Consider the following 144,179-nt stretch of genomic DNA (forward strand, 5'->3'; position numbering starts at 1 on the left):
TTAAAAGCGACAATCACCAGGCAAACCCCAATATCGACTTTATAGTTGCCAGATAACAAATAAAAAATAAATAAATAATAGATTTCTTCCACTGGCGAATGCTTATGCTTAATTAAAGTGTGCATTGGTTAAACCTTCACTGTAAACTGCAGCAACAACATACCAGATGCAAATGACATCTTTATTGGTGTTGGGAAATTTGCTGTAATAAAAAAGCTGTAGGCAGACGAGCAGACGAGCAGAAGACGCGGCTGCACCAACAGCTTCCGGCTTAAATTACTTGAAAGAGGTGCGTTTTCCTTCATAAAATAATAACATAAAGAAGTAAAAAAAAACTGTTAGTTAAAAAAAATTCAAAGATACGTTAAAGAAAATTCGTAAATATTAGTACTTAGCTAAAGAATAAACCTGAGATTTATTGGTTACCTTGGCTGAACTTTCATTTCTCGCAAGTCTAGTGTCGCTCAGTGGATATTCTCGTATAGTTATATACATATATAGGCAGTAAAATATTCCTTTCGTTAAACATAAAAATGGGTTCTGCATGCATCTCCTAAATCTTCGAAGTTTCATCGATAAGCTATGCCGTGATGACATTTCGAAGGATCCACAAGATGATAGATGCATTGTTTTTTGAAATAAACGGGAGTACACAGTAGATCTCAGCATAAAACGAATGCCAATAGTTCGTGTTTATGCAAAATAGTCACGTGTTAAATGTTTTGAGTTGGAATTGGAAAAAGTAATTAATAGTCCGGTTAATTTTACCAACAATAGGGTTTACTCTTTTTAAACTTCATTATAAGTCATGTTAAAAAGGAGTTTGATCTTTTTTTGTAAACTCCTTTTATTGAGAGTATTGTTTAACTTTGAGAACAACATAGAGAGAAGTGATAAGTTAGGTTGTAACTAGACTAAACCGGAGAGACGAAAGTGAACCAGAAGTACCTCGAAAGTCAATAGTAACAGCTACCACAACAGGGCACTGGCCATTTAGAGAACATGCGTCCAAAATGGGTATGCCCTACAACGGCATCTGTCGAGGCTGCGGATGAGCAGGGAACAAGGAAATAATTTTTCACTTTCTCTGTGAATGCCCAGCTCTAGCACAGATACGACACAAAATACTTGGAATCCATCAAGCACCAAACCTTGAATGGATTTCCACTAAAAGCGTATCAGACATAAGTAGTTTCATCGAAACCTCAAAATGGTTTGAGAGAGAAGGTGAAACGTAATAGCAGATACAGGTTCTACGAATAGTGTATCAAAATGGCGCATCAAGTGCTAATTGAGCCCAATAGACAACAGGGCTGCACTCCTACCTAGGTAGGTAGCTAGTGCAGCAAGGTCGATAATAATTTTATGGTATTTAGTGGGCTCGGCAAGGTCTAAACATTTACCTTTAGCATTCAACTAAATTTCGAAAATCAGTATATTAGGTACAGGTGTGCAAGGGGAAGCATTGATCCGATTACATCAATTTTCGATACATGGGTGCATAATAAAGAAAAAAAGACATTAGCTCAACTTCATTAATATTTTTGGTATCTGGGGGCTTGAAAAGTTATGGTCCAATTAGAAGAATTTTGAGATGACATAACTTGAAGACATTATTTGCAAAAAGTTATATTTATATGTGCCTGATTTGCATACTGTAAAGTAAAATAATCATATGGATTTTAAAATTGCGTTATATGGTATGTAGGCGTGATTATCATCAGATTCCATCCATTTGGCAACTGTACGAGTATAAGAACAGGATATCAAACCTCGTTCCAATCAAGTTTGGCTTATTTTAAACTATTAGAGGGTAGTGGCATGCTTTTATTGTTCGTAAATTCTTTCACAAAATATAAATATGTATATATAGCTACATATACATATGTAAGTGTATTCCATTACTGTACAAGCTATATAAACTGCAGTAGTTTCAACACTTTAATTTGTATTTTCCAACATAAAGGGCTTTTTACTATTTTTAATGTTTTCACAATCGAGCCTCGATGTGTCGCATACCAGCACCTCATTAAAGAATCACAACGTTGCGCATGCGCATTGAATCAACTGCGGACGAAAATCTAAATTAACCAATTACAGTGAAGCCACAATTCAAAGACTTTGTATGGTAATTGTATTTTTAAAATTAACAGACACATGAAGAAAGAAATACAGTCAAAGCTCGTCAAATAAACAAGTTTTCCAAACAAGGACTTAATTTTGAGCGATCAGTTTCTATGGCAGCTGTAGCCTAAAGTAGCCCGATATTGGTGGTTTCGCCAACTTTCGCCCTTCTTGGGGAAAAAGAACGTGTGCAGAATTTCAGATCGGTATCGCAAAAACAAAATCGACTCCGCTCGTCATGCTGATCATTTATATATATAGTATACTTTATTGGAAATATAATGAATAGGAAGAAACTTTGAAGCTTGGTAAAGGATTACCAAAGGAACAGTGGGATACTTAAGATATACGAAATCATAATTTTGGATTCATTTTTAATTTATTACAACTAAACGAGTTGAATTAGTTCAATACTAATTAAAATTAAGGGGGTTTTACTGTATCTAAAAAGCTCTACTACCAATACGTACCAGCTGAGACTGCCTGTACACCAGCACATATGTATAAGTATGTCTGCGTACCTTTGTGTCTGCACAATTGAGGGCACTATGGCACTCAGCTAAGCCTTTACTATCTTTATTGCCATTTTACTGCCTCAAAGCTGCCTCTGGCCGATTTGTTTGGCGGTTCGCTTGAAATTGGAGCGTCGCGTATGATTTGTTTTACGTTATCTACCACACACACACGTGCGCAGTGCGAGCGTATACACACATATATATTCGCAGGCATGCGAACACACTTGAAATTAGTGGTAAAGAAACAAAATTATGTAATATTGTAAATCGGCGCTTAAATGCGGTTTTACCGCTACGCAAATTACAGCGTGTATTGTAATATTATTTGCTGCCGTTTTACTTTATTTTGCAGCGATTGTTAAGCCTTTGTTGTTATCGATTTTTCCTTAATATGCACAAAGTGCGTTAACGGAAACGAAACAGAGACTTAATCGCCGGCGCTGGCTAATAGTTTCTGGCGAAGCGATTTTTGAGAAACACAGACGCATTTCGTCAGTTTTAATGTTCATGATTAGTTTGGTGCGCATATGGCTTGAGGGTAGGGCTATTGCAGAAATGTGAAATAGAGTGCATTTTTTAAGTTTGTGATTACTATATGCCAATATTTATTTCTTAATTTTAAGGTTAACTTATTATTAGAAAGGCAGCAATTTTTTCTTATAAAACTAAAAACCAAAGAGGTTAGTAAAAAATTGGTAATGAAAACTGGAGTTTGTTATCATCAACCAATATGAAGAACTCACTCGCATCATTGCACTTAGTCGCGAGTAATTCAAGATGTCTACAAGTTATACAAAAATGAGAAGAGACGTTAACTACGGATGCACCAAGCTATAATATTCTTTACATATAAAAACATCCGTAGAAATACTTGATTTTATCGGTCAGATTATATGACAGCAATTGCTTTGGAAAATAATCTATATTGATTTTCGGGAAAATATCTTGTTAAATAAAAAAGTTTTCCGCACAAGGAATTCTAACCGATCAATCAGTTTATATGAGAGTTATACATTATAATGTGGTCGTCGGATATCAGCGATTCTGAGAAATAAAAAGTGTCTTCTACGTACAGACAGATATACAGCCGGGCATGTCTAAATCGACTCAGCTCATAACGCTGATCATTTATATATATTTATATACCATATTGTATATGGTTTGGGTGTTAAAGTCTTCGTGGTAGACTCAATATTCGATATTCGCACTATAGAAATCTCAGCTACTAATAAAAAATCAATTATTCAAATAATTACAATTTCCAATCCAAGTACCTTTCCATTATATAAGCTCTTAAGAATTGAGGAAACAATATTTCCAAAATTAACTTGTTATTTAACCGATTTTAAAGCCTTCTCCGCAGAACAAAAATGTTGTAAAGCCATAAAAACCCACGATTGCCCTGCAGCCATATGTGGAGATCCTGAAATAAACTCACAATTCTACTTATTGTTAATTTATTTATGCGATTTATTGCGACATTGCTACAACACCTTTAACAACCAAGCTTCGCATAAATAAGTATGCTTGCATGAGCATAACTGCTAGTCATTCAGTTGCCGCATAGCTGCGCATGCGCTTTAACCACATTTTAATAGAAGAATGCGAAAAATGCAACTGCTCCGACACACTCAACTACTGCATAATTGCACACATCTTACAGATTCTATACGAGCAATGACGCAAGAGTAATTGAAACACACAAACATACATAACTATTATAGATAATAAAAAATGAAATGCAACGTGAAATATTCGGATTTTTGTAACAAACAGTGATCTAATACAAAGTAGCGCAGGGCCCTGCATGACTGAGAGCATGAATGACAGCTTTTGCTTTGCTAACTACAAATCCAGACTGACTACTCTTGTTAAGGCACGTTTGGCGATAACTACGGGACTTTACATATGTACATACATGTTTAATATATGCTGGTACTACTTTCGTGGAGCTTAAAGTGAAGTTTAGAGCCGAAGGAGTATTTCTGAAGATTTACTTAAAGAGAGTGTTGTCGCATTAGCAAAGTGTCAGGTAGAGTCAAAGGAGCGTTAACATTTAATTTCGCTTAAAGGCTTCAGATGTGTTTTATTGGACATATGCAAAGATCTCAACTTAGTATTTGTTAACTTTGTTGACTTCATTTTCCAATTAACTTCTACCAAAATATATATTAAATATCTGATTACTTTGGCAAACTTTGATTCAAAGCAGATTTTTGTGTGATGTCAGAGCACCAGTATGCCGTTACATATTCGTATAAGTTACTACTTTCGAAATCTCCTATACACAATTAGACGCGACGTTATTTTGGGTTTGTAATCATTCCCTAATTAAAGTATGCTGTTGAAGTTGTAGGAAAATGCTCAAACCCTTTTTATGCGATATTTTACGATCATTTTTGTGTACCTTGGACAACATGAAAAACCTCAAGCGCATTAAGGTGACTTATCAACATCAGGAATATGATTTAAGGCCCGACTAGTTGTTGCCCTTAGAAGTAGAGGCTGAGTGGCATTAAGAACGTGTAAAAAAATTGTGCGTTATAGTAAGAGAGGTTAGCGAAGTCTATATATATTTGAAAATATTTTCGAAAATTTGAGGTTGATCCGTTAATTAGTTTTCGAGATATGATATGACATCAACTCCCAAAACTTTAAAACCGTTTTCTCGAAACGATGTTTTCAAAATAGGTGAAGAAAATTTCTCCGAAGAGGCTGGACTGATAAACCTGAAATTTGCACGCGACCTTCTTAGATATAAGTATTTATCATGTAGCGATTAAAGGATTTCGACTTTTGAAGCAAAGATCTGTCTTTTTTCATAAAAGTGTCTTTTTTTGATTTTGTCAAAAATCAAAATTTTGACTAGTCCTTCGCGGATGTTCTTAGGCTACCCAGAGGATACTTGGTCAAAGACCGGAAGTAGTGAGCTGCTTGAGCCATGTGTAAAAGAATCGTTTCTGGCCACTCCCAAGTGAATGGCGATCAGAGAACTTTCCTCCCTTGCGTGAACTTCTACACATGACTCCATCCTCCAATTTGTCTTTCATTTAGTAATAAAAGCCTGTTTCTAATTTTAAAATTAACAATTTGCAGTTTAAAAAAAAAATAAAATCCATATTACCACACATATGTATGTATAAGTGTAGTTTAACACTTCTTCCTTAACAAGAAAGCTTTGCTCCGAATACTTAACATTTTAGAATTACATATTGCTATTTTAATTAAGTATTAGAATTCAGGCCACCTCAGGCGAATGTGCTATGCATTGAAATAACCAAATTAAGGCAAACTCACCCGATTTAGTGCACACATAAACTTCTATATATTACATATATATTCAGATGTGCTGTTTTTCGTGCGAAATGACACAAAAATAGGCGAATTTCAGCGAGAAGCAGGCCAAATCAAACGCCAGAGCCACACGCCCGGATATGCCACTTGACACTCGCGTTGTGCCGAATCAGTGCGCTCCAACACGTTCTATTCGCCAAGCAAATAATCTCAAAAACAAAGGAGACAAAAAACAAAACAAAAATAAAAAAATTAAAAGAAATAAAATTAAGTTTGAATTCATTCCAGTTCTGCGACAATTTCACCGCTTTTGAGTGACATATTTGCATGTCTTACGTAAGCTGCTCGTTTAGCACAGCAGACGGCGTGTGTGATTTAACAGTTACGATTGGGGCATACATATGCGCCAGTGTGTGTAAAGCGCGCATATGTAACGCTAAGCTGTTATGACTGACTTAATTATTTCAAAAACTAATAGAAATTAGCAAATCATTGAAATATGCGGTTGATATTGTGGCACCCTACACACAGCCAGACATACATACAAACAAATGCGTCAATCCAACTGCAATATTGAACGATATTCGCTTTTTTTTCTAAAAAGAACACGTTCCACTTGCATACATTATGCGCCAGCGATCGCAATAGATTCACTTGGAAATTTACTTGAAAAACTCGTTTGGCTCTTCAAAACTTTATTTAGTGCATACTTGGAGTTTAAACTCGTACATATTCAAATATCAGACAGATATTTGCAGTGAAAAGTATGCATATAATATCTAGATATATACATATATATATAAATGCATGTGCATTCATGCAAATCCGCTAGTCACTTTAGTGAGAGGAATGCAGCAAACAAAGAGGAGTGTTGATAAATAGACAACATCAACTATTATACACGGACTATGCATGGAACATCTTCTTGTGCAATTGTAAATCGGTACTTTGTAATACCAGAAACCCATAATGATCGATTAAAATCCTCAGTTTCAAGTCTTGCTACTAATATCGCCGACTATTTGTATGTTTAATATCCAAGGTGTTTAAGTTTTAATACTGCAAAAGCTGTAAACTGAGGTGATTTTATCTTGCTTTCTTCCAGACTACTAGTTCCTCAATTCAAAGCCAGAAAAATTTAAACTAATCGAACAAGTTTAACCTTGTTGAGAGCAAGTAGTTCTTTTGACCTACACCAAAATTATCTTGCCAACGCGAAAGCAATTGTGCTTTGCGCGAAGCTCTATCTTCCAAACCTATTCTTTAAAGACATCTCCGATCTAAAGGATCTTTTATTAATTGTGGCAAAAGATTCCTAAGTCTACGGTACAAGCTGCTTTTTACTGTTTACGAAATTATTGGTAATAAGACTTCGCTATATGACCTACTAAGTAAGGGACTTTTATTGATCTCCAATAATATAAACTTTGTATAATCAGACAGATGCAAGGGCGGAATGTCCTTTACGGAAAAATAGACACTCTTGTTCTAAACCACTTCCGAACTCACCTGAAGTTTACGGAGAGCTGTTGAGATAATTCTTTTTTTTCGAAAAATTGTACAGGTGGTTGACAGCACTTGTAAGATCCTATTCCAAAGAATATAATCTATATACAGTTAAAGGAACAGAATTGTAAAATATAGACATAACCGTGGAGATTAACTTGGTGTCCTAGATGATTATAGAGAACTGTTGGAGAAAAAATCTGGAAAACATTCCTTACAGAGCACTGGGCCGACCCTGAGCATTCGAGGGCCAGATAAATTGTTCTCTATTTTCCATCTCAATGACTGTGGCTATTATTTAAGTAGATGAAATTATGAGCAAAAAAATCGAACTTAGATAGTGGTTCATGTAAAACTAGACTATACATATGGTGATAGTAGAGAAAGTGGAAGCCTTCCTTTCTTTAGAAATTTGTGTGAAGGAGGACTTTTGTCTTTTTGATGATGGATTGATGATTGGCACTAGTTAGTCAAAATTCGAGGGCATGTGTGGAGCTCTTAGAAAGAAGAGGAAAATTACGGACGTCGAAACTTTCCTTGCCAATCTTAGAATTTAAATTGTTGTTGGAGAGTGCAAAGCTCAAAAACCCACTGACTAACCATAGACAAGTCTACTAAAACACAAGTTGAAGTTTATTCCATTATTAATTAGTCGCTATTCTTTTTTACTCCAATCAAGATCCATCTATGAATATGTTTGCTAACTAAGAGCATTCTTATGACAAGACTATTCTTATGCTAGAAAAGCCAAGACAACCAAGACCTCTATTGTGTTATATAAATGAGCAAGAGAGATGTTTAGTAAGTCATTAAGTCTTTTCCCAATTTATAGGCATTTCTTTGGCTTTTTGCTATTTCGGGACCACTTTTAAGGCTGGCTTGTCGTTTGAAATGTTTACGTAATATTATACAGTTATGCGATTTTTATGCTTCTAAGGCAATTACGACATTACAAAAGCAGAGCAAATCGATTATAGAGACCAAGCGCAGCATCCCACCAAATATACCTCAGAGCGAATTCCACCTGTCGTGGCAACAACAAGTAGAGCGCAATAAGAAGCCACAGAAAGACAAAGAAATGATAACTATTAATTGCTTGTCACCGATATATCCAATACATATTTATGATCTATTGACTAGCTCGCTTGTTGTTGTTGCAATATTTTAGTCGCTTGACAAGTCAATTTCGCACGGAAAATGCACTGACAGCATGGAAAACATAAAAAGAAGCGATAAAAAGAAAATAAAGGAAAAGTATAGATAAACAGAGTATATTGGCAATACATATGTATATATAATATAATACTATGTTTATCTATTTTTGTTCGGTTATGAGGCGCAAAAGCCTAATGCAAAGCAATTGAATGGCAAATAGCTGGCGGCATGAGACACCTTTACACATACATACATATGTACGTAGCAAACGGTGGCTGTTGAGAAATGCAAAATATGGACAATGGATGATAGACAGGAAGGTGTTTTACATTGTTGCTGCAGTTACTATTGCGCGACGCATTGCCGGCGTTGATAATTGGCGGAACTGTTGATTGGCCTGTGGCTGCGCTCGGCGTGCCAATTCATTCGGTGGCCATTGAAGAAGTCAATAAGTATGGAAAAGAGGCAAAGTAGTAATGAATAATAAACATTAATACCGCATAGACATATGCACATATGAGTGCATATACAATGTACATATGTGCATAAAAATAAATTCACGCTATCGAAATTTTATTCGTGGAAATAGTTCCATAACAATATTACATTTGGTATTACAAGAAATGTTTAATTTGCATCAACGGATGTCCAGAGGTGTGCAATAATTCTAGCACTAATAACATAAAAATTTAACAGTAATTTTCTTTATGCCATTTTTAAAACATTTTCAAAAAGAAGGACTACGAAATATAGGATTTATGTAATCATAGGCTTAATCATATTTTCCAAGCACTTGTTATAACCCCCGAATGAAGCTTACGTACCCTAATAATCATAACCACCACAACTAATCAACTAATTTGTAGGAACATACACACACACATTTGTTGCCATTAGAAATTATAAAATCAGCTTGAAAAGGAAAAAATAAGCAAGCATCACTTCCTCTACGTCGCAACTGATTACCCGGGCTGGCACGTTTTTCTTTGCCACTTATGCTTTCGCACCAGCTGCCACATTCACAATGTGTGCGTGTGTGCAGGCGACATTGGTGGCAATAAATTGCAAGACAACCGGCTGGAACCAGTTGACAACGGGCGAGCGGGCGCTAAGCAGCAGTCAAGCGTCTCCATCAAGCAGTTGCCATCAATGAATCGGCCTAGGCGCCAACAACAAATCAACAAATCGCCTGCTATTTCGGATTTGTTTTTCTAAAGCGCTCGTGGTCATTTTGCAACATTTGTGGTGAACTTGAAAAAGCCGACGCATTCGAAACAACAAGAAAACAAGGAAAAAGAAAATGTGAAAAAACAAACAAACATCACAAACACGCACGCACATCTGAACACAATAAAAATTCAATTGCATAAAATGCGATGCATCGAAAAAAGAGAGCGAAAAATAGAAAATCCAGTAAAAGCATTATAAAACCAAACGAAACAGCAAGAAAAGCAAAAACAAAAAACCGAATGTTGTTTGCGATGCGCTGCATCAAACCGGTTGTACACACGCTTAGTCTATGTTGACCATCTCTATTAATATGTCTTCAATATAATAATATTTTCTGTTTACTTCTGCGTCAGAAAAACATGTTTTCCGTTACTTATCATATAATATAATAAATTCCTGCTTGATTCAATGGTGTAACGGTATTTATTTCACTAATTAATAAATTGTATTTCATTGTGCAACCTTACTATTCAGAAATATTTGTTGTTGTTATAACTTAAACTTGAACTAAAAAGTTAGGTTAGGTCAGGCTAAGATCACTGAAAAAAACGAAGATAAATTAATAACCAAGTTAAGTTAGGTCAGATTTGTGGTTCGCAAATTTAGTTAATATTGTTGATTTGCTAAAGAGCAATAAAGTATTGACTATTTTGAGTTCCAGTCAAGAAATATCCTTTCCGGATCGTAAGGAAGTCAATCATGTTTCTGCGAAATATATAAATTTTTCAAAGGGCTTAAATGTATCCAATCTTGAATATATATATACATATTTCTATCTGTACGGACTTTAATAGCTTAGATTCTTGGATGGAAGTTTACTTATAATAAAGTTTGATCAAATATAAGAATGTCAGTACTGAATTAAATTTTCCTTAATGAATTTTTGGATTTTTTGGTTTCACCTTATGTTTAGATAAATAAATCGAACGATATACTTTCCTTGTTGTAAAGAAACATCTACCAAACTACACTATACCTGAGACCGATAACTAAACATCACACGAGCTTAAAAATTGTAACAATCCGCGTCATTTTCGATCATACATTAAGCTTATGTTGCGCGGGCGGTATGAAGGTAGTATAAAGATGAAATATTGAAATTAATTAAAAATCTGTTTTGCTTTTCAATGTAATACAATAATTAAAACAATACCCACGGAACAAATGAAAATAAATTGTTTTAGAGTTTGCATTACAATTAAGTCAAACCTCACACACCAATCATTAGTGAGTAGTGATATCAAAACCAGCTTTCAGCTACATACATATATGATGAAATATGTTACAAGGGCAGAAAATACATAATCAAGTGAGAAATTATAACTTAAGCGCATCAGCATCGGCTTCGAAGTGGAGCTCGACTGGACCGTAAATGCCCGGCGGCGGCAAGTACAAATGCACTCAAGCAAATCCAATTGAAGTCGCGCTAAGTTGCGTTAAGTTGCGTCGAGTTACGAAGAATTTGACTTCGAACGCTTGCCGATGGCAGCGGCTGATTGCCGTCTCGGGGTGTTGGCCAGTCGACAAGTAGCCAACAAGCGGTCAAACAAGCTACACAGATCACGAGCGGTCGCTTAAGATATAATGAAGTACAATGGCTTGTTGCATAGCTGCAAGCGGTCGCATTGTTCGATCACACTTCAATACGAGTATTTACAAGTAATGCGTGTAATTCAATGTAATTTAAGGAATCAGCAGTTCGTGGCTGTGGTATGTGTATATGTAGGCATTGCAGTAGAAGGGCAATTGGTGGACCTTAACTTGAATGGAATTAAATGTGTTCAAAAGTGACAAGTTTTAAATGTTTAAGTCAAGGGCTTGACCACAAAACGAATATTGAACCAATCAGTAATGACCTTTTTTCGTATGTATATGTATTGGTGATATTGGAGTTCTTGTCCCATCTATGTATATTCTTTATATAGATTTTTGATGAGCTTAGGATTTACTGCCAGCAACGATCGGTAAGAGACATTTTTGCGGAGATCCTGAAATTAACAGAATTGTGTGCCTTTGTGTATTAGATTCAATTGGTGAATTGTTAGAAATATTAAAAATTGATATTTCAAATAGGCTGTTCATAAGAAATTCCTGGAAGTTTAAAAGCTAAACTTCAACTAACTTTGGACTCCTGGATTAATCAGACACTTGACTTAAATTTTGTATTTTAACCGGTTCTAAAATGATTATTACAGAGCATATATGTACATATGTATGATGATGGTGTGCGCTATCAAAAAAGTTGAACATTTGATAAATTAAACTTCTTCTTTTCGGGGATCCAAACTTTGCCGAGGCGTAGTGGATAGAAATGCACCCTTTCTCTGCGTAGAAGTTCTTATCATATATACATTCTCTACTTTTCAAGGGCTTCGACATCTTTTCCAAAAAAAATATTGATTTAGACTTCACATTTCAACTACATAAAATCACACATTTTTTGGCAACATCTTTTCCAAAAAAAATATTGATTTAGACTTCACATTTCAACTACATAAAATCACACATTTTTTGGCATTCGAAATTTAATCTAATTTTATTATTTATTATTTTTGAAGAAATGCCAGTCCGGCTATGAGGTGCGTGCGAATCACTGTAATCACCTCCTAAGCTACACTCTATAACGGGTTGTTATTTTGACTTCTTTGCATTATTCACTTTGTTAATGAAATTTATTAGACATCTTGTGAAACCGCTATAAAAACCGCTGACTGTGTGACGTTCACTTATTTATAGCTAGAAAAATGTGTTGCGAAGGAAGCGCGTAGCACAAAAGGTTACACCCTGCCTCATAAATATGCCTATTTCGCTGGGTATGGGTGCACGTTTTTGACATTATTGCTAAAATATGCGTAAACAAGTTTACGAAATTTGCAAAATTTATATAAAAAAAAGAATTTGTTTCTTCAGCCAATCAAGTGCTTTATAATGCTTATTTATATATGCACTTTTGTGTATGTATTGATATATAGCTATGTATATAATGAATGTTGTTATATGTATACATTTTCTAAAATAAGGCTGAATGATAAATTGAAATATTTTAAGCAAAAAAATTAATGTGCGAAACGGAAGGTGTCTATTTTACTTTTCAGTTTCACACCTAACTTTTTGTTTTTAGTTTTAAATATTTATTTTTTTATATTGCACCGCAATAACAGTCCAACTTGAGCAAAATAAGCGGAATGAAAATAGGTTGGAGGTGTGAAATCACCTGTCAGCGACCTTGCCTCGGTCAGTTAATGGACGCTGTTGATGATATTCGCAAGAAAAATTTTAAATAACCAAAATGTATTCAACAAGCCTTTCAATCAATAGCAAATCGAAGCTGTCTTTTCAAATTCAAACATTTACATATATTTTATAAATACATATCTACACGCATTAAGTTAATATATCTTTGATTTTTCTCCGCATATGAATCGAAGGCTCACAAAGCGCACCATTGTCTGCCGGTTTTCGCATGACCTTGTAACGCATTTTAGCATTTTAGCATCTTAATTGCTTATATTTCTGACGCATCGAAACGCCTTCGGTGTGGCCAGTGGTAATACAGTTTCCGTTTGGTTACGCATACACATACTTACGAGTGACCACGAAGCTAAGTGCTTAAGTTGGGCTTGCTTTTAGTATTTATGTAAATGCACTTTTATAATCTTGTATAGAGAACATAAATATTAGCATATTGATCGAGTATTCAACTGACTTAACTAAGCTGTGAAGCCATAAACTGTCAACGCATCTGACAGCTGTCAAAATCAAGCAGACTTTTATTATCTTTTGCGCGAATCCAATTAACTTTTTTAAACTTTTGAATAAGATGAAGTAAAAGTTAATCTATAGAGGTATTTGCAAGCCTCAGTTGTCGTGAGATTTCTAGAAAGTAAAGGCTTGTTTCCAATAACTGCTCATTTGGTGTTCTAAAAGTTACGTTTAATATTAAATAATAAAATCATAGTATTAAATATCAGACGTTTGATAATAATTTTTAGTTAAAAGATAGGTGGATGCACTGAAACTATCGCAATAAAATCCAAAGATATTTATATCATATAGAATTTATTGTTCTTGTAACAGGTACCTAATCCCCGTTAGGACGGTAAGGATTAGATAAGTTGTCACCAACTCTTCCGCTGCTTATACCTAGTCAAATATGCCGTCGGGTATCTACCAGGAAGCTATGTGCACTATATATGATATGAGAACTTTTTTGTATATATTTGAGTATCACAAGTTAACGCTTATTCTTTAGATGAACCGTTCTTCAATAGAAAAAAGGAACCTTTCACACATTCCCACACCAAAACCTCGAATAGATATTTCGTCGTACAATTTCGAAAATACACGTAATGTCATCGTAATCAGTTGGTTCCATCACAAAACACGATGAAGGTTCGGTAATTATATACTTGTAATATTATCTTTTAATACTTCGAAGGCGATGGGATTGAGCAAGGTTAGGTTAGCTTCTATGTGCAGTTAAGTTAAGTAATAAAAACAAAACTTCGCTATCCGATCTTATAGGTTAGCAAAGCGCCTTTTGGTCAATAAAATTTGATCAGGCTTTTAATATCTTTTCCCATCTGCTCGGTGGAAATCAGAAAGTGTGAGTACCCAAGTGTTTTGTCCTTGATATTGCAAACTTCGAACAATAAAGAAGGAAGTTTTAGGATGTTTCCGTCTTGTTCTACTCTAAACAGCTTCTGCAACCGACGTCTGGCTAGATTCTCAACCTTATAGCATGGGCCCCGATAAAGTAATGGCCTGTTGGAACCCCACAACTTGTAAGAGGTTAGCCTTACTGAGAGAAGTGAGCTCTCTCGAAGTGACAGCGCGTGATCCGCTAGCCCAACGCTATTCAAGCTTCCACAAAGCCCAGCTTTCCAGTAGTAGAATACATGAGGATTGAACAAAGGTTCATAAAAAGAGTATCAAGGATTTATAATAATCTATTGAACTAGCGTTTCTAAAACTAAATAGATATTATAATAACTCGGAAAAAATTATCAAAGAGAGTTAAATAAAGTTCAAGAGATTTATAGGGTTTATTTTACCCTATAGTAATAATTTAGGAAACAAAGGTTGAATTTATTATGACATTTTCAGTCTAAAGGTAAATTTTAAATTTTATCTTTAATTTTTATATCAGCATTAATGAGATCAATAATTTTGGGCTTTCTTCTTTCGAAGTCCAAAAGTCGTGAGAACAACTTTTATCTCTATTTCTTCTTAAACGCACTAAGCTTTTGAAGCCTCTTGAAAGATTTAAAATTTATCATTTAAATATATATGCATATGTCGTAAGCAATATGTTAAGCTTATTAAAATTTGAGGTTCTTCGGAACAGGTTGTTCATATTCCAACTATATTTATCAAAGTGCTTTGAAATGAAAATTTTTTCCCCAACAAGGTTCAGGTCACACAGTAAATAAAAATGTAGCAAAAGTGAAAAGCGGTGCATTTCAATGGCAACTTCAGTTCAAATCAGACGTCGCATTTATTTAAAACATATATATAAACAAATAAGATATCCACAACAATGCAGTCAGCAAAGAATGCACACCAATTAAAGTGATGAGAAGCGAAATTTTAAATAAATAAGAAGTCATAAATTTTCCGTGAAATGTCAAGAGGTCAACAATATTGACATATTAGCTAAATACCTTAAGCCCACAAATACCGCTACCAACAAATAAATGATTACCATGGCAAACCAATCACTAACAGCAATGCAAGCGCAGACGCAGACGATTGCAGACAAATAATTTCCGAACACGTCGAACAGGTTGCGAACCGGTGTCGCCGAATTGCAGATGTCACCGCTGATGCTTGTGGGAATTCATTAAAACTGCGCTTGCGCCTGTGCTTCCACGCACACATTTGCACGTATTTAATTGTTTTCGTTGTCATTGGTGAATAAATGCGACTCATCGCCGACATAATTGACACAGCATAAATCGTTGCCGGCCGACACATAGAAGAGGCAGCCAGAAACAAATCACTGCACATTTTTCAAAGCAGTGACAAATCGCTAAGAATTTGTGAAAACAAAATAGAAAATTTAACATCGTTAACTAAACACCTTAATTTGCTTTGTTCGATTAATTATCGGCGATTTTTCAGTAAACGTGCTTCCCACACGTTCACTTGGTTTTGTTGGTTTACATGTTTGTTATTTTAATTTGTTGGTTTTAGTTGCGGAAATAATATGCTTAAAATTAGCGAAATCTCTAGACAATTCATTATGGTGTTCACTTGCTTATTTGGTTAATTATTATGCAATTTTTTGCATTGCTAAATATTTGGTATGTCATTTTTGGACTTTTTTGCGGCCGGTTTTAATAATTGAAATAGGTGCTAATTAATCAACTTGTCGCCTTTAAATATAGAAATACTTAATTGTGAAACCGCGGTGATCTGGGCTGTTTTTAATTCGAATAGTCAGGTTACTCAGACGGCCTGTGTTCTACAAGCCACTTACGCAGATGTTTAGGTTCCTTTCAAGGTATGCTATTTTCTCAAAAATATATCAGTACTAAAGTTCAGATCCATATAGAAAACTGAAACAAAAATGTTTCCTAAGCTCTTTGAGTTTTCTTCTTCCGCATATAATTCTGTATAAATACGTCATCTCATCGGGTGTCATCATAATTCAATTGCAAAATTTAATTTTTTTTTAAGATTTTGCAGCAAGATAACTAAGAAAATGCTTTTGCACTTAAAAGTTAATAAAGCTCAAAATGTCTACCATACACTCAAGCAGAAACAGTTAAATTATTAACGCTGCTTCGGGCCTACACTTGTTAACTTGTTTATGAGCTGAGTCACCGCTCAGTCCCACTGCATATTCTCAAATAAACTAAAGTTATTTCGGCTAAGTGCTGCCACTGTGTTTTAATATGAAGCATTTTTACAACAAAGCACATTTTCTCACTCTCGGCCTTGCAACCAGAATTAAAGCTCAATAATTGTTAGGAGAGAAACATGGCATGAAATAAGATCGGAAATAATTTATGAATTTTCTTCATGGCTCTCTTTAAGAAGTGCTAAGCTCATTTCTTTATTTATATTTGTATTAACTTATTGAACTGATTAATGAAATATAAACTATTTTTAAACACGAAAAAATACTCGTTTGGTTATAAAACAACAATAAAGAATTGCAACACCTTCCTGCTCGCTTTGCGACTAAACAACCTTTCATTCCATTTTTATAATTTCCATGCAAATTATATAATTGGTGTATTTAAAAAACCATCACTGAAGTGTCACATAAGCAATAATATTTAATCTAAGCACTACCCACTAGCACTTCTGAAGCTGACAAGCAATTATGTGCCTATGGCATTTAGTGCGGAAATTTGTACAACGGCTTAAGCGCCCACCAGCCAATGGATTTGTAAATTTTATGTGGATTGTAAACCATATATGTACATATGTATGACTGCAGAGGTGTTAGTTGTGAGATATGTGGCGTGGAGATTTTTGAGTTGTGATTGAGAATAAACGGAAAGTAATCGCAATAAACAATCATTTATTCGAGTAATTTGATGCAGATTTAAAAAAAACAGATTAATTCTTTTGAAAGGCTTATACAATTTTTACCGTATCAGATTGCCGTAATGCTATCGTGGTAATATCATTGATATTTAAATTATGTTAAAGTAAACTAGGAAAACTTAAATTCGGTTGCACCGAAGCTGTAGTATCTTTCATAATTTAAAAAGATTCCTTACAAAAGCTTTGATCGTTCAGTTTGTGTGGTAGTTATATGGTATATTTTTTATTATTTTATGTATTTTTTCGGAAATCCCTGCGTAGCCTTAGGCATATTTCTTGAACAGATGTCATCAAATATCGGCCGTTCCGACAAATGAACAGCTCTCTGGTGAGAAAAGGAAGGGTATAAAATTTAAGATTGATATCTCAAAAATTAATAGGACTATTTCCTGTATATGTATACTAAGGAGAGACATACTTTATAGTATCATTGACGTTTCCTTTTGAGTGTTACAAACATCGTGAAAAACTTAACAAGCCCTGTTCAGAATATTACAACATGGTGTGATATTTCTTTCAGCAGTATGTATGCAGAGAGGAACTCTGAAAAAAAAAATTAGTTCTTGGCATTATGTTTAGACTATTTTCAAATCAATCAAAATTTTACTTCTCCATTTTCGAGTATCTTGGGCAGTATACACTTTTTCAACTAACTTTTCACAGGTATGTACGGAGAACATCCATAAGTAGCAGATCTGAGTGGGCAGTTTATGCACACTGTCTTAGATTTCGGACATCCAGATGCAATAATTGTTACGTGCTGGCTCGTTTTATAGATTTCCAATATTCTGACGGTTTTAAAGCGAAGAACAAAAACGGTTCTTTCATTTCGTTTTATAAAGTTTAAGTTATATTAAGTTTCGTAAGCTTATAAAGTATATATAGTACATCGTTGAGTCAATGTACATAGCCATGTTTGTCTCTTTTCCGACTGTCTGTATATAGACGAATTAATCCCTCAGTTTTAGATATATCGATTTGAAAATTTGCACACGTCCTTTTCCCCTCAAGAAGATGGCGAATTGTCGCAATTGTCGATCACACTCAAGGCCGTGTATGGCATGTACTATAATCTCTCAAGATTTTCTTCAGATTGAACCACTATGTCATATACATAGCTGCTGTACAAAATCACCATGCAAAACCAAGTTCTTGTAAAGCAATCTTGAACCTGTGAAGGATGCCAAGCTTATATACTTATCACCTAAAGTCGTTATCAGTCCACTCGTAGGCAGATATTTAATATAATTAATATTTTCTATAAAACTTAATTAAATGTTCCCAAAGTTTTGAAAATTTGCAAAACTATCTTCAAATAATAGATTTTATAATCAACTGATAAATTTAGTAGCTTATTATTTTTAAGTCTAGATTCTTGCTTAGCATAACCTAGCGAAATGAGACACGGGTTGCGAGCACTAATGTGTGTAAATCTTCTCTGAAAGTACGAAATGTTGGAATGGAAATGTAAGATTGAAGACACCAAATTATAACAATTTTTAAGCAAACTAATTTGAAGAAAACTTGATTCTTCATTTATTTATAAAAACATTGAAACATGCACGAAAAATATTGGAGAAATCTGCAAAAGCAAGTACTGAAATCTACGTTCAAGCCACTTCACTTCCATACAAATTTCATAGCTTAGCAAATAGAAAATTGCAAAACCAAGAAATAGTTATAATTACATTTATGATATTATCATAATTCAATTTCCAGCCTTTATTACTTGTACGTGTGCCATACTAATAACATTTTTCACCTTCTTTTTGCAGTGAAGTTCTTAATTACTAACTTGTCGCCTTTTAAAAGCCAACTACCAACTGACCGAAGACCCCGCCACGAGCCAAAGCAATGTCAACGACATCGGTTAATATTTAGGCCAAAGAACCGAACAACGACACCGCATGTGAGAGTGGCTCGTGCTTGCCAAACTGAAGACACCTGTCAGCACCAAATTGCTTTGCATTACTTTCTGCTTCTCCGAATTATGCTAGGCCTTGCTTAAAGTAACCTAATCACCGTGGGCTTGGCGTAAATAAACGCATTAAATACATACGGATAAAACACATACACACACAGTTAAGCCTATAAAACCACTTTCCTTTGGCCTCCGTTGCCCCGCAGTTGACGCACAACATTCGAGCTGTCCAACATCGGTGTGGACTGAGTGGTGAGCGCCGCTTTTGGAGCGTATGGGTAAAGCTCAAGTACAGATTTTCGCGCATTCGGGGAATATTTCTATGGACGAAAATGGATTGCAATAAACGTTTTCTATGGCTTTCCGGCATTTTATTAGGTGAGCAAACAAAGTATATGTATGTATATATAAATATTTGTATATGTGTGATTAAATGTCATTGAATGCGATTAATAATTTTTTTTTAATATAGCGATGAGTAACGGTTAATTTGTTGATACATTAATTACTCCACGGCATTTTGATTGTTGATTGGTAAATGGCTAATGACTACCTTTTGCTTCACACTCTCGGCCTCGACGCTTTGTTTTTATTAAAAACACACACAAACAAAACTTTATTTTATTAATTAGGTTGTATATAAAACTTGTTATTGAAAATTAATATTTTCTGCATGAACTTGAATTGCTTATTTTGTTTTATTTGTTAATTGGCGAATGTCATTTCGAATATTTATTTGAAGGCAATGTGAAAGCAAGTGGAAAGTACATACGTACATATCCGTACAAGTGCGTCCAAGTTTTAGGCGAGTTTGGGTTTTGAAGTAGGTCAAGTCCAAATTGATTCCCTAATGCCTCATTTGTATTTTTTTATATTTACAGTGCCTGTAAGTGTCGAAGGCTTCCTTATAAATTAAATGAAATCGAAATTGCAACTTTGTTGCTTCTTCGTCGTATTTCACTATAGTTAAAATCAACCTAAATCGTGTTACTTTGCATCAGCTCAAACCTTTGTTCAAAATGAGTAAGAGAGACACTTTACTGGACATTATTGCCATATTTGACCTCCAAAAATTTACATTTGAAGAAAATTATCAAGTCGAAATTATTGATCGTCAAGAAATATTCAGTGTTATTGAAGGCTTACAGTTAGGTAAAAATAGTTTTAACCTAATGGTGCTGAAAGCTGTATTCAAAGTTATTATTCTTCTCCAAAAGACCTTTCCAATTTCAATCTTTCGTGGCTACTCTGAACAAAATATCGGAAACGACATTGTGTTTGTATAACCAACATTTAATGGTTACAATTGGAAGAAGTTGGTCTTGACAGCATTTGGTTTCATTGGGGCTTCGTCCCACACAGCACGTGCAGCAATTATTGCTTGAAAAATTTGGAGATTTGACTATTTTAAGAAATTGTGACATTGAATAGCCTTCAAGAAGTTGTGATTTAACACCACTTCTTGAGGTGTTATTTGAAGTTGTTGGTCTTTAGAAATAAAGCAGACTCTCTTCAAGTCTTAGAAGTCAATGTTGAATGTGCTATTCATGACATACGACTTGATTTAGAGGAAAAACTGCTTGAAAATTAGGTTCATCGAATTCGTTCATTCAAAAGAAGTCGTGGAAGCCTTTTGAATGAAGCTATGTTCAGAGCTAAATTATGGGGATGGGACGATGCCTTAGCAATAGCTTGTGGATTATCAAAAATCAAAAAACGACAATTTTATTTTTCCTGAAAATCGGCATCGGTGCATCTCGTTTGGGTCATTGTTCCGAACGTTGTTCCGGTGTGAGCCTGTTCTTTACATACTGCCTAACCGAACTATATTTAAATCAAATAAAAACTATAAGAAAGACTAATTGCGAAAAAAGTATTAACTCCTTAGAAAACCACACGTCTAAAAGCACTAGTAGAACAGTAAATGCTAAATATAGGTGGTGGCAACACTTTTTGTAACTCATACAGTTGTTCTGCATTATAACTATCTCTTTCCTACATTCTGAATTCCGCTATAAACATTTTTTTATAAGGCTTTTTAGGAGATATTTAATTTGTATATTTATATATAACATATATTTTTTGTTATTTTTGAATGAATTTATATAATTAGCATTTTCAAAATTTTCAACTAATTAATCCAAGTCTTGGGTATGATTACGTTGAGCATTAAATTTCGCTTCGATTATATGCATTATATGTAAAAAATAACTTTAAAAATAATAAAAGTAAATAAAATATGGCACCTCTCTCTAACTTTTTTTCATTCAAGTACTGAGAACTCATAGTTGCATATGTTGGATTTTTCAAATATCTAAGGGTGGCAATCCTACTCAAAAACATTTTGTACTTAAAAGTCATTAACTGCAAATTACTTTTCGAAATGAAAACTCAACCGTTTAATATTTTTTAATTTTCATTTCTAATTACAAAGTTATGGCAATTCGGTTTAATAATTTTAAATTTATACAATTACTTTTTTAATACTAAAATTGCGATCATTGTAATATTTGCATGGCCTATTACTTTAAACTTGTTTTTTCTCAAAACAAAAAATTATTTTTACTAAATTTACTTTATCAATGACACACTTTTCTGATCGTAATAGTTCAATTCCTAAAACTTACCATATACTATCCAGTTGCACTAACATAAATCAGCTGAATTTTGTAATATCCGACATTTCGCTTTTTGCTCGCAAATACCAATCAACCAGAAATAGTTGTAAGCGAAGTAGCATAAACAACAAAACCAAAAACAGGCATGTTGTACAAAGTTGTAAATATTGTTGACTGATTATTAACCAAATTATTCGTATCGTATCTGTGACACAAAAACAAAAACACAATTGCTGCATGTGCACAGGTCCAATTCTACTTGCAGCCTTGACGTTACAAGATGCCGCCAGTCCAGTATTTCAAAATCACAAAACGAAAGAGTGGACGAATTTAGATAATATCACATTCTCTTTTGATTGTACGCATCGACCGGTTGGCTTCTACGCCGACATGGAGTACAATTGTCAGGTGAGCCAAAAGTAAAACAACAAAAGGTTAAGCAGAAGTAGAAATGAGTTTTTTGAGTAAAGTTTACAGTTAGCTACAAAGCGTTAACTGTGTTTTAAAGCTTCTTTAACTAAAGCTGAGACATCAGACGTAGCTTTTACACGATCGCAACACGCCTGAAAGTATGCTTTATTTATTACGGTTTTTTTTTTAATTTTAATTTCCGCAGATCTTCCACATGTGCGATGAGGAGGGCAATCGCATACCACACTTGTGCGCCAACGAGACTTCCTTCAATCAGGAATATCGCATCTGTGATTGGGACTACAACTTCAACTGTACTGAATCGCCGGTAAATCATAATATACCACGCAGTTTTCAACAGTTTTCTAAAATATCCGTATTCCACAAAAATATTCATTATTTATTCTTTTCTAGAAATGGTTTTATTTGAACGAACTGACGTACGCCACAGAGCCGCCTGACGAGGATGAAGACTATTGAAACACCACCCGCTCCCATCGCCCACCAACCAACTACAACACTAACAACCCCAACTCTCCCAAAAACACCCCAATCTTCTCCGCTTCGGGCACCACTTCGTGTGTGACCTTCCTGACAAGTAATTAGCTAAGTGAAGTAATTGTATTTATACTATTTGTAATTATTTGTAATTTGTTATGACTAAACTGTCCTAATATATAGTGTGTGTATAAAAAGTTAATGAGATTTACGAACAACCAATTTGAGTGTCGCATATTTACGCGCATACTAAAATCATTTAATGAATCATTAGCGTTAGTGATTTTCCTTATTTATAATGTTATGTATATGTTATTGTAAAATTTTAAACAAAATGTGTGTGTGTACATATATTTATATATGTATGTAGTTGTATATATGTATGTACCTAGAAGCGTAGGAATAAATCTAATTTATACAGTTGATTTCGTAGCGATATTGTTATCATAATGTTTGTATGTAGTATCCTGCTATTATATTCCAAATTTTAAAAACACATTAGTAATTGAAATAAGTATTTTGTTTTTGGCTTTTTTCTAATGCCAATGCGACCTAAGATAAATATAGCAAAACATCTTGTTAAAACAACCGCATCGATATATGAATGTATAATAAAATTTTGTAAACACCACAACAACAGACGCCAAATGAGCCTAATTATTGCAGTAATTACACGACATAATTAAGACCCGGAATTTGTAAACAATTCAAAAGTAATTACAAATTTAATATAAGGGGTATACTTATTAGGATAACATCAACCAAATGATGGAAAATCCCAATTACACTCTGGACTAATGAAAATCATTATATGTGATAAATGGCGATATTCGTGGATCTAAGCCAATAAGCCACGCGTAGACCTGTTTGGACCTTTGCGATCCCAGATTGAGTTCAGTTGCTGGATCCAAGAGGAGGAGTCATCTTTTAGAATGCCTGCACTTGACGCGAATTTTAACATTCTCTACGGGCTCTCTATCGATACCGCTACCAGTGTATCATGCTGTGGGGCCCCAGATGCTTACAGCGTCGTCTTACCAATGCGGGACAAGTGCACAAGAAATGCGTCGTTGTTTCTTTGGCGCCCTGTCTACACATTCCTGCAGTCTTCTCGTTCTGCCAGCCAATAGGAAATTTGTGTACTTACAATCTACCGTTTTGCTCATGACTTTTGCAGTTTTGCACCCTGCATGGGTTTCCCAATGTTGATCAATATCATCCACTATTTCATTGTTCTCATTGCTTTGTGGTCTGCCACCCAATGGAAGTGAAATTGCTTGCTTGGTACACTTTCCACTGCCGCCTTGCTTTCTAGACACTCCTGGCCGATATTCGGGGGTTACCGCCCTGATTGCTGCCTGGCTGTCTAAGTAGATGTTCTATTAATTTTATTAAGATATTTTACATATTGATCGATATACGAGTATGTATATATCTTACATACAGGTGTTGACCCGCTTTTACTCATTTTTTTTATTTCGACATATTAATACCAGAACGAAATGCTCTCTAAATTTATTAAAAATCCTCACATATTGACCATATAATATATCGTCAAGGGGTTGTTTAAAAATCTGAATATTAGATATTACATATATAGGTGTAATAAGTATTGCCTGATTTCATCAATTTTTGTACTGATATTAAAAGAATTTTCTATCTGCATTTGATTAAGATTCTATAAATGTTGGCTGATAAATGCCGTAGTTCAACTGGAAGTTCGAAGTGTTTGTATTAGATATATTGGGGCAAAGGTTAATATTGATGCCCGGTGCCTTCGCAAAAATATTTTCCAAGGATTTTCATACTAGATCTCACTCTATGTTCGGTAATAAACCAGGAAATTGCACTGGGCTTCACACCGCACACATCCACATTTTTGAGCTTAATATACAATACTAGTACATTGATGTTTGATTTTCCTGCAAAATGAAATAATAGCTGATGGGAAGTAGTCGTGGTTGTAGTCGGATTTCACTTTAGAACATGTGTTTAAGGTGGTATAAACAAGAAAACTAAATTTTTTTATAAAAGTCTATTTTATTGTTCAATGATAATGCAAAAGAAAGCGATATGTAGTCCGATTTGACATTTGTTTCCCAACAGACGTCAGTCTCGGCGATAAACTCTGGTTTACCGAAGAATTTAGATGTACATTTTAATAACTCTTTGTTATAATAGCTGTTAATGATTTTTCTCTTTTCAAGATAGTTGGTGGAAATCGGTTGTACTCGTATGCCTACAGTAAATACAGGGAAATATTAATGAATGATATGTTCCATTCACTCTTTTGAAACCTTTAGAATGTTAGTTATCTCGATGAACTTATTTTTCAGTCATCTAAAATCATTTTATATATACAAATGTTTATTGTTATTAATCGAAACAACTTCTTACAGTCGTCCACTGATTAAATCGCCTTCGGTGTTGGTAAACATCAAAATAAAGTTTGCTTCGAATAATGAAGACCTGTACAATCCATATCAATCCACTTTTTGTAAATAAATTTTTTTATTAAAAAGCAGAGTGTTTCACTAACCAAAGGTTTTTTTTTATTAATTATTTTTTAAATACCAAAACATTATCTTAATAATGGAGAAATCATTTCATTTGTTAATATGAAGCCGGTCCGACAACTACTATGTCTGCTGAAAAAAGTTGCTGAGTTTTTTTATCAACATAGTCTCTTTGTAGTTCGATTTACTATAGTTAGCAATACGCCAACTTCTTTAATATATATGAAAATATGTTCACTGGAGGTCTGAAACCGGCGATAACCTCCCAATTCAACTAATATTTTTGAACGGCGCGTGATTTTTTCGGGTTCGAAGGCATAAAAAAATCGCACATGGTATAAATTAAAGAAAACGACGGCTGATTTGATAAATTGGATAGTGGCGACGATGGAGGTGGGATCGTTTCTAAGCAATGCGACGTCGAATGAGCCCAATAATTTGGCACAGTACAATCACATTCCACTTAACCAGGCCAATGTAGCTCACATCACATCACTTTTTGGTTGACAGTACAGTCCTCACTTTCTTCGGAGTAGATTTTGTCACTTTCTTAGCCTCTGGTGTATGCCAGAGAAAACGTGCTCAATTATGACATTTCTTAAGCTCAATATATTTACTCGTCTTGCCATAAATTCAGTTATTTCGCAGAAAAAATTGTCGTTATTTTTATAAAAAGTCAGTCCAGTCTAAATAAAACTACGAATTCGATTCGTCTGGAATTTGATGAGATGATCTGCTCATACGAGAATGTACTGCAGCGTTTATTATTTCTCTGGCGATAAAGGTGCTTCTCAACTGGTTAAAGTAATCGTTACGTTTCAGTGTTTTTTGTTAATAAATAATATCCAATATCCTGTTCTATTGTCGCAAATTAATGGTTAAATTGTATCGATAAATAAACAAATTATAGTAGTAATTATATTTTATTCACATTATCGCGTTAGCGGATTCAAAACTATGATTTCGAGATTAATTGTTAGATCATATGCTGCTTTTTGCAAGTACACACATAGGTAGATGTGAAAAGCGAGTTGCTCCCGCTGATTTATAGTCTATTATGCGGAAGCGAGCATGTTGACAACAATGTAAGAGATCAACGATCTGTGACGGATGACTAATGGCTTGTTGTTAGGTGTTTAATAGGAGCAATTAGTTAATGCAAAAATATTAAAGTGTGCAAAATAAAATCCAAAAATATATTTGTCGAAAGCGTTGATTAGAGTTTATCAAACGAAATTTATTAAACAAATATTCTACGAATGAAAATTCGAAAAAATTATAATTAAATTGCAGAAATGTGATTTTGTAATTTGGCGAAATAGCGGGAATGACTAACGGATGGATGAAATGGGTGATTCCCTGTATTGGACCTACACCGTGCAATATTTTGTTAAAGCAAATGGTGGGGGAAGGTAGACTTTTACTATTATATATATACATGGGATATGTGCCCACTATTTTATTTATAATATCACATTTTTTAATTTATTTTTATTAGTTAAGCCGGCTTTTGATTTTATTCAAAATTGTAAGAGAAAAAGAAGTTTACATATTCCTTCAATATCTTTATTAAATAGATATCAGAATTAGCGCTGATATTTAGGTTTTATATTGAATAAATGAAAGAAAATATTGGGTAGTCGAAAAAGTCCTTTCGTATTTTGTTAATAGATGTCGTTGCTGTCGTATATCTCCAGTGCTTTCAATCACATTGTGTCATACCATATAATGCTAGCAAGGGGAGATTTTAAGCTTCATTTAACTAAAAAAAAATTAAATTGTAGGAAGTTCAAAAGAAATGACAGCTGTTTAAAAATGAGTAAAAATAATGAAGAAATTCGCAATATTTTGAAATTTTTGTATGAAAAAGAAAAGAAAGCCACCAGTGAAACTTGTAAAGTTTACGGAGACGATGCTGTATCAGTTTACGTAGCACAACAATGGTTTGCTCGCTGAGAGAATGGCAAAAAGTGGTCGACCAAAATGGTACAAAATTGTTTATTTATTTATTATCATAAATATAAAAAATATTATATGAAGGTAGATTAGAAATACGAAAAGGCCACCCAATATGAATACATTAAAAAAATATATATATGTATATTTATTTTGATAATTAATTAATATATTTAAGATTAAGAAAATTTCGATATGAGTTTAACGCAGAGTTCTACAATTTTTTCTAAAACATGTATAAATTCTTAAGATTATAATAGATGTATGTATTTCCCCGTTTTTCCCCGTGTACCGCAAAATTAAACATAAAGTCAAGCGCCGCAATAAAAATCCATAATTTAAATGCCCACAAAGTTGTCGTCTCGTGTGAGTAGTTTTCCGATAATTTGATAAAAATTTAAATACAGTATTGCTGTTTAAACAAATTACTGATAAATACTCGAATACTCGAACGAGCCGCTTGTTCGGTGCAAAGTCAAGTTCAATGACAAAAGCGGGAAATTAAAATAATTTGTAACGAAAATAGGCATATTTGCTTACTGTGCAAACCTCTGCTCGAAAAAAGCGGAATTTGTACACACTTTTTATGGAAAAAAACCGCAAACTCACCCACGCTATTTAAGCAACGAAAATCATAAGTTTTTAAACAGTTCTACATTAACAGATAAAGTGTCAACAGCAAGTGATCAAAATTTGGTGGAGTGTACAAATATTTACAGTGAAAAATACCGTTAAAGCGTAAAATAAAAATCATAAAAATATGAGTGCCTTATTATCCTATTTATTGTGCGCAAGCGCCGTTATACTCACGGTAAATACATACAAAAACGGAAAGTATCGAACATTTTTAAAATTTGATTAAAAAAATGTCTATTTTACACGCAGCTGGCAGCACCGCAGTACGTCGATCCTTACGCGACGTCGAATCCACAGTTTGCACAGCTGAGCACCACACCATATACAGGGTATGGCACAAATATTCGCATATGGCCATGGGTTATTGGGCAATATACCTACCCAAGTAACCAGTATTATTCAAACTCCTGGAATACTAATACGAATCCTTCCAGCTTTCCATATGGTTATAATCCATACAACCCCGCTAACACCTACAACCCTTACAGCAACTACAACCCCTACGGCAACACCAACAACTACAACCCGTATAACCCTTACAACAGAAATACGGGCACGAACACCTATTGGAACGGCTTCGCGTGGGTAAATAGTTTTCGCTCGGCGAGTAAACTCAGGAAGTGAAGGTCGAGCTCGTTAGATATCTAGAGTATATTTACTATTTATGTTTGGCATATTTTGTGTTAGAAAGTTGATGATATACCACCTATTAATATTTATGTTTCAAAGAAATTGTTAATATTTTAGTAAATAAAATTTATTGCTTTATCTTTTTGTTAAAATTAATATAAAAAATTTTTGAAAAGTTTGTATTATCTTATCTGGTTATTATCTAGTATCAAGGCAAATGCCGAATGCGATGAGATATCTTCTACAGCTACCAATGCTCCAACCTAAAATACTGTGGAAAAAATATGGTTTTTTACCAAATCCACTGAGTTGCTGGATAAGACTTAATTTGGTTATCATTCGAGAGCACAATGGGTATAATATTGCGCCTCCCTTTTCAAACAACCAACCAACCATCTTAACCGGTTTAGACAAACAGCTTTTTACCTATAAGTGGTCTGTTAGGGTATTGAAGAATCCATTTTTACCAACAACGTCACTTCTGTAACCCAATAATTAGGGAGTTTCTCAAATTCAAAGGTTTTTAGATAATGAACTTGGAATTTATTTGTATATACAGCTTTTTATAGACATATTCCCAAAAGTTTTGTTTCGATGGTCCGACGTTTTATACTGTCCCAACATGTAGCACAGTGTCTAATTTCATATTGAAATAAAGCTCCCTAAGGAAGAGATATTCTCATAAACTCTATATGGGAATGAACATATTGAAAATGTCATTATTTTCTGGAATGCTAAAAAATTATAATTAACCCTTTCACCCCTGAGTTTTTTTTCGAAATCAGGCGGGGTTTTCATCATTACGACAGCAAATACTGTAGTATGACTAAAATATAAGATGTTTGGCATACCTGAAAAATCGGATATCCTTACGGTTATCCTGGGATATATAATCCCAATAACATTTATAGGTGGGACGCATAAGTCCCAATAATACCAAAAGGAACAAAAAATGAAATATCAACTTTTAATAAAAAATAATGGATTTCACTGTTTATTCATTTTACAAATTTAAGTCACTTGTTAAAAGAAGCAAAACATTTAAAACACAAAGCGTTGTTGCATCCAGAACAGACGTATTTGGTTCTGGTGTACTTATTTTGTGAAGTGCAATGAACGCATCGGCGACGAGAAGGCTGTTCAATAGGAAGATGATCGCCAATATTTAGACGTTCAGTTCGTGATCGCTTTGCTGGTCTTCCCCCACATTGACGTATTGTGAGCTTTTTGTGCTTTATTCCTTCAGCTATCATTGACTCGGCTAATGGCACAATAAATTGAATGAGCGAAATTTTTCGGCGTTGACGTTGTGTAAATATAATCCAAGCGTCAACCACAGCTAGCATAAAAATCTTGTAAAATACCTTTTTCCACCATTTTTGCGACTTACGATTCATGTCGTATATTGCAGCCTTTTGATCTGCTAAGTCTACGCCCCCCATTATACGATTGTAGTCTGCAATAGCTAGTGGACAATCAACTTCTAATTTAGAACCATCTTTTTGTTTCCGGCTAACTTTAGTTATAGTAGGCATATGACAGTTAGAAGCAAGCAGGACTTCTATCGAATCCATCCATCGAGCAGCCATTATACCATAGCAATTTATTTGGAATTGACTTTCTGATCGTTGTAGACGTCCACTAAATACAGGAGTCTCTTTACGCGTTCGTATATATGTACCAATCGCAGGGAATGATATGGTCTTTAGCAAATTCATTGAGGTGAAAAACCTATCAAACACTAAAACAACATTTTGCTCACGAATACCTGCTGTCAAGTTTTCTACAATCCGTTCTCCCAGAGTTCCATTCAGATTAGAGGATGTGTCTTTTCCAGTATATACATTCAAGTCATAAGTGTAGCCTGTTTTGGCATCACAGCGCAGCCACAATTTTATCCCTCTCTTTATTGGCTTCAAAGGCATATACTGTTTCAAACTTGAGCGACCCTTGAACTTTGCCATACATTCGTCTATGGATTGCGCACTACTTTCACTTCGCGCTGCTGGGAATGTTTTTTTATGCATGATACAACTTCCGATATATAATAAACCTTAGCTGCATTATCGGGCTTATTACAATCATTAAAATACATCTTGGCCATCAGTAAAGTGAAACGATCGCGAGAAATACTCTTTTTTATCATATAGTTTCCCATAGATTCATTTTTCTCCAATAATCAGCAATTGATGGTGAGTGGTTGTAGTGCATTACCAAAGTGACTCCTAAAAAAAGCATAATTTCGTACTCGTCGGTAAGAGCACGCTTTGCAGATTTTTCTCTGTTTAGTATTTGAATCCTTTGGTTTGTGCACTCTGCAATACGTATGTATAAACTTTTTGGAAAGAGTTTCCGAAAAACGTCGAGCTCGGAAGCACCATGAGGAAAGTCAATAAGAACTTCATCCGGTTTTTCTACGGGCATTATATACTTCGGTTCGAAAATGACGCCGGCGTCAAACTTTGTCCAGCTACATTTATTGCCTAATGGCTGATCCTCACTGTTCTCTAAAGAATTAAAATGATCGCCTAAAACTTGACCGTCATCGTCATCCAACTCCGATTCAGAAGAAGACTCATCACCTGATTTGCTTACATATTTAGCGTTTGCTACAGGAACTTTCGCATCTTCGTCATCGTCATCCGATGGTTCATAGCTAGACTCAGAGGCACTGAAATCATCGGCCATGTCGTCGCTATCCTCTTGTAAAAAATAATCAGCAATTTCGTTCTCACCCAATTTTTTCCTTGTAGACATCTAATGGTATAAACAAATATTGGGATATTATTATCCCAAACAAATGCATTATTGGGATTATATGTCCCAATGTAGTTACAAATGTAAAAAACTTACCTTTTTCAATCCAATTTGTTTCCAATTTCCGTACACCTAAACCGTAAAGCAAGCGGAATATTACGAATAAAAACTGAACCAGGTAGACGTTTCACATTGAAATACAACGCGTGACTGATGAAATTTCGCGAAATGTCTGTGCAAAATATTCGGTAAAGGGAAATTGATGTCAATAATAACGGAATGCGGTTACTGATCATCAAAGAAGACTTCAAGGCTTTATTGGGTACATTTCAATGCGTAATTGGATCAAAATTAAAAGCTATACACATGTTTGAAGTTTGCTGGGACATATTGTCCCAGTAGGGGCGAAAGGGTTAAGTCTTATGTATATGAGTATAAGTTGAAAATTTAGAGATCCTTTTAAAACTATCCACGATCACCTGAAACCGTTTCTATTTCTGCTATACACACTTAACTTAATTTTAATATTAACAAAATGGATACAAATTTACGTCTTCCCATAAAACATCATTTCGTATCACATTGATCTTGAAATACATATTCCAAGTATTGATAAAGATTTTTGAAAAAATATATAGTATATCAACTGATTATCTGGAGCTTTCTCCCAAGCACGTCCACTGCATATAATTTTGTAGCATCGTCCGACAAAAGTAAACTCCCAATAAGTATCCGCCTCGTTTCACCATTCAATTAAATGAAAAGCAAAAATATAACTTTACGGTTTACTGCACTCATACTTCTATAATTCTTTTCTTTTTCCGAATTTCGGGTTATTGGCCAGACGACCACTAATGCACTGTTAGATATTACTGAAGCATAAGAAATTATATAACAACAATAAAGAGCAGGTGTGAGAAAACAAACAACAAACCTAAACGTAATCAACTTTAAAGCGGCGGCAAAGAGGTACATTAGGTCTAGCCGGCAAATAATTTTACATAACAACGCAGCACAACCAAATCCATTTGAACACAAAGGCAATGGTTGAGTAAACCGCACTCACAATGCGTTTTCGTTGAAGGCTTACTGATTTGGAAGCACACAACTTTAGTAAGTGATGACAAAAGCTACTCACTTTATCAATTGTTGTTAGGAATAACCTGTTAGGAAATGTATATAATTTAAGATCGTATAATACTAAATAATAATATTTAAGATATACATTTTTTGAATGAAAACAAGTTCAATAGAATATGAAATAAAAATAATCAGAATTGAATATATATATTAGATATAATAAAAGTGTTAAAATTTGAATAAGTACAGCCTCGTTATATGTATAGTATATGCTTAATTAAAAAATAAAAAAAAGAAAGGCGTACCTTAATATATGGTATATTTATAGTTATATTTCGGTTATTAACTACTAATCTGCTTAACCCAAACCAAGTCAAGAGTAGAAAATGTAATTTCTTATTGCGCAACTATAATTTTCCTACTGGGTCGCTAGTAGACATGCACCAACAGTCATTCGCTTGATTGCACCATGGTGTTCTGTGCCGTTTTTATGAATGACTGTTAACGTTGACCTTACGAACAAGTGGACAAGCGGTGTCACGGTCAGTGTGAAATTATGACACTATTGTTGAAATTGTTGTAATTCAAAAAAGCACCAAATATTGTACGGCTTCATTGTTGAAGTGTATTCATGTGGGATAGTTTTGTTGCAGCCCAATAACGGTTTTATCATTAACATTACCGGTTGCATTTCATACACATACATAAAAATAAATTCTAACATTTCTATAATCGTTTTAGAATACAAAGTTGAAATGACGTTCTAACTGTTTGTTATTGATAATAGCTGGTAAAATTTTTATGAATGATTGAAGTAATTTTATGTGTTATTGGGCTGTCACTAATGTAACGATGAATATTCAAGAAAACGTTATGGTGTGGAGCAGAAAATGTATATACAAGTATAAGTATGTATCTTGATTTTTCTATAAACATTTTCGTCAATTCAATGTAAAATTCTTAGAAGCGCTCGGAGCGCCGTAACTGGATCTTATTTAATATCGATACAAATATAGTATATTTGAATATTTCTAAACAAAATAAATATTAGTACATATATTCATACTAATAAAAGTCCAAAATAATTTTAAACAGAATAAAGAAAACTGTCGCTAGGTCTGCGGAAGACCGTATTGAAAAGAGTCAGACAAAATTATCCCGAAATGTTTTTCGCTATAGTCATAACATAACACTCTCGGTCGCACTCATAACGATTCATATTTTTGTAGTTGGTGTAGTAGTTTTTTGTTAAAGTAAAAATTTCTTTTGGATTTTAAATGAACTGTTGAGTATAGAGTCGTATGAATTAAACTACAAAAATGTTTCAATAATCTGGGAAATATCATTTCGCTACTTTCAAATAAAAAGGTTGAAAGGTTGCCTTTTTTGGGATGACCCCAATTAGACTTTGTTTTAGTAAGTTGTTCTTTAATTGTTTCTTATAAAGAAACAAACTTCTATACTAATATTGGTAGTTAGGCGTTTCTGCAGGTTAGATCACAAGTTCGTAGGTAGGCAGGGTGGCTGACTGATGACGCAACTAGGTCTAGGCGGGCCTAGAGCAAGTGCAAGGTCGCTGAGATGTATTTTAAGATATTAAAAAGTTTTATTTTTCTTTTAAAAGTAAAGCATACACAGGCTAACTTGCGGTTAACTAAATTATGAAGTAAAATGGGATCATCCAAAACTAGAGTCACAATTGTTAGCAACTTTTGTCAAACGTCTGTTATGTTAAGTCACGATCGCTAAAAACAGGGTTCATGAGAGCTGCTTTTCATACCAAACAACTTGATTATCCACTCTAAATGAAAAACAACACTTTGCCATCGCAACTACAGTGACGTCACAAATTATAAATTATTAATTAAATACACACACATACGTGTTGACATAAGTGACTAGTAGCGTATTGAACACATTTCTGCTTCACACGCTCATTCATAACAAACTTGAGGCTGCAGCCGGTCAAGCGGAAAGCTCGTGCCACACGAAATCACTGGCAGAGCCACATATGAGTGTCAAAGTGGAGTAAAAAGTGCTTTCTGGTAAACGAACTCACTACGCGAGTAGCAACAACAACAAAATACACAAAATACGCGAAGAAAGTGTCAGACGAAAAACGTTTAACAGTATTGTGAAAGACGCGGTTGACTTTATTTTTGTTGTTGTTGATCGAGTCGACATGCTGTTGCGGTTGTGTCACCGAGATGCTAAGCCGAAAACAGCAAGTGAAGCAAACTATGTTAAGTGCAATGTGCGTAAAAGCTCGACTCAGCATAGCTTAGCAGCTGCAATTGGGATCGCTGTTGGCGAGGGATACAAGATGAAGCAGCGGAGATCTTCGAAAAACGTTTAATATAATTTCAACAAATTTTGTAAGAGCAAATTTTTACGTGTAAATGTGTGCGTGCGATATGCGTGCGTGTTTGCAGGTGAGTGAGTGAATGTTTGGAAAAAGCGCAAAAGAAATTTGTAAAGAAATGTTCAAATCCATATTAGCATGACTTTTGGAGAGATGGAGTTGGTGCTTCGTGTGTCTGTGGCGTCGTCAACAGTTAGCTGCTGTGCGTCGCTGCGGCAGCCGACTTGTCTTGGTGACTTGCTGCAGATGAGCGAACCAGTCTTCGAGAGCGGCTTGACCGAAACGGAACGTGCAGCTTCGCTTTGTGGTAGTCATATGCAGGTTTGGTTTCGTTGGTGGCGAGCGGCCAACATTTTAGTTTCCGTGATTTCGATCGAGGAAGAATTTACTTGCGTTAAAGATTAACGTGCGCTTGCCGTCTGGCTGACGTGAACTTGTGAAGCGTGCGAGAAAGTCGAACAGACGTTGCGTGAATACGAAATTTACGAGGAACAAAACAGAAACAATTAATTTGGAACAAATAATCGAATAAGTGCTGAGTGTGTGCAGAACTAAGAATTAAATTTGGAAATTTTTGTATAAAAAAATCGTAACATTATACAAAGATAACTGTTAGGTGTGCGATATTTGCAAGGATTTTAGAAAATGGTGAGTTAAAGAAAATTTTCTTTTCAAGAAATGTTTTTAAAAAGTTGAAAAAAGTTTAAATAAAGCGGCCTTCTCTTTTGATTGGCATGCAAAATGCACGTTTGTGGCACATTAACCTCATTTAAAGTTTATTGTTGACTTGCAGCATTGTTGATGTGGTAAAAGTAAACAAAGCAGTAACCGCTGTTTTGCAGTTAAATGCACATATGTCGACTTTCTGTGTACAAAAGTGTAGAAATGTGAGTCGTAAACATTTTATAGGATAAAAAGGACATTTTGTAGTCGTTTGTGAGCGAATGTTAAGTTGGAATAAAGTATTTGTAGAGTTTCAGTAGACTGTATGATGTATGAGAAATATCATTCTCTGGTTGATTTTACCAATTTTTTCAATATTTGTCAAAAAACTTAAAATAAACTAAACAGCCTGAAGTTATAGAATATTAAATTCTTTCTACAAATAATATAAAATATGAGAGATTTGAATATACTTATGAAATTGGAAGATTTATTGATTAAGTTTTCAAGGTCTTTTTAAAATGTGAGCCAACCAAAGATTAATATAAAATTTATGGGTTAAAATGAACCTTTAACCTTATTTATCAGATTTCTTTAACAACAGCAGGCTGAAAAGTTCATTTGGAAGTGAAGAAGAATTAATTTTTGGTACATATTTTTGGAGTCATTTCCTTCATTAAAATATCGTTACCATTTATTGTAGAACTACTTAAGTTTTTGATCCAAAATAGGCTTTAAAGTTGGCCCGCATATCCTTATTTTCATAAACCAACGGTCATTCGTACAAATCCTGAGGATATCATTATGATCAAAAGAATTATTCTTTAAATTACTTTTACAGACGTGACTGATGATAAGTCAATTTTCCGAGACATTGGCGATTCCCAATGGCTTTCAGTTGCGATTGCCATGTGTGTCAAATTTCTTGAAATTGCATTTGAGAGCTCTGCGATGGTAACTTTACACATCGGAGACGGTTCAAAGCAGCGATTATTGAACTAGATTCACAAAACTTCGATTTTGTCGTTAACTCTAAGGAGCTGCGTATTTTGCTGCTGAAAACTAAAATCGTTGAAGTTGTTTTTCGACTATAAGTACCATCAGAAATGCCTCTGTGGTATTCAGATTTGATTTATTTATGAAAAAAGTGTGAATTTTGACATAATTGATCAACTTTATCTATGTAACAATGTTCAAAATAATGTTTAAGATGTGTAAGATCTGTATTTATATTTTAAAAAATTTAATTAAATTTTTAACAATAAGCTTTCAAATACACACATCTTTATTATGGGCCTGTTCAGTATTCATAATTAGAATTAAAAAAAAAAAACTATTTACCTTTTCTTTTAAACAAAAACACATTTACATTTATATTTACAGTGGATTGCTTTTTAGCTGACAGCTCCCAATATTGCTATTTTAAAATTTTGCATATTCATTATTTTCGCGCTCATTTTCTCCCTGCTCTTTTGTACTGCGTTTGTACCCACCTTGTAGCATGTCACAGTCTCATATGTGTATGAAAAGCATTTTTGCCATTTTACCATGCTCATCATCACAATTTACTGTTAACTGCCGCTTTCTTTTGCATGTCTGTACCTTTTTGTTGTATTTAAACTCTTTTACAATTTTGTTATTAATTTAAAGCCTTTTTTAGTTTTCGTTTGCCATCGTTTGATTCGTGTTCACACGCAAACATTTGTTGACAGCTTAATTACCAGCTTTGCGCTGGATAATATTAGTGACACGATTTATTTTTGTATTTATTTAAGTGTTTAGCTTTAGTAAATACTTTTTATTTATTTATTGTATTACTATTTAATAAATTGTAATGAAAAAGAATTTGAAAGTAAAATATTTCATTCTCTTTTCAAATTATTTGCTTAGAACACCGTTTATTTACAAAACCACTAACGACCTTCTTTAGCACCATTTAAGCTAATCTAGCTGTTAGCAATGAATGTGAAAGAAGACAACAGCGCCTTTTTGAGCGCATTTTATGGCTTTAAGACAAAGAAGAATGCTTCTGAGCATAATAATTTTTCTTTTTTTAATTCAATTTCATCTTTGGGTCACAAAGTCCGAACCTTTCAAAATTTCTAAACACAGTTAAAAATGCGCGAAATTCTTTCAATATCTGAATGATGTGCGAAAATGCCATTCAGGAAGAAAATAAAAGATTTGAATTATTATGGGCAATAATAAATGATTTTGTTATTCTAATACGTGTATGTGGAAACGGGTAACTGGGTAAATAGCAACAATATTTACATTCACTTTTGATTTAGATGCAAGAATTATTAGGCGAAGCCGTTGTGTGCATGGCACGTGCCATTATAATGTTCGAAGAGAGATAAAAGATACAAGGAGAAAGAGAGAAGGCAAATACTTCTTAATAACAGTGAACAAGAAAATTTAAAAAAACTCGTTTATTTTAAGACATTTTGTAACTTTTTTGTTGGATCTTGGGAAAAATTCTTAATTTTAAATATGTTATTTTAATTATTATTATAAAAATAGTTAGACTTTGTTCATAATATAAAAATTCCCGAAATTTAAATTAAGAAGTCTTACTATTTTATCTTTCATCTCTTACACACTGTTTGATATTTTAGTGAGTGTTCTTGTGCCAGTTAGATGGTAAACGCTTAAGGAACTAATTTAAGACTTAAGAAACAAACTTGCTTGTTAATATGTTATCCTGTAATTTATTACACAAGCTAGCTTTTACTGAATAATTTTTATGACATGGTAATATTTTCAGGTATATAAATAACTATAATATCAAAATATCAAAATTTCATATTTTAAATTTTTGTGTGATAATGACCACATTATTTTGAAATTCGTTGGCATGTGCTAAGTGTGAGTTATGTCTTTTCAATATATATCTTACATGTATGTGGCGAAAAAAGTATTTATTTTGTAGTTACCTTTACAAAAAGGCAATATAGGCTTGCAAATTTGTATTATTATCTCGGTCTTATACACATTTGGTTGTTATTATTTGAAATTTCATTACTCTTGCAATAACACAAATTAATAACAAAGAACCATTGAATTTTCATATATATATTTTAAAGTTGTTGTACAACATTTCAATATTTGAAATTCTCCTGCTATTTATGTCGTGCTCCAACTCTGTAATTTACTTAAGCATTTGTTCTAAAATAAAAACTTGGCCAATTGCTAATTGCTGGCAACCTAAATCAGCACAATCGCAGAGTAGACAGGTGAAATGAGACGTGCCTATAGGTGGTCAAAATTAATTGGCGCTGACATAAATTCGCACGCCGAATACAAAGCGAGTAGAAAGCGGTGCGAATTTATGCAAAGAATCGAGACAATTTCCAGCAAAGCATGTACCGTTGGGTACTCCATACATAAATAGTTATGCTAAGGTACATATATATGTGCATATGTATGCGTATATATATAAATGTGGATATTTATATGCACAAATACCCATATTTGACTTCATTGATGAGAACGGTTGACACAAATTTTGTGTTTTTTTAAATTACACACTTAGAAGTAAGTAAAGCGTGTGACTAGAAAAAGTTAAATGAATGGTATGTACACCAACTCATAAATATTTTGTATATTTACTGCCTACTGTCAAAATAAGAGTAATTGAGGCAAGCGTGGAGCTAAATACGGCAGCAATTATGCAAATTAAATGTTTGAGAACACTTTTCTACTCAGACGGAAGTGAGCTGCTTCTACTGACACACTTACTTTTTAAAGAGAGTTTTGCAGAGTTGATAAAAATATCTTCAAAAAATAAAAAAAAAGGATAAAAAAATGTTGAGATTTCAGTTACAAAACTTATTGAATGCAACATCGCCGTCATTTGTGAAATGTTATATTTTTCTACTTTTTAGGAAAGTGACTAAATTTAGTGCGAATTTCAAACCGATTTGCATACTTACGTAAATTTGCGCGCTCTTTGGTTTGTCTTCGCGGCGCAGCATTTGCTACTTTGTTGCTGTTTCGCGCTGTTTCACTTTCTTCAAAACAAATACACACACTTACGATATCTCGTAAGTACAAAGCTATAACTATAAAACCAAATATTTGCACTCTCCCCGCAAAAGCAAAATCATCTGAGTTTCAGCTTCGATCGCCTGCTTTCAATTTCATTTGGCATTTTTGCGGAACTACGTGTTCATACTTGTCTAAAGAAATGGTTCATTTTATTTAAATGTGTTGATATTTTCTTCTTCATTTTTTATTTATTTTTGCTGATTTCGTAATGTCTGTGGACTACGCCTTTTCTTCGAATTCACAAAGTTTAAACTTTTACGTTTTGTGTTATGGGATCTTTAGATAAACTTTCTTTGTTGTTGTGCTTACAACTTGTGTATTTGCTCTGACGCATTTTCTGCTTGTTAACAGTGCTAATCGGCCGCCTAATTGCGTTTACTAAAGCCTGCCAACACTTTTGGCGAACTGAATGTTGCACTTTCGCAAATTTTTGACTCTTCTACTCAAAAATATGTGCTCCATTTTAGCGCAATTATCGCAATTATCGCTTTTTATTTTTGGTGAGCTTTCACTTGGCGAAATGTAAAGAACAAAGTCAATAGACATTTAATTGGCTTGCAATGCAGCACTTAGTTACCTTAGCTTTATGTGAAGCAAAAATATTCCCTTTCTTTGAGCATTTCATTTTCGTTGTTTCGATGTAATAATATGGTGTTACTACTAAAAGTTTATTTTGTTGAAATATTTTCTTTTGGGCTTCAGCTTTTCGACTTTGCTTTTAGTTATTCTCAACTTCTTTATATTAAATGCTTTATTATTATGTTTTAAACTAGGCATTTGTGAGTAAAATCAATAAATAACGTTAATGTCGGCTGAACCGAAGCTATTGTACTTTTCACAGATGCATTTTTAAAGCAAAAAATGATATAAATGGATCTTTGTTTAGATATCGCAAAAACTGAGAGACTAGTGTGTGTATACACAGATGGACAGACAGAGAGATGGACATGGCTCAATCGACTGAGCTCATCACATAATAATTTTTTATGCATATACTTTATGAGATCTCCGAAGTTTCCTTCTGGGTGTTACAAACTTCGTAGCAAACTCTTTTAGAGTATAAGAATAATATGTGGGTGAAAAATATACTTCCTTGTAGAATGATATATTTTTTTAGAATATTGTTGGATGACTTTGAATATTTATAGAAATTTGTTATTTTTTCATTGGAAAATTACTGCATCCATACCTTTTACATCAGATTTTGATATTCGTTAGCTGATTATTGGTTAGTTTAAGTTTTTTATATTATAATCGTATTGAAAATAGTAAAAAATCGGTTTTTAACCGAAAAGTTTATATTTTGCACAAAGGAAAAAATAATGGGGCAATGATTTAATATACTCAAATATTACGAATATTACTTCTCTAAATTTCACCCACTGCGAAATTTTTCCAAAATTGAAAATAAATTAATTCAGTGTAAGAATTTATTTAAAAACTTGACCACTAACGGAATAAGATTGATTATTTTGCTTTAAAGTTATTGCTCGACAATGGTTGTTGTATCAAATTTAGATTCCGATTTAAACCGAATGCAGATGCTACATTCGAATAAAAAACTGTGAAGTTACAGCGTGTCTATAAATGAAATTAAACGGTGTTGACCATTTTATCCCACCAAATTACATTGTGTTTTATGAAGCTGGTAACCCAATTTCTGCTACCACATTATCTTTTTATTTCTATGCCATTATATAAGAGTACATGGACATGTAATGTGTAATTTACGCAAAACGATTTATCTCAGCAAATTATCGCACTAACTGCAGATGACATAATTAATAGCTGGGCATGTCCGCAAGAAATAAAGATTACATGACACAGCCGGACGCGTACTCAAAAGCATAAAACGAAAAATAAGTTAGTTATTCCCTCACTAGGCTGTCGAGCTTGTCAGCATGTAATTAAAAAATAGCAGATTGAATTAAATACTGACCATGTCAAATTGTGTGTCGTGATGAAGCAGTTTTCCAAAGCGAAGCAAAGCAAGTTCGTTGCTTAAGTCTTTTGAATAGCAGGGAGAATAACGGTTGGTGAAATGTTTCAAATAACTGACCTAGCTTAATTTCGGTTCATAAACATTTAATATATATATTTTTAAATTTTACTTTTCACTTTTAAAGAAAATATTTTTAAGGCATGCCATTTTTCCCTCACTTTCAGTCACGCACGAATTTCACGCGAACCATCACATTAGCGCTGCTGTTGACCACAGTTTCGCTGCTTAGCTGGCAAGTTGAGGCAGCAAAGATAACAACAAAAGCTCTTGACGCCAGTGCGAACAATACAAATTCCAGCAAAGTGGAGCTAAGCTATGCAACAGAAGAAGCAGCTGTTATTGTAGCACCTGCTGCTGCGATTATTGAGTCGAAGGCAAATGATGGAGATGCATTGAAAGATGAAGCAGACGTTGAGGCCGATAGTGCGGCTGCAGCGGATACAGAAGCTGATGCTGAAGCTGATGACGACGACGATGATGATGAGGATGAAGACGACGATGGTGAGGCAGAACAGGCGTCGGGTGCTAACAAACCATCGAAGAGTGAAACAGCGTTGACGGCGGCAGAGAAAAATGAAGACGCCACCGCATCGTTCAGCGTTTGGGGTATGGTGCGCAATGTATGGAACTGGATAAGAGACGATTTGAGTGAAAGCCTTTTCGGCGATGACGATGCCGATGCAGCGGCCGGGGCACAAAAGGCGCTGGTGCGTGAAGTGCGTGATGTTTCCGATGCAGCGATGGCGGCAGTAGGTGAGTGCACAAATCACTGAACAATCAAGTTAAACAAAAAACACATGACGAAAAGATTTAAGGAAAAAACTCTCCAGTTGACATGCACTGTGTTAACAAGTAAATTTACTTTGCCCTACTTCTTGATGCGCCCGTGGCGTGTGTTGGCGTTTGGGTTTTCAGTTTTCATTTTGACATGCATATGTCACTGTTGTCTTAGCGATGATTTTGTACAATTTTGTTGATTTTTGTGCCAGCTTTTCACGTGTCTTTTTAAGTGTTTACTTCCTTTAATATCTTGGCTGAGCACCACTAATGTCTTGGTTAAGGCTTTTCATTTTCAGCACTATGAGGCGTTTCCATGATTGTACTGCACATACATACAAAGTACTTTAGGCGGCTTAACGCAACAAATGAAGTGTGTAAAGAAGCGTTAATGCTTGTCATTCATTATTACGTAAACTTTAGCGGCCGTTAGTGCAACCACAATTGGCGGCAACTCTTCTCACCACATTTCACTTGCATTTGTTGCAGCACTTGAATGTTTGCTTGTTCAAATGTGTGCCTGTGCTTACTTATCCTCTAACACATCTCTTGACACAAGTGCTTGTGGTTTGATGGAAGAAATGTGGTGTTGCACAATTCGTCTGTTTATCAATAGGTGTGTGTGTTTGTGTATGACTTATATACTACATAAAATAATTTATGTCGGGCACAAATTAACATACAAGTAGTTGTATGCGGTGGAAACATCCAGGCTCTATACTTCATTATCTAGTTGAAATAATTTGGAAGCTATAGCTATCAAAATTGTGAAAAGCTCAAGGCGCTTTGTCCATATATGACCCTTATGACTATAGGAGTTTTAGGTATAAAAACGGACCGGCGTTTGAAGCTGACCCCTTTTAAGATCGATATTTTAACCTAACCCATTATAAATGTTAGTATGTTATTAAAATTAGTAGTCTAATGTTTTCTTGAATGACGTAAATGTAATGTTCAATTAAATTCGGTTTTCTTCTCAGGATCTTAGTACTTGTCGTTAGCCCTTTTGTTATACGATATTCAAAATTATCAAAAAAAGCACTTAGTTATCAATTAAAATACTTTTTATTGTTTTAGACTGCTTGAATACTAATCAAATACATACCGATTGATTTGAGTATTAATACTTAGAATCCGACATTAAATATAAAATAAACTGTATTATTTTAACCAAAGTAATCATACGTAATCCAAAATAATTTGAAAATTATTCGATTACCTTTTATTACTTTCGATGGTTTTTAATTGATTTTAATTTTTCTTCAAATAATTGCGTAAACACAAATAATGGTAATTAGTCATTGAAAGAGTTTATTCAACAATTCAACATATTGGTGATCATGATATTGATAATTATTACTGAAAATTAAAATTTTAGAAAATATTGAGCATCATTAAATAAGAATAAACTTCAAATATTTATTTCTATTTTCACTATTGCTTTAAATAGTTGTGACTTCTACTCATTAATGAAGCATTTGATATTGTGTTATATGAAAAGTTTTCAGTATTATTGTATTTTTGACATCGACAACGCATTGCCAAAGGAAAGAAGAAAAATAAATATAATAAATTAAATGTATATAGTAGCGCAATTGAATAAAAACTGTTTTTCCAAGACGAAAATCTTAAATTACTTTTACTCTTGAACTTTTGACTTTGATATTCATGAATTATATATCATTCATGTTATAACAATTCAATTGTACTCTTATTAATACTGGTCATTTCATGACCCAAGGGCAGTTGGCCAAATGAAAGCAGCACCTTTCTTCTACTGAGCACAAGCCGCCATAAGAGTTTACTTAAGTATTTAAGTACAAAAGTATTTCAATTATGTGCGACTATACAAAGGTGAACATTAGTAATTACTTGCCCATTCGAATGCCAGCTTTTGTCAATTTGAAGTGCAAGTGAATTGAATTTTTTTATTATGTTGTTAGTTTTGTTGTTGGTTAGTAATTATCAACAAGGGAAGTTAGGTTTTTCTCTTTTCAATTTGTTACTTTCTTTTCACTTATTTGTGCGGCTGTGAGTGAACAAAACACATTGTTTGTACCAAAAGGGCATAGGCTGATATTGAAGAAGTACACATTTAATTGTGATACTTTTGTGTGATGACATGAGTGTGTGTGTCTGCTACTTATTCAAACACACTTACATAACGCATTTTATCCTTAATTATCGCTTTCGTTTTCTCTGGCACTCTGGGTCAATAATAATGCTTTGAGTTTTCAACACTCTTCTTCGTATAATTAAAAAATAATTGAAGCTAAAGCAATACATTATTTGAGAAAAAATGTATTAACCACAAGTGCTTGAAATGCATCAACTGCAGTGAGGAACAATTATTACGAAAAAGTAAACAAAATAAAAATCAATTGGCGTGAGCCTCTACGCGAAAGCCTTCAGTGATTATGTTCAGCTCTGATTCATCTCAAATGATTTTGTTTTGCTTTTTCGCAGCAATATTGACTTTCCATTGCATGAGAAATTTGATATCGTGTCAAACGCATGCAAAAAAAATGCAGTAAATACATGTTTTTGCGAAATTCTTGAAATAAGTCAATGCTGTCAATTCAACACACTAATATGATCGATTTTGACTCTTTTGTCCCTTAACGTGAATAAGAGTCGAATGCCTCAGATCGCGTCAAATCATAAATCAATTTATGAAATCAATTTATGGGATTACGAAATACTCACTTTGGCTTAAGTCGAGTTAAGCTGATTTAACCATTTTTCGCAAATCATATAAATATTTGAACATATGATGTCGATGTGAAGTAATATTATTTATGTACATATGCTTTCAGTGACACCATCTGATATACATTTTAGTTCCATAGCTGCAAACTAATATTTTCTGAAGATAAAGAACAACACTCTAATCTCTACATTACTGAGAAAACTTTATTTTTTGTATCAATCAGTTTTTTTGTAACATTCGATATTATAAGGAATGACCTAGTTGCCCTAAGGTGCTATTAAACTCATTTAAGTAAAATTATCACCACTTTCATATTCATAAACAAATAATTTAAAAAAAAAACGGAGAGTTTCTTATTGAGTTTGCGTAACATGAAATGGCATCACATGATGTATGCTCATGTGACGTAAAGTCATATGATGAAACATCATGTGACAAAATGTCAAGTCAGTAGTGTCATGTAATTCAATGGAATCACATAGGAATATCATAAGTGATGTAACCATATTATAGTACTATAATTAAAAAACTCGCATTTATAAGTTTTGTCTTTACCTCTCAATATAAACATAACATATTATATTCATAAACCTTCATATTAAAGTTCAACTGTAATAGCATTAATTTTTGTATTGAAAGGTAGTAGTAGTCTTTGATTTTTATTGTACTTAGATATGACAAATGGCTCTAAAACCCGGAATTTAATAATACTTATTAACTACTACAATATATTAAATTCCCAGCAACAAACAAATTTTTGCTCCTTATATAATAATGAACAATTTCCAAAAATCTCTGCTAATTTGCACACTAAATATCATTCCTTTTTTACTTTCAGAGAGTCGTACTTTTGGTAAAATTCGTCGCCTACAAATGGCCTTGATTCCGCTCATCTTCAAATTTGGCATACTCACCGCTATGGTGGCCTTCCTCATAATGCTCGGCATGAAAACGCTATTCCTGGTAAAATTACTTGTGTTGATGAACGCCGCCGCCATACTTGCCAAGTTTATAACACTGAAATCAAGCTTCGGTGGTTACGAACACTCTGCACCTCAGTGGAATTATCAGACTTGGACGCCACATGCAACAGGCGGTTGGGGTGCTTCAGCGCCAGCAGTGACGTATTCACACGGGAACGAGCAACACCCTTCGAAGGAAATTCACCTGCACATACACAACGGTCAAGTTCAGGGTTATGGCGCTGGTGGACATGGTGGCTCAAATGGTTGGGAGAGCCGCAGTGATCCCTACAGTGCCTATGCACCAACGCCGGAAAACGAAGGGGAGAACGAACTCAATAATCAAGGTCCGATTGCCATGCTACCAACTAAATATCCCCCAAATCCCGTTTATGGTAATCAGTAAGGAATGTGGGTCTTAAGACAATAGTCACTGCGTCAGGGTTTCTTTATAAGTATTTATTATTAACTTTGTATTCACTTCATTATTGTAATTCTGCTGTTGTAAATAGTTTAAAGCCTATTTAAATATTTAATAATTAAAGTAATTGTAATTAACTAATCGTAAATAAAGTACAAATTGAGTATGGAAGTAATTCGGTGTGTTGTGTTTTTCTCCTGACTGGCTGGAATAATTTCCTTTAGATATTAAGTGGGATAATTTATTTTGATCCGTTAAATTTTTTATTTTACACCGTTAAGTTTTTTATATGAGAGAGTGCGAGTATATACTCGCAGAGTCAAGCAATGTCCAGATAGTCACTCTACCGTAAATTGTGTTATGTTAGAGTGCTAAGTGTTGTCTGTCTACTGTAAGCCAAAAACTCTACTGCGAGATTTGGCCTTCATCTTACGAATAAGCTAAATCAAACACTGAGACAATAGCGAGATTACTTCACCCTCTAATAGGAAAGTCAAAGCCTGTTAATGACTACATCATCGAAAAAAGTAAGAAAAAAATAAGAAAAAAGTGTTTATCGCTATGTTGGCTTCAGAATGCTACCAGAGGGTCTCAACTTTTTTTATGGATCGTCTCAATGCATTTTGTTTAATGTTTTGGGTATGAAGCGAGACAAAGACGGCTTTTGCATAACCTACGTCGAGCAGAGGTCACATAAGAGATTGAAAATATAGGAACTGAGGAACTTTCATTCATGAATCGCATTATTATTTGTAACAAGACGTAGTGTTATAAATATGACATCGAAACTATTCGACAGTCTAGCAAATGGCGCTCAAGAGCCGAGCTGAGGATTCTAATAAATGTTCGGAAAATTCGATTCAGGAAAGGCATGTTTGTGTTGGCGCAAGAGGCTACTTTGAAAATCCATATTCAAGTACAATAATTAGTAGTTTTTGTCAATCCGCATCAATTTTGATCAGATGGTATGGCGCAAGTACGGCTTTTAAAGATATTTGAAATATATTCCTTAATATATGTATCTTTGCAATATTACAGTCTTGTCAGTGCGAGGTTGGCATCCATGTATATTGTCTTGAACAGCTACAATAATCTGTCATAAGAATGCAATATTCAGGCAGAATAAGTTTATACAGCCTTAAATAATATAAATATTTATTTTTTTAGTCGACATTGTTGCCATCGTGGGCGATGATTATAAAGATCTTCAAGTTTTCAAATCCATAACTTTTATATTCATTGGATGCGCCTAAAAGGTTGCTATGTTTTATTACATGACGAGACAGCCAATAAGCTCTTAAATAAACATTGAACCACGCTTTGTACTTCGCCTAAAAGTAGACAATTTTTACAACGGGCTTACTTATTGAGCGTTTATGTGAAAGTACAAAGTATATTTCTTTTTATCCTCCTTTATGAAAAATTAAAATTTTTCAAAATTTAGGGCTGTAAAACCCAACATGAAATATTATGGTCTTGCAAAACGCTCATTAATTTTACATTTTAATATTTATTTTATTATAAATATGAACTATAACATATTTACATATGCACATAGTTTTCCGCGTAATACTTAAACAAAAAACTGTTACAACTTTATCAGTTATACCATTATACTTGTATATAAGGGTAGCTAGGCGCTTCCGTTTGAAACTTAGGTACATCCAGAATTTCAACAATTGTGGAGTAAGCAAACTAAAAATTTCCAATAGTTAAACTTTAGTACACATTTCACCAGGAGCAATAACAATCGCTAACGCTTTTTACGAGTTTTTGAATAAAAAATGCCTTAAAATGATAAAAGAAAACTAATTAAGAAAATATTACATCTATGCTTTCAAGCAAAATCAAAATTTTGAAAAAGATTAGCAATTTACAATGCTCCTTGTTTTGAGTAGTAAAATGTCCAGCTAAAGGCACTTAGCAATCTTATACATACATACATATGTAAAAAAATTGAAATATCGAAAGGCTTTCATTAAAAATTTCTTTAAAATATATAAAAGAGTATTTTTTTGAGTAGTTATATAATTGGTGGAGAGCATTAGTAAATATTGATGCAAGTGAACATAAAATAACAGAAAGCAAATTCATGAGCATTAAAAGACTTTTCCAGTGCCAATTGGCTTAATCGAAATTGAATAACCAGCGTGAAAAGTTTCGTTCATGCTTGGAACACAACAAAAGCTCTTAGAGCCAAGCAATTATCGTTTTCAATAACCGTTTTATTACTAAAGTTCGTTGCTTAAGTCTTTCGTCGCAGTCGCATTGCTGCGCAGCAATTAACCCCCCCAATATGGGTGTGAGTAAAAAGTGCTATTACATAAAAGTGATAAAAATGCATAAGTGCATAGCATTACGCCGAATTGCTGACACTTCACGCTTTAGCACACTTATTGAATTGCGGGCAATTAGCACAATTATCTATGTGGAAATTGGGAACTAGTGAAAAGGAAAGTTACGCCCAACGGCGAGCGTGACAAACTAATTTACTGTCTAAAGGCGGTGATGTGAAGATCGAAATGTATTTACATATGAATGTCAATAACTAATATATTGCACCGGTAATGTAGGTATACCTGTTAACTATATTGCGCAATCAATCGTTTGCTCAACACAGCCAAAATATGAGAAAAGCGTAAGGTAGAAATGTTACTGACAGTGAATATGTGAAATTTTCACCAAAGACTTGCTATCATCGTTAATTTCTAAAGTAAACTGAAGAAGTATGTTATTTTGGTGTTGGCTTAAAAGCTAATATATTTATATAAGCAATAATCACCGAAGAAAGCATATTTTGCACATCTGACAAATTTGTGTTCAAAATGTTTGGGAAACGGGAAAAATAAAACAGTTGACAGAATAAGGAGATAAAGTAGCCAAATAGTAAAAAAAAGTGTTAAGCTTAGTTAATTAGATTTTTGTTCTAGAATGTTGCGAATTTTAATTGATAGGATTTGATAGGACCTTTAAAGGATATCACTCTCCTGAGTTTGAAAAAGAAAGTTTACATGTTTAAACATTACATAGAAAAGGAGAAATTTTTGATATGAAACGTTCCTACCATGCTATCCTCGATCTGCCGCGTTTTCCGTGTAATTAGCGTTAACCCGCTGTGGCGCCACAAGTGTTCGCAGTACTCAAAAAAGCGGAATTGACTAATCAGCTGAATTGGTAATTTGCTTAAGCTCAAAGGGTCGCTATAACATTCTTTTTTTATTTTGATTTTTTTCACCATAATTGAAGTGACACTGGCAGCAAGCATTCAATGCCGATGTTTAATCGAACCGCTTTCGATTGAAGTAAAAGTTTTGCTGCACAAGTAAACAAAAAGAGTTTCTATCGTAAAAAATGGAGGAGTACGTAAGCTTTCCTTATAAGCAAGCGCTACCTACAATTGTTAATGCGAGTAAAATAATGTCTTCAAAATTTGAGAAGCTAGTCTATGACACCTATGCAATAATCATCAGCTTGTGCGCAGACAGATATAATAATTAATATATACGGACAAAAGAAATTTGCATGCTCGTGTTAAGTTTCAGATTCTAATGCTTTTAAATACATTTTTAATTACATTTTCTGTATAAACAACTTACATTTTTTTGAACGCAAAATTTACCCCTATCTTTTGTATATACTTTGATGATGACTAGCCAAAACATAATAAGTCATATATATCTAAAATATTAAGTCTTTAGTTTCATGTACATATATATATATATATATTTCACATTATAACAATAGGGGCTGAGTTAAAGAAATTTGCTTAAAAGAGTTCAAACAAGTCACGACAGATGTGTGCATATTAACTTGAGAAAAATTTAAAACCACCTATGGTGTGTTTCTCTAAGACGGCCGGAGGTTTTTTGGCATATTATAATATAACTGGCAGCAACCTGAGAAATTCCAAAAACAGCACCATTTTAGCGCTGAAAGCTCAATTTCTGAAACTTTGTAAAACGGAATCGGCAGAAGTCAATAATGAGTTGAGTGTGATGAAAAGTTAAAACATTCTCTCAGTGAATGCTCTTCCATTCTTTCAATCTATAAGAAATTATACACAGTAAGAGATCTGTACCAAAAACTGTACGCCTTAAATTTAATATTAATATACAATTCTTGTACCCCGAACAGCAATTATAAAAATTTCCACGTAAGCTGTAACAAGAAGAAATTTCGAGAACCACGAAAAGTGAAAATAATCAGTGTGACGAGCTGAGCTGATCTAGCCATGTCCGTCTGTCTGTCTGTAAATATGTAAATACGCGAACTAGTCTGTCAGTTTTCGGGAAATCGATAGGAAACTTTGTACACGTCTTTTCTCACCAAGAAGCTGTTTGTCGAAAACGATATCGGATCACTATAGGAATAGCTACCATACCAACAGATCAAAACCAAAATACAGATTTTCAGATAATTTTTCCGTTATACAAACTTACATATTTGTCGGTAGAGATGCTTAAGGGATTTGATCTGAGTGAATTCGGATATTGTATCTTAAGTGGTTAAGTAGATATGTACAATAAACCTCTTACAAGGCGGAATTACGCCCATTTTGTTTTTGTACCAAATTATACTTTTATAACTTAATTAAGTGCTTAATTGTGGCATTTTATAGATTTTCGTTTAATGGCGTTTTGTGGGCGTGGCAATGGCAAAATCTCTTTTTTTGCCAAGGAACACGTACACCAATACTTTGGTGATACAAATAACCGTTAGGTGAACAAAACTATATAAAAAAGGTTGGATTGGGTACAGAAAACATTAACTGTGATTGGAGCAATGTAATATTTGTTCAAGCCCGTGAAAAGTATTTGGCTAAGAAAAGGACTAACAATAATATGGACGCTTCTCTGCTTAAAGATTTGAAGTTTTGAGGTGCTTCATAGAAAACCTGAATACTATTATGATGATACAATTTTATAAAAAGGGTTCACTGAAGTTAGCATTGAATAAACGACAGTTCAAACCAAAAAAAAATATTTTCTTTAAGTAACATTAATTCAACTTGAAGGTTGTACTTATCAAATAACGTGGCTAGAACTAACAAGTAAAACGTTTAAAGTTGAAATAAAACCGTTGGCCGGATACGTTTTCAAACTTAGCAAAACATACAGTTGATACAAAAAATACATAAGTGAAGGGTATTAAGGCCGTAGTAGAGCCAAAGTTAACATTCTTTATTTTTTTATAGAAGCTATTGCTTTTATGAGCCGAACGGACTGACAAGCTAATTCGACGGTCTTGTCGTGATAGTGAATGCATCAACTATTCGGAGAGGTGCGATTCAAGCCAAAAAATCTTTTTCGAGCCAACGAATGCGGAAATTAGAATTCTAGTTTGATATCACTAGATCAGATGGTATCCACCATGTATGGAAAAGGTCAGGTGAACGGCCAGTGGTGAGAATGCCTACAAAGAACAGTAACAGGATGGTCTGGGCTGGTTTTCTTATAATGGTCTGGGCTAGTTTCATTTAGTTGCAGGCACCTGTTATCAATCTAATTCCTAACTAATTGTGATCTTCTATCTCAGGTAGCTGCACAGAAGCCAAATGACAAAAACGGACTGGATTGCATCCCTTTGAAGACTTGGTATAAACACATTAAGGTTGGGTTATTGAAAAAGCTTATATCGTCAATGCCAGCTAGGATTATAACAGTAATTAAGGCAAGAGGAGAAGCAGTAAAGTATGAATTGAAATATTTTCCAATTAATATAGAAAAATTTATGAAATAAAATCAAAAAATCTTTGTGATATTAGTATATTAATGCATTTTGTGATCAATATTGTCGGCTATTCCTAATTGTTTTAATTTGAACAAATTTGAAAAACAATTCCTTCATGAAAAATTTAACACTAATATTTTTGGGTATAAATTTATTTTATCGCTTATCATAAATGCAAACCAACTCTCATTTTCACTTTTTTTCTTTAATGAATATTTTAGCTCATAACTCAAATTTTCCTACTGACCGATTTTTTTTATGCCCAGTGCTATATATTATTTTGTTATTTGTTTAATATTTAATTAAGTATTGTCTTCTTATAAACTAAACAAAACCGGTGTTTGGAGATTATTAGAAAACGGTATTCCTTTTCGTATTTCATGTACCGTTAAGTGTAAGTAAACTATTTTTGACATACGATGTTTCCCTCGCTCAAGCAAAATCTCTGCAAAGATAAATACACAAATAAACGCAGTGCCACTTTGCCTCAAAGGCTTCCTATGCCAACTTGAACATGCCACAGATAATCAAACGGAATAATTTCACCCTCGATAAACTAGCAAAACAGTGATGCGTGTATACCGACAATAAAATCATTTATATGTATGATTATTAATTAGGTGTGGCGCTTATCAGTCGTTTTGTGTAAAAGCGGTGAAGAAACACAAAGTGTGCAATTAAAATTAATGGATGTGCACATAACGCTTAGAAATGACCAAATTAGACGTGGCGAATTACTTTAATGGGTAATTTGCACACAATTCTATAACAACAACAACATGTTGTTGTCGGTGATTTTTGATGGAAAGTTGATGCATAGACGAATGACAAGGTGGAGATGATTACAAATGTCAGGCTACTTTGTATGTGGCTATGTTGCATTTGCGATAACAAAAACAACAAAAAGCACTTTGCGAGCAGCGATAGCGATGGCGAGTGCGATGCAAAAGGTTTTGCGCGGCGCACTTGTTATAGCGAACTTGCTCTGTTTGGCAGGTGCCATCGCTAAATATGCCCCTCAATTAATGCGTCGATTACAGGTGTTTGACAACTGGTGTGATGCCAGCGAGTGTTCATAAATGTACTCTTGCGCCAGGTACTGCTATTGGTGTTGCTTGGTGGATGTGGCAAGTGAAACGCACAAATCGTATTTCTCTTTAAAAACGCAGGTGCCCACCAACAAAGTACAGCGGTGGCACAGTTCGCTTATAAGCCTTGTTTTCAAATGATTTTTAAAGCGATTGGAAAAAAATTGTAAACAAATAATAACAATAATAAAAGCAACACCAATTACATGTATGTACATATGTGTGAGTGTGTGTGTAAGCTGGAAGTGGGCACACAATTTCACTTCTTCTTTGGCTGTCGAAACAAATAAAACGGCTCATACAAATTTAGATAACTATTTTCAACCACATAATCACATTAGACCACCTCCGCTGGTGGCTGCTGACTGGTGACACAGCTCGTTTCTCCCTCGCCACCGGCGCGGACACCGAAATGTCTACACACACACACGTACGCGTTCGACAAATGCTGAGAACTGACTGGCCTTTCGACAGTCGTGCCTCTGCACCGACAGACAGCCAATGGTAACTGCTTGTCAGGCGTTGGGACAACTTGCCACCGAAAACACACATTGCGGTCCATGGAAAGGCTGTAATTGGGCAGCAGCGCGACAGCTAGATCGCAACATGTCATTTTTATTGCCACAAAACATTGCATGTAATGGAGACAGATGCAGCCACAACCACAACAACTGCGCGCTGTTACTGAAAGCGAGTGTCAGTGGCAGCAATGAAATGAAAATGCATGAAAATTATTGTTTTTACGCGATTTTCCCAATTTGGTTTCACTTCCTTCCTTTTTTGCGCTGCCTTATGTTGTCGCAGCAATATTTTTGTATTTGCAGTGCGGTAGCGTTCACCAATTAAATGAAGATGCGCAGCGAGTCAATCAAATGTGTGGTTCTGCGCGGCGGGTTCCACACAAGTCAGCGGATGTGAGGCATAGAAACCCCACTTCTACGTCTGTGTGTGTGTGTGCAACAAGATGTGCTTGATTGTTTTTCGTGGTGTTGAATGAAAATTTTCTACACAATTATTTCGCATTTTCCCTAATAGGTTGAAGATCAAACAAATTACAAGCAAATGCCATAAATTCCATATCTTAATTTGCTTCGTATATATGTATATCTAAACATAATAAATATTTTGTTGCGGTAAGAAAAACTAGAGATATCATAAAAATTGGTTTAATATTGAAGAAAAATGAGTTAATGTTAATTTGTAATTGAAAGTCAAAAGTGTGTTTGTTGTAGTAACAGGCTTCAAAGGATATAATATATATTTGTTTTCATCTGAAAACTCTCAATCATTTTAAATTTTGATTTTATTTACAAAATCGTCTTATAAAGAGATTTTCTGAATTACATTAGGATAACTTACATGTTGACCGATGTATCAGTGTAAGGTGAAATGCAAGCTCGAAAATTTTTATTTTCGGCATATGGGAGCTAGAGGAACTATTGATTTTATCCATTGTTCACATATGGGCACCCTTTTATTCAACTTTTTTTTTGAATTTTTTTAATATTAATATCTCAAATATTGATTGATAATTTAGGTATAAAGGCAGACATAAGCAACCCGATCAAAATTTGGGTATCTGGGGGTTTGAAAAGCAATGATCCGATGTCAACAATTTTGAGATTTAAAATCACTATTTGTGTAAAGTTTCGGAAAAGACAACGGCTCTTGAGATATGTATATAGTATATGGTATATACTGTAAAAAAGAATCAAATAAAATTCTGTTATATCTCGGACGTAGTCCGATTTCGCACATTTTGTAGCAGATTTCGCAATGAAAAAGAAATGCCGAGATAATGTTACGTAAGTGGGCGTAAGAGCTTTGTGAGAATGACAATGATTTGATTCCAACCATCTGCAATACCAAACTTCATCACTTTCTAGATCTTTTACTCAAATAATCGCCGGCAAACGAATAGACGGGGCCAAACTTACACGAATTAAAGCACGTTTCGGCATCTTGATCATTTATAAATACATAAATCTAAATATCAATTCGTTTTCGATGTTAAAAATAACCTTTTGGTGAACAAAATTATTTTTCTCTTTGAAAATATGTTACTAGTTTAGTAATAGAATTAGTAGTCGTGGAGAAAATATCTACCGATGAGAAGCCTTATCTTCCATTAGGCAATATAAAAACGTGTACAGCTCTGCCGTAGTCATGGAAGTGTTAATTACTTGAAACTAATTTTGTGCTTCCATTAGCAAAATCTGCAAGATAAGCCGACGTAACATATGATTTAAGTGAAAAGAAGCTATATCTTAACTTTGCCAGTAGGTTTGACGGCTATTCCTCTGGGTCCATGCTAAACATCTAAAAACGCTTGCTTTATGTACCTATACCTTATATCTACACATATGTGTATATACACAGTCGAAACTCATATGGCAATATTTATGACTGGAAAAATAAACGAAAGCAGTAAATTTTTAAATACTACTCCTTAAATTTTATTATTAAACGAATTCTTTTTATTTTGCCTTTCGAAAGGAAAACTGATGAAAGTTAAGCACTCAAGATTTATGGTAATTTAAGGGCCTTTTACAATCTATCTTCTACTAAAGTTCTTGTTGACATAAAAAATAAACATAAATTACTACAATAACAGTCCTTCAAATATTAAAATTTAAAAATCTTAGCTATAATAGGCACTGTCTGTCAATATATATGACTATTTTATGTGAAAGAAGAGCAAAAAGTTACCTTCCTGTCTGGACTACCAATCCTCCCTCTCACCAACAACAACTGCCGCTGCTTATATACATATATTAAGGTAGCAGCACCATATTATCAACGATTGGCGCTAACACCAACTACCGCACTCACAGTAATTATTAGAGTCAGTCAATTTATGGCTCAAGAAAGTGCGAGACTCGAAATATGCTCATCACAGATATCGGTGTTTGGAGCAATTTAATAAGCGCCGGTATTCTCTCTGGCTCTCAACTAAAACCTCATCAGTTGCTTCTCTGCTGCTTGCAGCATTTTGTGTACTTCAATATAGCGTTTCAGTGCTCCCTCTCTACTCTCTTTGGCGCTTCAACGCTGGATTTTTGTTTACAGCGCACAGCGGCTTTGGTATAAAGCTTCTTACGTATGCCAGTCATGGCTTAATCTTACCTTGAACTTGGACGCGCTTGCAACGAATCTTTCTTTCCGCCAGCTAACAAGCGCAGACACCAGCATTGCAGATGAGCTGCTGTTATTGTGTTTCGGAATAAAAAATTCATTGTTGAGAAGTATAAAGCGATAAAATCGAGTCGGTCACCGTGTAATAGTCGCCATATGTGCCGGTGAAATTCACATTGTTGTTTGATCGGTTTTACCGTTTTTCCACTTCTTCTTCGATCGTTACAGTTTTGTGCATAATTTATCAGTGGACATGTGTGCGCGCAAGCGCTTTGGACAACGCTTTGGAGGCACAGCGATTGTGAAGTGTTTTATATACATAAACGGGTGTGTGTGTGGTTCGTGCGCGCCTGCGCGTTAAGAATGCCTGACGAGTGTCAAAAGAGTGTCGCATAGAAGGCGGTCAAGACATTTAACCGCGTAGAACCGCTAAATTGACCTAAAACTTACATCAATAGAAGTATTTTTTACTTACATAAAAGCCTACCAATTCTAGCTCTGGAGGTATGCCGCATTTATCGGCGTCAGCGTTTTGAGTACTACCATAAATACAAACAAAACTTTTGCTGGACAAAAAGAAAAATTTATGAACGAATTCTATTTCCATGCTCGTAATAAATAACGGTATCAGTGCGCATAATTTGTAAACGTTGAGCGAAGCACAGCGCGCCCCATTGAAGTACTGTAATCAAGCGTCTCGGTGGAGACCTAAAATTTAACAATAAATTGATTGTTCTGTCAATTGTCAACAAGCATTGACATTACAACAGCAACAACAGCCAGCCACCGTCTAAGACCGCAGAAAACTATTAGCTTGGCAGCATAAGTCCCCAATGGATTGGTCAGGGCCGAGTTATGTGTTAGTGTTGCTAGCACTTACAGACACTTTAACGCCGTTACCGTTCGCGCACAGCTGGAGTGCAACAACAGCAACAACAAGCGACACGCCAGTTGGCGTTAGTGCTGGTGTGGGCGCAGCCAGCGCACGGAGCATAAATGGTAAGTGTAAAACAGTTATAAATGGAGCTATTAATAAGCGCGAAGAATAATGATAACCATTGGAAAGTGAAAATTATGGCGTGCACACAGTTTGTTGCCTAGTCCGAGTAATCTAAATAACGGTGTTTAGAGGCAATTTTTTATGGGGTGAATATTGAATTTTTTGGAGACCTGTGATTTGAGGGATTTAAGGTTGTAATAAGATATAATCTTGCCTCATTTGTATTCTGGACTCTTAAGAAAATTATGTTGGTATTGTCTTTCCTTGTAAATATGTGATTTACTGAGTGCTCCATTACTAGAGTGAAAGCTGAATATCAGGACAGAAAAATAAAAAAATATATAATGTATATATTTCGAAAGTGATATCATAGTATTATATTGAGATCTTTCTATTCAAAGGTCTCTACTCCAGAGAAGTCGCCATTATTATAAAGACTGAAAATTTGACAGAACTTTTTTAAGACAAGATAAGGTATTGCTGTTTGGATTATTTGTTACAGACTCGAAAATGCTGATGCAGATACTACCGAGCTGTTTTTAAAGCTAAAAAGGTTTTGGAAAATCGGGAAAAAAATCAAAAAACTTTTGTTTTAAGTAAGAAGACTTGTGTTATTTTCCCTTCACAGATTTTTCAAATTAATTTCGAATAGCATTTAAGAGCCATGGTAACTACATCCGCTTTTTTCTCGAATTTTTGATGCGGTCATCACGCCCCAAACTTCGGAGCTCTCTGATCAGAATAAGCTCTTAGATAATTTGATATTTTTGAATTCTTTTAAGCTGAAAAATTTGTCACGCCATAATCGTTTTTAAGAAAACATTTGCACAAAATGCACTCTTTGCAACTGATTCACGCATTGTGGTTACTAAGCACTTAGCAAAGTCCTGCCAGAATGCAGCGAATTAGTTTGAAGAGCTTCGCACACAAACAAAACTCAACTGCTGCATCTGATTTTGCTTGTTGCACGTGCGTAAAATGCAGAAAAACCTAAGTGTAATCTTGGAGCCGGCGTGTAGTTTGTGGGCCATGGAAATTTTCACTGTCAAGTGCTTGCAGCAGGTGCAATTGCTTCACTGCAGTAACCATTTAGTTTGCAACAGCAATTGCGCTTCACGGCAGCTGATTAATGTGCCACAAAGCCAAAATCGACGAAGCACAAACGAGCGGATTTCACGGTAATAAGAAAATTGCATGAGCATGCGCATACTTTGTTGAGGTGTAAATGCACATGAGTCGCTAGTGTGAATGTATGTTGATGAATGCTTTGCGGTGGTTAACGGTAATTTACAGGTTACACTACGGTGTCAAGTTTTTATTTTACATTTGATTGGTTGTAAAAACAAATAATGTCACCACTGTCACATTTCGCAAACTTTTGTTTACTCATATATATACAGATACATATGTGCATACGTATGTATGTATGGAAGAACGTACTACTGATTGCCACTGCCACTGAGGAGCATTTGAATAATGAGTGCACAAGCACATTTTATGCTAACTCCACACATATGTATGCCTAAGCGTATGTCTGTTTGTTTGTATAGCGTTAACATATGTTTATGAATATATGGGGCAAATTTATAGAAATAAACCTGTCGCTAAGTAGGTGCAGCATAGTCGTTGATATTTTATAATACCGGCTGTAGACACTGTCCAGAGTGTGGTGCGCATGTTGGATGAAAGTAAATGAGGAAGTGGTTAGTGTTTAAGTTAATATGCAGTTAAACTTGAATTAAGCTTGGCTACCGACATTTTTATGTCTACGTTCAAATTTTGTACAGGAGGTGGAAAATTTTTTGGGGGAATTCAAGAAATCTTATTATTCGAACGAAAATTGTAACTTCGTAATATTTTATGCTTAGCTGGAGCTTTTGGGAACTTTTTTATTGGAACATTATAATACTAATATCTTAAACTTATATATAAATGTTTGATTAAATCAAAATAAATCAAAAAAATGGTAGAAAATTTGATTTTTCTTTCGGATAGACGTAATTTCGCATAAAAATGTTTTTCAAACGTTTCCGTAGTTCTAGGCATTGCGACAGATTAATATTTTTTTAGTTTCAGATTACTAGGAAGTTTAAAGTCATGGGTGTGGTCTTTATCAGCTGCAGATTTTTAAATAAAAATTGGCATAAAGTTTAATAAAGTTTTAGATACAAAAATTTTAGGAAAACCAGCATTTCTCTTACTCTTTTATCAAGTCGCTTATAACTCTGAAACAAAGCACTTTTATGACGTTGAACGTTGAGACCTTTTTTGTCCGAAATTTAACTTCCTACAACTTTTTCTTGAGAAGTTTTCCGATAAGACCAGTTGTTCACTTATTATTTCAAAAATTTGTGAAAATAGTGAAAAATCGAGAAGGAAGTATCTAAAGGCAAATTTAAAGGCTTAAATTTTCAAGAATTTTTTTTCATTAAAAAAAAAAATCATGTGTTCTGAAAAAGAAAAAAACGTTCTAATTGAAAGACCCTGAATCGTACAGTGCTCAAATTTTTAACTCAATGACCTGTTGTGAACCAAAGTAATATTCATTTTAAAAACAGTAAAAACATTTCCATTCCATTCATTAAGGCCAGGAAAAGCAAACAAAGCAAACAAATTTAAGCGTTTGAGAGCTTGACAAACATCTTCAAATAATCAGTATTTGGTATATTAGCGACCAAAAGAAAAATAAAATCGTAAATATGCAAAAATACAACCTTTGACCAAGTTTAGAATTCGAGCATTGTTCCTGCAATGAACAAATGTGTTTATCACTGCGTTATAAAATTTACATACGTACTTGGATATGTATATGGGTAAACGAATTCGGACCATAAAAGCTGGAGGAGTTGGTGGTCAGTCTATGCTGCGCTCTTTTGACGACGGATGGCTAGAGAAATTATGTATTTCGATGTTCGGTCTGCTAAATAATTTGTTTATATAAATATGAGAGTATAGATATAACATACTTGTATATAGTTTAAGCGTAAACGTGTCTCCCCTGACGTCAAAATGCGTAATCATAGCAGCGATGCGTCGGTTTTGGATTTTGAAAAACGTTCTCCCTGCCATCTTAAATCAGTTCGATCATATAGGATGTGGGCTGTTGACGAAGTTTCTCTTGAAGGTCTCTAACGAAAATTTTTGCGGAATTTCGAACGAAGATCTTGATGAGAGGGAACTTTTGTCAAAAATTGTATATCTCACATCAGCTGGGGTTGGAACACGAGAGTAATAAATTTTTCTTTAGTGAAGGAATGAATGAACGAATGAGCGAAACCAAGTGACTTCTCTAGGGCATTCTCTAAATATATTTGTCATGGTACTATAAATACATTTGCAAATATTTATTATTTGTCATGGTACCATAAATACATATGCAAATATTTATTATTATAATAAATAATTTGATGTCGGGTTCCACAGTTCCTCCATATGCCACACGGGTGTTTTGTTTGCTCTCACATATGTTCTCCTGTGAGTGTATTTAAGGCGGTCATTGAAACCAGTTTCTTGCTTCAACTGAGCCATATTTAGGTTATTAATTTGACCGCAAAAATAACAAGAGCCAAAGCATATGCAATAACAATGAAAGACAACAAATTACATTAGAGCAAGTACTAAGTGAGTGAGTAAGGCAGTGGGAGCATGCAATGAAATTAAACAAACAAGTGGGTAAACAAACTGAAGACGCTCAGTTCAGTGGGTAAAAACAAAAGTCTCGACGCGCAGGTAAACTAGCAACGCAACATAATTAAACAACACACAATTGTGTGTGACGAAATCTTAGACGTCCATATGCAAACATATATATGTATGTGCATGTGTCGATAGAAGGTAAGAAATGTACAACAATAATCAAGTAGTGAAATTTTTCGGCGGAAATAAACCGGCTAAAAGCGAAAAATGCGATGAAATGGCAAACGGCAGAGAAATGCATTTTATTATGCCAAGACATGTACGTTTATATATACACTGAATGTGGGTACATATGAGTAAGTGTGTATATATACATATATCTATATAAGGAAATTGCTATGTAAAGAAGCACCAAAAACTTGTTTACACACTGTTTTAACTGTTGTTATGCAGCCAAGTTAGCATGAAGACCAACAACAATTCACCAATTAAGGCGGAGATAGCGAGCAAAAAGTGTTTGAATGGAATTATTACCAAACGGTCAGCGTTGCTGTGGACCATCGAGTTCGGCAGTATTTGATTTTCTGGCATAAATACTGTTTTATTTTGCCAAATGCGTAACTTTTGTCTGCCTGCTGCATCCTAATACAGCTCTTGCGATTCTCCATCATTGTCATTAACACTGAGTGCTTTGTTGTCGAGCCTTTGTCACATACTTATTTTTCAACTAATTGATTTGGAAAATCGCGCCTGAGTAATCGCCAATTAATAGATTTTCTCCCATGTGAGGTCACACTCTTTGGCGCATTTGATTTCTTTTCTTTATATATGTATATTTCTATCGTTATTTGCTTTACGCCATAAATTTTTATTATTTACATTTCTTTTCGAGACTGCATTTAAAAGTGGTGTTGCTGCGCATGCGCACGAAGCACCCGCTGATTCAATTGGCCAAGCGACGCGCAAGTGAAAGTTAATGTGTGCGCTCATCGTACGTGTTTGCGTTTCGTATCAAAAGTCATGCGATCTAAATCGCTGCGATAGCAGATTGTAGTATCGTCGCTTCGATTGACTTTGAATGCGCTTTGTTTGTGTACGCGCTACCGTTAGAGTTGCGAGCTAATGGCAAAACTTTATTAGGTTTGCCTCTTCTTCTGTTAAGGTGAAGTAGCGTGTCTTCTGCTTGACATTTTCTCATGGTTATTCAGCGGCCTTAGTGCTTTAAAGTCGATACTTTTTGCTAATCTACAATTCCTTAAGTGGCATAAATACACCGGAAGGGAAAATAAATTTATAAGTAGTTAAATGTGTTCGTTCTTATACATATGTGAACATATGTATTCACGACATTTTCCTTTAATGATGTCTGTAGCTAATAAATGGATCGTCTCAACTGAGTGCATGAACTGACTATATGAAGGACAATTTTGTTGAAAACAGAATATTTTTCTGCTACAGATTATAAGGATCATTTACTAATAAGGAAAATGGACTAATTTCATATATGCAAGTAAATTCTTTCGTCGGTTAATTCATCTGATAAGAGTTTCCCTTTGAACGTATGTCAAGTAAGAAAGTAAATAGATTAACTCCGGTGAAAATAGAGAATATAATATTAAAAAAAAATTAGGGATCCTTAATAAAAATTGAAGGAGTAAATAAAATACCTAAAATTAGCCTATCGAAATGTGTTTTTTTATCAGATAAAAATTCAGGTATGTCATTATATGGAGAACTATATACAAAATGTGCAGATTTGATAGGAATTGATCATTTGTCTATGAGTAATTTTTCAAGCAAAATTTAAAACTGAGGTTGCGAGAAAAACGCGTTTAAAGATAAACTGACCAAACCCTTTAGAAGGGTGTGACACAAAAACATTTCAAATATTCATTTAAAATTTAGGAAGTTAATTTCGATGTCAGAACTTATCGGGAAAAGTAATAGTAAATAAATTCATTATTATTTCAATAAATTGAAGGGGTAATTTAACATAGAAAGCATGCTCCCAGTTTGGCTCTTTCTCCTTTATTGAAAAAACTGCATTCTCTTCGCTGGCATCCATCTTCGACGCCTGCTCAAATAACACGAAGCCAGGCAATCAAAAACTGTCTTTAAACATTGTTTAGTACGAAATCTTAACTTTCGTACCCCACATGATGTAACCTCATCGCACATATATAACATAAGAGAGATTACTAAAGCCATACGATGAAAAAATACCGTACTTCTTTTAATATTAAATTAAAAAAATTTAAATTTCCTTTAAAATAAATACTTTTTATCATACTTCAAAAGTTTCCACTTCTGACCAAAATTACGCTTTAAGGAGCAATTTCAATAAAAGAAAAGAAATAATTATTTCAATATTTTCCAATAATGTTCGAGCGTAAAACGTTTCGAAAAGATATGCTCTGAACTTTTTGTTTGATACTTATAGTGAGAGATACCAATCACTGCCAATTTAATAAAAACATTTTTTTACCAGTTATAGTACCCTATGATTTAATAAACGGTGTTTTATATAAGAAAGCCTAGAATGCATAAAACATGAAAAATATCCATCTGGTGTTTGTGAAACTAATTTTTTGGCTAAGTTGGAAAAATTTTTCTGAAAATAACATTTCTTTGTGACTTGTCATTAGTGACTTAAAAAGATATATCGGAAGGACACTACTTTTCCAGCACTACAATTTCCTCCAAATCGTGCAACATTGTGGCGTGCCACCGGCTGTAGGGCAATAAAAGTACAATGTTGCTGCGTGATATATTTTTATATTTATTGAAGTCGTTTGAAGTAGCTGCCGGCGTGGGTGGGTCCACAATAATTACTGTTACAAATTTTTATTGACATGCAGTCAATCAACGAAAGTCAAAATTTGCCCTCAGTTACCATATTGCAGCACGCTCTTAATTAAACTTTCACAGCAACAACAGCGAAAGTCGGAAGGTGCAAGTTGCATGCAAAACAGACACTCAAAGACACACTTCGCCCGCCGACTATCACTGGCCTATCGCCCGTTGTCCCTTATTCACCGACAACTCCCACTTGTCGCTCCATTTCCGTCAATTGCGCACACTTTCCAACTATTTGCTCACCGCACAAACATATCGACATTATTGGCGCCGTTCGCCGCTTGACTTCATTTGCATGCCATACGCGCTCCGCACCGCGCTTTGATTGAACGGCATTAAATTTTCCAGATTATTTATTGCATTGACCATAATGGCTGTCAAGATAATGCTTCGCCAAGTAGCAGTAATGCTGCAGCGGACAATATTTGTTGTGGCTATTATTAAGGCTTTTTTCTGCGCTACCATTGTCCGCCTCACTTGATTGCCGGTGCACGGTGCATTATGTTTTCACTGTTAGACGCAACGGTAGTCCGAGTAAAAGTACTCCCAGTCAAAGACGCAGGTGTATTGTGGCTACAGGTGAAGTTCAGTAGTCAAACCTTTATACATATTTATATACTCCCCTTTGTACGTATGTGTGTGTGTCTATGCAAAACGCCTTGCACTTGGGTGGACAGTTTCGCTCCGGCCGCAAATAGGGTATCAAATGACACGTAAAACAATTCTATGTCATTATTTGAGGCAATATTAAAAATGAAAATTCAACAACAACAAAAGCAAAGCACATTCAGTTTATACATTGGCAGAACAGTGTAATTATCCGTAGTGAGTTTGTAAAGATATATAATTTGCATGGGAAAGTAAATATATTATTTCTTGGTTGGGCTTAGTCAGAAGATATTAAGGTGTGTACCCGTATTGTCTCATAAGTGAAAAGCCTGAAATATTTCACTTCAAAAACGCGTCTTATATATATGAATTTAGCATATGTACTATCATAGCAATGCTCACTCTACTACGAAAACTAAAACAAAATGTTAAAGTATATTCTATTAAAAATAAAGAACGAAATTTATGGTTTTTAGTATTTTAGAATAAACTCCTAATTTGTTTTCTCGGCTTCAAGCCAAGCTACATGTCGTTAGATTTATATAAATTGCGCTCTAGCTCAGAGTTCCTTAAATCATAGTCTGGGCTAAAAAGCAAAAGATGCTTTCAATGATTTTTCAATTTGGCGACCGAGGTAGAAAGCCCTAGTTTAAGAAAGCCGCTTTAGTAGATCAACAGTCTCTGAATAAGACTTCAGATCGTTGTTGCATTAAAATCCTCACCGCAAGAAGGCATTTAGGCCGGTGCCTCCCGGAACATGATGCCAATGGGCTAATTTCCAAACAAAAAGTATGAAAAAATCATAACATATTGTTCAAATACGGCTCTGATATGCTAAAGAGTTGTAATAAATTAATTAATTTAGTATATAGAAAAAATGTTAGAAATAAGCATTTTTTCGGCCGTCACAACCTACGTAACCCCCTAAGAAACATTAAATTTATTATTCCTGATTCTTATTCCAAATAATCTCATATTTCTCACATGTCGCATTTCTTTTTCGATAATGCGTTTGTTTCTACGAGTACTTTAAATGCCTAGCTACTTCATGTAGTACAACATTAAAAAGAACTGAATAATTTTTAAAAAATTTAATTGCTTCAGCCCAGATTTGAACTCGCTACATTTAATATCAGAAGTGAATAAGAATTATTATTTGGAAGTTTTGTAAACTATTCTTATTAATTATTATCAACTAATGTAATAAGATGATACCAAAGTTTTTCCTCCATCACTTATTTTCAATTAAGAATATACAAATACTTATTTTTTAAGCGCTGTCTAACGTCCATTAATGAGTTGAGCCTTAAAGCTTTTATAAGTGAAAGCCTTTTAGGTCTTTTCAATTTAGATAGCGAATCAGCTGGAATAATTTAATTTTATTTTTGTTTTTGATAGCAAAATTTATAGACAATTTTGATAAATTTATCTCTACATTTTCATCATTAGCCATTAAACTTGTAAACGTGCACGCAATGAAAGAAATTTTCAAAATCTTTAGATAAACATCAAGGAATTCACTTTTTCACTTTTAAAGCGCTGTGCGAGTTCAGCTTGTGAAATGTTGTTGCTCCCACGTAAAAATTGCAAGCAAAAGATCTGTTTTGTAGATTAGCTTTAAACGGTGTAACTGATGTCGCCAAATCTCTAGCTACTACATTGTTGCTTAGATATCGAACGTGTCACCAAAACTCTACGCGCAGACTGCTGATCATCCTTTGTTCGCCTGCTAATGGTGCAACGCCAATTTGGGGTCATCAGTTGCACGACTCGACTTTCAATTCAAACGGGGTTGGAGAGGTTGCAGCATTTTTGCTAACTGTTTTATGCCTTGAGCAGTTGAAACCTTTAAGCATGCTGTTATGTATTTCTATACACATATGTATTGTATATATATACATCACATACTCGAATATAAACGTTGATATATTGAAGTATCACACCACGTCAGTTTAGGCGATAACTTATGTGGCACATTAAATAAATTTGTTAACACTGAAGCAGGCAATATTTTTTGCGTTCGACAAATTTGGCAAGCCATCACTGGTGTTAAAAATAATGGTTTTGCCAATATATTTGAGTTGAAGTTATAAATATTTACGAGTATATATGTTCTGTGAGAGGTAAAGATAGAAATAAGGACGCAATATTTTTGTTTCAACGATTGAAGCTTTGTCAAGGTTTTCCTCTTTTTACTTCACTTTCTGAATGGAGATACATATGTATGAGCCATCAACATCTGGCATATTTTTCGAGAAACCTTTATTATTATTATTATTATTGAAAGATTCTCACTGTTCACCGAGAACATCCATTGATAGTAAACTTTAGAAAATACCAATTTTTATTTTAAGTTGATGTTCCCAAATCAATATCGAATTCGTATCTGTAGAGTTTACAATGAATCGATAAAATATTTAACATTTTCATTGTTCATATCTAAGGGGCTGTCTAGCATTGCTTAGTTAAGTTATACCTAGGGATTGTCCATTAATATTCCAAAAAGAACTAGATAAGTTTTATATTTTTGACCAGTGCTATATGAAATTAAGTTATGGAATATTATAATTATGCAAAAGCGGTTGAACATAAAATGTCATATATATGCAAGGCAGAATTGATCCCATCCTCGAGAATGTAAGCTTAGATCATTCTAAATTAACTGACTGAGTACCATTAGAACTTTGAAATCACATGGATGATCTGGTGAATAAAGAAGGATGTTTCATTTTGCAATTGTTGCTGTAGATAAAACAAAGTTTCCAGAAGGTAAATAGCCGCCGGTAAATAAATAATCATTCCGTTTACTCAGATCGTTTTGTCATGAGAACGATTTCCTGGTCCGCCTTAGTAACCGCTTGTCATTTCTATAGACGTGTAGACGTGGATAAAGGAATCATGTTTATCATTACCGCTTCCCACCTCTTAAATTTGGAAACCATTTATTTGCTTTGTTGGTGGAAAGAAAATTAAACCATTATTTTTGCATTTGACTACATAGACAGCTTCTCAATGTGACGAATCAATTTATTGCGAAAAATATTATACTATAAATCTGCCATACACAAAGTAAATAATAATAAATATACCCTTTATCACAAACAAAACATATATTTAAATCAGATATGTATACATGTAAATATGTTGTGATTTATGCCTTAGCTTCGTTACAATTGTTTGCACAGGCAAGTTTCTTTGCTTGAAGTATTCAATTGCAAATAAAAATACATACTACAAACAAAACATACAATAGCAACAACAAACAGTACACAAGTAGTTGTGTTCGAGTTTGCTTGATCACAGACAATATTTGCTGGCGGCTTTCACTCTCTGCGACTTCTTTTATTTGTTTATATCAACACCAGCTTTTTTCAACGAACTCAGTGAAGTTTTCTATTATTTTGTGAAATTAGTACTTTGCTATTTGTTGTTGCTTTGTATTTGTTTATGTCTGGTTTACTCTTCAACTCATCATTCGGCTTTTTATGGTCAATGGTTTGGTCACCATTTGTGTTGAGACAGATTAAGTCATATAAATTGCAAATGCAACTTTTTGTTTGTTGCACACTCACGCACATAAGTGATGACACCTTGTAGGAAACATATCAGTAATAGTTAGTAGCTAAGCTTCCAGCCTCAATATTGAGCTTACACGTATCACAATTTCACACGATATATGGCGAGTGCCATGAAAAGATTTGCAAATGCTTATAGCTTGCAGCAAAATTTTCTTGTTTATTCGCTAAATCGAAAAGATATGTATTACATTTGTAGCTAATAATTTCACTTGGTCCATGTTATTGTAATTTTGCCAAGTGTAGCAATGCATTTAAGGATTGAGGATCGTTTAACATCTCACTTGTAAAAAAAATTATGCAATCTCGCATCGAATTAATCAATATTTCCTTTGATCTTTTTTATTTGCAGAAGTATCGCCATATATAGATTTAATGCTATGTCCGATTAGAGAACAGCCATGGGGCTGTGCGCGGCAACAATCTGGACGCATATTGGATTTGTGGGATGGTGAATTGCATATGCAGTGGCAGAAATTGAAAGGTATTATTAGCTACTCGTATACACAATTTTAATTTTTTTATACGAGAATATCAATGAGCAACAATAATTTCGAAATCAATTAAAGTAATGAAAAAAAGTTCTAAATTTTTATTGTCATTGCTCTAAGTCAACGAAACCCTTTCGCACTTGTGGATATTCGTGAAGTCGTAAAATAGTTACTTATTTCGCTTTATCTATAATATTCATTCATGACGATGATATGAATGCCAAACTTAAAGTAATTCTTCTCAGAAACTGATGTCCTTGCAAATAAAGCGTTATTGTCTCTTATTGAGGCAGAAAAATCTAGAGAAGCCTTAGATTTCAGCAAGATTCGTCTTTCCCTAATTGAAGCGTTTTTAACTGGTTATTGACCGGTTAGCTAATCTATGCTCGAAATTTGTATTGTTAGGATTACAAAGGAAAACTTATGAAATATCCTGAATATATGTACAAGTATATCATGTCAATGCTAGACTTTTAACCTCGTACGTATGTATATATATGGGGTCTCTGAAAACTAAAGCGAACTTGCCATTGAGGAATATTTTGCGTGTACTAATAAAATAAAACAAGGGCTCATATTTTCAGTTAGCTTCTCCACTGGCTTCTGAATAAAATGAAAATAATCAACAAAACGATACTAAATAACGATAAAAATTTGCCAATGAAAAGTATCTTATATAAAGCTGAACTGCTTTTTACATAAGACCTACTTTAATCGTAGTTAAACATCAATTGGAGGTACCTGCATATATTTCATTGAAATTCAACGGCACTTTTGCTGCATAATCAGCACAGAACGAAAGACTCATGTGTGTGTGTGTGCGCGTTTGAATATTGCAGATTAAAATGTGCATACAAGTGTACACAAAGCACGACACACAATTCATAAACGCAACATTGAAGGAAAAGCGATAACTTGTAGTGAAGCAGACAGAGCAGACTGCTCCACAACTTTTGCCGGTTTCGGTTAGTTGGTGAATTTTTCATGCCTGTGTGGCTGCGAACCATAACCAATTCATAGGAAAATTAATAAAATAAAAAAATATATATTTAATTGGTTGCAATGTTTGATTTAGCGTGTAGACTTCGGTTTGAATTCATTTCATTTATGTATATTTGCAAGTACAACCGGATATTAATTAAACAAAAATAAGATACAAAAAAATAAAATAAAATAAAATAAAATAAAATAAAATAAAATAAAATTAAATAAAATAAAATTTAAAAGCAAAACGATTAAATAAAAATGAAATAATATAAAATTGCTATTCCTCAGTCACATGCACTAAACTTTTGCTTTCTTACGAAAATAGTCTTATAACTGTATGAATATGTGTTAGAAGTTGTGTGTTTATTGTTTACTTCATCCTTAATTGGTTAAACTAGTCGCTCGAAGAGTGAGTTTTTTCGTCCGCTTAATTGATCGACAAAACAAACCGGAGTACTTGTAGCAAGTTAGCTCGACCGGTGGATGTGAGTCAGTGCGTTACGACCGTGACAGTAAAATTTTAAGAGTGAAAAGTGTGAACTATTTTATTTACGCTTTTCTCTAACGGCAACCATGAGACATCGGCCTGACATGGTGGTACAGCTTTCGACGAATGCAAGTGCTAGTAACGCTAATATGGGTTATTTGTGTATTTAGATCGGTTATTCAGTTAATATGTTTTGAGTGCAACATTTAAAATATTTAACATTTTATCTTTATTAACGGAAATTTTACGTTTTGTCTGACAGTGGAAGCCGATCGGCAATTGAATGCGACACTGGAGAAGCGTGGCTACAGCGCCAGCGAGAGCCCCACCAAAGAGAAGCCCTCTACGATATTAAAGAAGATCGAAATCGGCACTGGTTATATGAAGAAATATTTGGCCGAAACTATGGATGGGTGAGTGCATACAATAAATGTTAAAAATTTATAAACAATTCCAAGATCTCATCTCTCATAGCTTTTTGGGCCGCGAGTACGACTATGTGCAGCCGAATATCAAACAGAACTTCGTCAACAACGACAATGAAACAGAAGATGACGAGGAAGAGGATGGCAGCGAGAATGGCGATGAAGATGAAGAAGAGGAAGACGACGAAGATGGCGAAACAGAGCCGTCGCAGAATGATGATGAGGATTATGTAGATCGCGATGGCGTCACTAACCAGCAGCATGAAGTCAACTTCTTAAAAGGCCGGCCGGTGGGCGTGAACAGCCAGCTGGATCACATTGACATGGCGCCCCTAACTGGCACAGCGCCGGGTGTGGCTAATCATGATTCCTCAGACGGCGTCGAATTTATTGAAATCGAAGATAATGAAGATGCGCCACCCGGCCAGTTGAAGGGCGGCGGCGGTGGTGGTAAAAAGAAACGCAAAAATAAGAGAAAGAAGAAACCGGAAACACTTTTAGTCGTACAACCAGCTGAATTGGAATTGCATGGGCATGGCGGTCATCACGATGATGCCGTTGAATGGGTGCCGGTTTCGCAAGGTCATAGCAAACCATCGAAGAAGCAAAAACGAAAGAAGAAGAAGAAGCATCAACTTGCCGATGACAGCGTGTCAGTTGTGGTGGAGCAGGAGCCCTCGGATCATTTGGGTTTGGGTCTGCTGGAGGAGTTGGTGGATGCCGTCGACGTTACGGATGGTGGACACAAGCGCAAACACAAGAAACCGATAAAATATGGTAGAAGCGTTGGAGGTGTGTGTTTGCGTGTGATTTATTAACTTGATCGCACCCTTTTCGTACACGAAATTTTTACTCTCCTCTATTTTTCCTAATACTTAGTCACTATCCCGCAGTTATTATAATTGTAATATAAAATTTAAATTTGTAGTTGGTGTTGGTTTTGGTAGTATTGTATGTATAACTCCGTGCGTTTACTGATGTCTTTTATTCAATTTCCTTTTCTTTTTAACTGTTGTGTGGTGTTGGTTTGTCGAAATACCCTACATCCAATCGCTTGACTAAAGAAATAACCTGCATAGTTTAAAAATTTTCAAACAAAGAAAATTATTTAGAGGTGTTCCCTGTACTAATTCTCCACTAAATTCCCGTCGAAGCGACATATGGTCCTTCTATTTTTTACGTAAACCTTCTGCTCTTCCCCTGTAAACTCCCGTAATATAAATTTATAAACCTTTAGTACTTTTTATGACTTAATTTTTAATTGTTTTGCTGAAATTAGCTTGTAAGCTATTGTTTTAAAGAAGATATTCTTATTTAGAGATATTTCTACAGGAAGCGCTCTCTCCATTTTTTAGCCTCTCTGCCAAAAAGAATATTTCAAACTTCCAAAGAATATAAATCAACCTCTACTAGAACTTTCTAATATTTTCTTGCTGATATGAACTGCCATATAACTATTGTACAAATCCGTGGTGGTAATGCGTGGTCAAAACCTTAGATAATGTCAAAAAATACTTTGAAATCCGAAAGTTTTTTAACTTCAGCTACAAAAATTTTTTTTTGAATTCGATTATACTCGCGAGTAATCTTCGTATTAAAGTTTAGAAACTGAATACCATAATTCAAAAATCTCTTCTAATATATATAGTTTACTTTTACGAGTCGGCGAATTATATTCTAGAATCAATACAAATACCAAAAACACCTTAATAGTTAACAAATAGAAATAGAAATAGAAAGAATAATTTTGTGAGAGATTTATTTCGCATAACTTAAACCACCAACTCAGTAATTTTGTTTTCTCTGAAATTACCTCGTTGTGTAGAATAGAGTTTAGAAGAAACCCAGTATAATTGGAGCTATAAATATTCCCAAGGGATGGAGAGTATCTATGTATAAAAATGTGATGCAAAACTGGAAAATACTCGGTCCTTTTTATACAAAATGTTGCGAATCCCAAACTAAAATATATTAAATATTAATAAAATCATATTAACACATAACAAACATAATGGAAAAGGAAACAAGAATTTAAAAAGTTTTAATTTTGACAAAAATTGCTTATATAAAATATTTGCTCAGAAATTATTTGGGTGTAGGGTATTTCAACTTTGAGAAGCGAGAGTTGCCACTTATATACAGAAAGTAAGTCATTAGCAAATACACAAACCAGAAAGTGCATACCAAAACCATCAAGTGAACTTTCTGGTTGTTGAAACTGTGACATTTGTCGGCAATGTAGTGCTTGCGGTTGTGAAGGATGGTCTATTGATATTTATTTTAATTTCTATACATATTATTTAATTATTATTAATAGTTAGTAAGAAAAATTTGTGTAAAATGCACGCAATAATTTTTATTGGCATATTTCAATTCGAAAATTTTTAATTTTAATAATATTTAATATTTTTGAAATTTATCTTAATAACATTAAAGTTCAGTTTTCTAAAATTTTACTTTTAGGTATCAAAAAAGTTGCTTGCTTGCATTTTGCATTGCCCTATAAATGTAAAACATGTCTGTAAATATTAATAATTTTACTTTGTGAGCATTTTTCACATAAATTAAACAATTAAGATTAAGTCGCGGAGAAATGGCAAAAGAAGCGAGTTCATTAATAATCAATATTTCGATGAAAAAGTATAAGATAATAAGAATAGTTTAATAGATGTAAAATATATTTTTTTATTTTCTGAAAAATATAGCATACATATGTATATATTTTTCAATGTGATATAATATCTCCAGGATTTCTTAAGCAGGAGAAAATTACATTTTGGAGTTAATATGAAAAAAATCGATAAGTTATCTAATTAATTAAAAAAAATAAATATTTTAAAAATTGTTTTATATAAGCTTTAATTTACCTCAAGTGCCAAAAATTCACAAACTCAATATTTAACATTAAGAAACATATAGTAACTTTTAATGAAGACATCTCAAACGAAAGACTTAAGCAACGAACTCGCCTCCTTTGCATTCTCACACTAGCATAAAATCGGTTATTATTTACTAAATGTATATATATACATATGTGCATAATTCTTTTATATAGAACGCTTATGCTTCTCTACAACTATTTAATGCACAATGAAACGCACTTCATACTAACAAACACCCACCCTCCCAACCGATTTTTTGATTCTTCGTAATTGTTAACTAGTTTTAGGCCCAGCTCGTGCCGTTTGATCGATTCATACTAATGTACAGCATTGTGCCGCAATGTTTCTTCTCTCTTTTCAACTCTTTCATGAAACAGTGACGCGTGGCAAGAAGAAGAAGAAGAAGAAGGCGATCGCTAAACTGGTGCTGTTGGGCTCTTTCCTTAAGGCCAAGATTGAGTTGCTTTTGAAGATTTTGGGCGCTCATTTGCAAATTAAATTCTTTGCCATCGCCTTGATTGGTCTGCTGATAAATATCGCACGATTCTGGATCGATGTTAAACGTGGTGGGACGCCGCAAAAGGTTGGTATTTCTAGTCCTTTTTTGAGAGAAGGAAAAGGCTGAGGGAGTCTTATTGCATCCCCAACACGTACTCTTTTGTTTGTGTAATGCGCGTGTTTGGTTTTGTTTGCTGTTCTATATGTTTGTCTTGATTGTGTTTGACTTTCTTTGTTTTTGAACTGCACTAAAAAAAAATGGTTCGAGTAATTTTTAATGAGCACATATTTTTAAAATAGTTTGTAATATTTTTTTGTTTGCTATTCTTATTACTAGCGTAATATTAAAATATTTTTTTTTGAACTCTTACTTAATTTAGTTTATTTATTATGCATGTGCATGAGCATGAACTTATCATAAGCTTACGCCTAAGCATGATATTCGAGACCAACCTTGGGGCTACCTATGCTCCGAACTTGAATTTAGTTATGTATGCAGATGTTAGATATAAATTTTTATTAGGTATTAACATTTTCAATAAATATTTTTCTTAGCATTCTTAAGTGTTGTCTACATAGCATAAGGCATGCTAACCTTTTTTAGCTTTTTACATTATTTTCTTTTCCATTTCCGTTTCCAGTCGCAGGAGCGAACTTTTATTACTTAAATTATATATACTAATTACTTAATGCCTCGATCTTTATCGTTTTATAATAGGGTTAGTTTATAAAATCCTTTTCAATTAATTCTTCGAATAAATAATTTAATTTTTTTACCCTTTTTTCTTGAATCCCTCTTGGGACTTTGGGGATTCTTTCAATTTTTGCTATCTGAAATCAAATAAAATATGCGATTTTAGTCTACATAAGTTTTGCTATTAAGAAAAGTATGTAGTTAACAGGTCAGTTGAAAAGTCTCTGGCCTATCATAGTAAAATACATTTTTTTGACAAAATTCTTTTTTTCGTTCAACATAACATAGTTATCTCCAACGGTGACACACTGATTATAGCGACCTTTCAACTTCCGATTAAGAAAGAGTGCATATCGGTTAGAGCTAACACTTAAAATCTCACACAATGTTGAATTAAGATCAATTAAATATTAATAACATAATATAAATTATTATATTTGTGGTGAAAACGTATGGTGAATTTGTGGTTATTTAAAAATTTACTCACTATAAAAATATACATTAACCAGATTATTCAATATAAGTATTTTAGTATATTAAAGAAAAATACTTTAATCAGCATTTTACAAACAAATTAATGGTTTATTGCTTAAAACAACCACTTAACATAGAAATACTTATTCGTTATTCTTTTGGTGACTCACATCCGATATAATATTAATATATTTAAGATAATTTGTTAGTACTGAGTTTAATTTCTCAGAGCTTTTGAAATGTTAGGTCAGCAAACACTGATATAATGAAGTTCGAAGTTAGTTAAATTAGGTGAAATCTGATCACATAGGAACCAACAATATGAAAACATAAGAAAATCATTACGACATCTATTTGACCCAGAAAGAAGCTCCTGCATACACCAACACTACAAAACTCAAGCAAACAAAAACAAGCAAAAGCCACAAAAAAGAACTCCGACATTTTTACGCACACATACACTCGTACACTTATACACACACGCACATACAGATACACGACAATCCTTTGGGTATCTTTGGTATTTCCTTGGTGTTTCTCACTTCAACGAACAAAAAATCTCTCTAATACCAGGTTGTCTATGTTGAACATGCACACCATCAGCACCACTACGAGGAGCATGGCGACGACTGGGGCGGCGAATCGGGCGGCAGCTACTGGAAGCGTTCTCTGCAAACCGACCCCACACTGGAGGAGGCAGCCACCGACAGCTATCAGCCAGTGGGGCAACACCAGGATCCACACTATAAGGCATACCACGGCCACTGGCAGTGAGCGGTATTAGGGAGGAGTTGCGAGAAGATTTAAATCGTTGAGATTGTAAACGCAAATTCGATTTTTTCTCTTCAAATATGCACTAGTATAATTTAATTTAATGTAATTTATTGTTGAGTAATGATTTTGTTGTACAAAATTTCAAACAATTTGCAAGCGCCTTTCGTTTAAGGAACACTGCGGCTGCGTGCAAGTTGTTTCACCGCATATTGTGTTCACAGTTATGTTTCAACGAAAAACGGAAAAATAACGAAATTATATGAATGATGCCAGAAACCGTAGATTTACGTTAAAATTAGTGGTTTAGAAAAAATTTAGAAAATAATTACTAGATCTGGTCGAAATTGTTAAGTTTGGCTTGTTTGAAGCGCAAAATTATTGTAACTACAGTAATTGAATTTAATTATTTTCTGTATCTTTACGGCTATGCAAATTGATATTCGATTACCACAACTTGAAATTAGTTTTAAATAAATTTTTATTTTTGTTTATTATTTATTGAGATACGCATGCTCTCCAATGCAGCATTTTGTTGCAATTTTTGCAGTGACTTTGCTTATATGCCAGCTTAAAATCATTTTTTTTAATCTTTAATGGTATAAGAGGTACTGCAGAATTGTGTCTTAGATATTTGATATTCATAGGCTAAAATTATTTATTTATTTGTACAATAAAATTTGTCGAATTTAAGTTTGTATACAAATAAAACGGTTCCCATCCAGTATTCACTGCCCAATTTAATGAAAGAAGAGGTAAATATTTCCATTGCACGAGGTTGTAAGTATGACGCTCCTGCATCGTCATAGATTTTTGTTGTTTTGTCAGGAATGTCATTGTCAGACACTTATTGGAAATTCAACACAATTTTCTCCTTATCTGCTGATATATAAGTATTTGCGGTGTGCCAAGAAATTACGTAACTTGATTATTCCATGATCCAACGGAAAGCTGAATATCTATTACTGCAAGGTCTATATTTGATTGGTTCAGAAAGGTGTGCTGTATTTTGAGCTTCCCTTGAGCCCTTAATGAAAATACTACGATACTGACAACAACTCATCAAATTGAAACTAGTGATTGCTGAATTGCGTTCGGAACGTCCGACTAGACACGAGATAATATTTGTCTATCATGGCAACGCTCGGCTTCATGTTTTAAAACCGTTTACACACTATTTGGAAAGCACTGGCTGGAAAACTTTGCCACACCCGCCTTATAGCCCAGTTCTTGCCATTGGTTCCGATAGATGCAGAATATCCTCACTGGAATATGGTTCACATCAAAACAGCACATTAAAAATGGCTTCATTCATTTTCGATTTTTCACGTTTATCACATATTTTTGAAAAAAATTTAGTAAATGGCTGGTTTTATCTGGTTTAAAAAATTTCTACGGGCCAATTCTGAGAAATTAAATTTCGGACAAAAAAGGTTTAACGATCATAAAAGTGCTTTGATTTAGAGATATAAACGATTTAATAAAAAAAGTTTAAAGTAAAGATTTAATGAATTTTTTGTATTTAAAACTTGATTCAATGGTTTTATACAAATTTTTTATTTAAACCTATCACAATTACTACACAAAAATCAACAATCGATGTTTTTATCTCACTACATGGCTTTTCGACGCCGTTACCTATCGCGTCCTCTGGTTGGCTACTTGGATTGCTCTATTTACTCTTTCTAACTATTGTAAGCAGCAGTAGAGTTGAATTTGTGCTAATTCTTATTGATTTTTTTTACTAAATCGCTGTAGCAAAGCACTTTTACAACAAGGTCGTATAGTTCACGAAGTTTCTGATAAGACCAGCTGTTGACACATGTTTTTTAAATTTGTGAAAAATGTAAAAGAAGAAAAAATTAAGAGCTCAAATTTTTAGGGACTTTTTACATTTTTTTTTCACAATAAAAAACAAAATTTTCTTATGCTCTCAAAGAAATAGAAAAACTACTCTACGTACATAGTACATAGCCCATATGGCAAACGTAGATTTTTAAAAGCTTTTTCGAAGCTTTAAACTTCGTGTATAAGGTTGTTGTTTTAAGAAGTATTTTTTTTTGTTACTTGCTTTGGAGGCACTTCGGTTTAAATCGGCACCTATATATTCTATTTATTGCAGTCGCTGATAGCACATTTCTCACCTCTCAATTTTTATCAGCATGGGTAAGCCTTAGCAGAAAATTTTAAATATTCCAGATTCCAGATTCATTCTTATATCGTAAAAAAGAATTAAGTACAGTATTCATCTAAAAATTATATTTTAGTCAACAAAATTGGGAGTGGAGGAAACATAGAAGTTAATACAAGAATATATTGATTTTCCTCAATAAATAATATCTACCTTTACCTCTTCTTAAACAGTCTCATCCTTGAATATTTATTGGTGGAATACGCAGACCCTACAATATAGCTACATATTTTAATTTTAATTCTTTTTCATTTCGTCTTCGCACCGTCTATGAAACTTAACGGCAGGCGCCAACTTAACAATTAAATTTCTTTTCATATTTTACATTCCTTTCAAGTCTGTACACAAATAACAAAATTCTTGGCGAACTTTTCTAATTTTATTTTTTGTTCCCTTTTTGCCTTGTTTTATGTGTTTAATTTTTATTCTATTTCTTGTTTAATTTTTGTTCTGCTATTCCACATTCTATTGGCCCAATTTAAAGCATGGCACAATCATAAAATACCAAATAAGTGTGTAAATATGTATGTATATCCGTACGGCACACAGCATTGGTTCCTGATGTTCCGTTAGCACTCCAGCTAACACACTTCTGACCGTAAAAAGAAATTGACAAATTCTTTAATTCGCGAACGCAAGCGGAAGCTCACACCTACACAACAATTTAGTGTGTATGTATGTGCATGGGCGAATGATAGGTATGTGTGTGTATGTATGCGTGCAAAATATGCGAGGTGAATACACTTTGTGCGCACAAAATTCACCTGCATGCAGCAACAACTCGCCCGCTCACCTCTCAGCCAACTCCAGCACCGCGCCTGTGCATGCTCGCTCCATGAATCGGCGTTGATTTTGATATTCGGACGGTGTTTCGAAATCTGAACGTTGTTCGCGTATATTCGCAATCAATTTCGTGGCAAACAGTATCCACAAATATTTGACTTCATTGTTTTTTAATCGTTGCTCCAGTACAATTTGCCATTAACTTTTGCTGCTCGAGTAATGGTTAGGGCTTTTTTGGGGGAAAGCTACCGAAAAATGAGGCAGAAAAAATCGAAATGTGCATAAAATAAAGCAATTTGTCAAAGAATGTGTTTAAAGTGACACATAAACACTATTAGTTGTTTATTTATAAATTAATATTTTTTTAAAATCAGTCCCCATGTCGTTCGGATGTTTGGAAACTTGCAAATATTTCGAGCTTGGAAACTGTTAAACGGTGTGCGAAGTGTGTTTTAGGACGGCAAGATAATTATTGAAAATTTCTACTATGCATCAGCTGTTTAACTTTTATTTTAGTCAGTCAAAGTAAGAGGTCCGTATGACAGATTTAACTTAATCTTAGCCATAATGAGATTTTAAATTGTTTTGGAATATCAGTGAATTTATATAAGCAAAGTGTGTCTTAAAGGTGTCATACTAATTTCATAGCACATCTTCTGCTTCATAAAGTAAACTGATTTCAAATTTTATTATTTAACATCAACTCTATGAGTATATCGCCCGATCAAAAATTACCCGGACTGTACCATGTAAACTGAACGCGCAACCCGAGTTGTTGATATTTTTCTAGATGGGTGCAACCCCTTTTTATAATCGTATAAAGTTTGATCTCCATCCACCTCAGCCGAGGCTAATGTAAAGGGTATGGCAAATTGGAATAAGCGTAGGCAAACTTGCATTCGGGAACCTAGATATTTTGATAGTCAGTCAAAACAGGATCAGTTTTGATCAGTTGATACATTTAATAATCCAGAATTTTCTTAGTGAGCGAGATGTGAGATTTCAAATGAATAACATCGTTTAGCGAGATCTATGAAAAATCGCTGCTTCTGTTCACTTCGCAATTGTTTTCGGCCGTTGCTTATCAGCTTTCATATCTTTCAACGATGCAGGTCCTCCATGTTCAATTTCCTTTTTTCGCATTCAAAAAAATAATAATAAAATTTCTTGCAACAATGTGGCTGATGATGATTGTAGAAAAAATAAGTAAACCTACATTCCTGGAAGTCCCCCGCGTAGATAATTTGAGGCATGTAAATAACTGAACAGTAAACTGTTAATTGTTTCTGTTAACAGAATAAGCATTAACAAGCTCCCGGAATTACTTCAATTAAAATATATTATATGAAAATTGTTGTGGGTACTAAAAAGTATTCAATGAACATTTCATTCATTCGTACTTGTCAAAGACAAACCGAGTAAAGGCAAATTGTGGAGAAATATTAAAAATTTGCATGAAGCTTTGTCGCATTTTCGCAAATTCATACATTTATGCGGCATACATACACATTCACAACTTGAGCAGCTTGCACCGCACGTGAACATGAGTGTGCATATGTGTGCATGCGTACTGCCTTACAGTCTGGTTGGCATTCCTTATCTACACGCCGCTTGACAACAGGCACCACCTGCTGTACAGGGCCACAATGCACTTCGACCGACAGAAGATGGCCATGCAGAACAGACGGTAGATAGATAAGCGGCCCGACGTCAACGAGTTGAAGAATTTCTTCTGTTTCATTATGTATTTATGTTGGTACGTGCCGATGGGCCTGTAGGTTCGCTTGGTTGGTCGCTTTGGTTGTGTGATTCTGCCTTTGGCACCTGATTTGAATGCGCAAATTATACCGACTGCCGGTGAGTGCGGTGTAAGTGAGTTGGGCGAAAATATATATACTTTGTAAGCGTTTGCTTATTTGTGTTTTATTTGGGGAGTATTCTTTGCTGGGGCTGTAATTCAGAAACTGTGTTGAAGAGACAAAATTTCTACTATGTAAACATTTTTATCACTGGTGTGTACAGATTTAGGCGGAGAGGATTGTCGACTTCGTGCGGTTTTTGCAAAATTACAAGTCATATAGTTACTTTTGAGCGGAACTAAGTACTTATAATGGACATTCTTTACTTTTTTCTAAAGGTAAAGTGTTTCAGGGGCTCGACTTTGTGGACATCAAAGAGAAAACAGAGGAACTCAATATCTCTTATGGACCGACTAAACCCATTTTGGTTAATATTTTGGGCATGAATCGAGTCAATGCTAGACTCGTGCCAAAAGACCTGAATCTTTTGCAAAAACGATGTCGAGTAGCGGTCGCAAAAAAGATAGCTGACAACGCAGCCTAGGACTTTACATTCATCAAATGCATTATTACTGGTGACGAGATAAGAGCTTATTAATATGACGTCGAACGGTCCAACAATCTAGCGAGTTGCGATCCGAAAATGAGCAGAAACCGAAAAAACCAAAATTGGCTGAAGGCACTGAAGACCATTTCAGGTGAGGGTTACAAAAATGTATAGGAAATTGAATCAAGTATTGATATACTTGAATTGGAGCAGGAGCCTATTTTGAAGGCGATAATAAAGATTTGTATTGAAATAGCAAAAAATGATTTTTTTGTCAATCCAGTTCAAATTCGAATAAATGGCATACTCCTGCTTGCTGGAAAATTTTCTTTCGAAAATTTGAGGCATTTGTGCTTTTCGCTTTTCGTTTACTCAAACTTGAGATAGAGGGGTTTATAGATTCGTCCAATACTTATAATTTACAAAACGATGTATAATCCAACCGATTATGAGATCACCAATTAATTAATCAATATAAAAATAATACATATTTCTTAGCTGTGTAAAGAAAGGTCTTATTTCATCGTAATCAATCTACTTGAGAAGTAAAAAGTGGACGCATAGGTATGCATAATAAATAAGTAAGCATTTTACAACCCCCACAAGAGACGCCTCTGTTTTCTGCATAATCATACACAAATACACTCATATACATATAAGCAATTTCTAGCAAAAATTGTCAAATTTTTTCATCTTTGTGTAAATATAATTTAAATGAAGAAGAAACAGATGTTATTTTTGTTGCTGTGATTGGCTTGCTAGGTTGAAAAACTTTTAAAATTGCAGCTCACGCACAGTAGCTACTTTGAGACCTTTTTTAAAGGGTTCTTCCATAGGCGCACATTGACAGAATGTGTTATTGACCTATTTTCAATATATTGTCAATAAATTTCTCAGTGCAGCAAAAGCACTGCATATTTTTCTAAGTTATACCATGTTAGGCTAGGCTGATATTTGTGAAACCACGAATAATGCCACTTGGACTGCTGGAGATGCTTGTCTGTTGTGTTGGCCAGAATTCCTAAGTACGCATCACAACGACCGTCGTATTTCTACAAAGCGCTTAGAGCCAGCCACAAATTTATTGAACTCGTTGATATCTATGTACTTCAGCGGATGCGACGGGATCGGAGAAAGTATGTCAACCGAGATGCTTTGACGGTTGCTGGCATGATAAACACCTGCTAGTTCCCATCCTAATGAGATTTGAGTAAGAGCGCCCTTTGGTTTTATGTATACTTTCCGACGATTCCACTATGGTTAGACAATCAGACAAGTTTAATATGGAAGCAACTTGATACCACAGATATCAAGAGCATACACTCCTTGACTAGCTCACCGTCACCAAGTTCAAGCCCTGTATAGCAGCTTTTCTATAGAAAAGGATGCATACCTATCTAAAAGAAGGAGCACTTTAGTAGTTGCCACTTCTGCTTGAAAGACAATAAAGTAGTCTGGCAGTCTAAAACAAGAGTTGATTGAAAACTCCTAGCAGGAGACTCCCCAGCCTTCGGTGCGCCTTTGCTCCAGCGACTCCGCCCCATCTATATATCTCACGACGCAATGTGGCCAGAAAAGAAGCTGGCAGTGGTCCAAGTTGACAGGGGTGCAATCGAAGTGTTCCACTTTGGGTCACTTAATGTGTTCTGTATCCCGGAGTCTGATAGCAATCTTCGTAGCTGGGTAGCGAGTGTGACGTTATCTAGGAAATATTCTTTAACCATGGAAACAACATCTTCTGCTAAGGTTAACATCCGATAGGCTCGTCTCTCGAGTTCTTTCAATAGGTCATTAACCTCCAAGATCCAGAGTAAAGGCTCATACCTTTCTTAATGTTCAATCCGTCATGATCCAGAGCACTCATGATCGCTTCCGGCAGCACATTGTTGAATGCTTCTTCCATATCGAGGAATGAGAAATGTTCTCATCGCATAATCCTTTTGAAAGAGGGCTTCCACCAGCTATGACACAACGGCTTGCTGATCAATATTTTCTGACCTGTCTTTGCGGTAGTCATGCTGATCTTTCAGTAGCATTTATCTTGGTATGCTGCTTCTGATGACCCCTCTTTGATTCTGGAGATGATAATTGGCCTGAAATCCTTCATATTCTCTTACCTATCTCTAGTCATCACTTATACATCCAGCTTCATCCATTTTACATACCGACGTGAAATTTCGCGTTTATTTTGAGGGTACAGTTCGAATCAACAGACCATACGCCCATGTTTCGACTACACCACCAACTTACACTCTACTTTTCAATACATTACGGGACAGATTTTATATCAGTAACAGACCCTCCCTGGTCTCGGAAGTTGATGCAATTTGAAATCAATCGGTGGAGTGAAACCTTTCTGTACCTCAAATGTATCTAACGTCATAGAACTCAGATTTTCTTTAAATAATTCAATCACTTCAAGTCATAATTATTCTTCGCTATTTGTTGGTGTGCAAATTGGAATGGATTATTGAAGAAAACTGCGCAAGTAACTGTTGTTTTATTAGTAATTTTATATCGTCATTGTATGCCTACTTTAGCTAGGTTACACAGCTCGATAGCTTAACTTCCGTCCTTATTTAGACACCCTGTACAAAAATAAACATTGCAGCATTTATTACAGTTTAAATGTTTTCATGTCTGTGAAATTTTCATAAACATTTCAACATTTTTCGTAAATAGTTGTACTATTTAATTTGCACGTGAGAAACTCCAAATAGCAAAAAAACTTGCTTTTATTTGCATTTAACACCCACCAACATCACTTGCTTTTATTACAATACAAATGGATTTAAATTAAAATGCAATTAATCGTCGCTAGGCAGCGGCTGCAAGAAACTTTCTACAAAAAAATGACACTCAAAAAATGTCGAGCAGGAAAACCACGCACTACGCATACACGAATGCGCACACCACTACAGCAACACCGGCCAACACGAACACTCGACGTTCACTTTTCTTCATTACATACACAATAACTTATGTGGATTGGTACAGTATTGGAGCATTTAATAAACGACATCGCCAGCCTTTCGCTTTGGCTAATTAATTTCGATTATTTTTGAGATTCGTGAAACTCCAATCGATACGTTGGGCCAAGAAGTACCCTTCTATTGAACGCATTACGTGCCTGAAATATATTTAACCCACTTTCTAACCTAACACCTTGCTCTGATCACTATGGGCGATTCGTTGAAGCGTTGACGGACTGCGGTTAGAGATAACAACACCAAGAAAAAAGTGGAAAATACAAAAGTGGCTAGAATAGAAATTAGTGCAATTTCATTGTATCAACCAAAGCCTTGTACTTGTTTGGCAAACAAAGTGGAGCATTTAGCAGTCATACACTTTGCGAATTTTTCGCAAAAATTATTTCGGATCTGATCGCTTGATAAGTTTTTGGGGAAAGAAAGTGGAATAGAAGATCATTATGATATGATTTGTTTATATACTATATTGGGGATTAAACTATACTAAGATGTGCTTTTATTTAATATGATACCTGCCCTTATAGGAACTGAAAAATCATCCACAAATTGGTAAGGGAATTTTAGTAGAGCAATTAAGAATGAAAATTCAACTTGGAGTTTTGAGAGAAATCAACCTCGACATAAAATTGTTGAGGGCCATTTTGAAAATATTTAAATCTTCACACTTATTTCTAGCTCTATATGTAAGGTTTTCCAATAGCTTGAATATAATGAGGTTCACATATAATAACTGATGGTACTTCAATCTGTTAAATATACTTTCTGTCAAACATCGATCATAATTTACATAAGAAGTTTAAAAATATGAATTTTGGTGTGTTTGATTCTAAAAAAGTAAAAGCGACAGGAGCGCCTACAGTTAATTTTACTCCACAAGTATTTTGAATTTCTTACTGGTTTAAAAACTAGCTACTTTCAGTTAATTACCAATACCATTTTCAGAGTTATGAGTCTATAATTATATTTTTGTTTTTTTTTTATTTATTATTCAAAGTATTTCCCATCTGAATTTATAACATATTCCCATCTTTCTGGCAAATTGTGTATTCCATTCCGATAAAATTGCGTCGGCTTGGGGACACGGAACCGGACAGGAATTACAGAAACTCATAAAACAGCACGCCTTGTGGTCCCACTAAATATCTTGTCGTCGTGGATATTCGACTTTGACTGGTGGTTGGCCAGGTTTCACATATGACTTTTTGCGTTTGGATCCACTTTCCAACACCACTTACAATTCGATGGAAAAACAGCTCTTTTTTTTAATATTTGGCTACTATTTACAGGAATGTGAATTTAACATAGCGCAGCCTGTTCTCCCGAGTTCCTCATAATGGTAATACAGCTCTAATAACATATCCATAAGAAGTTCAGACTATGAAATAAAATTGGAAAAAAAAGAGATCGTCGTAGCTTGGAAGTAAGATAATAAATATGATGTTTGATATTTCTTGGGTGACGATCTCCATAATTAATAGTTTTTGGCTTATTCCAAATTTTCTAGAGATCACCAATTATTTGGTTTCACAGGTGAGACTGGTGTTTAATATACATATGTCTGCATACAAATAAATATTTTTTTGCCAATAATTTGCCTAGGCACCCAAGTATGAGCGTTTATATGCGCCTGGCAGGCCACGAACAGCTGTTGTGTTTTTGAAATGAAGACATCACTTTCCTTTCAATGCACTGGCATTGCAATGGTGTAACAATGGCACTCGGCGGTGACAAGTTTGACACGCGGTGGTCAGTGCCATGGCATTTGTGGATGTGGACGCTTGGCGCAGTGTGGCGACACGTGTCACTCACTAATAGAAAAGTGATATTTTCGCCCATGCTTAAGTCCGACACGCCCAAAGCCTTCAAGTCTTCAAGCGATTGGCGATGGCAAACAGAAGACACCATTTGGTAAATGCACCGACGGGTGGTGAATTGCTAACCCCAAACACTTTCTTCCTCACGCACGTGTATGCAAATAAAGATTTTAACCAAAAATAAAATGATGCATGTATTTGTTGTTGCTTAACAAAAACAAGCTCGAATTCTTACACGTTCGACGCATTGATATTGACCTTGTTTAAATGAGAAGGCATAAAATGAATCAAGAAAATTAAATATCCATTGCGCACACCCAAAGCTTTCTGCTCCTCATGGCAACAACAAAACTATGAATTCGGAATAGACAATGTACCGTTAAAACAAAAGATATGAAAAGCGAGTTTAATTAAATCGCCATTGTTACTTATGTGTGTGTGTTCATGCATTGGTGTAGGTACCGATCCGGGGTTCAGTACTTAAGAGCTAGACATCGACCAGCAGTCGTTGGCCACCGAACGCAGACGGAATTTCTGTACATTATTATGGTGCGCATGTGCTCTCACAGCGCTGAGCCTAATTAATCTTTCAATTCACGCCTTTGTGTATTAGTTTATCAATTAGGGCCCATCGAACAAGCACCGAGCCGCAGCAAGGGCGGAAGGAAGGGTATTCCTCGTACACTTACCGTGGTCAAGCAGTAAATGTGAAGTGATGGCCTATGGAAAGTTTAGAGTGATTCGAAATTGGGAAAGCCGTTATGCGTGCGCAATAAGATGTCTTAATGTGAGTGTAACTTTTAGAGGGCGCAGGGACTACTTTTTTATTGGCAGACACAGCCCTTGCGTGAATGAATATGGAACTTACCATCAAACCCAGAAAGAGAGTGGAACAGTCTAATTTGACTGATATTTGATTTGATATTTTTTGAAATTTTAGACCTCGGTCTTGTGAACGCTTTATAACTTGCTTTCTTCCAGACAACTTTGGTGCTCGCCAAAATCACACCATTCATACGGTGGACTATTGCTTAGAAGCATGCTAAGCAAACAGAAAGCCAGCATCAGAAGGCGACCAGCCTTACATCCCTTGAATTTAGTATCGTAAGGATTGTATTAGCCTGCACAAAAATGTGATGCACCCCACTACATGGCTTAGGCATTTGTATTGATGGGGTGTTAACGACTCGCGAAATATAAAAATAGAAATTTTTTTTGAAACCTCTGTAACAGTAGGCTCGTACTTCCTCGCCTTCCATTTATAGTAATATTATTCTCTTTATATTCTTATTTCTACAGCTTTAGTGGGGTTCGTGTTTCTTGCCGGGTACTTCTTCAAAATAAATTCCTATAAATAGTACTTCAAATATAGTTTTGTACTTCACAGCTTTGTTACGGCAAAATAGCGTCCCGTCTTTGCTTGGCATCCGTTGAAGCATTCTGCAAGTCAAAAGAAATAATTCTTCCATGCTTCCACATCTTCCTACTGATCTAAACTCCATTTATTCGCCGCCTTCATTGTTGAAGAAGTTTTCATTTCAATTTACTATTTATTTATGGCCATCTTTTATTCTAACTTTCTTTAACACTGAAAATAGATTTTTCTGCTCCACAAGTTGACAACTCACGTACGCGCAAATAAATAAATCTTCGCAATGGGCTTTGGCCGGCCAATGTGCATTTACATGTGCTTTGATATGTGGCTGTTGTCCACTCATTGTCAGCCACTGTAAATTCGCTAACTAAATATGTATGTGTGGTCAGTTTGCAGAAAACGGCTCTTGACATTGATTTTAATTGATAAACTACCTGGCAATGGATGTAGGCGCCAACGATTTGCAGAAAAAAAATGTTTACGAATTATATAAATATATTTGAAGCATAGTATATGTGGGTGAATGAATACACTTACTGCTGGGCGAGTGGTTGGACTTTGGCACGACTGGTGAGGGAATTCTGTTATGCCACTGAAAATATTAGGTTCACTTTTAGAAAAATTAGGTTAAGAATGGATTTTTATATCATATAACTTGTTATGCTGGGATGTTATTAAATAAAAAACTTTCAACTAAGAAAAACCTTCGGAACGTTGCCTCTTTAGTAGTGGTAATTATTCACCGCGAGAGTAGGGCGTCGTTACTAGCCTTGAGCTATCTGACCGTACTGTTAAAACAACATATTTTTACAAATGTGTCGACTTATTATCTCTGGCATCGAGTTACCTAAAGAGTGGCCTAGTTTGAGTGCCTGGTTATAGCGTAATTGCGAGAAACTGTGAAGCTTATGCGCAAGCTAGCTCAGATACTTTGCCTCACTACCTGAAAAACGTTTATTACTGAATGATGGACCTTCATGAGAGCTCGCTTAAGTGTTGGTCAACAAGCAACTGCACGATCACAAAGTTCCTCTGATCCAAGGTAGATTGTAAGAGATCTAGTGAGCTTTGCGCACTCGGCATAGTTTAGATTTTAACATTAGGTTAGACACTGCCTGATTGAGATTCATGTGGTACGATTGAAAATTTTACCGGAAGTCAGTTGCATAGGTACTTGGAAGACAATGAGATAAAATCATCTCTACACTTCCTTCCCAAATATCGTACCTTTGCCAGATAAATAAAATACCTTGGATTTCATACAAACAAAAATACAGGTTCTAAGATTCTTTGTGAAAAGTTCAAAGCGTGTTACCGAAATAACGTAGAAAGAACTGTACTTATCAGTCCAAGTGTGATCCTCTTCCATCTTGAATGATCAACTACCTAACCCACAGTGAAATTGAGTAGATTGAGTTGTAGACATCAGACTAGAGCGGAATAAATGCGAAAAAATAAGTGTCTCATTTAAGCTCCCCTAAAAATTTACTAAAGTAGACTTAAGGTTAAAATAAAGTATGACTACAACTTTGGCCTACCTTACTAATAGATTTACGCAAACCAAAATTCCTGATTTTTTGCAAAAGTTGTCAACTCAAAATTATTTGCATACTTTTTTGTTACTACGAGAACCAAAATTACTACAATAACAAAAACAAGCTTGTACAAAAACAAGCCATGAAAATAAAATCGAGCCATCAACAAAGGTATTTAGGACTTTTTCGTCGAACTTTTCTGTCTGTGGACTTTCGTTTCTTTTCCGTTTCGCGATTTTTAAATATTTTCAGGAACAACAAGATTTAAAAAATAGTTCAATAGAAAATTTGTTTGTATTGGTTCACTAAGAGCTTATTTGGGAATCTAATATTTCGATTAAAATGAAGGAAAATATGCTTTTTAATGGATCGGGTCAATTATATTGAAAAGCTCGCTTAAGGAATCTCCAAAGGTAAGTGTTCTACCCAGGTGGCCATAAGGTATATGCCGTTTTCGCTTGTTTAACGTGGGCTTATATCGAAACAAAAGGGTCGGTCCAAACCGAGCATTTTGATATTCACGGTCATATGTTGCATAACTTGACAAAGAAGCTTAATAATATTTCTATATCTATGTCAGTCAGTTTAAGTCAATAGAAGAACCCCCGTGAGCGCTAAAAAGATCTGCGCTCGGGATTCCTTCAGTGAAGCCAAATTAAATATATACTTAGGTAAATATATACGTAGCTATATATAGAGTATAGAAATAAATGCAAATGCGAAAAGCGATAAGCAAACACATACGAGAATTCTCTGCTTTATTATTAATATTCAAAAGCGATTATGTTGGAAGCAAGCATCTGCGATTTTGTGAAAAAGATAGACGGGCCTGTGAATTGTGCTTTGATTTGCCGCTGCACAGTTCTACCAAAAAATAAAATAAAACAGTTACAGCAAAAGTCAAATGCGAGGGGAATTATGAAGGATCCAGCAGTGCACGTGCCTCACTGCAGGGAGGAAAGATCATTTGGCCTGTAAAGTGGTGCCTCTCGCAGCACTTAAAAGATGTCTTGTTTTTCTAAATATACCTTATGATTGTATACAATATCATACATAAATTCATATGTATATGTACACATGTATGGGTGCGTTCGCTAACAAGTATTATATAAAGGCTTGCCAAAGATTTTTGGATTGTGAGTAACAATGGCAGTCATAAATACATAACAGCAAATTACTCATAAAACTAAAACAAATACACAAGTACCGTGCGGTGAGGCGCGGTGAAGGGACCTCGCTACTAAACGCCGCATATACAATTAAACGCACACTTGTTAAATTATTTCGACTTGCATGCAAAAGAAATGGTTATGTGGTAATATCTAAACCATATTTTTATACCAATTTCCGATGCCAATGACATTTAAGCTTTCGCTTTTGTCAACTACGTGATTTTTGTATTACAACAAATTAAAATATAGGAAAATTTTCAAACAGTTTGCAGCACAAAATTTCAATAATCAAGCTCTGCACAAGCGCTCCCACATACATAAATGAATTAATTGTCAAAAAATTGGGCGCAACTAACGATTTGCTTACTCAATTTAATCGCACTCGTATAAATCGTCGCTGCACGAAAGAAAGGTGGAAAGGTGGTAAAAAGTTCGAAAGTACGCCTAGGCGCCCACAAGCCCTATCACTCGTAGTTATGCCTGTACAGGTGAGTGTGTGTGTTGTATACTCATTTATGGAACTTTTCTTCAGTTGACAATTCACCAATGAAATGCTGAAGTTTATTATAAATTAACAATAACTATAGGGTTAAGTGGCAACAACAATTAAATCCAAAACTTTCATTTGTTGATATAGAACTGTAAGGTGCTTATACTTTTACTCATGAACCCAGTGAGCAAAAGGTTTAATATTAATATTATATCCATAGAGCTTATTAAAATGTTGAAAGTAGAAAACACGCTGTTCCAATTTCATTAAGATAATTCACATATTGACCGATATTTCCGATATAAAGTCAATCGGAAGTTAAAAGCTTCTTCTATTAGGTATATGGAAACATTAATGATCCTATTCAGCCCATTTTTGGCATAGTTGCATATTATTGCCACATAATAACGGTGTTCCAAGAGGTCTCGAAGTAATTTGCCCTGTGCTAATTTAAAACTTGCGATCCCCTCTGCCAAATTACTGATCTGATTCCATTTTAAATCGCCTCGTCAACATGTTGCAAGAGTATAGAAAGGTTTAACACCATTGGAATGTTTTTCTACTAAGCTACTGCATGAATCAATGCCTGATGTTGTTTTATGAAGACCGTTGTTAAGTCAGTAATATTTTGGATGTATGGCAAGTAGAGAACTTTCACTCAACTAGTTCAGTAGTCATGATCCCAATTCACCTGTGTAAATCGTCTCACGGAGAAATCGCTCTGGTGATGAATGAAGGCAAGGTGAAAAAGACTACGTCTTTGTAGATAGTTATAACTTCGTGGCTCGTATTAAAGGACTTCGTCTATCTAGGATTCAACGTAAGTATCAACAATGACGACGGCTACGAAATCAATCGGAAAATCTCGTCAACAGGTGCTGTCAAAGGCTCAGCAGGCAATTGAAAACTAAAGCTCATAATACCCATCCTGCTGTATGGGCGGAAGCGGGGACGATGACGAACAGCGATGAGCATTCTTTACGAACTTTCGGAAGAAAAGTTCTCCGAAGAATTTCTACTTCCTACGCATGTGCGAAGACCAGGGTCGGATTCGATGAATGATGAACTGTAAAAGCTCTTCGGGGATATGGAAATAGTACGGCATATAAATGTACAGCGGCTGCGTTTCCATGCTGCCGGGATGAGCTTCAAAATACATGATTCGGTGCTCCTAGTGGCCGATACCAAGAGACAGCTGGTGAAGGTTTATCGACGCAGTCAAGGACGATACTCGGGTGTACTACCATATTTAAAATTCTAAAATATTACAAATAATGGCAATATTTTGTATTTTTATAAGGAAAACGCGTAAATTTTCTCAAATGTTCAGGTAATCTTCGGTATGATCGGGCAGAAAATCTCAATCAAAAGAAGGTTAGAGGGTTTTCCCAGTAAAAGTAACCAAAATAAGAGTTTCGACACAAATGATTTCGAAATATTTTTTCATGTAAATGTACTTATAGATCTATTAGTTATTATAGAAAATAAATAAACAAACTTATAACTAACTTTGTGCCACCCAAGTAAACATTACAAAAAATACTTATAGCACCATCGAAAATGTTGACTGGGTCTACGCTATAAATGCAATTTAAATGACAAAACATATGTCTAACAACAACTGTCTGACATTATAGTTAAGAATTACAAGCAAATTCACGCGCATGCGCAACCATTTTAGAATCCCCCTATACACACGCACACGAGCTAACACATCACGTTACTCCAGCACAGAAGCTAGACTCTGTATTTTAACAAATGGCTTGTTGAAAACCAAAAAAGTTTTAATTTTTGAATTTAGGCTTTCCATTCCGGATAGACGCGTTCGAAATATAATCGCTGCTAACAACGCGCACACCAACACACACACGCACCCACAAAATTTGTCGAGTATGATTTGCCGTTTGTCATCGCATAACACTTCAGCATTGCATAATCCTTTTGTGCTTGTGGCAATGAACTTTGGCGAGTAATTAGAAAATTTGAAATGTTTTGATTTTCGGCTACTTGAACTTCCTCACTTGCCGGCCACACATTTATTTACTTAACTTTCGTTGATTGTCACTGAAGAACTAACCAGCATTATTAAGTTTTGAGTGATTTTAGTATGTTGTATGTGTATTTTTTGTAAGTATGTGTGTGTGTGACTTATTTTTGCAGCTCGCTTATTGAGTAATTGTTCTTACTGTTATGATTTGATTGTTGATTTCTCAGCGTTGATAATTGCAAAATCACGTTTTCTTCTTTTTTGCCCCTTCTTCTTCTTTTTCTTCTTCAGGGCACGCAGCTCAATCAGTTGATGGGGATCAGCGCGTACGACCTGCGGATTCTTTTAGTCAAGTCATTTTGATTTCACATATATGCAAGTATATATATATATATATATTTATATTGCTGTGTCTTGATGTATGATGTTTGTATATTTTCTATAAAGCAACCAAAAAAATAATCTATTGCTTGTTACCAATATTTATATTGTAATTTAAGATGCGTTGTAGTTGTTATTATGTGCACTCGTTCACTTACTACTTTGTCTCCAAAAAATCCCGTGAAATTTTAAACTTGAAAAAGCACACATCACTTGGTTTCTATCTTGATGAATAATAAGACGAGTGATTACTTAAATGTTATCGTGGTTTCATTGAACTTTTCAAATTCTCATGACTCCTTCTACTGGTAAAATAAATATAATGTTCATAAAGAGGCACCTACATTGCATATAGTATTTTATATTGACTTAACGTGACATATTGATCTAGATATTTACATGTCCATACTTTCGCAGTCTTTAAGTCAAGCCTAGAATGTGGCTATTCTTCTTTGGACGATAAAACATATTTAGGATAATCTTTGAGTTTTCCTTTGACTTTGACGTTAAAGTCATTCTGAGCTTTTAGTCCTATCGCCTATAATATTATATATAGATGGATGACAACTCTCTTTTATTCATTACGTTGCCACTTACTTACTTTCGTTTATGTTAACTGCTCTTTCACTCCCACTTACGGCATCACCATTGCATTATTTAAAAATCTTAAAATAAGATTCCACAAAAAATTTAATATTTTTGAGGTACACGCGATCCCCGACGGCGTTAAAAACAAAGCTTCCCTACTGAAATGATTCCGGATGACCGTCAAGTGAAGTTGTTCGATATAGCAGGCACTCTAAAGATATCAACTGAACGTCTACATCATATCATTCACTAATGCTTAGTTGTGAGCAACCCCTGTGTAGAGTGGATGCCGCGCGAGATTGTTTTTGACCAAAAATAACGATGAGTTGATGATTAGAAACAGTGTTTGAAAATGTTCAAGCGTAATAAACGCCAATTTGGGGAATAATTTTTATTGACTACCTTGAAAAACGAAGGTCCATCGACAGCGACTATTCTATAGCGTTATTGGACCGTTTGAAGGACGAAATCGCTGAAAAGGGGCCGATGGCAAAAAACCATGAATTGGGCTTCCAATTGCTTCCGTATCCATCGTATTCTCCAGGTCTGCCCCCAGCGACTATTTCCTGTTCTCAAATCTCAAAACGATGTTCGCTGGTTGAAATTTGCAAGATAGGAAGATGAGATCGCCGAAACTGAGGCCTATAATAACTTGTCATACATTGGTTGAAAAATGCAGATATGAGTACAATTTTGGCTACAGTTCTGCTCGGTAGGTTTCAGCTATGCTCTCTCTCTCTCTTGCTTTCTGAGTGTAAAAGCCATGTTAGCGTTACCCAGTTAAAGTTTAGGGGGTATGATAAATTTACCTTATATTGTCAAAAGTTTGCTCAATAATGCACAAAAGGGCCGACTAAAATTTCTCATTCCGTATTTAAGAAATAAATTCGTAAAAAAAGTAATTTTTTTACCATGAAAACCAAATCAACTAACCCGCCCCTTTTAGTTCCTTTGATATTTTTCACATTTAAAGGACTTCTTTATTCCACTCGCCATTGCTCAAGATCAATATCGCTTATTTCACTTTCTAAATGGAGATTTTGGAGATACTATACTGATCCGGGGTTCGTTATTTAGATCTACGCGTTCGCAATTAGTTTTCGCTGGCCTATTTGTGTTTGATCTCTAAGGAGGGTATCTTTGATATGTATGTATGTATATATTGAGATATCAAAAAACAATTGCAGAATATCACTCTCGTCTTTTACTGAGCGACGCAAGCCTAGCTCTCTTAATTGTATGGCACAAACTCATTTACTTACTTTCATATCCGAGCATTCCAAGTCACTGTTAAAGTGCTACGCATGCAAAAGCAATTCTTGGAGCGCAGGAGCAATGCACAGCAACAACAACAACGAAGCTACGAATGCAAAGCGAGAAATGCGCGCGCCAACCTAAACACCCGCAACTTAGCAAAATACTTCGTTGAAATGAATGAATTCATTAAGCGCCAGTGTAGTGGTAGCAGCTGTTGTTGTTGTTGCGATTAGCCCTGTTGACAATTGTACGAGTGTGTGTACACAGCGCCTCACTGTCAATGCCATAGCCGCAGAGTTGGCAAGTCGCTGGCTCAGCCGGTGTTGTGCTGCGGCTCAGCATAATGTCAAAACTCTAGCACACACAAGCGTGAAAAACATACTTACATATACATATGTGGGTGTTGCGGCTGCATTCGCTCGCGCCTATGTGTGTGCGCGTTGCTTGGTGGTGTTGGTGTGGTCTCTTCATTGAATTCTTAATAAATCAAAGTGAAGAATATAAATGGCGAGTAACGCACCCGAAACAGTCGCAGTTAGTAACATTCAGCCAACGGAGCCTCACAGTGGAAGCGAGTGCGAGCTTTGGTCTGAAGCACCATTTCTTTTAGAAAATTACAAACCACCAAGCCAACCACCAGACAGACAAACGAAATAAATAGCCCAGCCTTCAACAGCAACAAACAGTGCCGCAATAATCCAACGTATTCGCGGAAATTGTGCAAAAAACCAACAACAAATTACCAAAAAGGATTAATGTGCATTTTCGGAATGTTTTTGCGCGAATTTCAAACGAACTAGTTTTTGAGAAAAAATAAATTTAGGAAACGAAAATTGAAAGTGTGAAAAAGTGAACGTTTGATTTTCAGGAAAAACTTTTTTTTATAAATTCGTGATATTTTCTTAGCGTTAAAAAGTCACAGCTGTCGTGAGCGTGAGGGAAATATGTGGAAGCACACTTTACTGTTAGTGTGCCTCAGTGGCTGCTGCCTGGCCGGACCGCTGCATGGAGTTAAGGTGCGTTGGAAGATTTAAAAAAAATATTGTTTTTAAATTTGCAGGGTAATTTGAAGGGAAATTTTGTGAATGAACGAGTCGTTCAGTTATATGTACATACAAATATGTGTGGTTCGTATCATATTGGTAGTCGGAATTGTATTGGTGAGGAAGCTGAACACATAAAAACTAGCAAAGCACACACAAATAAATAAAGATATATGCATGTGTTGGTGTGCCAAACCAGTAAGGCTTTCTTCATGCATTTATGCACTTCCGTCAACAGTCTTGTGCCATTTGTTCGATGACAAACGGAAGTAATACAATCGTATGCCACAAAGGCCGCAGGCAATTGGTTGGTGTGCGAGGAAAAAGGTAGCGCCCAACAATTAGAACCAACAGCGTGGTTTAGGCTCCAACTTGCTTCATTCATTGAAATTCCAGACGTTTAGTTGGCCTTTAAGAACGTCGCAGACAAACATTTAAACACCGAGTTTGATTCTACTTTATATAATGTACAGGCGTGCAAACATTCCCTGCTTTCACGGTGGCTCACTTCTTTTGCCTCTTTCACCCTGACTCATTGGTTTGCCAGATTTAGTCAATACCTCTCGACAAGCCAAATATGTTAAGAACTTATGAAGCAAAGCAGAAATTTTTAAAACAAAAACGAAAATAAATGCTGCATATATATCATGAGTTTTCAGCGTTTCCTTTTCGGTCGTGTTGCAAAATGGTTATGCAGTCGCTGAAATGGTTTGCGCTCCACTTTTGGGCTTCCTTTATGTAGTCTACGAATGGTCGGTATGGAACTTACATTTTGGGTACTTGATTGTATACCCATTCTGCATAATGTCAAGAATTGTGGATTGTAGAATAAGGTGGAAATGAAAAAATTTCGGTAACGGAGGTACTTGAGAGGCATACCTGGACTGATAGTCTAAAAAACGTCAATATTATGATTTTTTAAAAGAAAATCAATAGTATTGAAATTTTTGGGGTATAGTCATTCATGTCTTTAAAATAAACAGAGAAATTTTATAAGCAAAAAATTAAAGAAAGTTTGAGTTAAACGGGATCTTCGACGGCGCTAAATATGGTCCTCCACTACTGCAGTGATTCCGGCCTTCACTGTGGATGTAACCTAAAAATAAAAATTTCATCAAACTAGAAGATATACTCCAAACAGCGACCTACTATAAAAAATGACGAAATGGCGACGTTAAAGAAAATAGTTAAATTTTTATCGTTTTTGTCCTGTCAAAATTCGATTTTTGATCAAATCAAAAAACCTAAAGATCATTGTACATATGTAGAATTATACAATATACAGAACAGTAGTCATTAGTAGTAGCATATTAGAAAAATTTACCGATGGAGCTGATTGATCTGAACAACATCCCTTTAAATGGCTTTAACTTGCAAAATATTTTAGATATCGACTCTTATTTTGAATAATACGAGCTATCGAAATATGAAAAAACAGAAAAATCGATTCTTCAAAAAATTCATTCTAGGTATGCTTCGGGCTTAGGGGCTATACCAGTGAAACACATGAAAAATTAGGTGATTTTCGTTAAAGATATTGACTTTCAATTTTCAAAAATATCAAAAATTAACAAAATGGCGTTACATTAAAAAAAAATTGTCGTTTTAGTTAAAAAATTGTCGTTTGACAACTTTCAACCAATCAAAAAGATCGTAAGTCATTGCATAGTAAATGTATTCAACAATACTCAGTTTTAATTTGATCGGTCAATTTCTCGTTGAGTTATGATGTCAGCAATTTTGAGAAATGTCGTTTTAAGAAAAACGCGTTTAAAGTACTTACTTATATACATATATGTTTGTACAACAAAAACATTTTTTTGAAGGTGTCACACTGGTAACGCCCTTTAAGGAGCGACAGTGCATTAAGCGAATATTATTGAGCAAAAAGTTTGATTACTTACTTCTCAAATAGTCTGCTTGTTATTTATAAGCTTTCTAACTGAGTTTTTTTCACGTTGACAGACGGTAGCTTATCTTTCTGTTTTCCTTCTTAGCGGCTTTCTAACAACTAGTTATTTCTATATCTCGACTGGTGGATCCAAACTTTGTAGTTGTATTTGTAGAAGTACTATTAAAATATTAAATAAGACATGTCTACATTCTCTCCGCGTTTCAATATTTCGATGCATTCATAGTCTAATCCGAGGAAGTTCAGATTCTTCTCTATTGAATTTATATTTAAATGTGAGGGTATGTAGCAACCAGAAGAAAACTTCAGATACCCTAGAAAATCTATACACAAAAGACCAACTTGACGAAATAAGTCGATTTTGGAATACAAATTCATTGGAGTTGTTTAAAAATGTAGACGCTAAACATTGAGAATTAGATAATTATAGCAATATTACAGGACTGATGTATATTACTAGCCTTTAGCCTTTCGTTCATAATAACTAAAAGTTCTCAAGTAATATTCAATTTCGTAGTGTCTGCGCCATTTATTATCTACTTTATACTTATCCATGGTATTATAGATCTCATAAATCCCATATACATCTGTTCATATCATAATTGTTCCGGAATACAATTTTATATCCTAAGAATTCTATCAAAACACCAAACTATTACAAAACTTAGATACAATTTTATATTAATTTGAAGAATGCAATTTTAAGTTTAAACATTTACGCCTTTTTATATATTGAAGAATGTCACAGTTTAAAACCACAAAAGTGGAGAAACGCCTAAAAAACTTTTGAAGCAATAGGGGTAAACAAGACACTCCAACAAGGAATAGATTGCAAAAAAAGATTTCTTCATGTAAAGAATCGCTTCAGTCGTTTGATTAAGACGATTTTTCATAATTTCGAGTTAAGACGTTCTTCTAGTAACTAAACGTTTAACCAACCGTTCTTTAAGCCATCTAGAAACTCAACATTCAACAGACTAACAAAGTCTATTCACTGACTGCCACAGGTCATAAATCATTCATAAATCACCGCGTCTACTGAAACATTGACAGCCTAAGTAATCAGCTATTAAAGAGTCTCATTAAAATGCAACAAATCATGGAGACTTTTACGCAAATCGGAAAGTACGCAATAAAAAGAAATTAATATCTATAAAAAACGCTATAAAAATAAACAACAAAGAAGCAAAAACCATTCAAAGCTATTAAGAAAAAATAACGAAATATTGAAACTTAAAAAAATAAATAAATAAATCGGGGATGTCGCAAGAAAATGCACTCGCTAAGCGTTCAGCAGGCGAACGAAAGTTTATTTACACACGCGCGCAGGTGCAACCGACTGCCGTTGAAGCGAAAAGTGTCAAAACAACGCAGCGCAGCGCAGACGCAATACTTACCAAAATTGTCCACCCTAATGGGCGACATTTCAACAACAACACACACACACACACATACTTGAATATATTTGTGCGTTTGTGGTTTCACCTCGCACCTAGCGCAGCAAAACTAGAACAGCAGGTGAAATTTTGTTTTGCAATTGCTTTTTGCCGCCCAAAAGACCAAGCGATCAAGCAATCCAGCGACGGTGCGGCCGCGCAACTGTTTGTTTCGATTACAGTTGCGCCATTTTGCAACCAAAATTGACGATTCGCTCGAACCGTCGATTGATTTCCAAATTCCGCCACATTTCACCCAACAACAACACAACGGGCAGCGGTAAACTCCGCAGCACGCACGCCGAGCGACTGGCGCCCGCGGTCACGTGCGTATATGTGACTGTGGCGCAGCGTTTTTGGTAGCTTTGAGTCCGTGCCTACTTGAAATGCAGCGCAGGGATTACATAAATTTCGTGCATGCATAATAGCAAAGTAATGAGGAGAAACTGATGGATAGATTTGGTCTAGTGGGGGCGCTGTTTGCGCTGCCATTGTCGTAGGCATGAGCTCTTTCTTCGCAAGAAAGAAGATAATATGTTTGCAATTTGTCTACTTTTAGCGAAATGTGCCCATTGTGCTGCGTGAAGATGATGCTGAGCTGGAGCGTCCCGCATCAGAGCCACTGGCGCCTGAGTACCCCGAGATGCCGTCGACACTGACCTTGCCCAGCAATGCGACATCGATACGCGCTGACATCACCGATAGCTTCTCTTGCGATGATAAAGTTTATGGTTATTATGCGGACGTGGAGAATGACTGCCAGATATTCCACGTCTGTTTGCCGGTAACGTACGCTGATGGCAAAGAGAATACATTCCGTTGGAGTTTCATTTGTCCTGAAGAGACTGTGTTCAGTCAGGTAAGTTCTTTCTGCGTAAATATTTCATTGCATTATTCAGCAACATCACTATTTTGCTTTTGAAGGAATCATTCACCTGTATGCGTCGCGAAGACATTGCCTTCTCATGTGAAGACTCTGTTAACTATTATGAATTGAACCGCAATTTTGGTAACACAGAGGAACAGAACGTTAACTCCAACAATGCGCAAGCTAACGAAGAGCAAGCGGAAGCCCAACCCGCGGAGCCAGCTGAGCCCGCCGAACAAGAAGTGGAACAAGCTGTTGCGCCACAAGCAGCTGCTCCAGCACCACAGCCAGCAAAGCCAATTAAGCATGTGAAGGTGCAAAAACCCAATCGTAGAAAGCCACAACCGAAACCACAAAATGACCACGCTATTTATCCCACAAATAAACTGCCATCCATTATGCCACTACGCAAGATGCCCAATGTCGGTTCCAATGCCCCTGTTTCCGTACCCGCGGAGATAGTGTCCGTACAAGCCGCTGAAAAGGATGAGGTAAAAGTAGTGCCATCTCGCTACAAGAAACGTCCCGCTGTCTCTTACAATAGCGAGAAAGAAGTCGTTGAAGTGCCCGCCCAACCTTTTAAAGTCGAGTTGGTGCATACTGTCAGCAACCCAGAATCATACAAACGCAGACGTCCCACATTTGCACACAAAAACAATGTTGTTACTAAAGTTTCTGAAGATGTGCCTGTTGCCGTCGAGACCGTCCCCGAGGCTGTAGAAGTTGCAGAACCTATTGTGCCAGCAGTTAAACTCGAGTCCAACTTGGACGCTAGTCCGGTACCAGCACAGAAAGAAATTGTAGCGGTTGAAGAACCGGTAGCACAAGTTGCTGTGGAATTGCCAGTTGCCGAAGCCGAAACCCCAATCGTCGCAGATGCCGAACCACAAGCTTCTGAAACCGGTGAAGTCGCCGTGGAGCCAGAACAGACTTTAAAAACTATCGCCGTACAGCCACTTGTTCCTGATGCCGAAGCTACACAAGCGGAGGAAGCTGTTGTGGTGCCAATTGAATTAGCCCAGCCAGTTGTAGAAGCTGAACCTGAATATGTGGCACCAATTGCAGAAGAAAATATTAAAATTGAAGAACCTATTGTTGAAGAAGTTTCCCAATCCGATGAAGCCCCAGTGGAAGAGAATATCAAAGTTGAGGAACCAATTGTGGCCGAGTTGGCAGTACCAGCAGAAGTAGAGCCTGAAAAGGAAGCACACAATGAAGAATCTGTCGTCGAATCTATTGAAGATAAACCAACTGTAACTGGAGATGATCTTCAAAATGCGCTAACAGAAGAAAAAATTGAGGAAGTAGCCGCTGAGCAGCAAATCAATGTAGAAACACGAACACAGTCTGCAGAAGAAGCTCAACCCGCACAACTAAACGAAGACACTGAGGATCAATTAGCTGGCGCATCTGAGCCAGTCGCTCTGGAAGCTGAGCCCGAAGTTATTGCACCTGTTGAAAATGCAGAGGAATCTCTGCCTGCTCTGCCCTCATTAGAAGAGTTAGAAGAACAGAAGCCAGCCAATGCTGTTGAAATTATGCCCGCTTCACCCGAAATGGAGCAACAAGATCCTATTGTACAACAAGCTTTTGAGGGCAATGATGCTCATTTGCAATCTGTTGGTGGTTTCAAACCAGTAGACCCCGAAATGGCCGCTGAAGCAGAAGCACTTATCTCAGACTTCATCAATACCCTGAAGAGCGCACACCCTAATGAGAAACCCCATTTACCAGAGTCAGTGGAAGAAGAAGTACCAGCAGCTTCTGCTGAAAGTGAAGACACTAAAATTGATATTATAATACCACAACAAACTGAAGAGAAAATAGTTGAAGCCGAAGCGCAGCCAGAGGAAGTACCCGCTGCAGCTGAGGCCGAAACGAATTTATTGAAAACCGTAGCTGCTGAAGAACCGTTGGTTGAAACAGAAAATGTCTCTGTTGTAGCAGATAACGAGCCGGTCGAAGAAGAGGAAGTGAAAGTTTCACCGCTCCTTAAATTCCCAATCTCCAACAGTTTCCCCGCCAACATGTATCAAATTCCGGTTACAATCATTCAAACACCTTACGAAGAGGTAAAGAATGCCGAAACCGAAGTGCAAGAACCACAAGAACAAATTAATGCTGAGGGAGTAAAAGCTGAAGCACCGGAAGCACCTGTAGAAGAGGCAGCCCCAGCTGTAGCAGAAACTCAAGAACCATTGAAATTCCTGCCTGAAAAGACCGAAGTAGAAATTATCCCAGTTGAAGAAACTGAGCAAGAAGCTCAACCTGCCATTGTCGAGTTCGTTGACACCAAACCCGAAACTGTGCAATCTGCTGTCGCTGATGCTGTAGTAGCCGCAGCAGAAGCTATACAACCAGCTCTGCCCGAAGCTGTGGAGAATACGCCAGAGGCAGAACCAGAAGTAGCGCAACCCGCCGCTCCTGTGTCCTTCCGACCGATCAGCATTGACGATATCGTTGAATTGGTTAAAGAGCGCTTAGATCAAGCACCTGCCGATGAGAAAGGCGCTCCTATGGAACTTATTGTTGACTCCAACAACGCCGACAAGCCTGTTGAATTGAAATTTAGTTTGGAAAAAGGGTCAGCGCCGCAAGAAGTATCAGCTGAACAAACACCTGCCGAGGATATCATTTTTCCCATTTATCATCGAGTGTCCGAGCCTGAGGTCAGCGCTGTCCACGCACCCGAAGCTATCACTGCAGAAGAGCCCAGCGCATTCGTGACGGAGCTCAAAAAGTTACCAGTTGAAGCTGAAGCCGTACAAGAGGTAGTCGAACCGTTAGTACAAACTGTAGACCAGGCTGTGCAAACGAATGCCGATGAGCTTGAAGCTAATGTAGCCGTCAAGTCCGCAATCAACACTGAGACTGAGAATGCAGCTGAAGCTGTGGCAGCGCCAGTAGCAAATTCGCAAGAAACTGAGAGCGAAGCTGCTGTCGTGTCAGCTGATGCGCCCATTCAAACCGAGACCATTGAAGCTGAAAGTGCGAAGGCAAATCGTGCCTTAAGATCGCGCAGTTTGACAAAAGCTAAGTTAGATCCACGTAAACGTCGCTTCCTCTTCAGATCGGATGCCAGTTAGATGCTGCAAACACCTATTTTATGCCCATTTTGAGCACACCCTGTATGCCACAGGGTGAGCGTGCATGTAACGTGTACGCAACCCGCCCATAAAATTCCTACAGCTTAGGTTTCTAATTTTTCACTAAAAAATACACTCTGCTTGACTTCACTACTACAACAAAGGCAAACATCGTTTGGGACTGAACGCGTTATCCTCGAATTTTTCTGTGTGCTGGCTGTCACAGACGGTGGACTTCAGCGGAACTGCAGAGAAAAAAAAACAAAAAAAATTCTACTCAAACTTTCTTTTCTTATTTAAGTTAAACTAATTTATGAATTTAGGTCTACATACAACTTTTTCATATGAAAAACTATAAAAAATGAAAAATGCAAAATTTAGAAAAGTGCGTGAAATTCACACAGTTTCGTTTGCCGAAGCCATATAAAAGAAGAAAATAATTTATTTTGTTGTTGGAGGCATTTTTGTTCAATGCAGAGAAATAGGAGCGATCTTACGAACGCTAAGGAGCTGCACATATAGACATACATCCCACATACGTATAGACAGATATATATTAATAATATGTTTGAGATTCTCCAATTGACTTAAGTTGAACAAAAGTGACAATCGAATAAAACTAAAAATAATAAAAATTATATTCGAATCTTTAATTTATTTACGGTAAATCTGTATATGCCATGAAAAAATAAAATATTTTGTAGATGTCCGGCAACTATCACATAGCATGTAAGTAAATAGCGCACTCCTACAAGAAACTAACAGCAATTTCTATCTTCGATTTATTGGACATAAGTTTAGGCAATGGAAATTCAAAAAAAAAAAACTATACTCTAAACAAATTTTGAAACCTTAATCCTCGATATCCTGTTCGTTGGCAACAGTCGTGCATGGGAATGGGTGCTTTAAATTTACTTATTGGCATTCATCCTTTGGACGATTGCTGTTGATGATTATTAGCTGCCGAAACCCGCTGTGAGTTTTTTATTCGAAACGAGCATAGTTATTATAAAAAGTAAATATCTAATGTGAAAGATTCTCAACTTTTCGTTTTTCCAAATTATTTTTACGAATATTGACAAAAAAGCGAAATATAAAAGAAAAGCGTAAAGAACGAAGGATTTTTATTTTCAATTTATTATAATCGAAAAATTTAAACATATTAAATTCGATTTTGAAATTAATCTATCTTTAATTTAGATAGCAATTTCTTATTTCAACGATTGAAAGAACTTCTTTTTCTTTAAGCGGGCGGCTTGATACGCCTTTGTAGAATCCGAACGAAATTTTCGAAAATTATTTTAATAAAAGAACATAATTCTGAATTAGAATCGCACATTTGTTCTCGATCGTTTCGAAAGCTCTTAATGCTAAATTATTTAAGACTTTAGACTTATTGTAAGTTGAACTTACCATAAATAAAAACTCTAGTTAAAAAAAAAGTATTTATTTTAGTTCGAATATTTGTAATGACTTTAAGCATTTCATATAAAGGATAATCAAAATTAAAGAAGAAGAAGTTAATACAAGAATATAGAGATGAGAACCGTGCTTATAGATGTGTTTGGTTTATATTAAATTAAAACTTCGAAAGCTTTATAAGCAATGTCGACTTTTTATGGAAATTATAATTTTAAGCGAACTAAAGAGTCTACATTGAATACTTACAAGTATGTTTCAGTCACCATTTTTTGGCAATAATTCTATGCATTTTTAAGAGGTGTTCGAAGCTATTAAATGAGAATTAATAGACGATCATTAATAAAGAAGATTAAATTTTACCCGTACTGATCACGCAAACCAAATCAATAAAAAATTTTCACCTGCATTGCTACCTTTTCTGTTACTGAGAGATTTTATCTCCACAAGACGCGAAAGTTTGTCCAGCGGTTTTAACCATGAAAAAAAATTGGATAACGAATTCGATTGAAATTTTACGTTTACAGGGGAATCGATAGACGAAATGGAATGGATAAGAAATCGTTTAAAATGTTGCGGAATTTGTTTGGAGTCGCTACTTTATAACGAGCGCAATTATTTGAGTGCAAACAATCTTCAGTAAAGCCTTTGAAAAAGTAGTTTTATTGTCAGTCCATTTAAATTTGACCATTATGTATTAGTATTAGAGAGGTTTCTATTTATTGATGAAAAAACTGTCCATGAAATATGTAATATCTACACCAATTACCGATTTTTGCGTATGAACTCGAAGTTATGTAAAAGTCGAACTTTTGGCGGTTTCAAGGTTTTGGGGATAAGTGTTCTATTTATTCGATTCAGATAGGTGCACAAAATTGCTGGAAACAACGATGCCTTCCTCGCCATTTGCAAAAATATTTTTTGGACAATTGAGAAAATCAATTGCATTTCCAATTTCAAAATCAAAATAAATACTTTTTGGACTTGAAAGTTAAGGAGTATCCTGAATCACATTGGAAAGGGGGCTTGTTTGAAAAAAAGAAAACGTTTAAAAAAATAGTATAAAAGAAATATATTCGAACTTTTCAACAGCCCAGCAAGTCACGGCTACCGAAGCTCCAATATATTTAAACACACCGTACAACTTATAACCTCTTTGCGTAAGAAAGAAATGAACGATCGCACGTACACAGGAATTTCAGTTATAATTGTCAATTGGGACAAAAATGTTTAGTCGCACTGCTGGGTAATTAACCGGTGTTTTAACCGATAGTCGGTTGCGGAGTGGTTTGTCAAAAACGGCCATTGAATAACATTGGATACTGTGTGTATATTTGTAGAGTCTAGAAATTTTTTACATACAAAGATACCATACATTTACATATATAAATATACATGAAATTAAGTACACAAATGGTTTAATACACATTTTTAAAGTCGTTTTAGGACCTAGCGCTAGATTATTAAACTATATTTCAAAACTCCTTCGCTAATATAATGAAGTAAGAATTTTTGTAATTACAATAAAAAAAATTATCCAAAAATTTGCCTATAAGGTTCTTAATTACGATATTTATAACAAAAAAAGGAGTTATTGTTGATTTCATAGGAAACTTAAAATTTTGTTTCAGGTTTTTTTTTGTGATAATTGAAATAAAGTGATCGTTGCAATGATAATATATTGTTATACCTGTAATTTGCTTTTCTCACCAGCAAATTTGGTGGATCAATATAACTGGACACTCGTTTTACAATATTTTTTCATAATCAATTATTTCATACTTATTGTTTTAAATTATAGTTTCGGTTTAAAATAATTAAATTTTTATAAATATAATTATATTTTTACGTACTCTAAATTGTCTTATACTTTGGGTAACTAGCTGTATCAGGGGAAAATCTGTTCAAGTGCAGTTATGTACAAATATAGTTTCTTTGTAAAAACACTAAATTTTTTTAATTAATTTAAATATAACGCTTTCTAATACTTTTTATTTAAATTTAACTTAGAAATTGTGGTTTCTTAACAAACTATTTAATCTGCTCGTTTGTAAAGTTCTGCCTTTACAACATAAATCTAACAATGTAAAAAACCTTAAAATCACATTAAAAATACTTTGGTTTTTATAAAGCAGCGTCTGTCTATATTATTACTCTATACCTGGGATCGCCGAAAGTTTTTTCAGTTTTTAAAAATCAAGTATTAGGAGTTTACTTTTGTAAATCTCGTTTTATTGATATATATTTTTCAAACTAAAGTAATATTTCTCAAAAGGGTTATTGGTAACCAAATGCCATGAAGAAGGAAGGAAGGAAGTTCTTTTCTCCTAGAATATGAGTTGAATTATTACTAAATTTACGTTTCATAAGTGAAAGTTTCAAAACTATCAGAAAACAAAAAAGCGGAGAGGAACAGGCGTTGGCTGCGAACTACGAAATTACGAAGGGAATGATCTATAAAGGTTCAAAGATGTAATATGTAAACTTTTCTAGAAACGAAGTTAAGTTTGCAGCTCCTATTTTTGTTGCAGCCAATAGAAAAAAGACAAAATACCTGGTTGTGTGAGAGTCCACGGAGAAGGTGGAATAGAACACAGGTCGCATTGTATTTCTTTATTAACAATAGATTATATTTCTTTCCATTTTAAAGGGCGGAATGGTGTAGATTGTAAGATTATGTACAGAGTGATCTATCGTAGCTTTCTTGTTGAAGGGTGTTTTCAGTATTTATCAATTAGTTTTTTGAAAGAGTTCACCCTTGAAAAATAATATTGGATGGAAATGTTAATTGAAGTTATCGTTTGGAGAAGGGATTTAGTTCTTGAATGGATTCACTTCGAAAATTATCGCAAGCCGACTGCCACAGAGCGTGCCACAGAGCGTGTGGAAGAGTACCTACAATTTAAATACAATGATTTTGGCCTAAAAAATTATTATATAACGAGGAAATAAATTAAGTACTACAAAAAAATAAGTCCATAGTGAAAACCTTAACTTATAATTAATCGTGTGATGCATATTTTTCTCAAACGGTTCACTTCATGGGCGCGTGGGTATTTCTTCCATAACTGTAAGAGATATTTTAAAAACATTAGTTCAGCATATATGCATATATTCATATAAACAAGCCACGTTACCAACAAAACGAACCATCTAAGCCTCCGTCTCCTCATTGGCACCCTCTTGTAGCTCTTCGGGTGTACGCAAATCGATGGCGAACTTTTGACGGTGTGGCGTAATGTTATCAGTAGGCGATTGTTCACCCGATTCCTTAACGCGTCGTGAGTACTCTTGGAATGCGGCCGCTAGGGCATATGTCAGCTTGCGAGCCATAGCACGACTATCGCACACGAAGGCATGTACCTCGAACGGATTCGGATGTTGTTCGTCTTTTACCACAATCATGGCGAATACTCGAGTGTAGACTAAGTCTTGTACACCATACGAAATCGTATCTATCGGATAACTCCAATTATTCACACTCGCTTTTGGTGTTATGATTTCGATGCTAACACCATCGGTTGATACTGTGAGATCACATTGAGGTAAAACTTTCTTAGCGGGTAGATTCTTGGCTACACCCACCAGGATATCGACCGGTCGGCGGGTGAATTTAATACCCCATAACCCACGTGCTACCTCGGAGCCGATGTATTTGACCTGGAAGTTAAGAAAAGTTGTTACAGGAAGAGTATTATGTAAAAATTTTAAGAGTGATGGTTAAAACAGATGCGACGAAAATGGGCGTTTTAGCGCAATGAACTCTAAATATTTTGACCCCAAAATAGTTTTATCTTCGATGAATCAAAAGATGAAATAGATTTTTGTATACATATTGTTTTTCATGTTGGAGTGACAGGGCTTCGGAAATGAGAGTTCAAGACCATGTCCCATGCAATTAAAATTTAATTAAACTAAAAATGCTGCTTTGATAGATTAGTATGTTGTCGGAAAAAACGATGAGTATGCTTTTGATCGCTACTATTTTGAAATCCCGAAATTTCGGGCTTTACCAAATGGTCTCTAATTGCATTGGAAAGTTCAGGAACTGTAAATATTTACGAACCCGTGTTTGTTTATGTTTACAGCACTGAAAAAGTGTTCATATTGTATGTATTTGCATACAGACCGTAACTGGTCAGAACATTGCGCATGCGCAGCTACCGGATGTAACGGAGCGCACTTCCACGAATGACTGCCAGACTAACACGAATATTTAGTTTTTCAATTTTTTTTTGAAAATAGAACTAAAATAATAAAATACCACGGACGGAGTGTGAAGAGGTAGTATGTGGGTATGTATATATGTACATATGTAAAGAAAGCTTTACATACGGACCTTTCGAATTTCAGTAGCCCACAACAGTCTAGAATAGTATTACAAGCTTATGTAAATAATAAAGAGTAATAATTTGTAATCAATTGTTTGCACAAGGTTTTAGATAGCGAGTACACTGGCGAGCATGGGCTCGTAATCGCTATCGACGAAATTTCAATGTGCAGCGATGTGTGTCGCAAGGGAGCCCTGTGGATGGAGTCATTGAGTGGCTCTTCGCATGGTTATATACATTTGTACTTAATAAATGTATATTTATAATTTCACAAGCTTTTCGCTTATATGCATGGTATATCTCAGTGAGTAAAAATATATATTTATTACTATAAATATGGAATATGCGAATGGTCAATTTTCATAGATAATTGTTTGTTGATATTTAAAAGCCAAAGTATATTAAAAAATAAAAAATACGGCTAATTTTGTGGCCATCAACGCACTTCCGGTCTGATTTTTTAGCTCGATTTATCTACACGCTTTGGCAATTCAGTTAATTTAGATGATTACTTTGTACTATTTTGTGGTTTATGATCGTATATTAATATATAAATAATATTTACGAAACTTTATTTTATAATTTGAGTACAAAATCGTTCCGATACCGAAAATAGTAATTGTTGAAAGCTTGCAAGTAAACCTGAGAAGAGATCCATGCCCTAAAAGAGATGTTTGCTTTCTTAAAATTTATAAACGCTTATTATATAGAAGTCGACTCGAGACACAATTTTATAACGGTATATGTATTTTCCTAGTATATCTTCATGAAAGTAAGCTTTTCCTACGACACAGAATTTATTTCGAACCCTAAATTTGTTTTTAGCAAGACTGTGGCACTCAGGATAGAAGTTAACGAAATTATTTTTGTTGGTAATTTTTTTTTAACATTTTTTTAATTGTCAGCTCTGTTATCCAGCATTTACGGACATAATAAAAATGACCTTGGAATCGACTTTTATAACAAAAGAACACCTTCTGTATTACGTCGATGGGATTTGCCTAGCTTTCTCAGAAATATGTTCTGAAGCTTACATTATCCGTAGCTTTTCATACTTTAATTAATTCGATTTACTTAGGCTTTTCTTACAACAAGTACAAGAGAGTTTTACAGCTCCACAAAAATTAAACATAGTTAAATGTGTTGGAGAGACCCTTTAACGTCGGAGGAGGAGGTGAGTCAGAGATTTCAACGTAATTAAAGCGCAGGTGTTAGGGGAATATAACATAGGATTTTACTACGCTGCAACTGTTTGGAACATCTGCCATCATACGGGGTCACAACACTTCCAGAAAAAGTCTATTTTCGTTTATCAAAAGCTGGAACATAGTTTCTGATCAATATCGGTAAAGTCGAAATAATTTGATGGGAATATTCCATATTATCAGATTTAATAGGCCTTAAATTCGGTCTTTCCTTAGTTACTCAAGGAACAGTATCTTATTTTAGTTCTTTAAAATTAATGACTTGAATTACCTTGAATGTCAATGGCAGATCCTCCACGTTGACTTGCGCTTCCAAATCGGTTGCGGGTGTAGATGTCATGATGGTGTTGTTTTATTTTATAGTACAAGAATTTAAGTCAATAATTTAATTAAGAATTATGCTTGCTTTTGCACTTGCAAATTGATGTGTTAAGTCAAGGTTTAAACTGCAAATAAAAATGACATAAATTGATTAATTTTAATGGAATTATTAAGCATAAGTACAACTAAAGACAAGGCAAAGACTTTTAAAGTTAATTATAGAACATTTCTTAAATATTGTTAACAATTACTAAATGGTGAAAAATATATTTATAAATATTTTTATAATGCAATAAAAGTGTCAATATTTTGGGATCTGTCTAAAGTCTAGACGAATTTCAAAATACAATTGGTCTGTAGTTAAGAATTTAGCTTGCCATGAACATTGTGTATTATATATTATATTATATCATCTAATTACATATGTACATAAGTAATACATACGTACTTTAGATACCTACTTGTCTACGCTTCTCAGTTTTCCACCGCAACGAGGCATGAAGATGAAGTTAACAAAATTAATGACTTTTAATTCTTATCTTCACAGATAAAATTATTCAGAAATAACTTTAACATTACGGTACACGTAGTAAAAGTTGTTGTTATCTATAAAAAAATCTAAAAATAGCGGTAAACACTACTTTAAGATAAGATTAAATTAAATAATTATATTTATTTTCTTTCTAATTTTGTAAGGTTATTGCATTTTAGAACAATTAGCAATCAGCTATTCAAAAATACTTAACGAGCACTAAGAAACTTTGTGTGTGATGAGTATTTTCGCCAATGTGGCCCATTTGATATTTAAAATAAAATGTAAATAACAAAAGATATTTTCTTCTAAAATTTTTTTTTTTATAAAAGTAACTCGTCGAGTACATATGTATGTAGTAGCGCTGAAGACTAGTTTTAAGCCATAAAAATTATATGATGGCGCCGAAATGTATACACAATAGTTTTTTACCAAGTAAATTATTGGTAATCAATTCATAAAATTTCATGGAACTTATGAGCAAAATAGAAATAAAAATGGTTATTATTTCAGTTATCGCATGTTTTTATAAGCGTCTTCCTTAATATCGCCAAATATTCTTCAATTTGGTTATTTTTCTTAATTGTTAACTTTAACTTTTTTTACACACAACTGACATTACTGTGGCCACATTTAGTAAGTGATTAAGTTAATATAATTATAGAGTCTTGGAATATAAAAAAATATTATTAAAAAAAACCCAGATGTTGTAAAGTATATAATGGCAAAAGTTGTAGTATCCAAAAATATAATGTTGTGTTAAAAAAAAATATAAAAAATTAGTTTTAAAGAGCAAGATATATTTTTTTTGAAAGATTTTACAAGTCATTGGTTTGTTTGGTATATAGGGACTTAAAACTCAGTTGTATGAGGCTAAAAATAATTTTCTGAATATATATTTCGAGAATATTTATAAACAAAAATTATCACGAAAATCAGGAACTAAAATCACTTTATAGTTTTTAGGGGTTATAAAAATTTGTTCGTCAGGTTTTGAGTTATCTTGATGAAATTTAATGCTTAGGTGCATTTTAATATATTGATTATTTCGGAATCGGTCAGATCGGACAACCATATCACATATCCCCCATTCAACCGATTATTCAGATTTTTAAATTTCGCCTCAAAAACCATTGACTCGAAACCGGTTTTAGACTCATAGTTCATGTTCAGAATAATCCGTAGAACATTTACCGCATGAGCGGTTTTGTAGAAAAAAAATCGATCCGCTCTAATGCATATATATGTAAATAATTAGCATGATTAGCTGAATCGATTTAGCTATGTTAAAATTGGACAGTTAACCCGAGTCGATTATGTGTGCTCAGGTAATGTACCACCCTAATACAAGCATTTACACATTATCAAAAACGTTGTTGAATTTAAGAATAGCTTTTATTGAGCAATGAGTAACTGTAATGAATGTTACCTTGTTATCACTTGTTTTGAAAACTGAACACTTAAGTAACTACGAGTATATAAATACGCGCCTACTTAGATATGTATGTACATATGGTATGTGTGTAAATATGTGGGCATATGTAAAGCTGATATACATATTTTTAAATACATGTGGTGTGAGTTAGAAAACCATCTAGATAGCGAAAGCTGATCTATTGCTATTAAATTTTATTAGAAAAAAATTCATTTTGAGTTCGAAGTTTTGCCATCTTTAGTTCATCAATAATAATATCTAGTACTGCATTTGACTTATATTTGAACAATTTTTTTCTTTCTATCTCTCTCTATATCACTCACATGTCAATATGAAATTTATAAATACATCCTTAACTTAAATACGGCTTTAAAAGTCATTATTTGCTACCATTTACCACCACTTATTTTAAAAATAACATTTCTTACCAAATATGAACTTTGAGATCGTCACGCACACGGCAGTCAAATCACAGACTGATTAGTCCATAGTATTCACAATTGTTTTATTATTTTTAACAACAATATTTTTCACACAATTGTATCAGCAACTATTTATTTTATCTATTTTTAAACAACAATTCTATTGTGTCCATAGTTTTTTTTTTTTTTAATTTACGATCTTCAATTGCCTGAGAAATGCATAGTCCCATTGAGCATTGAAATAAACACAGACGAGACAGACACACGGCTTAACAACCGCAGCGCACAACACGCCCGTTTGAATTGGTGTTCCGTCTTTGCTTCCGACTTCTGCGTTGCTTTTTGGCTAACACTCGGCTGTGGGCACGCTCGGAGAGGTCACAGCGAAGCGCTGTAGCCAACTGCCGGCGCCTACAGCCGATCGCCCAGGTGAGCAAAAGCACAAGCGGCAACCGATCAGCGACTGCCGCGAGCGCCGCGCACTCTTCGTTTCGTCGGCTGCGACGCTGACTGCGCATATTTCCCATGGCTTACTTTGTTATTTTGAGAGGTAAAAATATAAATATTTACTACAAGTACTGTTAGTGGCATACTTGTTGCTTTGGTGGCGATCGCTTTGCTGCGGTCACCGTTTTTCTGCCGGCGCTGCTGCCGACAGCGCTGCTTACGCGCATTGTTGCTTGCACTCGGAACAGCGACACATCGGAAATAAGCAACTGTGGCGGCACCAACCATAAAATAAATAATAAAACATTGTATTTTGTTGTTGTTATTGTTTTGTACAGTGGCATCAGCGATCACACAAAGTCTATGAATGTGGCAGATAAGCAGTTAAAATATGCGTGAAGCGGCTGGCATTTATTTATATGTAAATATGAATGTTGGTATGCGCCAGCATGTTGCTTGTAAAACAATGGAAATACAACTAAAATAACAAACTATGTATTTCAAGTACAAAAACAATGTCAAATATAGAAAATACATGTATGTATGCACTGTCACACTATATGTCTGTCTGTATAATAGTCACAAGTTACAAGCATTTGATGAGCTCGACTTGAGTCACCGATGTTAATGACCACTGGGAGCCGGCAATAAAACGGTGGAACAAGCACGTAAAAACACGCTAACACCTAAATGGAGCATAAAAGTATAAAAAAGCGATCACTTACTCTGACGTCATTAGCACTTTATGAACCCAATGAGAATTGCTCGTGCATTTTCAGATGTATTTATTTCATGGAAGTTATTGTAAAACTTTGAACCTCCCTCTGGTTCGAAATTAAACAAAATTAATTAAGATTGCATTGTAAAATAAATAATACAAAATTATTATAAACTTCTTTTCAAAATTTTATTAGAAAAAAATCATTTATAAAAAAGTCCCAAAATAATTGTTAAAAAAAATTAGTCATTTTAGTAAAACTCGTTTAGTAATGAAGTTTTTTAGAAAATTTTTGGTATATAACTATGTTACTGTTTTTTGTTTCTAGGGGTTCATTCTGAGTGATTATTAGCTAAAACTGACAACAGGTGGCGCTGTAATACATATTTTTTTACTCTTGTGGTACGTCCAGGGAAAAATATTTTTTTTTCATAATTTCAAAGCAGACTAATGCAGTTTTCGTTGTAAATTAACGAAGTCTAGAACAAATATAGTCGGTGGAGAGATTGCTCACAGTTTTTCTTTACTTGACTTTGGGTAAGAAGAATGACTTACTATATAAAAGTTTTTTGATTACGAGCCGTTAGCAAACTCTATAAATTTTTTTCGTGTATTGTAACGTTGGTTTTGCCGATTATTTTAGAATTATAACTAAAATTAGCTGTAACGTATGAATGTGTCATAATATTCATAATTTATTCTAAGAAAATATCTGCAAAAAATAGTTTAATATTCTTCTTTAAAAGTAATGGACCATTGAATTCAATTTCAGGGTTAATTAAGATTCAGTTTAATAATAAATAGAATTTGCAGAAATAAATAGATATATAATAAGAGATTACGAGAATGGCGGAAACGTGACTAATAAAATAGGGCTTTCAAGTCAGTTAGGAAGCTTTCTTCTACCAGCAACAGCCCATAAACAATATTTATACACGAGATAATATTGACTAGTTTGTAAGTTGTTGACAAGGATCCGCAAAAGCTCCTAAAAATCTATTAAGCGGTCTTCAATTATTATTTAGAAGATTTTTAATGAAAAATCTTTAAGCTCGTATCTTAGTGGATTTTGAGGTTAGGCAGTCTACATAACTACATATTGGCTACACTGTGCGGAATTAGTTTAACCAAAGGCATGAAAAAAATCTAAGAGAAGTAAGAGTGCCAAATACGACTGCTTTTCGGAATTTTATCTCTAGTTTTTGGAAGAATTAGACTTGTGTAGCCGCTTGAAAGGATATGGGCAGCTTCTTGGGAAGAAACGTGTGCACAATTTTAGAACGAAATCTCAAAAACTGAGGGTCTTAGAGAAATTGTGGTGACCCCACCAGAAAACAATTTCCAAACGTGTGGACATCCACCTCGATATTAAGAAATACGAGTATGTACTTATATACGTACATAAATGGAAATTTAATTTTAAACTTAAAAACTTAATTAATTTAAAATTAAAAAAAATTAATAAACATTTAAAAGTTCTTTTGTTAAAACGATAACTTAAATTAAAAATTTAGTTTTAAGAAGTATACAGTTCAAGAAGAATCAGTTCACGACTAGCTCGAAATGGACTGGTTGCAAATCTATGAATGTTCCCACTAGTTCAAACAAGCCAAATTAAATCTGAAGAAAAAACAAAAAAAATAAAATAAAAATTAATTAAGTGCACATAATTATGTTGATATGTATATAAGTATGTACTATACATACATACAACTGCACAAATATTAAACATATTGAAGCAATGGTTTGTTCAACAACCAGGAAGTGTTGGTGTATATAATTTTGCCATTGCTCCAGTTAAATTGTATTTCTGCGATTCAATCACATTCATCTGTATATGTACATACATATGTATGTACACAGATATCAATATGTTTGAACAGGCATGCGTTTGTGCATGAAACACGCAATAAAATTGTTAAAGTCGTTCAATTGTAAAATTAAGTAACTTTTCGCCAAGCAAACGCCCAATTGGCAACAACAACAACAGCTGATAAGTAAAGCGTATGTGTATGTGCATATGCGTGGTAAATATGATTTGCAACTTTGGTGCATAAAGTATTTATAATCTTTCGAAAAGGTGGGTATGGTACTTGCATGAATTTTATTGAAGTGCTGACTAGTAGCACCAAACAACAAAACGTAAAATAAAGTCAATAAGAAATGTGAAAAAATGAATGTAAATATATTGTTTTTCAAATATTGAGGATCCGTTTATATGAATCTACTAAAAGTCTCTAAAACTCTGAGTTGTTAATTTTTTATGATTCTCACTATTCAAAGTTGACAATATATGTATATATACCTCAAGCTTTGCTTTTGCGTTATTGTTGCTTCTGCCACCAAACAACGGTTTCAGCTAATCATTCAACGTGCTTTGGAATTCACCTTACTTTCATTTTGGCAATAAAACACATAATTTGTTTCGTTTTCTTGACATTTTGCCAATTACCATTAAGTCAGTTCACTAATTACAGTTATTTCAAAACATATTTGTGGTTATGGTGGCTTTGGTTTGTTGTTCGAAGGAATTTTGAATGCCTAAAGGGGTTTAAGACTCGATTCTAAATAAGGGTTAAATATAGAAACTATAATATACAGATATACATATACCAAATTTGTTCCTGATTGTCGACATATAAAAACAAGATATTATACATTTTTACTATCACTTTTGAAATAAGCTCTTGAGCCAATAGAAGCATGCCTTGGCTTTGGTCTTCAGTAGCTTCAGTGCCTTTAGCGATGTTTGGTTTTGTTTGTTAGACAGTTTGGACGTCATATTCATAAACTCACGTCCCGATACTTGATACATTTTAAAAATGTGGGACCCTCAACTAAGATGCGATCTCTACTCGAAGTCTTTTTTGTTACGAGTCTAGCATTGACTCTATTCATACCCAAAACATTAACCAAAAGGTATCGGTCCATCAGAGATGTTGAGATTCTCTGATGCCACACGAGAATTCTAAGCAATGTGTCTTTCAATTTTTCGATGTCATTGTCATTAACAGAGGAGAAGGGACAACTCGCTAAGGTAAGCTGTGACGACTTACTAACGTCATTTAACTTTTTTTTTTTTAAATTTTCATGTATGTGGCAACCCATCTTTTAGTTTGGTAAACATATATTTGATTATTTATTGAGTATAAGTAAATTGAGTCTTCCACGAAAAAGCTAGCGATTAAATGCACTTGAACAAACGCTGGAGTTTCATTTGTGCAGTTATTACTTATCATTAGCACATGTGAATCTAAATATATGTATATATTAAGGTAAATTTATCGCTGCACATGACAATTCTCCCGTAATTGTGTGCCTTTTTTGAAACATCTGTTTCGACTGAGAGCTCTGCGTTATTTGTTCGGAGTCAACGTGTAGGCCGATGGGGATCACATGCAATTACATATGCACATTAGGGTGGGACAATTTTTGTAGAATAAAATTTACCAACTTAGCATATGAATAATTCAAAATCTAAAATCAATTTTTAACGCAAATGCGAACAATTCTTTAATAAGAAAGTTAATTTCCACCAAACTAATAATGAACTTTTGAAAAACAATTTTTCCTTTATAATTTTTATAACTTAGTTTTTATGCTCCCATTGGTGAGGCCTAAAGTAGGAGTATATTCTAATATATTTTTTTGAATTTTTACTTTTTTTTAAATCGAACCACCCTAATATTTGTATATCAGCTAAGTGTAAGTGCAATTAGTTATTGCCGTATGGGCGCTCCCCAATGCTTAGCTGCTGAAGCGCAAATTTCTATGATATTTGAGAATATCCATTTGGAACCCGCCTCAGCGGTCATTATCAGTCAAATCCACTATGGAAATGCTAGTGCAACAACAATTGCAAAGATCAGCGTGTGATCCGTGCGCTTATAGGTTTATGTAGGTGCATGTATATCAGCAGCTTAATGCGTGTGTGTTGTTGTTGGTGGCTTGTAGCAATTAGTTGCACATGTTATTTTAGTTTTTCTTTATTTTTTGCCATTTCTCACGTTCTTCATTGTTATTGTTGTTGCTTTTTTCACATTTGCATTAGCTGAACTTAACAGAAGCCCACTGCTTTACACCACAGTGTCAACTAGTCACTTATGGACGTGTATGTGTGAGTGCATGTGTGTGCTCCAGAAGTTTTCTCTGCGCTTTAACGTGTTTTTCGTCTTTTGTTTTTATCCAGTTTTAATGGGTTTTATCGCTTTGTTCCTGTTTTTATTTAATGCAGCTTTTTGTTTCGTTTAAACGCGCTTCTAACCCAAAGTTTACTTTGTTCTTGGCTCATTTTCTTTGCTGCACGCTGACATGTTATTAGTAATCCAATAGTTATGGGGGATATTTATATACATAAATTAGGTGTTTTGCCCAATTTGCATTACATAAGATTTATAACATTTCAATTCTGACTTTCTGATGTATTTATTTTTTCTTTTAAAAATTACAAATATTAAAATTTTCCTAAAATTTTACTTCTAAGATATCGCTAGTTCGAATTTCACCTTTAAAACTGTTTTCTGCTAAGGCAACTGTGTATGTATGTATGAATACTCACTAGCCTAAGATTTTTCGGTGGTTGTCTCCTCTACTAAATACTTTCAGCGGCAGTGGGTTATTTGTGCGCCCGTTATCTCGTCTTTATGTACAAATATACACAGGTAATTAATTATATATATGCAGATGTGTGTATATATGTATATGTGTTGAAATGTTTATAAGCACCGCTCAATGGCTCCAATTACTTCATGCTTAACTTTTGGTTTTGCTTTTATTGTTTTCTACATTTACTTTTCTTTTTATGACCGTGATATTTTATTTCCACAAATTTTTATACCGTTTACTTTTATCTTATCTCTTATCACAGCCTCGCAGATTGATAACGCACACTTGTTCATTTAAAAACTTTTCACGCTCTTTGAAGCATCTTTCGTCAATTTGTGTTTGTTAGTCACTGCAAGAAACTAAAAATTTATCAATTTCGTTGTCGTGTTTCTTAAATTGCACTAAAATAATTTTTATGTTGTTTTATTTACGAATTATTTTATTAGCCTCCACTAATTTATACAGGTGCTCTTTCGTTTACCTACACATGGTTACTAAACGCCGACGAAAACGCCACTGCAGCACTTCAACCCTCGCGAGCCAACTGATCGTCGGTGAGAAACAAAATTACTGCATGTTCGCTCATTGGCGCTGGGTTCCACTATCGTTGGCAATAAAGTTGGTCAGTGATTCACAAACTTTTCTCGTCATGTTGCTCAAAATAAGAGATGGAGTGAGCGAGAGAAAAGAGAGAGAAAAAATATATAGCATAAAAATAGTTCAATCATTCAAATTCCCTTGCTTTTATATCTTTCAATATTTCAAGTACGAAGAGAAAGGAGGGATCGGTTCATCATCATATCGGATTACTTGTCTGCTCAAACGGACTAGCCCATCAGTTTTGGAGGAATATCTCGATTGAAGTTTAATAAACAGGAATATTTATTAATTTACCAATATTTTATTAAAACGGTTGGCTATATCGAAGAAAAGTGGTCAGTTAAGTGAGTAGCATGCTAAGCCCATCATAGCTCAAACAATATTCGTCACTTTTACGGCGACAATGCTTACTGATCATTAAATTAACGTGCGAACCCTCTTCTTTGAGTAGTGTTGACAATCCCACCAAAAATGTAGTACTTGTGATATCTATACATTTTTGGATGAATACACTTTGATATTGCCTTAGAGACGAGAGCTTCTAAGACCTCATTATATGTATTTCATAATTGATCCAACCTAACCATTAAGACATAGCTGTCTTACCGGCCAAAATATGGCATGTCAATAGCTCAGTGTTTCAGATCTAACGCTGTATAAATAACGGAGATTCTTTTCCATGGATTATTTTATTTTAGAAGAGCGTTAACAGAGAAAACTAGATAATAAGTATTTTATTATTTTAAAAGATCGCGAGCAATGTAGGTTTGGAATACAAACCTATATGACCGAAGCTATATAGAAAAGTCAAATTTGTTAAATTCCAGTCCAAAAACTTTTAAGGAAACACGGATACGCTTTTATTTTAAACTTCTGCACCTAAATTTCTGATTTGAAGTTTCAAAGGCTCCTCTACTTCAGAATAGAACCACAATTTTTAGACAAATATCCCTTTGAAGGTCACCCCTAAGATATTTCCGCCTGCTCAGGAGTAGTTAGGAATACTTCACAGATTTATGTAAACCGATTGAAGTGTTAACTTTGATTTTCAAAATAACTACTTCCGCTGTTCCTAAACTTCTAAACATATACATACATACACTGTGGACAACAAAATTCAGCTTCATTTCCTAAAAAATCATGTCGCTATGTTTAGTTATTTGTAATGTCTCATCCTGCAACTACAGAAACTTACTTCGAAAATCTTCTTCTTCTTCTTCTTAATTGGCGTAGACACCGCTTACGCGATTATAGCAGAGTTAACAACAGCAGCAGCTTCGAAAATCATTGCTAGATAATTTAACAGAATCGTTCTTTTCGCGTATCCTTTTTCGATGGACCTGTTGGAAATTTGAGTAAATAGTGTGGAGAGCGGCATTTTTACCAAAATTTCCATAATTTTACACGGCAACCGTAAGCGTGCTCTCTGTCGGTGAGTTTTATGGAACGGGGTCGAACGTGCCGTACTATCAACTAATAGATGTCGCGAGGCTCGAAAACAAGAAACAGCTGTTTGTTTCCGCCATTTCAAATGAAATTTTCGTTTAGTTGCCGAAATTTGCGTGTCGCGAATGTTATCCGTGACTTTTTGGTGAAATTTGTGCATTTTAATTGTTCATTGTGTTTAGTTTTAGGTGGTGAAGTGCCATTAGTGTTATTAATTAGTGTTTAAAGAAGAATAAAGTGAAATGAAGCATTAAAAAGTGCAAGTTTGCAAGAAAAGTATTTGCTGCTCAGCAAGTGTGTGCCGCAGTTCCTTTATTGTTGTAAGTCTTCTAACTTATGAGAATAAGAATATATATTTTGTGCAGTTTTTGTAGTTTTGTGTAAAGTAGATTTGTATTTTAATAATTTTGATGAAATACATTCTTGACTGCATTGTTGGTTTTATTGTATCAGCGCTGCTCTCTCATCTGACTCTTGCTCCGAGTACAATGAGTTAAGCGTAGATGGTAATTTCACAGCATTTCTTGTTTATATAATAGGCTCATGGCATAAGCTTCTTTAAGTTAAGCCAATTAGTTAGGTAATTTTTGGATAACGTTTCAAGCTTTCTTCCATTGACAAAAAATTGTATTGTTTAAAAGAAAAACACAGTTTTGTAGCTAAATTAAATTTTGTTAAATTCTTTCGAGCATAATTGAGTTAATCGAAGGCTATTCACCGATTATAACGATTTTCCTACTTTTCATTATAAATTTTGTAGCCTTGATCTTGTGTTTAATCATTTGATATCTCTAGAGTTTTCGTTATGTCTATAAAATTTATTTTACATTCTCGAACTAATGGGTCTGAAACATTCACATGTTTTCCTCAGACTTAAGGGAATTTGGTACTGATTATTATTTAAGGCATCGTTACAAGAATTTGTTTACTTCGGATAATTATGCAGTAAAACTGTCCTACAAACTAATCGATTAAACTCAAGACCTTGTGTGGAAAACGTTTCTATTTTAAGACGTATTTTCTCAAAATTTGACATACATACGTTATTATAGAATATGTATACCTTTACAAACTCCAAACAAACTGTTCAGGTCGGACTACTATAGCATTTAGTTGCCTGCCAAACAGACCGATCAAAATCAAAATAAAGATCTTTTCTGCAATAGAAAAGGACCTGGGAAGGATATTATGATTACATTGCAGGCCTTAAAATTTTGTATTATAATTTGAAACATGTAAAACAAAACTGAAGGAAACCAAAGCTGAAATATGTAGTATCCGAGCTGCCACTTTGTGTCCATTCTATTAAAACCTCATCATTTAGTGTCATTGAAAATGGCGTCTATTGTCGGCTTTTTGAATTTCTAGCACACAAAATTGCGCTTGACCTAAAACTACTAAGTCACTTATTGTGAACCATGGTTTGTAGAACGATGTTGTCCTGACTTTTAACCGATTTCTGTCGTATGTTTGTTAACTAGGGTAATTTTTTCAAATAGGCAGGACGACTTACGTCAAAAAATGTAATACGTTGAGACTCTGCGAACCCTTGAAAGGTATCAGACCTATTTTGATACGTTTTTCTCACGTATTCAGTAAAGTAGACGTTTCAGAAAGGTTGCAACAGTTTGAGTGATGTCCAAGTGGCATTTCCACTGTAAAAATTTCATATAAAGCTTTTTTTCAAATAATACTCACTAATTTTTGATCAAAATTTAAAAAGTTCAGTGCTGCCAATTTTATAAGATAATAAGTTTCTTTGACACTAGTACATAATACTAGAACGACTAGTGGAACATATCACATTTGACCAAATGATAAAGATTCGCAAGCACAATTACCTCCACATTCATTATGCCTCCTTAAAATAGCTAAATAATTAACCATAAATTTGTTCTCGAATAAATTAAATACTGTCTATCCATCCATGTGGCACATACATAAATCTACAATTAGAAGGTTAAAATCAATTTGCCACAAGAATGCCCAAAAGTACCTTATTGCTGCCAACTACTGAACGCTGCCGAATGCTCATAAGCACGTACACACATTGACTTCGCCTGCGAGCACATTCATCCATTCTCGAACCCAAGCTGCTTTGCTGTTGTGGCACTGCAATACGTTCATCAAATCGGTGTGTGTTTGCGTATGTGTGTGTGCGTATAAATGTTTCACCAAGCATTGAATTCAATTGCAGCAAAAGTACACTTAAGAAAATTTATGCACGAGTGCTTCGGCAGCGACAAACTGCAGCAACACCGAGCAGACATGCCAATATTCTTGTTAAGTTGCTTGTAATTAGCCAAAAGAAAGAAATAAAACCCTAAACTACCGGAGAGGGGTGTGCAATTGTGTGGTGTTGGCTGGTTGCTTGCTCGCGCGGTGAGCCAGGTGAGCCCGGTGCTGCTTCAATTTCTCCTAAATTTAAGTTCATGTATGAAAACGTTATTGTATTATTCCTGTATGCATCTGAGTGTGTGTGTGTGTGCGAACGCATACAAGCAATTGCTGAACCCCCCGTACACATTTGTGGATTGAATTGCCATCAAGGGATTCATAATTTCTGTAAAACTCAAAGCAGAAGGAGAAGAAGTTGAAAGAGAAGCAACAGGCAAAGTCATTAGAGCACAGTGACCACAGACGGTGGTTGTGTATACATATATGGATCTACATAGATTTATATGGTTTTCAGGCTTCTCGGTGACTGTGTGTGTACTCTCAGGATATGCTGCTTTCCTCCTACGAATTGTGGACTGCGGGAATGCAGGAAGAGAAACAGTTTGCAGCAGAATCGTGTTTAAATTACCGTTACTGGCCAGTGCTTTGGTGTTATTACATATATACTTATATACACACATACATGCTTAACATAATTATTTCTACATCAACTTGTGGCTGATTAATTGATGATGTGTTTATCTGAAGGGACGAAGCTTTTATAAAGCTGATTAATTTCCACTGCAAGAAAATTATAATTAATCACGAATTTGAAGATCGTCAATACGGAGTCAGGCGATTAATCGTTAGCGAATTTGCGGCAAGCGCAGCTGCTTTGGTTAATTGTTTGTTTGTATATTTACGAAATATTAGTATATTATATAGTAATTAATTAGGCATAAATATGACAAATTTATTTGTTTATTAGGGTGAGGCAAAAAGGATTATGTATAGTTAACCGGATGTTTGAAAATCCCGATATGAGTTATATGGAGGCTAAGGTAAGTTATCATCCAATTTTGTCCATTTAAGGCACAGAGATGCACCGTTTAATAAAGCTACCTTATTGGCTATCCAAATTTCTGTAACATCTCACAGATTGGCCGGTATTTTCGATAAAAAAACTGGCAATAGGAACCAAGGTCCACATATTGGATGCGATTGAATAGATTTGGTCCCACAATTGGATTGAGAATTGTTTGTCATAAGGTGGCACACCTCACATCTGTTATATGGGAAGTAATGTATGAATGTCAAGTTAATATTACCTCCCAAATTTGGCCAAAATCGGTCGAGTAGGTCCAGAGATAAGGACTTTCACCTAATGTGGGTGCTGATAGAGTTAGAAGAATTAGATTATTTTGTGATGAGATTTTTGGAAGTTATCTACGAGGAGCGATTTTACTAGAAATCTAAACTTTTTGCTGATAGAAACTGCAATCAAGCCCTTCATAGGGGTAGTGCACATCTTTAAAATTTGGGGTCGATTCTCAAAAAATGAGGGAATACTTAGTTCGCGCATATATGTACGTACAGACAGACATACGAACAGACGGACATGGCTCAATGGGATCATCTCATTATCTCCGACGTAAATATAGCTTCCTTGACGCGATCAAAGGGAACCTCAAACTACCAACAAAGAAGGAAGTGATAAGTATTGGAATAATCGGAAGACAATGCTTGTAATGTATTTGCTTTCTTTTATTAAAGCTAAATGATACATATCAACTTCAGAGGGAACTATCTTATATTACTAAGCAAATAGAAAATGTCCCTAGGCCTTGAGTTCACATATTTTATGAAGTATCGATGTTCAGCATAGCCTATGTTGGGAATAACTTTGCTATTATGACGTTTAGGATATATCATACACTTATTAGATTTTTCCGACAGGGTTTGCCAATTTTTGATTTTTTTTCAAACAAATAATAAATACATTTTGCAAATTCTACCAAATTTAAAATCATAAAATGTTTCACCTTTTATTAAACAGCATAACTATTTTAATTTTTTATTTAAAATCATCTGGATAAATTCGTTATTTTCACTGTCTTTCATAATTTCGCCATTTTGCTTACTCGATTGCCTGCCTTCTCGTGTGCCCGCCCGCTCCTTGTCCAGCAGCAGCATCAGTAATGCCTCGGTGAAAGCCACTAAAGTGTTTGGAAATCCCGCACGTACTAAATGGAATTTAACTAATTGCACACCATTCCTTCGCCGCCAAGCAATAGCGCAGCTGCCGCGCCAAGGCAAAACTCGGTTTGAAAACCTCCGTCGCTAGTCGCCGCGCTCCTTTGCTATTTTTCTGCATACCTCCTCTTAGCCTTAGCTGGCAAAGTCGGGCATTTTTTTAACGCCACTCAAGCGCTCACAGCTACGCGCGGCATTTGTTTGCGCACACATCATTCCATTTGCACAACGCGCAACTATGCCGCTGCAGCACCGCCAGCAACAACAATCACGCGCCACCGTACTGCCACAACAGAAGCGAGCAGAAGCAGCGTCAACTTTGTTGCTAATATTGGCCACAGAATTTTGTGCATCGTTCGCAGCATGCACGCTGATTAGAGTTGTGGTTGACAGCAGGCATGTCAGTGGCGTCGCACACTTGCGCACGTCGCTGCAGTCCTATTGGCAGCTGCTGGCGTAATGCTGAAAACAGCGCGTTTATAAAAGCATTCGTTAAACACTTTAAAATTTTGCATAATAATAAATTACTTCCCACCACATACTCACCACGACACACATACACACAAACATGCATATCATTCCGCGATAAATTCTCCAATTTTGCTTTCATCAAACATGCTTGGCATCGGCGCGCGCACTCTCCTCGTCTCCAGCTCATTGGAAATTCCATTTATAATTTTGAAAATCTCATTTATCAGCCATACTTGCCACATATTTTCTTAGTTTGCAGCTCAAACACTCATATGCAAATTTTTGTTGCACCAAATGGCCACGTTGCGGCAACTTTGGCTCTCCACTGTGTCTCCAACACTTTCCTCTTGCTCCCGTTTGTTATCCTCGCTAAATTGTTTTTCTGCGCTTCCTCAAAATACTTTCTCGCGGATCGCTTAAGTACGAGTATGTGTGGCGCGAAGTGAATTATGCTGTGATAGTCGGTCAATAGCACAAATACAACAATGATTCAACTTCCACGGACATGGTCGTACATGGAATGACGAAAAATATTATATAAAGTCAAAAATATTTTGGAGAAGAATCTTTAAATTTTCTAAATTTCTAATAAGAGTTTTGTTATCATTTTTAGTGAATGTTAAGATTTTTAGCTCACTAGAAATGGCATCAAGCTCGTTTGGGTGCTTGGTCACAACAGAATCGCTTGCAACTGCCGATAAGCTAGCCAGAGAGGCCACCCTTGCCCTGCTCACATCGGAATGGGTTCGAGTTGGATCTTCATTATCATCTTGCGTTCTAGCATTGAACCAGTCGCGCAGCTACTGGGCGTCAATTAGCGCCTGCTAAACCGGAAGACTTAGCCGAAACTGCCCTTAGCCGTCTCAAAAAATTTGTGAAATGATCAACGCGCTTCGTCGATTTGTAATGGTCTTATGCTCTATTATATAGGAGTTTTTTAGATATCATAATGGATCGTCGTTCTTAGTTGTCCATGTGAGATCCATGTTAGTATCGATCTTTTAACCTAATCTAACCAACATATAGTCATCCGAGTGGACTGCACACAATGTATTTTAATATCGTTGTTCTGATTTAACCGTTTGGTAAAATTCGAATTTAATTCCTGATGTCTTCATCCAGCTTGCAGACAACAGAGAAGATGACGCGTTAAATTTGATTAATGCCCATAACTATATAGTCTTGTAATATATTGTACCGGAATCCAAGCCACCTAGTTCTAAAACTTTGAACTATGGAATTACTACGACAACAAATCGTGTTGCCTAAAGTTTCCCAATCAAACGTTTCGAAGAACTTCTACTTCTTCTGTCTCGAAGAAAATGTTTCTTAATGCCTAGTAGTTTTTCTAGAACAGTTGTTAGTGTAGGTTGCTAAAACCCAAAAAGCGTCTCTATAAGGTTTAAATTCAACGCCACAGAGTCTTGAACGCTTTTCTAAAATACTAATAGGACTGGTCATCATATGTTTTCATGTTTGAGGTTTCTGGATTGAACCTCAAGATCAGATGATTAAGAACTTAAGGAGATATAAACATAAAGATACATTACATTGTCGCTATAAAAAAATCGAATTTTCTCACTTTCGTTCTGAAAAGTATTAAGAAAGTATTCCTAAAACATGAAATTCTTTATTTATAAAACCTGCACCTTTAGCTGAAACTCATGGCACTAATTTATTTGTAGTAATCTGTTCGTATAGATTTACAGCGAGAGCGAGATCTCCGCAAACAACTTTGCCTTTTTACTTCTCACCTTTATTCACGCCCAAAGCCTATTTAATCCGAATGCCGGTAATTAAAAGCATGTAAATTTATCTACAACACTTCAAATCAAATAGCTACCCAATACACAAACAGTATTTAAGTGCTAACAATCACACGTTTGTGGTGTTAGAAATACAAACCAGGCTTAAACAGAAGTACACGCACATTCCTACAAAAACTCGAACAATATCAAAACGAGTCCAATGAAATTGTATTAACATTGCTCTTTTTGCTGGCCTTCCTCTGTGGGCTTCAATTTAAACATATAAGTGAAAATACGGGGTGTCTCTTTGTGATCTTCGATTATATAAGTTTTAAAAACTTGAAAGTTTCCACAATTTCACTTTCTTTTTTATATACTCGTAGAAGTGCTTTGGCCTCAGATAGATTGGTATAATGTCTATCGGGAATGTCCCGATATTAAAAGTTAAATCTTAAATCATGATCTTAAGGCGGGATTAGTTTTCTAGAATAGTAAAAAGTCTCGGCTGTCTTTTTCATGACTTTACTCTTGGCTGATTAAGGAGTGAGTTTCAAAAGCCACGCTACCGCAAACAACCATCCATAAGCCTACAATTATTTATTAAGCGTCAAGTGATATACTTGTAATTGCTTTTGATCTCAGCTTTTAGGGGTATTAAGTGGTTATATCAACCTGCGCGAAACAAACTATCATCGTGAATTTTTTTGGAAAATGCATTTTATTTTATAAATTTACAAAAATTATATTAAGTTTTAGATTTTAATGTACTTTAATAAACTGTGATCATTTTGGAAAATAGTATAATCCCTTGATTGCGTAGCCGATCTTCAGAGAACCTCCGACAAAGTTTAGCTAGCGGTGAGGAAGAGTTTTCTGGTTAAAATTATCTAAAAACTAAAAAAAAAATTATTACTAATATAGGTAAATGAATACTGGTAATGATCGAAGAATTAGTCAGAATTTGATTTTAGCTGGAACGGCGACTTCCTGAAAAAAGGCGTTTTTTGGCCGAAAATATCGTCAATCGTATTCCTGTGATCATTACCTAAGAAGGTCGGGTGAAAATTTCAAGGTCCAAAGAGTGTTACGAGAAAAATGCTGTCAAGGTTTTAAAAGCCGAATATAAATATATCTTACTAATACGCTCCTATCTCCAAGAATATTCTCATATACTAGTATACCGTATACCCCTTAAGGCAGTTCAGCACTCTTTTGATATTGAAGAAAGTTCGGAACTAGTCTGACATTCTGAAAGTGTTAGAGTGCTTTTCGATCGGATAAGCAACTGTAGGCTTTATTGAGTGGCTTTCTCCTTTAAATGTCTCTAAAGTTTTACTGATCAGAGCTGATGAATTAGATTATCAATAATCCCATCAGTAGGGCAACATATATACCTCAATATGTTAATTACTTTATTCGGACCGTTTCGTAACGTGCACCACCAGCATTTCCGAGGACTAACACAATGTAAGTTAGTAAGTTAAAATACAGAGTATGTTGCAGAGAATAAATATTTGCATACACAAACACACAAGTGCACAGCCACATATGTATATATGTACATGTAAGTACATGTGTGTGCGGAAGTCGCAGTCCATTGCTGTTGGTTTGCTTGCTCGTTTTGCGCATTTATATTGTCCCGGTGTGTAATGTTGCAAATTTTTCAAATATTTGTATGATACAGACACACAGGCGCACATATGCACCAACTAAGTTCAATTGGATTCGATGATATACGAGTGTACGATTTGGATATCGGGTGATGTGCGCCGCGAAATCTAAGCCAAATAGCCAATTCGCTGAACAAACCAATGAAAATTGCTTGCAATACCGAAATCTACGGCAATAGTCATTGATCTTGCTGGTGTTGTTGTTGCCGTGGTCGCTGCTATTGGTGTTGCTGGTGGTGTTGGCCGCTTGTGTGGCGCTTTTGTGGTGGAAATTGGGGATTTGGAACTTGCTTTTTTATTGCAAATGGGCGAGCTTACAATGAACGTGCGCTAAAACGCCATAAATACTTGTATGCGCTAGCATTCACACACACACTCACTCACATGGAGAGTTATTTGCGGGTGTGTGGGTGTGTTTGTGCTGTCGCTTTGTAGGTATTTGACAAGTATCAGCTCTACTCAGCTCAGCTGAGCTCATGTTGCAGCATAAGCACATGAGCAACTTTTATACAACACACACACTTACATACACACCGACACACCGACATGCATGCAATTGCACTTGTATCCCAAACGGCGCGTTGTGTGTTCTGCTGCTGGATTTGGGTCAATTTGTGTGATTGAATTGAATGCACACTCACACATGCGCACACGCACACTTTAACACACATTTATTTATAACGGTATATATGTGGGGTGTGTGCATCACTAAATGACGCGACAAACGCAAACGAAATGAAAACGCCAACAACATCAAACAGATTTCCATGCAACAAAATGGAAAAAAGGCAACAAACGGTAAATAGAAGTGCAACGACGGCAAGCAATAAGTGAAAGCAACGTAAGCAAATGAAAATGTTTGACAAAGCGCAGCGGAGCTCACTGTTGCATCACTCTGTTGCTGCGTGTGTGTGTGTGTTTGTTTGTTGTTGGTGTATTTGTAATAAAAAAGCGCAATGATAAATAGTTTTTGGAAAAGGAAGGCGGAAGCATTTTATAAAAAATGTGAAAACTGCTCTTTTTGTTGTGTGTGTGATTGGGTTCAACGCCTCTCTAATGGTTTTAGCAAAGAATCACATATTTCAGAGAGCGATTAATAACATAATAAATATATTTTGTATATAAATTTGTATTCCGCACATACATATGTATTTAAATCATTTGATATCTTTAAACGAGTACTGAACAGTTTTATGTTAAAATAAAATTACTCCGTATTTGTTAGTTAAAAGATGAACTAGGAGTTAATAAAGAGACGAGTTCTTATTGGATAATGTTCAATTGACATTCTTGTTGTGAGGCTAAAAATTCAAAAATCCAGTCGGACACAAAGTTGTATGGAAGAAGGTGAAGAGGAAAGTTCCAGGCACTGGAGGAGAAAAACTGGTCAGCCTTTTGAAGCATTTCGACAGTCATACCTTCAGCGAATCAGGAGACATAGCCGAAACTGACATCACAATGGACCAACTATGAGCTGTGCAAGTGTGATCCCTGCTAAGATTGACGTTTAACCTAACCCAACTTAAGTGAGTGAGGTTTAATAGAGATGTAGACAAGGTTTTCCGTCACTGAACTAAAATAATGAGTAAAATTTGTAAACGGTCGAATGTACCGAATAAACTTACAAGTATATCTCTGTAATAATCTTCAAAAACTGAAGTCGATCCAGCAAATATATTACTTTCGGAGATATGAGCGTTTTTATAAGAATTAAGAGTCTTTCTCATCGCCAGACAACTAATATCGAAGGGCTTATTGGAGACGGCAACGGAATCAGAGAATCCCAAATTGTTTATAACGACTCTCTGATTATTCAAGTACACGAAATTATGTAAATTTATTTATTAAATAAAATCCCTCTTAGAAAAATCACAATAAAAGGTATGTTTTCAGGCTTGCAAGTGCTTCAGCTTACTCGTTGCTATTCTCCATCATTCTTTTAGAATAAACAAGAATAAATGTTAACTTTGGTTGCACCGAAGCTAATACCCTAATTACTAATACCCTTCACAAATATAAAATATTCCTTTCAAAAACTCGATTCCGACCGTTCAGTTTGTATGGTAGCTGACGCTATAGTTATCCGATCCGAAAAATTTATTCGGAGATTGCATTACTGCCTTAGACAATAACCAATGCCAAATTTCGTGAAGATATCTCGAAATATCCAAGCACTTGATTCCGATCGATCAAATTATATGGCAGACATAAGCTTCAGTTGAGAATAGGACCAGTTGCTTATATTTTTGTTTAGCCTGGCTGTTCATCTACCATGACATCCTTGCTTCTCTTTTTTTCTGTTTTTGGCGGTGACGTTTGTTCCTTGTTATTCAGGGTCACATTAGGCGACAAGTCGAATGCATTGCAGCTTGTGGAGAGCAAGATTCTTTCTCAACAAACTTACTCGTAGAATTGAGGGTTTCGATTTTCGCAAGCACTTTTCTGTTTTCCTTTTTCATTTGAAAACCAACGGTTTGTCTTGCAACTTATGATTTCCCCACATACATAATACATCTAAAAACAAGTAAGGAACGGTTAAGTTCGGGTGTCACCGAACATTTTATGCTCTCACATGATAAAGTGATAATCGAGATTTCATCATCTGTCATTTACATATTTTTCAAATACCGTATTTTTGTAAAGTTTTATTCCGCTATCATCATTGGTTCCTAATGTTTATACTCGTATTATACAGAGAAGGCATCAGATGGAATTCAAAATAGCGTTATGTTGGAAGAAGGCGTGGTTGTGAACCGATTTCGCCCATATTTCGTACATGTCATCAGGGTGTTAAGAAAATATTATATACCGAATTTCATTGAAATCGGTGAAGTAGTTCCTGAGATATGGTTTTTGGTCCATAAGTGGGCGAGGCCACGCCCATTTTCAATTTTTAAAAAAAAGTTGGGTGCAGCTTCCTTCTGCCACTTCTTCCGTAAAATTTAGTGTTTCTGACGCTTTTGGTTAGTCAGTTAACGCACTTTTAGTGATTTTCAACATAACCTTTGTATGGGAGGTGGGCGTGGTTATTATCCGATTTCTTCCCTCCTTAGCAACTTTGTTGCGAGAGTATAAAAATGTGTAAAATAGTTCATTCATACTAATGGTTAATACTCTAAATTTTTAAAATACGGCCTTCAAAATTTTTTATTTCCTTTCAAAGCTTAAAGTATTTAATATCGAAAAACATTTAAATGAAATTTTTTCATTAGTAAGTTAATACGTAAACAAGTAAGGAAGGGCTAAGTTCGGGTGTCACCGAACATTTTATACTCTCACATGATAAAGTGATAATCGAGATTTCATTATACGTCATTTACATATTTTTCAAATACCGTATTTTGGTAAAGTTTTATTCCGCTATCATCATTGGTTCCTAATGTTTATACTCGTATTATACAGAGAAGGCATCAGATGGAATTCAAAATAGCGTTATATTGGAAGAAGGCGTGGTTGTGAACCGATTTGACCCATATTTCGTTCATGTCATCAGGGTGTTAAGAAAATATTATATACCGAATTTCATTGAAATCGGTGAAGTAGTTCCTGAGATATGGTTTTTGGTCCATAAGTGGGCGAGGCCACGCCCATTTTCAATTTAAAAAAAAGCCTGGGTGCTACTTCTTCCGTAAAATTTAGTGTTTCTGACGTTTTTTGTTAATCGGTTAACGCACTTTAAGTGATTTTCAACATAACCTTTGTATGGGAGGTGGGCGTGGTTATTATCCGATTTCTTCCATTTTTGAACTGTATATGGAAATGCCTGAAGGAAACGACTCTATAGCTATAGTTTGGTTGACATAGCTATAGTAGTTTCCGAGATATGTACAAAAAACTTAGTAGGGGGCGGGGCCACGCCCACTTTTCCAAATAAATTACGTCCAAGTATGCCCCTCCCTAATGCGAACCTTTGTGCCAAATTTCACTTTAATATCTTTATTTATGGCTTAGTTATGACACTTTATAGGTTTTCGGTTTCCGCCATTTTGTGGGCGTGGCAGTAGGCTGATTTTGCCCATCTTCGAACTTAACCTTCTTATGGAGCCAGGGAATACGTGTACCAAGTTTCATCATGATATCTCAATTTTTACTCAAGTTACAGCTTGCACGGACGGACTGACGGACAGACGGACGGACAGACATCCTGATTTCAACTCTATTCGTCACCCTGATCACTTTGGTATATATAACCCTATATCTGACTGTTTTAGTTTTAGGACTTACAAACAACCGTTATGTGAACAAAACTATAATACTCTCCTTAGCAACTTTGTTGCGAGAGTATAAAAACAATTAATAGGTTTTTAATTCGACCTCGTCAAAATGTAGGCAATGTATTTAAACATGGCTGGTCACACTGGTATAAAAATAGTGTTCTTAAGCGCCAGCTGAAGTTCGTGTAAAATATAAATATCAAAATGTTTCTTAAAATATGTTTTCAAAGTAGGCAAAAAGTAAAATTAGGGGTTAAGTTTGAATATGTCGAATTTCGCAGTTATTCAGCTATTAATATTGCCTACATTTCGGCGGAATCATATAAAAAGGTATCAAATAAAAAGGAAATACTCTTCTCTTTTCCAGAATTTCACATACATATATTAAATTCCACTAAAAACTCATCTCGGCGCTGTGAAAAGCTCCTCCGTAAGAAAGAAACTTCAGTTTGACTCATATTAGCGCGATTCGTGCAATTAATGGAGATGCAGTTAAGCGCCCACTTCGCTATTAAATGCACAGTGAAAAAATACATAAATTAGCGCAATGCAACGGTGCTTTATTGCTGTGTGTCACATCTGGCATTGTGGCATTGGAAGGCAGCGAGCACGGCACACGCACTTTAGCCGAGTTCAAATCGCAAATTTTACGCATTCACGCATAATTAAACATTTCTGAACTGATTATGCCGAAGATTAATGGGGGATAAAGCAGCAGCCGTATCAGCGGCGGCAGCAATGCATTAACGCCACAAACAAGAACATCAAACCAAAAATAAAACGTTACAATCGAAAGAGTTAACAGAAAGAGTGAGAGCGAGGGGAAGGGGGAGGGTGAAAAAGAAACGAAAAAAGCATAAGACCTGCCACATTAGCATGCATTGTAAACAAGACGTGCCTGTTGCGCATGGAGTCTGTTGCACTGCGCCACAGCGCCAGTATACGTCCGACCATTGCCAGCGCAAATGCGATGCAAATGTATTGTAATCGAATACAAGTGCAGCGTAGAGCATATGGCAGGCATGCGGCAATGCGAAGTAGGCATTTGGGAGGCTGTTCATTTTTTTGTGGCAAGCAGTGATTTCCTGCGGCTATCATTGCTACTTAATGCTGCACAAACAAGCAAGCAACTCGTCGGCAATAGAGAAGCTGCCGGCAAATAACGGCACAACTCTAAATATACATATGCGCCGCCGCTACTCGTTGGTTGAGTGTGCATGTGCGTTGCAGGCAGTTGCCGCATGTGGCAGCAGTAAGTCACTCAGTTATTCAGTCAGTCGGTTGGCAGTGCACTCAGATGCGGTTGATTTGCCATAGTTTAGTGTGCAACTCCAGCCAGCACACAGTCACTGCTTGCATCACAAATGTCAGCCAGTAGGCGCCCAGTGGCATGTTTATGCACACACGCACACATGCATCGGCAAGCATAAAATATACAAGCTCATATGGTAACATGGCGCATATGGAGGCATCTGGCGGTGCTTGGCTCGCTCGCTCATCAACGGCCGCTTTTCGCGCATCATCCGGCTGTCTGTGTACCGTTAGTGTGCTGGCGCTGTCTCCGCTGCAGTTGTTGTTGCTGCTGCCCGGCACCGTTTCAGACGACAAAATGGCAGCAGTAAAATAAATGACACATTGCCCCGTTAAATGAGTGCGTGTGTGCGAGTGGTGAGTGCATTACATTTGCATTCCCAGCGTGCAGCCCGTAATTATTTGCAATTTGTGCGAACAATAGGCAGCTGCGAACGGAAGGGAGCAGAGGGAGTGAGTGAGGCACGGCTTTTTCGTTTTTCGTTTACTTTTCGTTTTACTTTTTTATTTTGCAATTTTGTATTATTGTGAGGCATGAGCCGGAAGCTGTTTCGATGGCTTACTTCAATGAAAGTACACCTTTCTCTCCCAAAGGATATTTCGAGGATCTAAATTTTAATCAAGAAGAAAAAATTCTTTTGAATATATAGTATATTTCGAAAACCAGTTTTTTTCATAAAAATATATACATATATCCACATATATGACATCTAAGATGGTAGGGTAGTCATTCGACAGTTTGTAAACTTAATATATATATTTAGCGTTATTTATAGATATTTATAAATCTTTCACTTATTACAAAAATCTTGAAACAGCAAAGCCTTGATTCTCTCATTTCGTTTCATCGTTTGTAAAAACATTTGAACGTAGTTTATAAACCATTGAATATCTGATCATAACTGACCCGGACTGACCTATTTAAACTGCGCGCGCAAACCGAATCGATAGAATTGTTTTCCCAGATTGGTGCTAATGTCATCCAACTAGCTCTGTTAATGACGGTAACATTGAATAGATTAAAGAAAGAAACACATTCTGGTTAATGTTTGGGTATGAAGCACGTCATGTTGGACTTTTACCAAAATACCTTTTACAAAACCGACATCGAGAGGAGGTCGCTAAGAAGATTGCCGTAGCTGAGGGCTTAAATGTCATCATTCGCCGAAACTGTCGATCGATCTAAACCTTAAGATCAGCTACGAAATCCTTTGCTAAAATATTTAGAAGTTGCCGAAGATGTTAGTTCAACACGTCTTCCGCAGAAATACTTAATGTAATATGTTTATATTCAGTTATAGTACAAAACGATAAGATTTTTAGTTCAGACGAAAACAGCAACAGTCTTCGCAGTCGGGACTTGGCTCATACGTCATTGTTAGCAGTCATAACTTTGAAGTCCTTGAAAATTTCGTCTATCTTGGAACTAGTATTAACACCAACAACAATGTCAGCCTCAAATCAAACTCTTGCCAACAGATGTTACTTTAGATTGTGTAAGCAATTGAGAAGTAGAGTCCTCTCTCGACAAATAAAGACCATAGTCTATAAGTCACCTATAATTCCCGTCCTGTTATATGGTACAGAGGCTTGGACGGAGACGGCAGCTGATGAGTCGTCGTTACGAGTTTTCGAGAGAAAGGCTCTGCGGAAGATTTATAGTTCTTTGCGCATTAGCAACGGCGAATACCGCAGTCGATGGAACGATGAGCTTGATGATTGATACGAAGTCATTCAGCGAATTAAGAGACAGAGGTTACGCTGGCTAGGTCATGTCGTCCGAATGGATGAGTACTCGCGCTGTTGTAAACTCGACTATAACCGCGTAAGCGGTGTCTACGCAAATAAAGAAGAAGAATTTGACCAACTTACAACTTTAACGGATAGTGAAAACGGAAGACTTTACCCAAGGCTTTCTAGTATCCGAAATGTATGGGAAAAATTTTTTGCAACTCGACCATGATTTTTTTAAATTTAGTATTGTGTTTACAGCTTTGCAAAGGTTCCAACGTTGATGAAGACATATTAAATTTTTACGAAATTCTTAGATGAGCGGTAAAGCTGAATTGTCTTTTCTGGAAAAGTATAATTATTTATGTGGTTTCTATGCCAGAATCCCGAATAAAAAATTACGAGAGTTGATAGAGACGAAAAAATTCAGTGGAATAGAGGTGTTGGTATAATATGCGATCATCATCATTTCGTTAGAGCGCTGCTTTTAAACAAGATTTGGAAGTACCGACAGGAACAATGTACCCAACAGCCAAATAGTAAAAAACTCAAAGCTTGAATCGGCTTAGGTACGAACAAACAATCTTAATTTATATGTTTTCTGTGAACAGAAAGTTTACAAAAGTCCTCCCCACTGCCTTATAATGCCTTGTACATGCATACCGACATTCGCACAAAAATGTTTTATGAAAGCGCAGCGCTTTTCTACAGCGCAATACTAAACATTTTATTTACATTTCCCGTTCGTATTTTAAGTTCTTTCTTTCATTACTGTCTCAAAGCCGACTCCAGGCTCCTTTTATTGCCTTCACTTTACTTAAGTTTATATGCTTATACACATACTGCACACTGCCGCATACAAAACAAATACAACGGCAATCGGCTCTTGGCCTCAGTCAGCCTGCTTTGGCTGTTTGCTTGCTTGCCGTTTCTGCTTTCATGTTGTGGTGGCTGGCGGTTTGTGTTGTAGTTGCTGTTGCATGCTGTGCGCTAGATTTGGAGTTTAATGTGGCGCGCAAATAGGCATATAGGGGCCTGAATGCAAGAGAAGCTACGTGCCGCTGTCCTAGCTCCGGCGGAGAATTCATTCCACAGTCTATTTGAGCGCGCATTCGACAGGGCGCACCCTTTACACCCAAGCGTCAAGCGCAATTTGCTTTGCATTCCTAAAATCACATTGAGCGCGCGCTCTGTGTCTAAAGCGCGGTGTGTGCAGTGGGCGCGAGTCGGCTATGAAGTGTAACGGGCGCTGAGCGCGCTCGGCAGCGCGGGTAATGTAATGGTGAGGGTGTGGGTGAGCGTGAGTGTTTGGGGTGCGCGTGTGGGCGGTGGATGTGCAGCAACGGCCATTGGAGTGCGTTGTACTCGCGCGCATTTGTTTGCACGTTTTTATTTCATTTCTGAATTGTAACGGCAACGCGGCGCTTTGTGAGTGTTGTGTGTGTTTGCGTAGACTGCATGTATTTGCGATTTGCATGCACACATATCCTGGCGCGTGCATCTGTGTGCGGCTTGTTGCAACGCTCTTTTGTTTGCCTATCTGTCGGCGTAGTTTGCTGCTCGCCGGCGGTGTGTGTATGAGCGTGTGTTGGAAATAGGCCGCGTTCGTGCGCGAGCTTTTCGCTAACTGTTGCTTTACTTGGAAGAATTAGATTGCATTCAACTGCGCTTTACTCGCCATCTAACTGTACAATCCGTTTGTTTGTCAGCATGTCTGTCCGGGGCGATTGTAAACGATTGCTTAAAAGAGAATTTTCTCAGTGCACATTCACGCATACATATATATGTATATATATATATGCATATACATATATACGCGTACAATCAGATTTGTGTAAATAATTCACTTTAGCTGGTTGATTGGATACGTGCAGTAAAGGATGAAATTTTTATGGATCCATTTTTTATAAGGGACTTGGTTGAGTTTTATTGATTGTGCAAACATCAATAGAAGCAGTTATAATCTGATTAATTTGAGCTTGTATTGTGAATGAGTGAAATTTCGAGAGCACATAAATGTACGCGCATAAGTATGTATGCATGACTTGCAATTAAAACTTTCAGAAATATTACATGATAAGATTTCGTCAAATAAAGTACAAATTTTGCGGCTTAGTCTAGCTTAAATTTGCCTTCCTTACATGGGAGAGCTTTTCTTCGTTGAGAAAGTAATATTTCTAAAACGATTTTCGGTTAAATTTTTCAAAACAAATTCCGTTACTGGTGTAAATCTGATTGTTTTTCGGAACATTTCCTTTCAAAGCTTAAAGTATTTAATATCGAAAAACATTTAAATGAAATTTTTTCATTAGTAAGTTAATACGTAAACAAGTAAGGAAGGGCTAAGTTCGGGATTCACCGAACATTTTATACTCTCGCATGATAAAGTGATAATCGAGATTTCATTATCTGTCATTTACATATTTTTCAAATACCGTATTTGCGTAAAGTTTTATTCCGCTATCATCATTGGTTCCTAATGTTTATACTCGTATTATACAGAGAAGGCATCAGATGGAATTCAAAATAGCGTTATATTGGAAGAAGGCGTGGTTGTGAACTGATTTCGCCCATATTTCGTACATGTCATCAGGGTGTTAAGAAAATATTATATACCGAATTTCATTGAAATCGGTGAAGTAGTTCCTGAGATATGGTTTTTGGTCCATAAGTGGGCGAGGCCACGCCCATTTTCAATTTTTAAAAAAAAGTTGGGTGCAGCTTCATTCTGCCATTTCTTCCGTAAAATTTAGTGTTTCTGACGCTTTTGGTTAGTCAGTTAACGCACTTTTAGTGATTTTCAACATAACCTTTGTATGGGAGGTGGGCGTGGTTATTATCCGATTTCTTCCCTCCTTAGCAACTTTGTTGCGAGAGTATAAAAATGTGTAAAATAGCTCATTCATACTAATGGTTAATACTCTAAATTTTTAAAATACGGCCTTAAAAATGTTTTATTATTATGCAAAGGACAGTTTTAGGGGTTATGTACACTTGCAAATAAGAAAAAAAGTATTTATTATGATTTCTTTAAAGAAATTTGATTCAATAAAAAAAATGTACATTTTCAATATTTAATATCCTTTAATAATCGACGATCCATTTTGAAAAATTTTGGAATCCCTTGAATCCGTAACTGATCTCATTCATCTTCAGAATCCTCGAAAACAGGTGATTGGCGGGGAGGAGCTTTTTCCGCTAAAAATTATCTCAATTCAACAAACCAAAATAGGTGGATTAAAATAACTGATAAAAACAGCTAACAATAGGAGGACTAGTCGAAGCTTACCAAAATTTTGTGAAAATAATCACCATGCAGAAGGGCTTAGATTTTTAAATTATTATCAAAACTCTTATTATTTCGATCATTATCTGTCGGTCACATTTCACAAAATTTTCTTACAACTACTCAATTGCTTCAGACAATATTCTCAAATATATGAACATTCGATATGCAGAAAAAATACTCGTTGAAATTCACCAGTGCATATAACGCCATAATCCATGAAAGGGTAATGTAAAGGCCGTTAAATTATAAAGGGTGCTTTATTTAGACAGGTAGTTTTCAAGAAGAGACAAAACGGATTTAATTTAATGTTAAGCCCAAAATTCAAGCATTATTATTAAGAAAAGTTTTTGCGATTATGCTTTAAAAGTGATTTCGGGCAAGCGATAATTTATTCCAGCCGAGAGGTTCATTTTTCGACCACTAACACCAAAAAAAGTGTAGCCGTGTTAAATCGCACGATATTGCAGGTCCCGCTACAGGCCCACGGCATGAATGAAATAATGTGCTCACCAACAGTTTTCCTCAATTAATTGATTATTTCGTTGGTTGCATAGCAGGTAGTGTGTCTTGTTGGAAGCAAAAGTCGTCCACATCAGCACTATGCTATTCAGGCACGAAAAAGTCATTAATAATCGAATATTTTTATTAAAAAAGTAAAAATTTTTGTGTAAATATTTTGTGAACCTTTGACGTTCTATATAGTTGTTCCGCTTGAATTCTTGCAAGGCCACTAAATCGAGATCCTTTCGAGAAATCGTTCATAAAGTGGATGGACACAGCTTCAGTTGTTGTGCGCGATGGCGGAAGGAGGCATTTGGGTCTTCTGCGATACTCAGCTCCATAAAGGCAATAGCGTTTTTACTTAAAGTGGTAGTTGTGGTAAAATAAGTCAGAAGAACTTTGAGTATTAAAACAAAGCATATATTGGACATTTATATATACATAATACTAATCCCCACAATTGGTTTGGAAATTTCTCACTTTTTATTCCAAATGCGAAACTGTATAAGCCTTGTCGATTAACGATGAATACGTTTTCCTAACAGGGTGGCAACTCTCTTAGAACATGGTAAACTTGTAAAACATTAGTTCTACAATTGAGATTATTCCTTTTGTGAGTTGTGACTCATTCATTTTAATCTATAGTTCATTTAGTTACTTTGGAAATTAACTCTAGCAACAGACGACTTAAAGGGGAAATAGGGTTAGAACAGCGTTTGCAAAATGATTTTTATGTATTTTACAGTATAAAAAAATATATAATTATTAAATTTTAGAGAATATTTTAAACATTTGTACATAAGTATAAGGTGTAAACCCATTGGCCGATATATGTGATAAAAGTAAACTGGAAGCTCAAAAATCTTCAAATGATATATATGGGGGCAAACAATTTTTGACACAAGGGTATATTATTATCAAAGAAACAATTTCAATTATATATGTTACAGGTTGACCGACAAAATGTCAGGCATAAGCATTGGGTCCACATATATGGCATCTGAGTTCTTGAAAACTTATAGTCCGAATTCGAAAATATTTGGGTGTAATATTTTTATTTGTGTATAGTTGTATCCGGTTCTTAATTTGTATACTGGATAGTGAAAGAACCAGATAGAATTTAAAATTGTGTTATATGCAAAGTTTGAGTTTTGTTTGATTTCGCCAGAAGAAATCGGGCAAGTAGATCCCGAGATATTGATTTTCACCCAAATGTGAGTAGTATGCCGCGCATTTTCCTTACTTTTTACCAAAAAATACGTGTACCAAATTTCATTAAGATATCTTAAATCTTAATCAAGTTATAAAAGTATTATACTCTGTAACAACGTGTTGCAAGAGTACAACAATCAATTTATGAATCACTGAACACCATCTCCTCATTATAAAATATACATATTATTTATTTATTTTTTGTTAATTTACACAACCTTTTACCACCTGCGATCTTCTTTGCTTAATCACGCAACTAAAAATCGCTACCAAATTACTAAATAATTGCTTTATAGCCTTCTATGGGCAATCTCGATGCTCAAATGTTGCAACTCCAGCGAATTGGTCAGCTTACAATTTAATCACCTTTAAGTGTTGCTCACTGTTTGCATCGTAAATTAAAATGTGCATCATAAAGTTGTAGTAAAACTCAAAATTAACGTAAATCTACGGCGGGAAAAAAGTGAAAAACAAAAATCGCAACTACCACATTAGGGCTACCTACATGCAGGCAAGCAAATAAGCGCGTACGCCAGCGAGCGAGCAAGTTGTTAACTTGAGCTGAAGTGAGGCAATAAAACCAAAAGCAGACAAAATACGTGTAACAATGGCAAGCAACTGAAACAGTAGTGTAACGGTAAACGCACACCTAAACACCTACGAGTACATAAAACAGTTGCAAGTAGAGTGCCACTGGCCGCCGCTGTGAGTCAGCAAGAACAGCAACAGCAATTTATTGTTATTGCCGCAATTTGTCGACGTTGACATTATAGTTGTTGTCAGCTGGACGCTGATGCTATTGTTGTTGTTGCTGTTGCAGCTGCTGTCATTGTGCTTTAGTTTACACCGACTGCCGGCGCTAGACAAAAGCCTGCCACCGACGCCATCAACAGCGAAATTTGCCTGATAAACTGTTGACTACATCCACGCACACACACACACACACCATTCACCGTGCTAACAACGTGCCTACTCACACTCTATGCTTGCCTTTTGTGTATAATAGCGGCGAAATGCGCAAAAATGAAAATTATTTACAAATAACGCTCATTATAAATATATCAGCATAAATAATGCATGTATGTATGTGCGTGTGCGTGGTTTGCTTGTGTGTTGTATGCGTCATAAAAGCAGCAACAACAATAGCTTCCCAAACAGCAACAGCCGCTTTCCAATGTAACACTTTTGGCTTTACATGGACGCTGTGATTGACACAGTTTCAATGAGCTGCACGGGAGCCTGAAATTCTCTTAGCTAAGAGTGTTGCTCTCTTCATTTTGTGAAACGAAACACGCAGCAACGCTTTGCTGTTAATTTTTCTAACATTACTCATACGCCGTGGCGGCGCACAGTTGCTTAGTACACTCGCTGTTATTGAGCTGTGCTGTTAAAGCGCCTACATATATGCAACATTTCATCTATACATACGAACAGCTCACCGTCTCCGCTTGTTGTTGTACTCGTTTTTGTTGCGTATTTGCGGTTCGTTGTCCTGATTTCGCACTTCGGTTCGGCTTGCTGTAGGTCGTGTGCCAGCAAAGCCGCACCAACAGGCGCTCGTATGGCGCTACTCGTCGTTAATTAGCTGGCGCTGAAGTTTGCCGTTACTCTGGCACTCACTTCGTATGTGTTCCATGCCATTTCGTGTCGTCGGCATTGCTCCTGTGCTCTCAGCGTGCAACTCTACTCCCGCTATATCAGCATGCGCTAGGCTACCGCGGCGCTTTCCCGATTATTAGCAGCACTTCGGCCGTAAAATGCTTTATGCAGCTACAGCGCCTACACTGCGGCTCCCACACACTCACATTCACTCATTCGCATAATTATTTCGTAGTAGAAATTTTATGTGTGCAACTGCTAGCGCTTTCACATGCCACATTTTCGCTGTTGGCCAGTGTCACCTCGGCATCGTGCTGGCCGCTTTTGTATGACGAATGCCGCGCTAACGCAACGCATTGCTCTTAAGCAAGCATAAAAATATAAAGCACATAAAACTACAACTGCGCTACGCTGTGCCACCCGACCGCCCTCACACCTTTGCTGGCAGCTCTTCTGCGTTGCCTAACTCCAATACGACTCGGTGTAAGCGCAGTGCTCGCGTTCGAGTTCAACTGATTTGGCCCGAATCAGTCGTCAGTGTGTCTTAAGCGGCTATAGTCGTTGAGCTCGTCACCTCTCGTCGTAGTATTTTGGGTCGTTGCGTTAGTGCATTAGCTGATATACGGTTAGTTTTCCATTTTAGCGAACGATATTACGAAGCCCTTGTTTCCTGCTGTTCTAGCGTGGTTACGTCTTGACAGCTTCATGGAATTTAGGACAGTTAGTTCGCAGAAAAAGTGTTTGTGAGTGTGGATGTGTGTGTGCGCGCGAGATACAATTGCAACGCATATAAATGTGAGCGCCAGCCAAATGTATTTCCGCTAGCGTTCGCATTGGCAAATTATATCATAAAATCAACATTGTGCGGTCGTTTTGCCATTGACATAGGTCACGTCGCTAACGTGTGTGTACGTGCGCTGCGTTCGAGTTGCGAGCCGCTTCAGTGCTGTGTTCAGCGAGCGAACAGCAACGCTTTCACGCACATACGTCACCGTCGCTGCTTGTATGTGTGTATGTACTTACATATAGTGTACTTTAACAGTTTAACTGCATAGCAGCAGCGCGCACACCAACACACATACAAACGCACATTTGTAGTGACGCCGCGGACTTTTGGTGTTAGCACGCGTGTTGTGCGCGCAGCGTGGTAAGCACGCACCGGCAGCGCTGCCGCGAGGCTTCCACAAACCATACAGGAACCAACCATAGAAACGAACACACACATACACAGGCACCGCATTAAGCACTTTATGTGCGGTAATTCGAATATAAATTTGATTTTCCTGCGAATTGCAGCAACAAAGCAACAAAGAAAGCGAATGTGAAATTGCCAGCAGCAATTTGTTGCTTGCGTGAGTGTAATACATATAATAAGCACATTAACAACAACTATAAAAGCAAAAAGCACAACTCTAGTGAATACAAGCCACTGCTGCAATAAATAAAATCTGTAAATGCACAATCAAAAATTGCACCAACTTGTGTGCGCGTGAGTGTCAAATTGTTGAACGCTGTCGATTATGCGGCGCGTTGATTCTTAAACGCTTGCGTATTCGCCGAAAGTGCAAATACTAAATTTCCGTGCCGTGCGCGTTA

At 35.4% G+C, this 144,179-nt stretch overlaps 6 protein-coding genes and 1 long non-coding RNA gene across 16 annotated transcripts in view; 6 read left to right on the forward strand and 1 right to left on the reverse strand.

Annotated features, from left to right (window-relative positions):
• Positions 1-19,486: 19,486 nt before the first annotated feature.
• LOC120778739 lies at positions 19,487-23,473 on the forward strand. Of its 2 annotated transcripts, none has more exons than XM_040110707.1 (4): positions 19,487-19,683; positions 22,171-22,331; positions 22,540-22,662; positions 22,749-23,473. In XM_040110707.1, exons 1-4 carry the CDS (start codon positions 19,638-19,640, stop codon positions 22,812-22,814), a joined length of 396 nt encoding a protein of 131 aa, XP_039966641.1. In that variant the 5' UTR covers positions 19,487-19,637; the 3' UTR covers positions 22,815-23,473. The 2 variants fall into 2 exon arrangements, with proteins under 2 accessions (XP_039966641.1, XP_039966640.1); XM_040110706.1 differs by having other exon boundaries at positions 19,569-19,683; positions 22,189-22,331.
• Positions 23,474-27,973: 4,500 nt separating this feature from the next.
• On the forward strand, positions 27,974-28,640 carry LOC120778516 (5'-3' exoribonuclease 2). Of its 2 annotated transcripts, XM_040110351.1 has the most exons (3): positions 27,974-28,115; positions 28,190-28,269; positions 28,375-28,640. In XM_040110351.1, exons 1-3 carry the CDS (start codon positions 28,065-28,067, stop codon positions 28,562-28,564), a joined length of 321 nt encoding a protein of 106 aa, XP_039966285.1. In that variant the 5' UTR covers positions 27,974-28,064; the 3' UTR covers positions 28,565-28,640. The 2 variants fall into 2 exon arrangements, with proteins under 2 accessions (XP_039966285.1, XP_039966284.1); XM_040110350.1 differs by having other exon boundaries at positions 28,190-28,640.
• A 6,575-nt stretch (positions 28,641-35,215) lies between these two features.
• On the forward strand, positions 35,216-46,371 carry LOC120778663. The gene is made up of 3 exons (XM_040110588.1): positions 35,216-35,417; positions 41,649-42,237; positions 45,810-46,371. Exons 1-3 carry the CDS (start codon positions 35,415-35,417, stop codon positions 46,337-46,339), a joined length of 1,122 nt encoding a protein of 373 aa, XP_039966522.1. The 5' UTR covers positions 35,216-35,414; the 3' UTR covers positions 46,340-46,371.
• Positions 46,372-56,702: 10,331 nt separating this feature from the next.
• Positions 56,703-76,331, forward strand: LOC120777829. Its single transcript, XM_040109366.1, has 6 exons — positions 56,703-57,306; positions 68,336-68,467; positions 70,211-70,361; positions 70,423-71,165; positions 73,633-73,838; positions 75,495-76,331. Exons 1-6 carry the CDS (start codon positions 57,141-57,143, stop codon positions 75,693-75,695), a joined length of 1,599 nt encoding a protein of 532 aa, XP_039965300.1. The 5' UTR covers positions 56,703-57,140; the 3' UTR covers positions 75,696-76,331.
• Positions 76,332-95,545: 19,214 nt separating this feature from the next.
• LOC120778975 (titin) lies at positions 95,546-102,946 on the forward strand. Its single transcript, XM_040111064.1, has 3 exons — positions 95,546-95,617; positions 99,552-99,851; positions 99,917-102,946. Exons 1-3 carry the CDS (start codon positions 95,546-95,548, stop codon positions 102,944-102,946), a joined length of 3,402 nt encoding a protein of 1,133 aa, XP_039966998.1.
• Positions 102,947-106,027: 3,081 nt separating this feature from the next.
• On the reverse strand, positions 106,028-118,859 carry LOC120777473. 8 transcript variants are annotated; one of them, XM_040108800.1, is made up of 5 exons: positions 118,813-118,830; positions 118,335-118,740; positions 110,173-110,347; positions 107,503-108,025; positions 106,028-107,433 (listed from the first exon to the last, which is right to left on the reverse strand). In XM_040108800.1, the coding sequence occupies exons 3-4, from the start codon at positions 110,239-110,241 to the stop codon at positions 107,519-107,521; spliced, it is 576 nt and encodes a 191-aa protein (XP_039964734.1). In that variant the 5' UTR covers positions 110,242-110,347; positions 118,335-118,740; positions 118,813-118,830; the 3' UTR covers positions 106,028-107,433; positions 107,503-107,518. The 8 variants fall into 8 exon arrangements, with proteins under 8 accessions (XP_039964734.1, XP_039964739.1, XP_039964740.1 ...); XM_040108805.1 differs by having other exon boundaries at positions 107,516-108,025; positions 118,335-118,859; XM_040108806.1 differs by having other exon boundaries at positions 107,507-108,025; positions 118,335-118,859.
• A 24,278-nt stretch (positions 118,860-143,137) lies between these two features.
• Positions 143,138-144,179, forward strand: part of LOC120779057 — a 180,918-nt gene continuing 179,876 nt past the window's right edge. Inside the window, exon 1 of the long non-coding RNA XR_005705601.1 lies at positions 143,138-144,179. This exon is cut by the window's right edge and continues 370 nt beyond it. This is a non-coding gene — a long non-coding RNA (uncharacterized LOC120779057).

Source organism: Bactrocera tryoni, chromosome 5 (genome assembly GCF_016617805.1).
Source record: "Bactrocera tryoni isolate S06 chromosome 5, CSIRO_BtryS06_freeze2, whole genome shotgun sequence".
Lineage (NCBI taxonomy): Eukaryota > Metazoa > Arthropoda > Insecta > Diptera > Tephritidae > Bactrocera > Bactrocera tryoni.

Bases quoted from the DNA above. Each gene is read 5' to 3' on its own strand.
- LOC120777829 (XM_040109366.1), top strand. From the start codon at position 57,141: ATGGATTGGTCAGGGCCGAGTTATGTGTTAGTGTTGCTAGCACTTACA. The intron at 70,362-70,422 runs GTGAGTGCATAC...CATCTCTCATAG, and splicing joins TTGGCCGAAACTATGGATGG to CTTTTTGGGCCGCGAGTACG. The intron at 73,839-75,494 runs GTTGGTATTTCT...CTCTAATACCAG, and splicing joins GTGGTGGGACGCCGCAAAAG to GTTGTCTATGTTGAACATGC.
- LOC120778516 (XM_040110350.1), top strand. From the start codon at position 28,065: ATGAGTGCCTTATTATCCTATTTATTGTGCGCAAGCGCCGTTATACTC. The intron at 28,116-28,189 runs GTAAATACATAC...TTTTACACGCAG, and splicing joins CAAGCGCCGTTATACTCACG to CTGGCAGCACCGCAGTACGT.
- LOC120778663 (XM_040110588.1), top strand. The intron at 42,238-45,809 runs GTGAGTGCACAA...TTTTACTTTCAG, and splicing joins TGCAGCGATGGCGGCAGTAG to AGAGTCGTACTTTTGGTAAA.
- LOC120778739 (XM_040110707.1), top strand. From the start codon at position 19,638: ATGGATTGCAATAAACGTTTTCTATGGCTTTCCGGCATTTTATTAG. The intron at 19,684-22,170 runs GTGAGCAAACAA...GCATGTGCACAG, and splicing joins GCTTTCCGGCATTTTATTAG to GTCCAATTCTACTTGCAGCC. The intron at 22,332-22,539 runs GTGAGCCAAAAG...TAATTTCCGCAG, and splicing joins ACATGGAGTACAATTGTCAG to ATCTTCCACATGTGCGATGA.
- LOC120777473 (XM_040108805.1), bottom strand. From the start codon at position 110,241: ATGACATCTACACCCGCAACCGATTTGGAAGCGCAAGTCAACGTGGAG. The intron at 108,026-110,172 runs GTAATTCAAGTC...CTTAACTTCCAG, and splicing joins ATCTGCCATTGACATTCAAG to GTCAAATACATCGGCTCCGA.
- LOC120778975 (XM_040111064.1), top strand. From the start codon at position 95,546: ATGTGGAAGCACACTTTACTGTTAGTGTGCCTCAGTGGCTGCTGCCTG. The intron at 95,618-99,551 runs GTGCGTTGGAAG...GTCTACTTTTAG, and splicing joins GACCGCTGCATGGAGTTAAG to CGAAATGTGCCCATTGTGCT. The intron at 99,852-99,916 runs GTAAGTTCTTTC...TTGCTTTTGAAG, and splicing joins AAGAGACTGTGTTCAGTCAG to GAATCATTCACCTGTATGCG.